At 35.3% G+C, this 144,179-nt stretch overlaps 1 protein-coding gene across 3 annotated transcripts; it reads left to right on the top strand.

Moving 5' to 3' along the window:
- Window positions 1-48,905: 48,905 nt before the first annotated feature.
- LOC145668134 (acidic amino acid decarboxylase GADL1) lies at window positions 48,906-121,901 on the top strand. 3 transcript variants are annotated; one of them, XM_081735700.1, is made up of 10 exons: window positions 48,906-49,369; window positions 58,225-58,409; window positions 61,431-61,537; window positions 71,561-71,676; window positions 74,055-74,306; window positions 76,189-76,253; window positions 81,119-81,197; window positions 85,771-85,970; window positions 92,418-92,478; window positions 103,855-103,913. In XM_081735700.1, exons 1-9 carry the CDS (start codon window positions 49,193-49,195, stop codon window positions 92,428-92,430), a joined length of 1,194 nt encoding a protein of 397 aa, XP_081591826.1. In that variant the 5' UTR covers window positions 48,906-49,192; the 3' UTR covers window positions 92,431-92,478; window positions 103,855-103,913. The 3 variants fall into 3 exon arrangements, with proteins under 3 accessions (XP_081591826.1, XP_081591825.1, XP_081591827.1); XM_081735699.1 differs by lacking the exon at window positions 92,418-92,478 and adding an exon at window positions 111,610-121,901 and having other exon boundaries at window positions 48,909-49,369; window positions 103,855-103,999; XM_081735701.1 differs by lacking the exons at window positions 48,906-49,369; window positions 61,431-61,537; window positions 92,418-92,478 and adding an exon at window positions 111,610-121,901 and having other exon boundaries at window positions 58,272-58,409; window positions 103,855-103,999.
- Window positions 121,902-144,179: the final 22,278 nt, after the last annotated feature.

The following is a 144,179-nucleotide window of genomic DNA, read 5'->3' as shown; positions in this document are numbered from 1 at the left end:
CATAAAAAATTCCCATAACAAATTCCTCACATTTCGGACTTATCACACTCAAGTCATTATAAGGTACCTTTATGCAGAGTTTTACATCTCTATCTCATTGGAAACTAGCAACTCAATGAGATGAGTGAATGAATGAACCGATTTCTACTTTGCTAAGGACAGTTTTCATGCATGAAAAATTTCCCATAGCACACTCCTCACATTACGGATCTTTTTCACACTCTAGTCATTATAAAGTACCTTTAAGAAGAGCTTCACATCTCTATCTCATTGAGAAGCACGTAGTCAATTTGATGAATGAGAGGACGAACCTATATATGTTTGGCTAAGGACAGTCTCTAGCCCATAAAAAAATCCCATAACACATTCCTCACATTTCCAACTTTTTCTGTACTCGAGTCATTATAGGGTGCTTCTATGCAAAGTTTCACGTTTCTATCTCATTGGGAAGTACCTTATCAATTTGATGAGTGAGTGAGTGAAACGATTTCTTGCTTAGCTAAGGACAGTTTTTTGCCCATGTAAAATTTCCCATAGCACATTCATCAGATTTCGGACTTTTTCTATACTCAGGTCATTATAAGGTACCTTTGTGCTAAGTTTCACGTCTCTGTCTCATTGGGAAGTACCTAATCAATTTGATGAGTGAGTCAGTGAGTCAGTGAGCCTGAAAACTGCATATTTTAGGGGTCCAGTGCTCGAATATGGTTGAAGGTAGGAATGTGAGATTTGGTATATGATTACATCTCTCGGATATCTCCTTAAATTCTAAATTTCATGTTTCTTCCCGTTACTAGAATCGGTTTTACAGAGCCTCGAAATCGGCGATTTTACCCAAATCTCTAGTTGTGTATAATATGCTTACGGCAGTGCAGGCCAGTTTTCATTTTCTTCGCGTAACTTGGCTACCATGCACTGCCATGCATGTTGACTTGTTTAAACGTTGATACGGATGGATTACAGATAATAATAATAATAATAATAATAATAATAATAATAATAATAATAATAATAATAATAATAATAATAATAATAATAATAATAATAATAAACAGTAGTAGCAGTAGAATAAGAATAATAATAAGAATACGAATTCTTCTTGAATCATGAACTTTAATTTCTATTCATACGCTAGTTATATTACTTCCTTCTTTGTATTTTCAATTGCACTTGCATGTAAAATGCCAGAACCATTACGTTTATTGACTTCCTGTACTGTCAAAGTCCTAAGGAATATTGGCAAACACTTGCGGACAAATGGGTTTATAGCTTACTGTTTACCACCTACATTTTCGAAAGTGGGCATTTTCTGAGCAAGAATTCCAATGCAAGTAATTTATTGAGATGTATTGATTCATTTAACTTCTGCAATTGAAGACTTACTTATTTTAGGTTTTATTCTACAATTATAATACAAAGTTTTAAAAAAATCAAGAGCTACAACTTTGTAATGGGTTTTATTTTTTTTTAATCCTACTCTTGGGGTTGCGATCGCCCCCGATCGCTATCCTGGATCCGCCCCTGTGTTTGTTTTACAAAATTAGATTTCGAGATTTTTAGGGAACATGCTCTTTGATTACTAAAAATGACTTAAAAGGAATAAAGTATAATATTTGGAATATATATTTGTGATGAGTGGAGAGCTAACTTCAGGAAGTTACAATTAATAGGGATCAGGTCCCTGTATTTCACCCCCTACAGTCCCCGCTCTGTTCTAGTGGTTAACGAGCCTGATGTAAGAGGCTCCGAGTTCGATTCTTGATCAGCTTTAAAATTTGAACTTATTAACGTAGATCTGATTCGATCTTGAGGTATGGATTCACTTATACGGAAACCTCGGTGGCTCAGTGATAGAGCACCTATCTACTTCTTAGGATATGTGGCCCCTGCTTCGGTCCTGGTTCTCGCCAAGGATGAAAACTATGTGCACGGGTTTTCTCGAAGACCTTCCATTACCTCCTGCTTTTTATATCGCCAAGATTTTACCATCACTTGTTTGTTTCATTCGCTACCATCTCCTTCAGCCTTGGAGCATAATTGTGTGGCACTAAACTCAGAGATTTCATTTTCAAGCAGTGATTATTTCAGAGAGTGACAGGGAGCCCCTTGGAGCAATTGAATTCCTCCTGGGCATGTTAAATGTGGATTTCCCACCATTTCAACAATATTACTTTTCACACCTAATCTAAAACCATTACTGTTTTCAAGCAACGTATAGCTTCGGTACTAGAAAGAGGTCATAAATAAACTTCTCATTTATTCATTGGTAAATCCTTTGGTAAAGATGATGCTGAAATTATAACAAAGCAAAGTTTTTATAAAATGCATTAAAAAGAAGAAACTATTTTTGAGAAGATAAAATGAAGAAATTAAAAACATTGAGTGCGGTTTTCTCGATTATCAGGGAAGTAGTTTAGTTTATAAAAACATTTAATCTCGCAAATGCTTTTAGTGTTAATTTCATTTCTTCAATTTACCACCACAAAAACTATTTTCTCCCAAAATTATTGTTTTCAAAATTTCTTGATGTTATTAACTATATTATTTGAATATCACTCATTCTAGCTTTGGAACTTCTTGTATAAATTAAAAGACAAAGTCTAACCAAAGCAATTTGCCGAAACTGTAATGCTATTATTTATTAGTTAATGTATGCTTTGGTCAGAATTTGTCTTTTAATTTAAACTATATTATTATTATTATTATTATTATTATTATTATTATTATTATTATTATTATTATTATTATTATTATTATTATTATTATTATTATTATATTATTATTATTATTATTATTAGTAATAGTAGTAGTAGTAGTAGTATCTCCATAGCTAAGAGATTAGCGTACGCGTCTGTGGCGTGGGGTACCTGGGTTCGATTCCCAGTAGGAGCTCATGTGTTTCGGATTCCACGTTAATCAGTACGTCCACTTTCCATACAGCTTAGCTGCTGAAACGGACGTTAAACTCAAAATCAACTCAATTCACTAATAATAGTAATAATAATAATAATAATAATAATAATAATAATAATAATAATAATAATAATAATAATAATAATAATAATAATAGTAATAGTAATAGTAATAGTAATAATAAACGACACAATGTAAGGAGTGAAAGGCAAGAAACCATATAAAAACTGCATGCGATCATATGAAGTCGGAACCTCTCCTTTCAGTGTAATTACCAGTGAGACACTAAACCATAAATAAAACAGTAATATAACGGTCTTATTGATGGTGTTCCTGAAAATATGGGATATATTGTAGAGTGGTGTTACACTGGATTATTTAATTATCATTGAGTAACATGTATTTCCTATTCTATATACATGTATTGTAGTTATTTATTATAATATTTCAAATGATGTGTGTTTTTTAGTCCAGGGCTTCTACATATTTTCTCAGCTTTAAATATGTTTGTGTAGAGCACAGCCTATACAATTGTTATTGAAATCTGTAACCAGTCTTTCTTGTTCGCTTTACTGCTTTATAACCAGCGGAAGAAAACAGCTATAAAGGAACTTCAGGTGTCAATCAACTATTGAGCTGCTGCGTGACGCACGTGGGGAGGGCTCCTCCTCTACATATTTTCCCCTTCTCAATACTGTTTGCTATGAGCGAACGGTGGTGTGACTTTCTCCGAAGCAATTGTTATGGCAAAGATGTTCTATCTGAAATGTTGGTAGACACTGTTTTTGTCAATTTTCCATCCTAATTTCTGTGAACTGTTTAAACAGAATAGTTTATGAAATGAGAAATGCTTGAGAGGAGACGTTTTAAAGAGTACGCTCACAGTTGCCGACATTTTCTTACACATTCTGTTGAGAGTTGGATACCTGGAAATAACCAAAAATCGTCCCGAAAAAACCCCTTGACCATAAAAAATATCGTCATATCGATCAACGTTATTTCTATCTAATTACTGACACGTCTCGGGAAAACGTTTCTTATGCTACTTAGATTGAATTATGTCAGATTCATTGCAATAAGATGTAAAATATTGTTGTTATTTTAAAAAAATCCAAATTATTGGAAACATTTCGTCCCGTTTAAACCCCTCAAAATTATAGATATGTATAAATATGTTATTTATTAAAATCAATTAACGAAACTTTCTATAACAATGTTTCTCACAGTCCTTTACCACTCTCAACAAAATTTATTCGAAAATATAAACTTTTTTGTCCTTCGACTTTTTCGCCTCACAGAAAGATGCCTTGGTGATATGTAATGAACAAAATACATTTTGTTTCTTAATAAAACAACAAAATATTTATTTGTGAATAGATAATAAGGTCGATAAAGCTTTTTATACTTATTTCTTTGTAAAACGGTGACATCAAAAGTCATTTTTTGCAAAAATAGTGATATTTTAGGAAATATATCATGACATTCCGAAAACTAAATTAGAACAGAACGTGTTGATGGCAATAGCATATTCATAGTTTTATTGCTTCACGCATTTCTTCAGATCAAGATTTAGTCAATATAGTATAGAGAGGAGCAAATAAATCAAAGTTAGAAAATATAGAATGTATCTATTGTTTCGTCCTTTTTAGACCCCTAGCAGCTAAAGATAGATAGATAGATAGATAGATAGATAGATATAAAACCAATGCTTTACTCCCAATACAAAAAGAAATAATAAAAATTCAGTTTTACAGATCTCAACTTGATTAATTATCCTGCTAATACTAATGTCTTAATATAATCTCATTTTTGAACATTATCAAAACCTACTATTTATTTTTATATTTTTATATATTCACATGTGGCGCCCCTGTTAAGCGAATAAAATAAGCGATAATGGGTGGACACAAGATATTAAACTGAGAAGAGCTCAGGTGAAGAAGATAATTGAAGAAGAACATAAACTTCTGACTGGAAATATCTACGTAGAGTTAAAGAAGACGCTGATGAAAAGTGTATATAGATGTGAGGCATATACTCTACTCTGTACAGGAAGACAAAATGAGGATGAAAACCTTTGAAATACGGTACTATAGAAGAACATTGAAAAATTAGATGGGCTGATAATGTATCAATAAATTAATGAGTGATGGGAGTGGTAGAAAATAAGAACAAGGTGTTTGAAAAGAAGAGATAAACTGATTGTGAGACATGGAGGAATCGTCCTATGGTATGGAGAAAATGGCAGAAAATAGCACCCACAAGAAGGCACGATTGAAATATACGGACCAAATAATAAAAGATGAAGGAAAGGAAAACTATACGAAAGTGAAAAATCTGGCAGGCAGACTTTATAAAGAAGGAAAATCAAGAATTAAAATCAAACTATGGTAAGACAATTACATTATGTTACTCTGTACTAAATACACTAGCTATTTTATATTGGCTGGGCTATTAGAGTATGATATCTTTTTCATTATATGCTGCGTGGACCTACACCTTAATGTGGGATCCGAACAGGGGTGTAGCCAAGGGGGGGCCCATCGGGGCCGGGCCCCCCAAATGGTTTCCTGGCCCCCCCAAATGACCAGCTTTTAAAACATCATAGTAAAATTATCTCGCTTCATTCATTTAAAAGTAACAAATTTTATTGACAATTAATAATTTATGGTAAAATAGTAAGGAGAAATATTTTTTTCCATACCGATCGGAAAATAGTATAGTATATCTTCCTTATACCGATCGAAAAATAGGATACTTTTTTTTTTTGTGACAGCAGATTACACAATTTACTGCGATTTATATGCTTTAACAAGTATATTTTTATATGCTTTAACAAGTGTTTTAAAAGATACAGAGGATGGAAAATTTGGTGAGAAACAATGTTTTTATTCAATTTGGATTTCATTCGCTCTCTCTTTTATTTCTACTCAGTGTAATAAAATAATAGTTTTTTTTTTTTTTTTTAAGGCACGAATAATAAATATTTTTGATAGGAAACCGTAAAGAAATTAAGTGAAATTTCAAAGAAAATTAATCTTGTGTAGATAGGTTCTGTATACAAGGTCTTAAATTTAAAGGTAACCAAGAAAAGTTTTGTTGGTTTTTCACCCATCACCTTCGAACATTGATATGTCACCTAACCTGGAAGATCAAAAATAGTCCCCATTAGCATCGACGACCTTCTGAAAACGTTCTGGAAGGCCATGAAATCCATCGCGGTAGAACTTGGTGGGCCGTGAAACGAAGAAAGTATCAGGTGCATTTTGGACTTTTACTAGGGATTTGAACTGGCATCCTCTAAGGTGATTGTTCAAAGAATGGAACAGGTGATAATCGGACGGTGCAATACCCGGGGAATATAGTGGTTGCAATATTGTTTTCCATCCAAGGCGGAAAATGGTGTCCTGAGTCATCTTAACCACGTGGGACTTAGCAGTTGTCCCGTAAACGAGGACCCATTTGCAATTCAGAAGCGATGGCTCCAGAGTTTTGAGCTTTTGTTGAGCACAGCTCAACTGCTGACACTACACAGTTGCGTTGATACTCTGACCAGCTGGTAGCAGTTCCCGATGCACGATGCACCAAACACACAGAAGGACCTTATTCTGGTACAGTGCTGGTTTCGGCTGTTTTGAAATCGGTTCATGGGATGCTAACCAATGATGACGGCGCCGTGGAGCTTCGTATATGACACACTTTTTATCACATGTCAACGCCCTGTCCAGAAATGGCTCCGAAACAGTAAATAAACACAGGCGACTGCCGCGTTTCCTTCTGGCCCGGAGTCAAAATATGTGAGACCCATTGACCCAACTTGTAGTGCTTCACGAGTTGATGGATGTGCTGCCGAATGGTTTCTCCACTCACTGAATTGTAGTCCCAGTTCCTCTTTGTACATATGTTGGTCTTCCGGCACGTGATGTTTTCGGTTGTTTCGTCATCGTCCTTAAACTTGTTAAACCATCGCTGCAATGTCCGCGTCATCACGACACCCTCACCAAAGGCCTGGCATATCTTCTGTCCCGCTACAGCGGCGTTTGATCTCCATTTGAACTCGTTCAGCATACATGCTCTTACGACGCTCTGTGGATGTCCCATGTTCCCTCTGTCTTTACGCAAGTTCACGGTGTGTCTGAATTGCCACAACCAGGTAGTATGTTGGATATACCCACACCAACAACTGACGTTCTCCTTATCTCCACTCGCATTCAACTCACGGTGTGAGGTCCAATTGAACACAGACTTCCACGAAAAGGGACAGAACTTTCTTGGTTACCTTTATAGTTATGCACAAAAGTATAGCGTTTAGTCCCGGGCAGTAGTTCTTGATTAAGCATAATAAAAACTATCTTGAATATAATTTATGGATAATAATAATAATAATAATAATAATAATAATAATAATAATAATAATAATAATAATAATAATAATAATAATAATAATAATAATAATAAGCTAAAATAGTGTCTTTAGTTTTCCAGAAGGAAACCAAAATTTTCCTTTCTTTCAGGCCTCAAAAACACTAGCAGCAATACTTTTTTTTGGCTTTGTACATTGTAGCTGCCCCCCCTCAAAAACGACGGGCCCCCCCTACACAAACCTGCTGGCTACACCCCTGGATCCGAACCACATGTATTCAGACAAAGAATCAAACCCGGGTCTTCCGCTGCAATGACATGTACGTTAGCCGTATAGACATGATGGAGCTCTTTATTGTATATTGTTCATAATATATATGTGACATCGTGAGATTCAGTCAAGCTTCTTATGCACTCCAAAGACTAGTGGGCTTGCCTATGATCCTGGGTTCGATCTTCAGTTGAGGGCACACATTTTTAGAAATTCATTCTACATCAGAAACAGCCTGAATTAAAAATCAAGGGATACGATCTATAAATTCAGAAAAAATGGCAATGTGCTGACCACACATAATCCAGTTGAATTGTTCCATTTGGACAGTAATAGTCCTTCCCTCTTGGTGGGTGGTTTTAATTTAGCTTTAAGAGATTTCACTGTATTGAAAACGAAATTCCTCATCTATGAACTAGAAGTTAGTCTTCTAGGGCCTAATATTTAAACAGCCATACCTTTCTTTAAAATATTAAAATTGCGAATGGAGGCTCATCAAACACGTACGTGTTTAATGGATTCAATTCGTAGTTCTGCCACGTGGCTGCTCTTCCGAGAACGTTTCACTGTAAACCACAAACTTCTTAACAGCTGTGTTACTCATGAATTATTCAGAAGTTAACGTCCGGAGACATTACATATTTTTTTTCCTTGTTCCCTTTCTTTCTGTTCTTATAATCCGTATTTAGACTTGGTGTTCAAAATATTAAAAAACAACTTAGGGTAACAAGGTACAGTATTTTCCCGTAAGATTAGTATGGGAAAGGTCAAGTACCTAAATGTTTAACCTACTTTTTATTATTACATCCGTTTAGTTCTCACTTAACAATGTTTTATGCTGTTATACAACATAAGATTACATAGCAATTTAGTTTTTCATTTCATTCTTTCTTGAAGTTATAAATATGAAAGTGCAAACCATTATTTTTCCTTGTAGCGATATAGCAAAAACATCTTTCATAATTTGAAATCTCCGCACAAGTCAGATCAACAAACAAACAAAAAGCAAATATTCTTGTTCCAGACTAGCGTTTTTTCGTTCTTTCTTTCTTTCTTCTTAGAAACACTCACTTTCACTGTTGTTTGCTGGACTTCTTTTTTCTAATATTATTATTATTCACATCACTATTTCCTTCTCTTCTCGTTCTCCGTAAGTTCCGGTTAAGCTAGGTGTAGCCATCTCTTGCATGCTCAATTATATAGAGTTAAAACACGTGCTACATATAATTATGGAGAAAAGTGATGAGTTGCTTTGTGTCGTCTTCTCCTTTTTTTGTTCTCTTCTCTCGAAAAGATGTCACTCTCTTCACACACACACACACACACATACATACATAAATACACACATATACGAAGTCTTGATCAAGTGAATGACATTGACAAAAATTTCTCTCAGCTTTACTCATAAATTTCTAATAAATCTTTTTTTTTTTTTTTTTTTTTTTTTTTAATATGACAAACTGGAATTGCAAGGCGTGGAAAGTGAGCCAGGAAGATGTCTGATGTTAAGTCTTTCCAGAATTATTCATTTATGTGTCTTAAATTTGATTAATCTCGATCTAGGTACCTGTAGATAAATAAGGAGATTCAAGAGTTTCCAATTGGCAAGTGAGACAGGTGAAGACAGAGGAGTGCAAACTTTCCCGAACTCTGTGCTCGTGAATTCGTAACTCACAAGGAGACTTACGGAAGTGTCACTCACCAACTTGAATTAAACTTTGCATACTTGTAGAACATCGAAAAATAATCGACATGTATTTTTTTTTTTTTTTTTTTTTTTTGCTTCGGCAATGGTGAAGATGTAAGGATAGAAACCACCCTTTGAACGTTAGGGGTGGTCTTCAAGCATAGACCGAAACCAACCATTTAATTTAGAAAAAAACATACTGACAGGGGGCTTTCAGGACAGCTGATTCAGTATCTGACGTCAAAATTACAAAACTCAAAATGGTGGATCCAATATAGTGATTACAATTACAAAATGTCTTCTGGTTTGAAATTCTCTGCACTTAGCGAAGAACGATTATAGTTGCCAGGGGTTACTCCGAGAAGGTTGCAGACCGATTTGAAATCCCTTTCTATTGATTTCAAACCCCTTTATTTTAACAGGGATTTCAAGCAACATTCTGCACCTTCAGGACACATTAAGGAGGACCTTGATCCTTTTTACAATACAGAAATCCAGGGGCGGATCCAGGACTGACTTCTGGGGGGCAGTGGTGTGTTGTCATACTGCTACTTAGAGCTACTTTTAAGAGCTTCAAACTCTGGCATGGGTTATATATATATATATATATATATATATATATATATATATATATATATATATATATATATATATATATATATATATATATATATATATATATATATATATAATAAAGTTTCCTCTTCTGGGGGGAATCGCCCCGATCACCCCCCTGGATCCGCCACTGCAGAAATCTTGGCTTTGTCTGTCGTTTTAGGAAGGAGTTTCATAATCAATCGACACTTTCAAAATTATATTATTCTTTCGTTAGATCTAAAGTAAAATATGCTTGTGTTATTCAGAACACGAATACTGAAAAAATATTGCAGAAGTATATAAAGTGTTCAGTGTAAATTTTTGAAATTAGACCCTATTAACGTACAGAAAAACATGTCTATATCCTGCATATATATCATACACGGAAGTTATAAACAACTTCAATATTTTAACATTGAAACAAAGAAGTCTGCACGATCTAGTATTTCTTCATAAAATCTTAAATAAAATAGAATCGAACAATAATATCGATTCTATTGAAATAAATTTCGATAAGTAGTACATTTTCCATATCCAAAACTAGAATTATTAATAACTATATATTTTACTGCATGAAGGTACACACTGACATGATATATAAATCTCCTATATGACGAAAGAGTGCTTGCTATAATAATATAGAATTAATAGCTCCAGATATTGACAAATTTGAAATGAATGAAAATGTTTTTAGTACAGCAATGTACAAAATGATGAACAGAGACCAGTAAGCAAACTAATTAATACATGTAAAAAAAAAAATGTATCTAACATATTCTTCACCTTGAACTATTATATAATAATCTTGATTCTACGCAACACTGTAATTGGGCATCATGCTTACTGTGTTGAAATAAATAAATAAATGCAAAAAACTAATGTGGGAATAAATTGTTCTGACATCGTTAACTATTTTCGAGGTAATCTCGGAACAAATTGAACGCATTGCATATGTATTTCCAAAACACTCGAAACACTGAAAGAAATTTAAAAAAGATAGTATGAAATTTTACAATACAAAATACTCTAATCAAGCTGGTGGTCATCCCGCTCATACCATGAATGTTCTGCATTGTCCTAGCACATCGATTTAAGGAGACTGTTAACGTGCATAACGAACAACGTAGTGGGAGAATAAAAATTGCCACACATGAAGGAATATCAACCAGTGTGTTAGCAGCTGTGTGTAAGAGCCCAACGAAGAGAACCCAACATGTCGCATTTTGCACAAGAAGATGTGGCATCAGTATATGATCCAAATGCTACAATACCTCAGTAAGGATGACTCTGACCGTAGCCTATAATTCTGAGTGGAAACACGACTGGATCAATTAGAAATGTGAAATTGCATCTACAGTTTCATTCAGTGATAAAGCGTGTTTTTACGTAAATAGAAAAGGTATAATTAAGAACTTAAGGTATTTGAGCGACACAAATCCTCATTTGAAAAAAAAAAAAAAAAATGGATCGGTCTTCGAGATCCCGTTTATAAGCCACCATGGTCTTCAGACCTGATACAGATTGATTTCTACCTTTGGAGTAGTTTAAAGACGATAGTCCACTCAGTTAACATTCAGGATATGAAGGAACGAATTGTGCAATATATGATTATGCCGGAAAGTTCGTTAAAAGGTTCTGGAGAACTATAAATACAGCTTACTCATACATTAATGTTGCAGGCAGATGCACTGAACATGCACTATAAATCCCTATGTTACCTGACTTTTGAATCACTCTGTATTGATAAAAAAACGCGTATGAACATGTGCGCTTAAGTGTGTCTACTCAAGTATGAAGTTACAAGTTTTTAAGGTTACGTTTTGCAGACAATATACTTCAGGATTAAAATATAATGATAAGCAATACTACTTAGACGATACTTTAAATTCAAGTTCGAGATAATTTTTTAAAAAAATAAAATTACGTAACGGTAAGAGCATTATCGGAAACTTGTTATCAACAGAAATATGATGTATGAGTGCAAATACAAGCAAGCCTCGTAAATTTTATAAATAATGACTACATAAAGATTTCTCTTGTATCATTTTCTAAACTTATTTGTCAATAGTGGCAATAAGAGTCTTACAGATAGCGTAATATGGAGGATTCCGGTCGAAAACGACCCCATCCCCAGAAAACGATCTATTTTGGTAGTTCTATCCAATATGACTCGAACTTACTAGATGAATAATATTTTTCTGACCAGACTAATATACTTCTTGATTAAAAATTAAAACAATGTGTAACAATTTCAACAACTTAACGTTCTCTTCCTCAGACAGTTAATCTGTACAAGGCAACATTAAGTTGTTGAAAGTGTTATACATTATTCCAGTTTTGATAAATAAGTTTATTTCTCTGGTCATTTCGTTCTTATTAATCTACTTTATTAGTATATAAGCAAAGAGTTAAACACTAGCAAAGAGTTTATTCAAATATGATATGACTATCAAATTAATCCATGTATCAACGGAAAGACTTTTTTGAGGACCCTCCTTAATAATAAATCCCCCTTTACCTTATAGGGTTTAATTTGTGTAGGTAAATGACACATTCGTACTTGCTGATGAAAAAGGAACAAAATAGACCATGGGCCAAAGCGTTTATAACTCCCCACCCCTCTTGGAGAATTTTCGCCTCTATTTTAGTAATGCTCCTTACGGTTCTTACAATCAAAAATCAGTTGTTGGTCAACATAAAAGTGCAACACCTAAGTCCTGGGACCCTTACCCCTTTAGCACCCGTGTATTTTTACAGATATCGATGGGATCTCTTTAAGTACCCGTAGATGAGACCGTCAATCCAATACTGGAACAAGTTATACCTGGATCGATTTGTAACAGTGTAGGCTTTCAGTTTACGTAATGAACGTGACATTTCTATGTACGAAGAAAAAAATTAATAATATTTAAGAAAATTTCTCTAAAAAAAATCCCTTCTCGCAATTCTTTTACTTATTACGTGACAACACTGCAATCTAGGTGAACAACAAAATGTATTTATGTGTCATATTTTATATTCAAAGTGAAAATTTCATCTTGATACGTCAAATAGCAACACAGGAAAAATGTATTCTATAGTTCTCGCAGGGTTCATAATTAAAGGTTTTCGTGGAAGTACGAGTATGGCTTTGTATCAATATTCCATTTTATTTTTCTAACGAAAACAAGTTATATAAATTATTCTAGTTGGTTTTTCCTCATTCGTTATATTATAACAGATTCCCAGTACATTATGTTTTTATTTTTTTTTAATACTTGCTTTTCTGGTGTTCTACAGAGAATACAAATTCCACACATGTCTGCCGATATGTGAAGTTATCAAAACTCTCGAAGTTATGCACATTCCATGTATTCTTATTGCATATGTACACAGATAATCACACTTAATACAATATGTGCGTGGTTTTTTAAATGCCGTAATACTAAACAATCTATTATATATTTATGTTCTTGTTTCTTTCTAGGTTGATAATACAAAGGTAACCAAGAAACTTCTGTCACTTTTTCATCCACTACCTTCGAACATCGATATGTCACCTAAGAGGTATCTGGAAGATCAAAAATAGTCCCCATCAACATCAACGATCTTCTGTCAACGTTCTGGAAGGCCATGGATTACATCGCGGTAGAACTTGGTGGGCCGTGAAGCAAAGAAGGTATCAAGTGCATTTTGCACCTCTACTAGGAATTTGAACTGGCGTCCTCTAAGGTGATTGCCCAAGGAAAGAAACAGATTATAATCGGACGGTGCAATATCCGGGGAGTATGGCAGATTAAATAGTGTTTCCCATCCAAGGCGTAGAATGGTGTCCCGGGTCATCCTAGCCAACTAGGGCTTAGCCTTGTTCTGTAACAGGAGGACTCCTTTGCGATTCAGAAGTGCTGGCTCCAGAGTTTTGAGCTTTTCTTGAACACTGCTCAACTGCTGACAGTACACAGCTGTATTTATGGTCTGACCAGCTGGTAGCAGTTCTTGATATACGACGCCGCGAGCAGTCCACCAAACACACAGGAGGAACTTCTTCTGGTGCAGTGCTGGTATCGGCTGTTATGGAACCGGCTCATGGGATGTTAATTAATGATGACGGTGCCGTGGAGCTTCGTACAAGACCCACTTCTCATCACATGTCAACACTCTGTTCAGAAATGGCTCCTTCCTCAGACAAGACAGCAAAGAAACACAGGTGTCTGTTCGCGTTGCCTTCAGGCCCGGAGTCAGATCATGTGGGACTCATCGACCCAATTTGTAGTGCTTATTAAGTTGAAGGAGGTGCTACTGAATGGTTTCTTCATTCACACTGAATTGTACTCCCAGTTCCTCACATGTCTGGCCACTGTTCGCGTCAATCAATGCCTGAAGATCTTTATTTTGTACATGTGTTGGTCTTCCGGTAAGTGGTGCGTCTTCGAGTGTATCGTCACCGTCGTTACCAAACGTAAACGGAAGTATATATTATAATTGATTTTAATTGATCTGAGTCATTAAATAACAAATATAAACCGTGACTTATAGTTATTGCTGTTGGAAAATATCATAGAAAATTTGGAGTCGGTAAGTGCGATATCTTGTTAAATATCCACGTAGAAATATCTACGTGTTATCTTATAACGATTCTGAAACACTTGCAAGTGAGTAGACATCCCCTTAAACTTGTTAAACCATCGCTGCACTGTTTACGTAGTCACAACACCCTCACCAAAGCCTGGCATAACTCCCGCTCCGTTGCAGTGGCGTCCGACCCCAGTTTGAACTCATACAGCATACACGCCCTTATAACGCTCTGTGGAGGTTCCATGTTCACTTTGTCTTTACACAAGTTCACGGTCCCTAACAGCACAATTGCATAGCAGACATATGCCTATCATGTTCCCTCAGGTACATGAGAATGTGTCCAGTATGTGCCTTATGTGCCTCTGAGTGAGAAATCACGTGGATGGCAAGTGATAGTCACAGTCTATGTCTGCCTCTAGGCACATGCCTGACATATACCTGGGGAACGTGCCTAGTATGTTCTAGATATGTTCCCCATGCCATAAGTGTCAATGAACCACAAAATATGTTAAATTTTACTACACTAAAATACTACACTACACTAAAATCACTACACTAAAATATGTTAAATTACCTATATGCGTAATGTGTTTACATTAAGGTGAGTCTAAAAAGCATTTTAAACAAGTGAGAAAATATACCGGAGGGTGAACATGAACCTCCAACGTTTGGACTACTAGCCGCGTGCACTTCCGACTTGGCCACGGAGGCGATGAAGAGAACATCGATTATAGAGGGATAAATTGTTTCGGTCTTTTGAATTTGGCTAATCAGAATAATGGCGCCGACTTTCCAAAATTTATGGGGGTACATATTAATGGCGGTACGTGGTAGCCTATATGTTTTTAGGGAAGTCTCGATACTTGTTTGGTATATTTTTTTAGTTAAAATCTATTATAAACACTGTCATAAAGAGCTATGCTGTGATAAAGTACTATAGATACTATCCGGTACTATAAGGATAAGTTGGGGTTGTCATAGCTCAATCGGTAACACAGCTGACTTAAACGCAAGAGAAACGGGTTCAAACCTTTGTGCAAACTAAAAATCTTGTGGCTGCGGCGCACCCACAAGTTTATTTGTATGTGTGCCGGAGCCCCGGAGCACCCACGTAGTTGGCGCGCATGAATCAGAGTGCTCCTTTAACTGCGTATATTCGACAATAACCGTTTGGGATCAGATAAAATCTGCTCGCCATGTAATTTTATAACAAAATGACGAGTGTCTATTTACTTTATTTCATAGTTCTTCCATATTCACTTCCAAGTGATCGGTGACAGTTGCCATCTAATAAAGTTAATGCTTCTAGTACACAATCGCTTAGAAAAAGAAGCAACTAATGCATCAAATGTGGGAGATGAATTTAGAACACCTAAATGGCGCATGCCTAGCACATCTTGTGCTGTTAGGGTATCTGAAACAGAATGTATCTAAAGGACGTACCTAGAACATGACAGACATAAGTCCCACGACGTAAAAACAAATGACTGTTAGAGTGCGAAACTGAGCCAGGTATATACGTAAATGCTATATTTGTGGTACATAGTTGCATATATCAATTAGGTTTAACAAGTACCTAAAAGTATAGGTGGCTGAAGTACATACTTAGCACCTGAATATCATATGTGCCAAGTGTCGGGTATCAAAAAAATAGCTTGGGCACCTAAATAGCACATGCCTAGCACATCTTGTGCTATTAGGAGTATAACTGAACTGCCACAACCAGGTAGTATGTTAGATATACGCACATCAACTACATGTTTCAGCAACTTCTCCTTCAGCTTACATATTTTACATTCCTGATTAACACTGTCTGGGTCTTGTTCTTGAACAAACATTAACAGATAGAACGTGAAATTTCGATATTGAACTCCTTAATTATGTCCGCTGGATATATGCACAAATCTGAGTAAAAGGTTTTTCATGTGCACTGTAAGCACTTTTTGGATGTTTCATTCCCACTAGGTTTGTGTCTAGTCACTTCTTGTATAGTCTTTAGGGCACAAGTTGTGGTACCTCATTTCGGCTGCTACGAGATCCATATCTCGAATCTGTAATAGTACCGGTAATGATTCATCTTCCTTTCGAATAGCTGCTTCTTTAATGGCACGTTCAGTAGTTCTACTGACACATGTCACCAACTATTCCCATGACCCACCCTTTCCCTTTTTCCGTGATCCCCATTCTTGCTGTTTCTGGCAAAATGTCTGCCACATTGTCGTGCAGCAGTACGAATCAAATATGGCGACTATTCACGAAGAGTGTACAATTTTTCGACCCGCATGATTCAGCAGACTGACTTAGCAATTGTGGTAATTTTGTAAAAACTTTGGTAATCCCAGCATAGACCATGTTTGTTTGTGTCGTATTCTGTAGGAATTTAGATGCAAATTGATGTTAAGCGATGCAGTTTTGCAGTGTCACTGTTTTGTTGCAGTTCTTTGACCTGAAAGGTTTTATGAAAGCTCTTTCCGACGAAATTTCTTAACCTCATATTAGTTTTGTTTTATTGGTAGTGTATTACAGAGATTTTTCGATTTTTCACAACAGCCCTTTCTTGTTGCAATTATCCTATGTCTGACTTTTTTTCCCTTTCTTCTTCAGAATAATTGAAATGACGTGGATTTCAGGAGGAATATGTTACTATTATGAACCTACAAAGAAACAATAACGCAAAGAATATAACAGATTGTTTAGTATTACGGCAATTGAAAAACCACATATCACATATTATATTACGTGTGATTATCTGTGTGCATATGCAATATGAATACATACACTGCAATAATTTCGAGTTTATATATATATATATATATATATATATATATATATATATATATATATATATATATATATATATATATATATATATATATATATATATATATACAGTGGCGGTCCAGGATATGATCAAGGGAGGGACTAAACCATAGTTTGCCGTTTTATCCAGTGTAAAACAGGATTGAAGCCCATTTTATCCAGTGTAAACCTAAGAGTCAAGGAGGGGGCTATAGCCCCTATAGCCCCCCTTGGATCCGCCACTGTATATATATATATATATATATATATATATATATATATATATAACTTCACATATCGGCAGGCACGTTTGAAAGTTGTATTAACTGTAGAACACCGGGACACCAAGTATTAAAAAAAAAGCAATGTAACGGTACAACAGTAAAATTATTGCTTTGAAATATTTTCTATTATACTAGGAATGCAATGGATGTACCCGATTGCAATGAAATGAGCTGAGCGAGCTTAAACTACGTAATCATTCCTGGCCATTATGCAATAATAAATGCCATTTTTAATTGTTGACAAAAAAAATCGCGTGAAAACTTTTTCCCCATGTTAAGTCTATGCAAGCGTTTTTCGGTGATTATTCCTCGATGGTACATCGGATTTTTGATTTCGACCTATGTTGTCACTCAGCACGACATACTCTATCACCGTGCTAAGTTTGGTTGAGATCGGCCAAACGGTCTAGGAGGAAGCGTTTTTCGGTGATTATTCCTCGATGGTACATCGGATTTTTGATTTCGACCTATGTTGTCACTCAGCACGACATACTCTATCACCGTGCTAAGTTTGGTTGAGATCGGCCAAACGGTCTAGGAGGAGTTCGCGGACAACCAAACGGCTAACCCGAGTATAAGAGCTTCGCTTCGCTCAGCTCAACTATGGACCAACAAACCATAAACTTTCCTGAAGAATTTCTCGGCACTGGGAATCTGTCATAATATAACGAATGAGGAAAAAACAACTAGAATAATTTATATAACTTCTTTTCGTTAGAAAAATAAAACAGAATATTGATACTTGTACTTTCATGAAAACCATCAATTATGAACCCTCTGAGAACTATAGAATAAATTTTTCCTCTGTTGCTATTTGACGTATCAAGATGAAATTTTCAGTTTAAGTTGAATATAAAATAGGACACATAAATACATTTTGTTGTTCACCTAGATTGCAGTGTTGACACGTAATAAGTAAAAGAATCGGGAGAAGGGATTTTTTAAAGAGAAATTTTCTTAAATATTCTTTAATTATTTTTCCTTTGTACATAGAAACATCACGTTCATTACGTAAACTGAAAGCCTACACTGTTACAAATCGATTTAGATATAACTTGTTCCAGTGTTGCACTGACGGTCTAATCTACAGGTATTTAAAGAGATTCCATAGATGATGTCTGTAAAAATACACGGATGCTAAAGGGTTAAGGTCGAGGACTCAGGTATTGCACTTATATGTTGACCAACAACTACTTTTTGGTTCTAAGGACACTAAGGTACATTACTAATATAGGGGCGAAAAGTACCCAAGGGGGGATTTACAACCCCGTTGGCCCTTGCTCTAAAAGTCAGTTATTACGCCAATACTTGTACACTCAACAGAAAAAAAACATATATTAATAGTATTTTTAAAAAAATATTTTCCAGCTCTCTCAGGTGAAGTTTTCAAAAGTTATGCAAGCAAATGAGATGTTCGTAATGTTTATATCAAGAAATATTCATACCAAATTTGGGTCTAATGCCTTAAAAGAAACACGTAATAATAGAAAATGTATCCGTTTCTCTGTCTTTCCAGAATAGAACTTTAAAAATTGATACGAGCAAATGTTGCATTCGTAGTCTGCGAACGAAAGTGCTTGCATAGTGAAAGAATGAACCTAGTCTTTCAAAGTAAAACCTCCCTCAATGGACATTCTTCTTAATAGTGGACACTTCCATAATACGGACAAACTTTTTTGTCCCGGTAGAAATATATGTATTAATTATTATGGGAGGAAACCTTCCCTTTTACAGACATTCTCAGATACAAACACGGACAATTTTCTTCAACTGCTCCCTTTTACAGACAGTTTCAGATACAAACACAGACAGTTTTCTTTTTTAACCCTCCCCGTTTTACAGGCAGTCTCAGATAGTACACGGACAGTCTTCTTTGACTCTCTCCTTTTACACACTATCTCAGATACAGACAGGGGCAGTTTTCTTTAACTCTCTCCCTTTTTCATCAGACGGTCTTAGATACGGACACGGACAGTCTTCTTTAGCTCCCTACGATTTAATAACCTGGTCATAACGGATAGGGAATTACTCTCAGCTCATACTTATTTAACACAGAAAATACTTTGTGCACTTTGAAAATAAATCTTCAACTGATCCTTTCAACTAATCCAACAGTTACACAAGCAAATTTCGATCAGAAACTAGTGTCCGCAGGATTACGAGAGAAAACTATTGCAAACTTTTTCGTACGAAATTCATAAATTGTCGTGATTCATTAATTCCGTCTACATTTTCAGCATTTAATCATAATAATGTTAAGGAATTTTTTTAAAAAAAAATAGTATGACTTGTACTTGAGAAAGAAATATCACATCAGCATTATATTTTGCGCTTCACATTCATATAAATCCATCTTCCAATGATGATTTTGTTTCTTTACAGAAGGAGAATTGCCCTCATTCAACCAGAAATTCACACACTAGTACAGTATTTTGATATTAGCCTATCTTTACAATTATAACTAATGTGTACTGTGTACTGTACACAATTGTTACATGCAGGGGCGCATCCAAACATTTTTGTTGGAGGAGTCCAAGCTTTATATGTTGGGGGGGGGGTCCAATACTACAGGCCACTACGTCTATGTAGTATTGAACGGGTATTATTCTGCACTCGAAAGACTACTCGTAATTATAAAATTCTTTCACCTATATTTTCAGGAAAAAAATATAGAACTAGAATGTTTTTATAAGAGAAAGAGTACAGATGAAGTGTAAGATCAAAGTTTCATGCTACATCAATCATTTCTTTATTAAGCAAGTATAGATTTATTGAAAAAGTGTATAAATGTATGTTGAGTTAGGAATTTTTGGGAGAATGAGCTCCTTCGTGGCTAAGCGGTTAGCGTACGCGCCTTTGGCGTGGGAGACCCGGGTTCGATTCCCGGCGGGAGTTCATGTGGTTCGGATTCCACGTTAATCAGTAGGTCTACGTCTCATATAGCCTCGCTGCTGAACGGGACGTTAAACTCAAATTCAACAACAAAGTTTTGGGAGGTCCGGACCGGGTGAACCCCCTTCGTTGGTGCGCCATTGGCTAAGACTAATCTAAACCTGTGAAATCTGACTGTGACGGACACCTCTCATTCACAAACAAATAGTGTTCCATCGGTGACCGGTATTGAGAAGTTCCATTGTACTCAATTTTGGTGGCTTGGACATCCAGTGATTCAAATGAAAAACGGAATAATAGAAAACATTTTACCTTCCTTTCTACTCCCCTTCCTCCCGTCTTCCAACTTTAGAACCTGACTTTCTCAAAATTATGCATTACATATACACAGTAGAATGGGTTCCATTTCATTTTCACTCAGCTCTGATTGGCTAAGAGACGTCAAGTAACTTGATAATGTGGTATGACGTCATAGAGATTAACATCCCCTTGATTTTGGCAGGAGTACCCCTTAATTATGGATTGATTTTGATTTTCAGTTTTTTTTTTTAGAAGCGAACCTATATAGGATGTGAACTTACAACTGAACGTGGAGCCCGACTCACCCATATGAGTTTCCGCCGGGTCTCCTACGTCAAAGGCGCCTTTAATTTTGAAAGAGTGGATAGGACCACCCCTTAAATTTTGGAAATTGTCATATTTAAAGTTTGATATGGTAGTATAGAACCTCTACTAGTATAGAACCTCTATTATAAGTTTGTTGGTTCATCTCGTTCCCTTTTATGGATAAAAAATTGTTAAAATTTCAAAATTTGAAGGTTTTTAATCTATTTAATCCTCTTTGGTGAAATTTCTTTACCTTATGCTTGAGTATAGGTTTACATTACCTTTCACAGAACAACTGTACATTAACTCACTTCTAACTGAATTTTGGCAGAGATATACCAATTCTTAAATTTGGAAATTGTCAAAAAATAAAACTTGGTAAATATTCCCTAGGATTCGAATATATATTTTTGTAAATTTGTTTGGTCCTGCTTGTTTCCTTCTACAAAGTATAAATAAAAAATTAGCAAAAATTAATTTGTCATGTGGTTGGTTATTGACCCAACTTCTCTTCTTTGATGAGGCTTTATTGTATTATACGAGGCGGAATCCAAAAGACATCGAATAGAAAGCACCTGACCTTTCCTAGACGTAACAGAGAGTTCTTCCACATGCGGATCTAGTAGAGACCTTCCCGAATAAGTTGCCGAAGCGAGTCTGTGTAAGAGGTTAACGTTTGATCGTGGTGTTGTTTTCTTCCTTTATTCTAGTTTTCCGCCTGCGAAATCGTTATGCAGATTTAAAGGAACAAAAATGTGTTTTGAAATTTGGTTCCTGCTTGAAAAATGGGCTACAACAGCTTAATAAATGCTTCAATGAGCTTTCAAGAAGGATTTTGAGAGCCACATACAAAGTTTCCGAATGGTTTGGGAGCTTTAAACGTGATGGGATGAGTGTTGAAGATTGTGCTCGTTCTGGGCGCCCTTCATCATCTCGAAACGACGAGAACATTGAAGAGATTCCGCCAAAAAATAAACGAGTATCGTCGTTTCATCATCGGCGAAATTTCAGAACATGCAAATGTGAGCTGAGCTCGTGTCAGCAGATTTTGACTGAGGATTTGCAAATCAAACGTGTGGCCCTAAGTTTGCTCCTCGCCTGCTTACACAGGATCAAAAAGCATCGTCTGAATTTGAGCCCGGACTTGAAAAATCAAATTGTTAAAAAAGGCAAGACGGTCGAATGTTAAGACCATGATCATTGTTTTTTCTATGTTCGTGAAATTGTGTACCAGGAATTTGCTCTCCTATCGCTGGTCAGACTGTTAAGCAGTACTATTATTTGGAATTTAAAAAAAAACGTTTGCGGGAGGATGTGCTGAGGAAACGCTCGGAACTCTGTCGATCAGGTGACTGGTTCTTTCACATGACAACGCACCTGCACACACTGCCGTGTCTGGGAACCGATATTTGGACTCTCAGACAGGGCTATCGTTCCCCATCCTCCATACTTGCCAGACATAGCCCCGTGCAACTTTTTTATGTTCCTGAGAATGAAAAAAACTAACAAGAGGGAAGTGTTTTTGATGATGTGCAAGCTGTAAAACGAACTTCCCAGAGGACATTGGACGATATCAAAGTTGAAGAGTTCCAGAGGTGTTACAAACACCGCTAAAGAAGACTGGAGAAGTAATCACATCTAATGGAGAGTACTTTGATGGAGACTGAATTTTGTAATAATAATAATAATAATAATAATAATAATAATAATAATAATAATAATAATAATAATAATAATAATAATAATAATAATAATAATAATAATAATTTATTTTTTCAGAACAAAACTCCGGTTTCTACTGAGTACGACCTTGTATGCCTATATGAATAAGTACACGGTCAGTTCTCTCTCATAAGACATGGGTAAATTGATGCTTTCCCTCTAAAATTTAGAAAGGGTTCATTGACCCACCTCTTAAATTTGGGAATTATCAATATATATATATATATATATATATATATATATATATATATATATATATATATATATATATATAGGTAAATGTTCTCTAGGAATGAAATAACTAATATATACTTCCTTAAATTTCGTTGGTCCTGTTTCTGCCCTTACGTGGGTATAAAATTGTCAAAAGTAACACTTTCTATTTGGCGAGAAATTTATTATTTCCCCTCTTCTCTCTTTGTTCTATGCCCTTAAATTGATCCCGTTTTATTCCTTCATAATACGTATCTTAACTCATCTATATCGAAAGAGGTTATGAAATATTTCAAATTCATGCGACGAACAGGTTTGGAAGCCTAATGATAATATTAGAGCTCTCTCCTTTATAGAAATAGGGTGTGTTTCATGGCCTCAACCAGAACTCTAGGGACTGAGATCATTTTGCGGTGAAGAATGGCTAACTTGGGTTGACCTTACATTTATACATACGTGCCAACAAACAACAGTAAGTTTGAGGGACCTGAAATGGGTGGTAATGGAAGAGGGGCCAAGGGGCCTCTGACCACTGCCAATATAGGTGTTGAAGTATTTCTTTTACAGAATTATTCTCTACCATCAATCTACAGTTGTGTATACAAACATTTTCTCTGTTTAATGGCAGCATAGCAGAACCTGCAAACAGAGATTATTTCTTCTTCTTCTCTTTCGCCTTCTTAGAATAATAATAAGAAGAAGAATAACAGTGACTTTCGTTTTATATTATGGAACTACGGTAAAATTTCGAACTTTACAAATCAACGTTGAAATCGGAAGTTGACTTTTGTTTTATATTGTGAAACTACGATAAAATTTCAAACTTTACGAATCAACGTTGAAACCGAAAGTTATAGACTTATAAGTTTCACCTACAATAGAGGGATAATGTTAGTGATGGAACTCTTCATCTGACGCTAAAACCATATCAAGAATACATTCTCGCCATTTCTTAAAACATAGTATAACTATGTAGGAATCAATAGTTAAACTGAAAAAGTTCTACTACTTCTTACTACTTCCGGTTTCAGCAGAAAAAAGAGGCTGAGATGAAATCTATTCTTTGCATACTGAATCCGTGTAAAAAAAAAGTCACCTTCTATTAGCATTCTCGCTCTATGGAATTGAAGTCAGGACCGGAAGTAATAGCAGATTTATACCATTTCCGGTTGCAACAGACAAGTGCAGTCAGAGATGGAATCTTTATTTTGTGATACTGAATCCTTATCAGTAATCCATTTCTCTATAGCGATCAATGTATTGAAACTAAAAGAATTAGTTATTTTACACTTCTGGTTTTAGTAGAGTAAAACAGTTGAAGATGGTATTTTTTTTCTTGTTACGCTGAATCGATTAAGAACACACTATTTGTCACTAGCCATTACATTTTGTTCTATAGCAATGGACGTTGAAACCAGAAATAATTGATTTTCACCATTTCCGGTTTCCATTGAGGGTCAACGGACGAAATAGAACATATTCTTCGCACTGAATCGATTGCAGAGCTTCTTCGTGGCTAAGCGGTTAGCGCACACCTTTGGTGTGGGAGACCTGGGACCGATTCCCGGCGGGAACTCATGTGGTTCGGATTCCACATTAATCAATAGTTTCCGTCTCATATAGCCTCGCTGCTGAAACGGACCTTAAACTCAAAATCAACTCATGAATCGATTTCAGAAAACCTCGTTATCACTTAGCGTTCTTGATCTGACACTAATCAATCTGATACAAAAGCCATGGTGATTGGAACGAAGGGGTCGGTGTCGTAGAAGTAGGAAGGGACTAGTGTGACAATTACGCTCACACACACAATTAATTGTTCTTATATTCAAATTAAAACATATTTATATGTAAAATCAATTTATTTTGAAAGTCAAGGAAAATTTTATTTTGTTTCATTTAGCAACCAAGCAACCTCTTCCATTTGTCCCAGGTAAAGAAGTTTCTCTGCTTTTCAGAAAAAAAAAACATAAGACGGTAACCGCACTAATAGACCACCCAGTTTTCTACCTCGCCAGTAAACGGTAATGGAATTTGCTATTGTTACTCCAGCCATACTGTCGCACTACCTAAGTACCTCCATATCGCAAATATCACGTCACAGACACACAGGAACCAAAATTTTTTATCTACAATCTTCGCAAGTGCTTATGAAACTCTTTAACATCACGTACTAGCCCAGAAGAGACGCTAGAAACCCAAGCCAAATTATCAACCGATTTTTGGGGAAATGGTGTCACGAACTTCAAGCGGCGAATCAGAATCCGAAATTCAAAATTCACAAAGAAAAGAATGAAGCGTCTATTTTTTTTTTTTTTTTTTTTTTTTTTTTAAAGAAAGCTGGGAGAACGCCTACACGGAAGAGAGGCATCGAATCTTCATCGTAAAAACATCACCAATACGCGACTCATAAGCATACGTCAACTCATATATACACACATATATATATAATTAAGTGATTAATTTAATAAGAATGGCTAGCTAAAGACCCCTTAGCGGCCAGCTACTCAAACCACGCGTTATCCACAGCAACATAGTCATTACAAAATTACTTATGTAAATATTTAAAACATTAGCCACAGATATTATTTTTATCATCTTACGGTGACGCTACGTAATTTGTGATTTTGAACTGAGTCTGTGATTGATCTATATACGTGGACTTCCTGTATTCAGAGAGGAAAAGTAGTGCGATGGATGGCGGATATATATAAACTGTGCGAGTGAAATTTAAGTGCAGATGGATGTGATAAGTGACGCATCGTTGCATTTCAACAACATGGAGATGAAGGACGGAGACACGGGTTCGATCCCCGATACTTGGAACAGATGCCTTGCCACACGAAGACCCAGACGCTTCAGACAAACGTGGACCTCTTCTCCGGGAGTTGAATCCAGAGGACAGCGGGGTCTGAGAAGGGACATTAGGAAGCATTGTGACGGTCAGTTAAGTACAGTGCAGTTTTCTTCTGAAGTGTGGAAATATAAGCGGAAGGACTTATTAAGGTAGGACAAAGTATTCTGTTATTTTCGTTATTGAAGAAGGACTATGGCCAATATTTCCGTGATTCGTGATCTCCACACTCACCTTTTTCTAGAAACTTCGGGACATTGTTTATTCATACGGAACTGTCCGTAAACATTTAGAGCATTTTTTTTTAAATTCTTTTTAAAAGAAGTAAATAAATAGCCTAATGCGTTGGTTGCATTTCCAAAATTAATTCACGGATATAGGAACTATTAATTTCATTCTTGAATAAGTACCATAAAGTTTTGATTATTATACTAGTGAAATTTGTATACTTTGATTTGATCTTCAATCATGCATTTATTTGTAATCGTCATGTGTCAATATTTAGATCCTTGAAGCCGTCATTATAATCATTTATATGTAATCCAATATTTATTTATATCAAGTATGGATTATTTCTCTTTCAAACATAAATCGCGTTTAAGATGTGTGAATGTAATATAATTTCTGTGTTGAGTAAACCATGATTTAGCGTCAAAGTCTAGTTGTTCAAATTTTAACATTTGTATAAGTTGTGTTAGGGAAATATGTGTCAGAACGGTAAACAGGCTTAATAACATTTTATTGTAACTTGTAAATTTTTATTATAATCATTCTTAAAAGAAACAATCAATATAAAGCTTCCAAAGACGTGCTATGTTGAGTAAGTTTCAGACAAATAAGTGTAAATATTCTTATCCCGTAATATCGTTAGAGTCTCGTAAATAAGGTAAACAAACTTAAGATAGTCGAGTAAATCCCTTCGGAGGTACCTATCTGAGCAACGAACGCAGATAGGGTCCATAGCTATGGAGAAACGTTTATTCGCAAAAAGAAGGAATCAGGGAGAAAATCAAAAAGTGTCGACAATATAATTATTTTGATCAATTGGCCAAACTATAATAATGGTAGTACTATATATATATATTTCTGTGTAGTGTATTTGAATATGAAATATTTGTGTAGTTAGTGTTGTGTAACGATTTTTATTGTGAATTGTATTATTTTCCAACTGATATAGTATATGTACCAAGCTATGTTTTGTTTATGCAAATCTATATATATAAAAGAGAACGCACAAATCCTTTGTGAACTCATCACGCTAATACGGCTGAACCAATTTCTTTCATTTTTGGGGGGTTATTAGGATTTGGACCCTAGATGGTTTTTATCATATCACTTTAATTTTTAATTACCAGTGTCTTGAGATAATTGACCATTCAAGTGTCCATACGTACAAATCCTTTGTTATTAGTTCATCATAGGTAAAAATAAACGTATTTATATGCAACCCGCATGACCATGTGACTCGGCGGGTTAACATAAATGACAGGCGCTATAATTTTAACATTTACTGCAATTTGAAAGCGAAAAAGTAAAAATTATCTAAGTAACAAAGTTTATTGCGTTCCGGGGTGACCGCAGCGAAGCGGGGTGAACGCTGCTAGTCTTTAATATTGAAAATTCACTAGAGTTCATTAGAGACAGTGCACTAAATTTTCTCAAAAGCATACTATCGCTTCTAATCTATTTCTCCAGTAAGTCTTGCAAGCAACCTAAACCATAAATTCTTTCATTCCGCAATCCGATTCTTAAACTTATTTCCATTTCTTTTATTAATAAAAAGAGGTAGTAACTGTGGGCGAATTACTTAATAGTCGTTTATGTCTAGGAGGAAAACAATAAATCATTTTGCTAATTAATATTCAGTTTAATAGAAATTTTTGTTTGTATAACTACGTCATGGTAATTATAAAGAATCGAATATCGTCAGTTTAGTTGAGTAGAAATAGATTGTTGCTAAATTTTACAGTCAAGATTAAATAACTTGAATATTACGTTGTACAGTGAAGAATGTGTTAACAGAAATCATATTATTTGGTCAAAACAGTCAAAAGTCTGATTCATTTTCAGTAAAGTCAATTAATTCATTTTTTTTGTAAATCCAAATTAACTTTCTTGTTGATTTTTGTAGATATAAATCTCGTTAAATTTATTAAAAGTCTATTTGACGTTAGAACCAAAGCATTTATGTGGTTATCATTTCAAAGATATGTCTATTTCTTTAACTGATATTAGCATACCTAGAAGTTATTTCAAATTACCCTGAACAGAAAAAGTTGAAGCACGGTTACATTGACCATCAGAAATTTTTATCTAAATTAAATCATTTTTTTTAATTTTAAATTAAACTTTCCTTGTTTGTTGCCTTTAAACTATTTTTGCTATCTCTACACACTTCGGTGACAAGGTGATAGTCAGTGTAGCCAACTGAACAAGCCATTAGCGAAAAATCTTTCTTTCAGCTTTGCAGCTTGTGAGATTTTTGCTCCGCATGTTTAAATCACTTAACTATTAACTACGCACCTGTTTTCCTAGCGCCTTGGAGACACCGTTATGGGGAAAACAGGATCGATTAGACATTAGGTCATCTTTCGTTATATATATATATATATATATATATATATATATATATATATATATATATATATATATATATATATATATATATATATATATTAATTTTTTTTTAAATTCCAAACCATCTTAGCAAAACTGTATTTTTACCTTGGAGAACTGAAGTTCGAGCCCCGTGGAGTCAACTTCAATTCTCCAAACTCTCATTCATTTTTTTTATTTCATTTGTGTAATAGGCAGATGAGTTGTCGCTCATCAGTACCATTCACTTTTCAAGTACAAGGTCAGGTATTCATTTTTCTGATGCATATTAGGCTCATCCGTGAGTGCCTTAATTATTCATTTTCGTTCAGATTAAATATGCAAATTAGAGATAAGGAATCGAATTCCGAAAACAACACGTTTCATATTCCTCGTCGCCCGAATACGTAAGATCTGCTTATTCGTAATATCACGCAGTAATTCTATTTGGCAGCCCGAGCAGAAACTTTCCTTTCATTGTTAGTAATTTTCTATCGTTGCAAAACTTAGCGCCCGAGACAACAGCATTATCATTACAAAACTTGGCTTCCAATACCGGAACCCCAGCGTTACACTAGTTTTCGATATCTGGATAGTATTATTAGTAATGATATGAAATATGAAAGTGAAATAAAAAACAAGGATAGGGATGGCGAAAGAATCCTTTAGGAGGAAGAAAACACTATTTTGTGAGACCTTGAATGAAGAATTAAGAAAAAGACTCATAAAATGCTTGGAGTGGAGTATTGTACTGTATGGGTCAGAAAATGGACATTACACAAAATGATGAAAAACGACGCTGGAAGCTTTCAAAATGTGGGTATGGAGAAGAATGGAGAGAATTAGCTGATTCGAGCGGAAAACGAATGTTAGAAATGGTGGGGGAAAAGAACAGTTTTAAATATTATTAAGAAGTTAAAGGGAAACTGGTTGGGACATTGGATAATAAGGAACTGTATCATGAGGGCCGTGCTAGAGGATATGATGGGAGGAAAGAGAGGGAGGAGGCGAAAGAGACTACACTTAATGGACGATATCAAAACTAAGAAATCGTGCGTGAAGACCAAGAGGTTACTGGAAGGCCGTGGAGCATGGAAGCTTCTCAATTCTAGCAAGTGACCTACCAACACTGGCAGAATACCTATGATGATGACGGTGACTAATTGATAGAGATGGACGGACGGATATTGCCATGTTATAAGACTTACAATACTTACCCATAGTATGAAATAATAATGACAATAATAATGTTAACAAATTATTACTCGGAAAAGTCGAGTTACCTGGTATGCTTCACGGCCTAAAACAAACTTGGTTGGCAACTGTTTGCTTGGAAGCTCCAGAGATAAACAAATACGTTAGCATAGGGCTGTGTTGGGTGAAATTGTGAACAAAGATGCGTATACAATGACTGCACAGATGTTCATAATTAGGTTGGGAACGAGTGGAAATTTTTTTATTATTAGTCTACTATTCTTGACCTTTAAGACATTACCATGTGATTAGAGATAAAGCAGACATACACGATTGATAATAAAACAGAAGCTTATATCCACACATTGCTTCTTCGCGTGAATCAGCTCGGGAGTGAACTGTGAGTATTAAACGCCTATACTAGGAAATTATAAATTATACGTTTATACTAACAATAAATCCCAGTACATAAATGTAACTACAAGATAGAGAAAAAATATTGAACATACGAAATCGACTTTTAAAATTCTATGCTTACTGTATGCTGGTTTCGATGTTAAAGAAATACTTAAGTTGGAGTTTATTCAAACAAAATTGTGGCATATTTGTTGTTCCTTTATATGACTTTCTGTATCTAAAGGAAATCAGCATTTTAAAATTGTATACATTCTGTGCTATATGTCTTTAGTGGGGTGAAAAAGAAAACACAATTACAATGTGTGTAATTGAAATATTTTACGTCACTGATGTTATTTCAAACTGAAAAAGAAAATTGAAGAACTTCCCCATGACTGTGGCTATTAAATGTTGTGAAGTGCATTGAGACGTCACTATCATTTGACATATAAAAGTCAAATTGGTGCAAAGCTCATTTGTGGCTTAGCGGTTAGCGTACGAGCCTTTGGCGTGGGACACCTGGGTTTGATTCCCGGAGGAAGATTATGCGTTTCAGATTCCACGTTAATCAGTAGGTCCACGTCTCATGTAGCCTCACTGCTGAACGGGACGTTAAACTCAAAATCAATTCAAGTCAACTCAAATTGGTGGAAAATATTTTTTTTTCACGTTACACGTAGACTTCTTACCTACATGCTTGGCCTCACAATATATCTCCATCCTAAGCTCCACAAATCTACGGGACGGCCCTGCTTCTATACAGAAATTCTGAAGAAAGGACTTCATTCAAAATAACAATTTTAAATATTACTTGCGACCACTGAAGACGAAGATTTAATCACTGGAAATTATTAAACCTTAATTGCGTACTTTCAGAATACTGTGTAAGGTATAACATTTCAGAAGCTGAAGTCACGGTGGCTCAGTGGTAGAGCGCTTACCTCTGGTGCGTGGGGTTCCTCGTTCGATCCTCGGCCAAGTAAGTTTGTAGTGGACAACAACGTGTCCGTGGGTTTTCTCGGGGTATTTCCGTTTCCTCCTACTTTCCCATTCTACCAATTCTTCCGTCGTCATTCGCTTGCTTTAATCATCGTCTCCCTTAGCCTAAAAAGGCAAAATAGTGGGACGTTAAACTGAAAGAGTTAATTTTGGAAGCTATGTATGAAATAGAAAATACAGATACAAAAAAAGTAGGTAAACAGCTTTTCGTGCATCAATATGTGTTATAGATAGATATATTTTACTGTATACAACATCGTACTTTTCATCTTTTTGTTTTGGTTGCAATAACAGTGGGTCTCATTCTAAGAAAACACCACACACGCAAACATAAGAGTACTTGCATTAAAAAAAAAAAAAAAAAAAAAAACATGAATCTATCAAAGTATATTTATATCAAAAAAGTGGTTTTAAAAAAATGAACAAAATGCACGTTTGACAATATTTCCTATTATCATTTTCAGAAACTTTTGTGTGTCTTGTGGAAAGTTTCCAGTGCACAATTTCTTGATTTTCCTAATCACGTCTTTTTCTTCTCTGTCGGTCAGTGCCAAGTAATTAACTTCTCAACTTCTTCGCAACTAGAATTTCTAATCCTTCTCATATACGGAAATATCTTTCTCGCTGAAGAAATTACACTTTCTTTTTTAAAATTTTGTAATGGAATATTTGCTCTATGCTAGTCTACGCGGGTACACGGAAAATAAAGAAGATACCTCGGTCGCACCGTCTGATCCGAAGACATGTAACCAGCATTAGACTTCAGGAAAGAAAATGTATATATTAGGAATACATTTAAGGAATATATATAACTCATTATCACCGCAATCAATTGTTCAGTACAATATTTTTTTGATGTTCTTCATGTGTTGTGAATTTCGTCTCCAGTGTTTACAGGACTGTAGTCAAGGGTATACTGTAGTGTACACTGTACACCTCGTTCATCTTAATCATTAGAGTATACTTTCTGGTTCAATACGTATAGTACTTTCATTTCATTTATATTTGTTTATTTGTTTATTTAATTAGGTCATAACTACAGTGATAAACGGACTATATTACAGAGTTGTAGCTAGAGATTTCGGCGCCCAGGGCGAAGTATAATTCGGCGTCCCTTACACTTACCTTGCCAAACGTTTTTTTCCTTTTTTTTTTTTTTTTACCTAGAAGAGAAGCAGGTATTTTTGTTATGCTACGCTGAATTTTTATCAAGCTGCTTGGGCAGACCATTGCAACAGCCAAAAGCGATCATTAGGTATTCTTTTACAAGTAAGATCTGTTTTTAAGAGGTTTATTTTGGACTTTTTTTTGTTAAAATTGGCAAACTACCTTTGGTTGTATACAACGGCGCCGACTTCCCAAAATTTATGTGGGTGCATATCAATGGCGGGACGTGTTAGCCTATATGTTTACAGGGAAGTTTTGATGTTTGATTGATTTATTTTTAGTTAAATTTTTTAATGAACACTGTCATAAAGGACTGTGCTGTGATAAAGTAAAATATACCGGTAATATAAGGATAAGTTGGGACTGCCCTAGCTCAGTCGGTAACACTGCTGACTTAAACCTAAGAGAAACGGATTCAAACCCGGGTCCAAACTAAAAATCTTGTGGATGCTGGAGTCCTGGAGCATCCACGTAGTCGGCGCGCATGGATACAAATCCACTTGGAAATTATGGAAATTTAGAACCATTTACGCTTCATACCATCGATGCTTAGAAACTATGTGCTTTTAAAATGTTCGAAATGGATGACAACATTAATTTCCAGCAACAAATATAAACTTTTGTAATTTTATTCTGTACGTGATCACACAAATAGCAATTTAATACCGATTTTTTTTTTTTTTTTTTTTTTTTTTACGATAAAAAGTATTTTGTGAAATGTTAGGGAAATTCAGAAGGAGCCTTCTTTGCGAATTTCTTAACATTGATCGATGGAGGTGAAGAATATGTTTAATGTTTGTACTTAAAATCCAAAATATCACCAAAGAGAGGTAGGAGGGAGAAAAAGAAAAATAGAGAGATTACGTGAATTTTGTCTCTGTCCAAATTCCTGTTATTTTGATCAGTAAATATCACCACGAAAAGTTTGTTCGACTGTGATAATCGTATTTTCACTCTACTCCTCATCACGATTTTCCTAATTCTTTCTGGTACATCAGGAGTGTTTTTCTCTGTTACTTCTTGTAGCTCTAGTTGGTTAGTTCCGTCTACGTACTTATTTATACTTGTTTATATTAATAACGGAGTAATTTATCATCAATAAAGGGTATGATCAATAATACAGCATAAAATGCTTTTAGACTATAAAAAGTATGGCAGCTTTTACATTTTAATGGAATTATTAATACATGCATTGTTAATTTTTACATTTTTAATTTTTAAATACGTCTTCTGTATTGTCATCGCTCAAAGATATTCACAAACCAGTGTATACCTTGTGAAAATTCTAGGATACAGCACTGGTATTGCTAACTCACCATGACCATTTGAAAAGATCAAATGCCCCCGAAAATTTTTCCTCAGGAATGAGCAACATATTTCTGTTCATATATTTGAGATTCTATTTTTATTTATTTATTTATTTAATTTTTTTGAAATTATATTTTCATTCAATAACTTATATAGTAACAAGAATGAAGAGAAAACGTTGTCCTTCAATACTAATCCTATATTGAGTTATTGAACTTTGAAAAACAAATTTAACTTGATTTGCACCTAACAGAGAATATAACTTGTTTCGCACTAAATCTTGATGAGATTGTAATATTAATTTTGAAAAAGTTTTATGAAATAATTATTTAAAATATCTTTTTCAATGCATTCATTCAAATTACTTTAATGATATGGTTTTCAGAAAGAATTGAAAATGTAGCATTTAAGACTACAAACTGAAATTAATCGATAGAATTCAAGACCTCGGTGCAAGAGGGGGGACAGCTCTAATTATATATTTGGTTCAGAATTGAAAATAAAAGAAGAAGAAGTTAAAACTCAACTTATTTCATTTTAACCTCCAAACGTATTGCAAAGAGAAGTGCTATTATAGGGGTAAAATATTTTTTTTTTCAAAAAGTTACAAGACTAAGTATTGATTTTTAACATCTTTTTTAAAATCCTGAACCAAATACTGTATACAATTTGACCTATTCCCTTCTTGTATCGAGGTCTTCAATTGAGTTACATAATACTTAATTTGGATTTTATAATTTCAACTGAATAATGAACTTTTCAGACCCAAACCATTCCTTTTGGGTGAAGTTTCTGCGCACGATCTATAGGGTGTTCAATATTAACACAGGAAATCCTAGTTTTTTCTGCGATACATGTGAAGATTTTTCCTGTCTGACCGAATGGCGCCAAGAGTTGAATAAGCAATTGGTAGTGTGTGAATAGTGTTAACAACACTATTAATTATGACAACAAAAAAAAAAAAAAAGGAAAATAATAGACGTTATTGGACAAGACCAGGGTTGTTTCGCCGAAACAATAAACTTAGGGCAATCATACGTCCCGTTTTGATCGGTCTAGTCCCGTTTTAGGCGCATGTCCTGGCCATCCCGTCAGTAGATGGGAAAAAAGTAGTATTTGTCCCGTTTTCTGCAAGTGTAAGGAGTAAATAATCAAGCCTAGTACCTTTACTCCTTGTAAAGTTATTAATAATTAATAATAACAAAGAAGAAAGAATTGAATTGAAATTTCCTACATTAAACATGATCAGTGGCGTATTTACGATTTTGTTTCGGAGGCTTTGCTAAATTTACACCTGAAAATGTGAAAATTCTGCAAGATATTTCATTTACTTTAATATAGTAAATAAAATTTCGGGGGTGTTTAAGCCCGGAAACCCCCCTTTAAACACGCCACTGAACATGATCTATAGTTCGCAGTACTACTCGAAAGGCAACAAAGGTTTTAGCAGTTGCTTGTTTGTTTTTCAACTAATTTACACATTAATCTGTTTCCAATATCTCATTATTTTTAAAATCAGAAACCTGTCTCGTTTTCAGTTGAAAATTTTATGGTCACACTAATAATACTACCAACACGGTGTTGAAAATGGTAGAAAATGAACTACAAATAGAAGAACCGCTTGCGTTTACTAATTTCGTGAGAATGAACAATGAGACTTTTCAATATCTCCTCAACATCGTCGGTCCGCTCATTGAGCACAGATCACTTCGTATCGTGGACAAATATGGCGGTGAAAAAACAAATTTGTTTTTACTTTCTCTCACCTGATGTCGCTTAAATTGAAATCTTACGCATTTTCTTTCCGAAATAGAGCGTGCCCTAAACCGCTCTATCGTTCGGTTAGTAGGATCATTCAGAGCATAGGAAATTACATGCGATCTGATGTCATACACGTTGAGATTTTGACTTTAGGAAAAATCGTAAGATATTTCCTAGGACCTATTTTATAGTGTATGGTAGGCCTTAATAACAGAAGTGGTAAAACAAAATAGGTGAAATGTACAGAGGAAAACATCAGAGAACGTTCAAGATCTCACCAAAAAGAGAGAAAGAATACGTTCATTAATAAAAACCCACAACCACAATCTTCCTTCAAAACCAAAGACTTTTGGGTACCTAAGGATTCTCCGAGGTTCATACATTTGCCACCCTTGTAATTACAGCTAAATGTTCCCTCATTACATCAACTGTTACAGCTTCTTTAGCAATGGCATTATTAAAATATAAGAACATTTAAAGATAGTAATGTTAACGAAAAGGAAAAAAAAGAATATAACTTAATATGAAGTAAACCAATTTTCGGATGTTAACTTTTTTTTTAAAACAGATTTTTATTGTTCTATATACTGGAAGATAGGGTTATAACGTTTTCTGCACAAAATACTTAGGAAATATCTGAAAGGACATTGGTTCCGATAAGTTACTTTCTTATTTTAAAAAATATATAATTTGCTTTCCATTTAAGCTTTTCATTTGTTCTAGAACATGAGAGTTTCCATTGTTTTGATAACTATTTGTATGTGTAACGATTAAGAATGAATTCAAATAAGAAATTACTATAAATAGGTCAATGAATGAAAAACAAAATGCTAAGAAGTAATTGCAACAGCATTAGCATAACGAGAAAGAAAATGCAATCACTAACACAGTGTATATATTTATTTAAATTGAAGATTTTGCCTCATCGATGCCGTTTTATTGAGGCACCACAGGAATTGCTGTGACATTTTCTACAGCCATTTACTAAAATTGTGCTTATTACATCAGAGACTAATTTTCTACGTTGATTGCACTATGAGCAGAGCTGTGATCATCCTCGCAATGTTTATCAATCAATTAGTCTGCTGATGTGACGTAATTGGATCATATAACTTTGACATTAGCTTACAAATGGCACTGATCCAAATAATTACAGTGTGGTTTATAATAACAAGAATAGGATACATCCGTATCCTCGGTAGATTACGTCACGTCACGTTTTTCCAGACAACGATTAGAAAATTGAACATGATTGAAGTCTAAGTAGAAAATTTTTCTCCTTTTTTTGTAATGAAACTGGCCCAATGCCAGAGGTTTATACTTCAAATGTCATACTATACTCACTTCCCGTCGCTAAGCTCATGAAGGTTAATGACCAGCAGGACCTTTTTAGTTTGGTAATGTGTGGTCAGCGCATTACTATTTCTGGCGTTCTAGAGTAGAGTTCACTGTCTCTTTATTCAGATAGCTCTCTAATTGACTCAATATTCTGAGTCAACAGCGGAAGTTCCCTACCCTACGTCGTATTATGAAAGAACAATTGTTGTTACATGATATGACATATCCAATGTGCTACAATCTTTATTCCTGCTTAAATTAAAACCAAAATTTAAAAAAAAATGTCCTTCATGTTCTTAACATAAAATTACCTAGGTATTATATGAAGACTCGTATGTAGATATATTACGCCCTTGGGTCCACAAAAACGTTGCACCCCCACCCTTTGTTCTATTCAGTTATGAGTAAGCAAAATAAAAAATATATATAGATCTCCCTTAAATTACTCTCGTAAATAGTCTTTTGTAGGCATACCATACTTCAATCTCTATTTTTTTTAATTCGCCCCCGCAAAAATTTGTCGCCTTGGGCCCGGGCTCCTGTGCCCATTGAGTAAATACGGACTTGATTATATGAATTCCAAATTGATATATCGTCGCTGCGCCTCGAAGAACCGCTATGTGACATTTTTGTCGAAAATGAGTTTTGTCGTGGAAATAAACCAGAAAGCTGTCAGGCAGCGTCCCTTATAATATGATAAGTTAATATTCAATTGTTTCGCCACAACAATGAAAAATGATAGATTGAAATTAAAGGCTTTTGGTTCTCATCACGTACGAATTGATCAATGCATACAAATCCTCTATGTGCTTATAAAAGCACAAAAGGTCTTACGTAAACACAAAAATAGTAATATAATACTGTTGAAGCAAGCTACAACAATGTTCAGTTCATAGTATACGCAGAGCCGATTTTATCATATTTTTCAAGTGTTTCCGTGTATTTGGCAAAATTTTAAGAGTTCGGGATGTTTTTTGCTTCTCCTGAAAAGTTGTGGTTTTAACACATAGCGGTTCTTCAAGGCGCAGCGACGATATGTCATATATTTTCGCAAAGGGTGCTCAACTCTCTTGATCCATAATGTAACTTCCCCAAAATTCACCTGGCATGTTCCCCCATCATCTGTATTTAAAGTGTTACCAAAACTCCTTTATATATTTAAGCTCTCAGTTTCTCAAGAACTATTTGATGGATCACCAACAAATTTGGCCAGAATGTACATTGTCAAAATTTAGGGATCAAGTTTGTTGATGGAGGTGATCCATCCAACGGAAATGGTTGAAATCAACCACTTCCGGTTTTAACGTAAATCACTATTGTGTAAAAATGGTAATAGATAGCGACAAGCTGTTTTCTGCAATCAATTAAGCGTCCCAAGAATACATTCCATCTTCACTCTAAACTCTCTGCTAAAACTGGAAATGGTAGAAATCTACTACTACTTCCGGTTTCAATAATAATTTAGAAAATAGCATATGCCACACAAACCAACTTCTTCCACATGATGAGGCTGCTACTTATTTCTCTTACTTAATTCTTCTGATCCTAATATTCCCTCCAACCTTGGCTACGGCCTTGACAAAAAAATTCTTCATATGATTTTTTATATAAATTATACTCGTTTAAAATTTCTCATAAGTTTCAACTAATTGTCTCTAGATTTCCTAAAAAATTCTACTATATAGCCTACTTTAAGTTATGGCTCCATCTCCTTTATGGACGAATTTGTATTCCGCAATCGAGCAAAAATTCATACTATATGGGTGCAACTATTGACTTCTCTTGTAACGTGTATATATACACCTGGGTGCGAAGTGTAAAAGAATCACCAGTTATTACCATAATGCACGTTAACACAAAACATGACTACTTCGCTTTTCGTTTCTATTTTGTTTTCAAAGTTGCCAGATCATAATTAACTCTAGCTGTTTTCTGTATCGTCCAGTACCTTTAGTTCACCTATTAATTACATATGCATAGGGATGCGGTTTTTAATAGTTGTGCCATCTTCTCTTTTCAGCGCTTCGATCTAGTTCAGTCCATTGCTTAGGTTCTGCTTAAGGCATATGTTGATTCAGTTATTTTTCTTATGAGATAAAAACTGTTAAACTTTCTTATATCTTCTGTAATGCAATTCCGTATTGTTTTGCAAAGTTCATTTCCAAAGTTCCACATAATCAGGGGCGGATCCAGAACCGACTTCTGGGAGAACAGTGGGTTGTCATACTGCTACTTAGAGCTACTTTTAAGAGCTTCAAACTCTGGGATGGGTTTTATTTATATATATAAAATAAGAAAGTTTCCTCTTATTCAGTTCAAGAAAGTTCAAGATCGCCTCGATCGCTCCCCCTCCCCTGGATCCACCACTGCCATAATATCACATTGTCGTTATCATCCTTCTCTTCGTCATAAGATGTAGTTTCTTTGGAGATTGTCTTCTCATTCTTCTTTCTCGTAATGCTTCCTATCTTTGTATCTGTATCTATAAGGATGTTTGTGGTTTACTGAGACGTTCATGTTCTCTTTAACTGCGGCCAAACAGTTTTTCAGTGCCAGTACTGCGTAAAGGCATTCGATTACACAAGAATTGGCGGTCAAGTAGATTATCAACATCGCTATGAGGTAGTTAAACATAATGAAAAAATTAAAACAGAGAAAGAGAATGCCTAATTAGTGCCAGAGGTTTTTCTTTAGCAAAAACAGGAATTGGAACATAGAAGACATAGAGAGCATCAAGTGAACATCAACAGCAAGTTAATGACCTAGAGCAGCGTTTCCCAACCGATGTGCGGCGGCGCACTGGTGTGCCGTGAATGGGTCGCTGGTGTGCCGCGAGTAAATCGAAACAAAATTATTAATTCTACAGCAATTAAATTGCAGGACATAGGGAAAAATGTATTTCATATTACTTGAACCTCTAATATGAATCTACAATTTTAAGTTTCATACCGCGTTACTTTTCTGTACATTTTTAATATTGAAAAAGGTATTTGTTATCATTGTTATAACATTATGGCATTATTGCTTCTTTATTGTTGCAGACTATTTCGTAACTTCAAATTTTAAAATATTCAATCCTATTGACAAAACAAACATGCATACGAGTTACCTACGTTTTTGTTTTAAAAGTAAAAGAGATTTGTTTGTTCGTTCGTTATTTAGTGATCTTCCTTGTTAGTGAAAGTTTGGATGCAGTTTTCGAAAAAGAAAGAGTATTTTTAAAAACTTAAGTCCAATATTTCATTCCAATTGTTTTCTATTTTTAAATTAGAATGAAAAATAAGCATAATGATTTACCAATAGTGATCGAGCTTTCTTCTCTGTGAGATCAGTAATCGCAGAAAAAGGTACCATGGTATTTTATATTTAAATGTAATAAAACGTATGAGTGTGCCGCGAGAATTCAAGTTACACCCATAGTGTGCCGCAAGTTGAAAAAGGTTGGGAAACGCTGACCTAGAGCAACTACACTGAACTGGTGAAGTTGATTGTAAGATATGATTAGAAAGTTGAAAACCATTTGTCGAACGCAACTACGTTTGCTGTAAGCTTCCAATAGAATTCAAAATAACCTGTAGCAGAGGAAATGTTTAATGAAACAAGGCATGAAATTTTCAGTTCTCCCTTTATTGCAACATTAAGTTACAAAATAATAGACATAGCAACTTCGAACACTATTATAGCGGGAAAAAAATGATTTCCATTATTCACAGATGTTACTGAAATCGGTCACCCGTATTGGCCGAGCACGTGTGAAAATGAAATGAAGTATTTAATATCTCTAGATTATGTCATTTAAATTAAAGAAGACGGATGATTTTGAAAGAATTCATGGAATGATGATGTAGGAGGAAACGTGAACCCATTAATATGACCTCGAAAAAACCTATGAATATGATGTATCCTATGTTAAACGCATGCATGCTAGTATCACTTTGTGTTTGACAATGTCGAAGAATGTATTACTATTCATGATCTGTTCCTTGATCGAAAACAGTCACTGGTTACTACGAGTGCTTATTCTGACATTGAAGTCTCCCAAGATAATATTTAAGCAATTATTTTGTCTGTTATTAAGCAATCTAATTTCTTATTTTTTTAAATCTTTAATTTCTTGCCTTCCGTTTCCTGATTAGCATGTTATGGGAGCCTGCAAAGGGTATCTGTTATCTGACGTGAATGAGATGCTAAGAATAGATTGAAGATGTGTGGAACCGGCTGGATCTACGACCAAATATCTCACCCGTTTCTCCCAGTTGTGTAGATTGGATCTTCCCATTACATGGTGAAACTTACGGATTTTAACTAATGATAGGAGAACTGTACAATCAACATCAAGTTTGGTCAGCACGGCGATCTATTTTAATAACTAATTATGACAGGATAAGACCTCGGAGAAAGTCCTCATTATCCAAAAGTCGAATTGTGACTGGTCAAGGCGACGTTCAGAATCACGTTCAGAAAGAGGGTGCTAAGAATACTTAGAGTTACAGACTGCTCTATTGCTATTTAAAACTGACCATTGCTAAGTATAATGTGAAATTTCTGTCATCAGAAGCAAGAGGACTACGGAAGATCAACTGGGACATCACTGGATTAAGCATAATAACAAAAGGAGATGAACTAATTCAGGTGAAGTATGTGCACCTATCCTATTACAGAAAATCACAATGTGGCAAGACTGGTGGTGTTGGATTTCTTATCAACTAGAAACTAAAGAGAATGTCTTGGAAACAAATAGTACGTCTTCTAGTCGAGTAGCAAGGCTTGTTATCAAATTTTACCGTTTATATCGAAGATGCTTGAAAAATGTTTTTTTTTTTTTCTCTGATTTAGGTGCTACATCCGAAACCCAAGCAATACGATAATATAAATGCAAAGTACATATAATACTACATGTTTTAATTTAAATTATCTAGGCGCCAGATTTGTATTTTTAGTCGCCATAGCAGCCTGGCGGGCAGAAAAATTTTAGCCCTGTGTATGAGAATAAAACTGGATCTATGTATCATAAAATCAATTGAGCTTAGAGTAGTCTTTGGGGAGGCAGTAGCCTCCTCGTGTATCATCCACAGTAACCAGATAACTCAAAAGTGGAGTGTGCTACAGGTCCGCAAACTTTTCATGGCTCCTCCAGACCTCAATACAAAATGCTATTATTAATACAAATAACACAATTTAGATATTTGTAAGAGAATTTTATATGACTTGCCCCCCCTAACATATTCATGCCCCCCCCCAAACCTCTGTGCCTGGTTTCAGGACTGGTGTGCTATACGCATATCTGTATTTAGCATCAGTCAAAGGGTAGGGTCTAGTATCTTAGTAGGCATAGGAGCATCTTAATCCCCTCAATATTGTTTCAACCGTGTAAGTTATGTGTACGAAGTTTGGTTGAAATTCCTCTAGGCGTTTCAGTTATGCTACACTATAGTATACATAATTTTATATAGGCCCTATATATTGTAGATTATTTTTAAAAAATGCCCTCCCCCTTGAAACGGAAACTTTCAAAAACTCTGGAACAGCTTTCACTTTTAATGAGGGTATCGAGTTTTATCTTCCTGATTTGACGGGCTCGTGAGATACTGTATTTTGGGCATAAATTTTTGACCACCCTTACTCTTAGGATATAATCTTAGGGAAAACTAGTGTCATGGAAACTTAAGTTGAGTCGTGATCCATTCATGATCGAAAAAAAAAAAATCGGACTTACCTGTCAAACATCTTTGCATTTCATCTCTATGTATAAAAGCGGAATCCTGAGTGATCAAGTCCAAGTCAAACCACTTAAGCTAGAAATTTGAAATTAGGATTTGTGACGCAAGGTACCACCTAAGAAGGATTTTTGGAAATTCAACGAGAAAAGAGGAATAGGGGATGCAACTTGATTGGGAATTGCATAGGATTTGTGACGTAAAGCACCACCTAACAAGGTTTTTTTTGGAAATTCGACGAGAAAGAGGAATAGGGAAGACAATTTTTAAATTAAATTATACATATCACTTAATCTGTGAAGGTTATTATAGATATGAAATTTTGTAATTTTATACCGACTTCTCATTTAAAATAATCAGATTCGTGTTTCAGCTTTTTTGATATTTGACCTAGAAGGGAAAAAAACGGATAGGAAGAAAAACAAAGCGGTAATTATAATTATTATAATAAGATGTCTATATCTTGGAATCTCTTAAGGTTATATACATGAAATTTGATAATTGGAGTTTTTATTTAAAATAATAAGACAAATGTTTCCGCGTTTTTTAAAAGTGAATTACGATTAGAAATTAGATTTCTGGGCATTCGGCATTTATGATCATGTTCGCTCGTCACGTACGAGGGATGACGTCCCTCGATTATTACACTATCCGAGGAAAGGGAAGAAAGGAAGCGTCTTGAGACCTATATGTTAGGTACCATTCCAGTATTTGCCTGGTGTGAATGAGGAATACCTTATTCAGGATGGCTGCTGCCATAAAAAATCTTTTCCACTTTTACCACCGAGTGTCCCCACCATTCAGCGCTTTTCTTTCTTTCTTTCTTTCTTTCTTTCTTTCTTTCTTTCTTTCTTTCTTTCTTTCTTTCTTTCTTTCTTTCTTTCTTTCTTTCTTTCTTTCTTTTTTCTTTTTCTTTCTTTCTTTCTTTCTTTTTCTTTCTTTCTTTCTTTCTTTCTTTCTTTCTTTTTCTTTCTTTCTTTCTTTCTTTTTCTTTCTTTCTTTCTTTCTTTCTTTCTTTCTTTCTTTTTAATATTTGTCCTACAATACAAGGGAAGAGGTGACAAGAAAAGAGGCATGGGATTATAGTTATGCGATTTAATAAGAGTTGAACTCGGAATCTGAAGATTAGAAATGTAAAATTTAGTATTTGAAGTCCTCATTTAAAATAATAAAGCAAGTGTTTCAGTATTTTCTGATATTTGACCTTGAAAAATATAAAGTGGCGCGGGCGGGATAAAAGTGGTGATACTGCAATTATTATAATAAGATGGACGTTAGAGACATGGAATTTGGTATTTGGGTTGTTTATTTAAAATAATTAAACATACCTTTTTAGATTTTTTTTTAATATTTGCCCTAAAAGGGAATAAGAGAGGTGGGGAAAAAGAGGGGTAGGGTATGTAATTAGATATCCATATCTGAAACCTTTAAGATTAAAGACATGAAATTTGGTCTTTCGACCGTTCCTTTAAAACAATTAAATACTATTTAATTCTTCTTCTTCTTCTTCTTCGTTTTTCTTTTTGATTTTTGTCTTGGAAGATAAAAGATTGGAGACATGAAATTTAGTGTTTAGACTTTACACCAAAAACGATTAAACATGCATTTCAGGATTTTTGGAAGTTTGACTTTGAATGAAATAAAAGGGGTGGGGTGTTTCCATAAAATGCCGCAAATCCAGGATATAATCAAGAGAGGGGTCCAGTGTTAAAAAAAAGTACGATTGAAACCCATTTTATACATTGTATACCTGACAGTCAAGGGGAGACTATAGCTCCTATAGCCCTCCCCTTACATCCGAGCATATATATATATATATACGAGGTGCACTTTAAAAATATATGCTGTTTCGTTCTACAACGTAATTTCCTCGACAAGAAAATACAGGGAACTAACTTGTGCCTATTTCTCAACAAACTCTCCCTCTTTATTGACAAACAGTTGCCATCGATCCGTCCATTTTGTGTAGCATGTGACATGGTCATCTTTGGTGGATATGTTTCACATACTGGAAAATAGTACTCCCCAGGGATGATCTACTGGCAAAATGGTGTCCATGAAGAGAATCCTTGAGGTTTGAGAACAACCAGAAGTCACTCATGATTAAATCTGGCGAGTAGGGTGAATGTGGTATAAGTTCAATACCGTGGGCGACCAAGAATGAAGTCACAACATTAGCATGGTGTGGCGGTCCATTTGGGGAGGACAAAGCGGGGCAATTGTCTTTTGAGTTTTAGAAATACATATTTTCTAATCAATTGTATATGCTATGTAAGATATTTTAAAAAATGTGACAATTTTTTGTCGGTGGAGAATCTTGCCCTCAAGCAACACGTGAAATAACGCTGCTGCCATTCAGTTGAAAGAGAGAGATGGGTGGGGTGACCACATTTTTTGAGTAAAGCTTATCAATTTTCTCAATCAGAAGATATTCCTGAGAGTGAGACTTCCTCTAACTTCGGGAGTCCGAACATTAATTGTTAGATTTTTTAAAAAAAATCATGAACATCTAAAAATACAACCAACATTACAAAACGTCCCTATTTGATATACGATATTATTACCTTTAAATGAAAGTAGTGGCACTGGCTTTTACTATTCGGCTAGACACGTATGTAATGGTTCGAATAGACACGGACGGCCTTGTTGCTATATTGTCAAACTAAACACAACACATTGAAAAAATGAAATGAAACCTTTGAGTTTTACGTCCCACGATTATGCCGGTTAGGCTAAAGGAGACGGTGATGATGAGAAATATATGAAATGGTGGAATAAAGAAAGTGGGAAAACCCCGAGGAAACCCCCACACACGGTGTTTGTCCACCACAAAGTTCACTTGGTGGGAGCCGAGATCGAACCCGGGACCCCATGCATCAGAGATGAACGCTCTATCACTGCGCCACCACAGACCCACAACACATTGACAAGGCTATGTGATAATGTATATAAAACACACAATCACATAACAGTTATTGCGTTAAAACTGTTACGTGATTGTGAATTTTATATATATTATCAAAGAGCCTTGCTCAATGTGTTGTTGTGTTTTAAAAACTTAAGACGTACCTTATCTCTCAACATATATATGAGCTCTCTCGTGGCTAAGCGGTTAGCGTACGCGCGTTTGGCGTGGGAGACTCGGGTTCGATTCCCGGCGGGACCTCATGTCTTTCGGATTCCACGTTAATCAGTAGATCCATGTCACATATAGATTCGCTGTTGAAAGAGACGCCAAACTAAAATCAACTCAATTCGATATATATATATATATATATATATCAACCTTGTGTGTATAACTACCAACGTTAAACCGATAAGTGACAATTAAACGTTTCGTTCAGAAAAACGTAAGAGAAGTAGCTATAGGCTTTGTTAATACGTAGTTTTAGAGTGCCCCGCCGGCACATGCTTTTTGAAAGAAACACTGGATATGACTATGGATCTCCTTCCCACTTCCTCACTATGTCCTTATCTCATTACACACACAAGTGAAGGACAGGTCGACTCACAAAGGGAGTGCATTGCTACAGACGAACATATGAACGCAGTATTTTAATGTATAGTTATTGAGGTGAGTTTGTGGTAAAGTTGGTGAAGTAACAAATGATGTCAAATTGATTTTCCCCCTTTAAAACCTACCTATCAGTCCGAGTACGCCTCATTGCGATTCTTGAGGCCTTTAAGTTGCCATTATGCAATAGGTTTTGACATTCAGATTAAAGCAAAGCGCCTACAATGTCCGTCAACCCGCCATACGTAACTCCTCTACTGGTTGCCTAACACAAGGCTATGACCCTTAGCTACGCCCTAGGCACAATGTCAATCTTATGAGCTCAAAACGACCCATAAAATGTTGAATAGAACAATAACAGCACTTCCGATTTTTTAAAAATGAGAACTGGTAGATCTACATAAAATTTGAAACAGACCACTGAAAATAGCACGTTTCTTGAGCCTGTGGTTTCCGAGACCTCATTGTCAAAAGGAATTGTGCACAAACATAATAATTTGAATTAACCACAAACAAACATATAAACCTTCCTTGACCACAAACATATAAACCTAGCATTTTAGTATATAGATAAAGTTGAGACATCCGGGATCACAACTGCAACATACTGCATAATAGTATCACTGTACTAACGTGATTAGGGCTTGAGTTGAGTCAGCATCCCTGACTCCCACTGATTGATTAATGTTACTCTAATTTACTTAACTCGATGCATACAGTTGGGATTTTATTATTGAGTATACTATTGCATAACAGTGTTTAAGTATGATCTTATTTTTCATCTTTTTACAATTTTTCTACTCATTTAAAGGTGAAGTCAAACAAATGGGCTTCCTAAAACAATTTGTCTTTCCTTATGAATAGTAATTGCCACATTTCGTACACCTCTGATTCTAATTTTGCGCTGTATCTAAACTCATTTTCCAACTGCAAATAATAATAATAATAATAATAATAATAATAATAATAATAATAATAATAATAATAATAATAATAATAATAATAATAATAATAATAATAATAAAGGGTTATTATTATTATTATTATTATTATTATTATTATTATTATTATTATTATTATTATTATTATTATTATTATTATTATTATTATATGTATTATGTATGTATGTACTCTATACATGGCGAGTTACTCACGCTTTCTCATCCGGAAACAAAACTTTCGGGAGCTCCTTCGTGGCTAAGCGATTAGCACATGCACCTTTGTTGTGGGAGACCCGGGTTCGATTCCCGGAGGGATTCATATGGTTTGGATTCCACATCAATCAGTACGTCCCGTCTCATATACCCTCGCTGCTGAAAAGAACGTTAAACTTAAAATCAACTCAATTCAAAACATTCGGTTTGCTTTTAGTGTGTGAAAGTCTGGGTTCGCTGAAAGGGTCATAACCTCCCTCAAGTAAATCTTGCTGGGTACACCCATTGCTCTCGTTTTTTTTTTTAAATTTTATTTTAACGGAAGTTGGAAGTTGATGCGTACCTTCCCCTAAGCGTAGGAAACAAAACTATTATTCGGGATTCGAATACGTCAAACATAAGGAGTAAAGGAAACTATATTTTTAAAAAGTTTAATCACATTATGTAAAAATTACAACATAGGTTTCCTTTACTCCTTATGATTTGATATAGTATGGTGAATATTTTCTTGAGGGCTTCTCGATTATTTCCATTAGGTTTGATATCAGTCAATGACAACAAGGGTAAGAAAATTTCCCTATATGCAGAAGAGAATAAGAAAAATTACGATTATGACTGTCATAAAAATTATTCGATTTCCATGCAATAGAGTCGGTGTATGCATGGGCTCCCGAAGGGGAGGGCAGGGTGGGACCCGGTCCCGCTCACGAAAATGTATACGTAGTATAGCAAACCACGTATATTAAATACCAAACGTAATATAGCAACCATGGAGGTGACCCCTCCCTAGAAAATTTTCTTCGGGCGCCCCTGGGTGTATGTCTTCTCTGAGAATTGCCTGCTGCTTGATGTTGAAATCGGCCAGCCATCAGTTGTGAATTTGATCCTTCCTCGATATAAAAAGAAAAGAAATATTTCATGGGATCTATTGCAAAAACTAGGCCCATAACCAGCAAGGGGCTAGAACAGGCTGTGCCCACCCTAAATAATTTTTGACCCCTTTTAAAACAGAATGTTGCAGAAAGTTTTAAAATTAATACTAGATATGTAATTCTTGCAATTAGATTTACCAAACACTTTCTTCATTCCACCGTTACATTCATTTCTCATCATCACCGTCTCCTTTAGCCTAGCCGGCATAACCAAGGGACATAAAACTGAAATATTTCATTGTTGCATTTACCAAATTAAATTCAGTTTAACACATTTTATTGATTTCTACACGTAATGATATGCTTCCACCTAGAAGCAACAAATATCTCACATAACACATACAAATATCTAATTGAGTTGAATTACGTACCATGGACCTTTGAAGGTTTAGACTTAAAAGAAATCCAGTGATTCTCGATTATGTTTCCAGGATTAAGGAAGCTCAGAATAATTGATCAAAGAAAACAGTGAAAGATAATAGGGTATAATGTTGATAACTCCCAAGGAGAAATTTGGTTGCGATTTTTATGGTTTCTTGAAGGAGAGTTATATTTGTATACAATGACCAATAGTTTATTTCAACAAGAAATCATATGGTTCATTGGCGTAACTTTTTACTTTTAGCTGGGTCCCCAGCAAAAAAGATATTCAACATAACCACCGAATGTTTTCATACCCTCCGCCAACGTTAGGGGGCGCGGTGGCTCAGTGGTAGAGCGTTCACCTCCGGTGCTTGGTGTCCCTGGTTCGATCCGCCGTGTGGACTTTGTGGTGGACAAACACCGTGCTCGTGGATTTTCTCGGGGTTCTCCCGTTTCCTCCCACTTTCTTCATTCCGCCATTTCACTCATTTCTCATTATCACCGTCTCCTTTAGCCTAACCGGCATAGACGTGGGACGTTAAACTCAAAGATTTCATTTCATTTTTTTCCTCCCCCAACGTTATGACTCCTTGCAACGCGGGGGCTGTGCTGGGGGTGTATGAGTTTTTTCTTTCTTTTTTATTTCACTTTCCTTTGGCAATTTTTGTCGTGTTTGTATAAATTGTTATACTTTATCTTATACGACAATGAACTACGCATACGTTCCGTTGTTTGTCTGGCCTTTGCTGTAGGCAGATGCAAAAGACTTGACACGGTCACGGTCAGCGCCTTCCGTGGGCAGTCAACTGTTCTCAGAGGAGGCCCGTGCGCACAGCTGTAAATAATTGTTCGGAGATAAGCTGTGGTGGTTCTGTGCAGGTGGTGTGTAGTGAAGAGAATAAATTACAATGGAAACTTAAATTGTAATACTAAAATAAGTGTCATATATTCAGTTCAACGTGTATCTGTTTTTACAAATTTTAGATAAAAAGCTTTGAAGATGGAAGTCACACCATCAGTTAACGGTACAATGAATGGTTACCTGAATGAGACTGAAATTGGTGAAGCTGGTTTCTTGAATAAATTGGTTCATCTGATGTTCGAGACAGGGCTTTTGTCCACACCTAACAACAGAAAAGATAAAGTGGTAAATTTCAAACATCCGGACAAGTTACTGGTAAGTTCCATATTAATTGATTGTTATGTATTAATTCATCATAGTTGTTTGTTTACATTTTATGTTCAGTCGATGACATTCACTATGTATGTTCATTGAGAAAGTCATGATGTCGTGAGTGAGGCGGTGTCAATGACCAAGTAAATCCAACACGTTCGTATTAAATTGTCAATTATTGAAGAAGAACGACGTTTTTCGTACCGTGCGATGAACTTGTGAAGGCTATAAAGGCTATAGCTCACGCAGAGGGTATATGGAAACAATAACCCACACTCAAAATTTTATGATAAATAATACCACTATAGGGCATTACTGCTGAGGTGCTGGTCAAGTTTTGGCGCACCACATTTTGGGAGATTTACAGAAAAAATTGAATATTTTGTATGAAAAAACGGTCCATGTTCCGTTAAGGGGGTCCAAAACTACACTGGACCCCCTTAAGCTAACCTGACCTAACGTAACCTAACCTAATAGAATCTAATATAACGTTATATTATGTACTGTAATCAAACGAAAATCAATAGAAAGAAGTGGTGTCAAAGACACTGGACCCCCTTAACGGAACATTGACCGAAAAGAAAAAACATTTATAAGGAACACATTTCTGCAGGCGACAGAATTTTATACAAAGTAATACAGCTGTAGGCATTTATTCCAAAGTTGGGCGTCCGCTTTCGCCACGTTTTTTCGCTGTTATCTCCTCTGCACACTTTGTGTAATTTGTTATTAGGTTCATTAATCCATGCTCTTCACAAACTTTTAAAAGATTTTGCTCGTTATCAACGTATTGCTTCACAAATGTTAAAACTGTTAGTTCATTGCCCTTGTACATTCGCCATGTTGATAACATAAATACTCGTTTCTTTCCCACAATGCAACTGTTTGGTTACCTTGCGCCAAGTAGTTCCCTCCGCTCGCCGTATAGTCCCATGTTTATAGCCGCATATATATAACAAATAAACAGATTTTTCGAGACTCTTATATATTATTAAGCACACAAACGATCAAATTATCCATATCTTTCCTGTAAATTTTAAAAATTTTGCTGGAAACGGACGCCCAACTTTGGAATTTAACCCCAGCTGTATTTTAGGCATACTAGTGTAAAATCATTACAAGTGCTTTACGATGTATAAAAGAAGTGAGTGTATGAAAGATGGCTGTATTAGATGTTATGGCGGCAAGGCTCTAGATCACTGGTACCCCTTCCCATTGAGCAGTAATAAAGACAGAAAACAACGTGCCCTTCGGGGCTCCAACCCGCCTTCACTCGCTAATGCTCGCTCGGCAATACTGTGTAAATTAAATGCATAAACTTTATTACAGAAAGGAACCAACCCAGCTACTAACCTACATGAGGGACCAGTAATCTAGAACCTTCCCCCTAAGCTAACCTGAACTGACCTAATATAAGCAGAAATAAGCGAAATTCTATCATTTTTTGGAAAGTTATGCTGGACCCCTACACTAACATAAACTAACCCAGTCACCTAAACTAACCTTATGGCTAATGTTTAGCAGAGGGGGACCAGCAATTGTTTCTAAAAAATGTTACAACTTCGGTAATTTCTGTTCACATTAGGTTAGTTTAGGTGACTAGGTTAGGTTAGATTATGTTAGTGTAGGGGTCCAGCGTAACTTTCCAAAAAATGATAGAATTTCGTTTATTTCTGCTTATATTAGGTTAGTTCAGGTTAGGTTTCGTTAGTTTTGGTTACGTTATGTTACGTCTAACTAGTTGCATCATCCATTTCTTCTGTAAATTTTGTGCTTTTTACGTGCTTCTGGACCCCTTCTGCCAAACATAACTCCTAGTATGAAACCATGACAAGTGCTGTTGAAACTCGAATCTTTGCCAAAACCCACTTCTTTTCACTATCCTCGCTTACGCGTATGTGCACTCGCTGTCGCTGACTCGACTCCCTTCGGACGCACCCCCTCGCTTCAGCACGCGCCCACCACCTTCACCCTCCCTGACTCCGTTGTTAGCATTCGTGCTTTTTAGTGGCCACCCGGCACAGAACGGTATGTGTTTTCGCACTTTAGTTTTTATGTCGTACTTCTGGAAGCCGTATTTATAGGCAAACCGAAAAAGAATTTAAACAATTAATATTTCAACAATTATTTCTGATGACCCCCTTGAATTTTATCTATGCGAAGTGAGATATTTTCATGTCACCTAACGCAAATGTTTGAGGAGACAATAAGAAAGAAGTTAGTGAAAAAATTACACAATTTTTCAGCAATTATTTCGAGTGGTGCGTCAAAAGTAAACATGGACGGCTGCGGTATCGCCAGACCACACGAACATTCAGAAATATTATTTCGTTTCTGCCCCAAAGTACTAGGTTGTGATCCTGGCTCACCTGGTAGCAGGACTGGCTGGTTTAAACAAAAACAAAAAAAACAAAAAAAAAAAAAAAAAAAAAAAAAATGTTCATAAAAGTGTGTGTTCGTAAAATCTTGATGTACACATATGTGGGTTTTCACGTTTTACTCCCGTATATTATTCGTATTATGTTCAGACCTAAATTCCCCACTCATTACTCAAAGAGTTTTTTTTTTTTTTTTTTTTTTTTTTTTTTTTAAGTTTGTGAATATTTCTTCTGTGATTTTTTTATAGTTTGTTATTGGTGTTACGCAATTGCAATCAAAGAAAAATTCTAGATGTTATTTCGTTTTAATAATGTTTTATTTACTATTTATAAAATACATCAAAATGCCGTATTTTTGGGGGGGTCATACAAACCCCACGAGAGGCAGTTATTGAAACCACAAGTGTCTTTGGTATCTAACTAACTAACTAACTCTATGGCCTATGGAACCCGGAGGTTCAGTGCCGCGTTCACAAAAGCTCTCCACTGACTTCTATCCTTAGCTAATTGCATCCAGTTTCTACTTTGTGTTCCTATCTCTGCGAGATCCATCTTAATATTGTCCTCCCATCTGCGCCTAGGTCTTCCTAATGGTCGTTTTCCTATGGGTCTACCAGTCAAGACTTTGAAAGCGTTTCTACTTTCTTCCATTCTAGCTACATGACCTGCCCACCTAAGCCTCCTAGACTTGACGACCCTAACAATGTTGGGTAAACCGTGTAAACTATGTAGTTCCTCGTTATGAAGCTTCCGCCATTCCCCATTCTCGTTCCTCTTGGGTCCGAATATTCTTCTCAGGATCCTGTTCTCAAATACTTTCAGTCTATGTTCTTCCCTCAGAGTAAGCGACCATGTTTCACAACCATACAGAACAACAGGCATGATTATCGTTTTATATATTTTAAGCTTCAAATTCCTCGACAGAATTCGCGACGACAAGAGATTTTGAACCGAATAGTAACACGAATTCCCTGCTTTTAGTCGACATTTAATTTCTTCGTGAATATGATTTTCGTCTGTTAATATTGATCCTAAATATTCGAAAGTATCCACTTTATCAAAAACATTATTTAATATTTTAACGCCTCCACAATTTGCCGTATTACGATTACGAACTAAATACATGGGAGTGCGTCGGGATAGTATTTGGTATCTATTTGTGTATAAATGGGTGAGAGACAAAGTGGACTCAAATAATTCGTGTCTTTATTCACTTTTCTTACTGATATTCAAATTAAGTTGTTGTATTTCTTTAACTTGCACTAATAAAAATTGTAGTGAACTAACTTTGACTAAATTAATTCTTCTGTACTATGCAGTATTTTGAAATTGTCCATATGTAATTCTGTATAATGGTTTCACTTGTACAACTGTTTATCTTTGTGGCAGTTAGTGTCGGTTTCGAGTTCAAATGGAGGACACTTTCTCTCGGATGTAAGCCCAGAAGTGGTTTGGATTCCGCTTTAAGCTTATGTGGCCCCTTCCAGCATAATAAGACCAAGCATAATAACACCAAGATGAAACAAACTTATTTCTGTCCATATGATATAAATACAGAAAGCAAATTATTTAAACAAAAAAAAAAAAAAAGAGTTTAAACCAAAAGACCGTTTTTTTTTTTTTCAATTAAAACCATGGTTTTTGCCAACCCTGCCTAGTAGTGATTATTGTTCAAAATACAATGTAAACGTATGGCATAAAAACTAGTGCATAAAACACGAACCAACTTGCTAGGTGGCCACTAAAAATGCATGGATATTATCTAACCGAGTCAGGGCAGGACCGCAGCATTTGGGACCTGAGCGCTAGCGATGGGTGGGTCCTGAGTGAGCAGGCGCGTCAGCGGCGGTGGGCATACGCATAAACGAGGATAGTAGGAAAACACTTTCTGTGTCATAAAATGCATGGCTTATGTTTTGCGAAGCTTTCGGGGAGATATCAAATGCCACCCAGAAAAGTAGCAGAATGTACTAAATTAGATTTGATTTGATTGGATGCTCCTCTAATTTTCTGTATTTTCAGTTCGTTTCTACACTCGCGACACACTTTTCGCCTTTCAATTGTAGACCAAGCCTTTTACACAATTTCAACAACTTTTTTTATACAAGATTGACTCGCATGTTCTTGTTTGGCTTTCACGTTTACGTTAGTAACAGTCTAGTATCGTTCAGCTATAGAAAGGGCCGTTATGCAGTTGGGTGTACAGGGGTTGTTCGGCCGATTTATTTCCTTCCCCTTCCCGGGCAGAATGGACTCACCCGACCTGGCTCGTGGCGCCCTGCAGTGTTGTGCAGTGGCTTCCTGGGACCGGAGTTGTTTTTCCACGCGGACGACAATAACGCACAAAACAGGACCATTATTATGAGTGTTGTGTTATTTTTTTTTTATTTTTATTTTTTTTTTCAAGTGTGTGGGTTTCCGCTCTGAGACCAAAATGCCGCCCAAACTAAGCCGGTTTTGGGAAGACTATGTTGCGGCTCTTTATGACGCCCACTTTAGTGTTTCTGTCATTAGAAAACAGTGCAAGAAGAATGGTTGCAATATCAGTTTAAGTGGAATAAAAAATATTATTAAAAAGTACAAGGGAAACGAAGCTCCACCATTTGGATCACCAACGAGGTTGCCTAGGAAGCCGGGATGCACCAAGGCCACCTCCACCATGCAGAGGAAATTTCGCTAAATGGCAATGCAAGAAAATCCGCCAACACAAAGGTGTATGGCTAATCGTCTTGACGTGTCTTTGGGGACTGTGAGCCGGACGTTACACCATCAACTCAAGCTGGAAAAAGTCCCACCATGCCCACCAAAAGAATCGAAAGTGTAACGCCTGGAAACTGTACGAACGGCATCTGTCAAAACAAAGGTGGATGTACGTCGTAACGCTCGATGAAGCATGGATTTACCTTTCCGACTGCGGCAAACCTAGAGCCATCATGTACCGAGAGAAAAGCGCCAAGAACTTCAGAAGGTGGGTCCGTGTCTGTAAAGAATCCTTCCCAAAAGGGTTCATGGTCGTTACTGGCTACTGTTACCGAGGTAAACTGAAGATTCGCTCGTAGGGTGGCGAAGAACTGCAAAATAGTTCGCAGTATTTTCAGGAGCAGATCATGCTTCCGCTCTACGAGCATGAGATTCCAACAGTGTACGGAAATGACGCCAATCTGGTGCGCATTCACATGGACAAGGCCTCATCACATACTTCACGATTGTCCCTCGCATTCTACAGGGAGATGAGGGAGGCAAGTGGTATACAGGTGATACCTTTCAATGAGGTACCTGTTAAATCTCCAGATGCAAGTCCTATGGACTATTGTGGATTTGGATTGCTGAAGCGGGCTTTGAGAACACGGCGTGTGACAACTGTGGAAGGACTTTGGAAAGCTGTACAAAGGGATTCCCCTAAGATCTTCAGAGAAGCCTATTACAGTGGAAATTACGCTGTCGAGCTATTGTTAGGAACCAAAGGAAACACATCGAGCACTTACGGACTTGGCGCCATGGATTCTTCTAAATTTTTAGGTAAGTCGAAATTGGCCAAATGTAGACTGAACAACCTCTGTACAGTGCGAAAATGCCCACCAACCTTTCCAAGGTGTTCATTACAGCTTACTATTGCATTTAGTTCGCTTCAGGGAACAGGCACGTTAGCGACGGTGAATATGTACATAAAGGTAAATTTAGTTTTTTTGTTTTTTAAATCATTTTCTGATATGACCTTTTGTTCTCGTGGTTGCAAATAGTTTCATACTTCCTATAAGAACACCAATAAGGTTGATAATGCAAACTCAACCTGGCTTTCAAATTGATATTTTGTGGTATACAGTATCAACGGAAACACAGGTTGGGTGGCTGTCATGTTCACTTGTGACATATGTGGTCGCTAGTAAAATCTTCGGAGAGAGTGCGATCTTCATTCTGGATAAGTCGGTAACAGCGTTTATTCCAGGAACAAAATAAGGGTGAGCTTTACAATGCCCGCTCCACCTAGTATCCTTACACTCGATTCATTTTATTAAAATGGGTCCAAACTCTGTAATCGTAAGCCATCCCTACCGTACTTTACAATACACTTTTAAAGCGGTCCTACCTATTGATCAATGTACAACTGGAGCGTATATTGTATTGGTTACCCCAAGACATTTATCAAAGTATGTCGGTGTTTGGTCCTCAGTGCATTTCATGAGTGTTATAACTAAAATTGTATTTCAGTATTTATGAACTGAATGTACAGTGTGAAATGCTGATTATGAATAGTCCAAGACAAAAGTGGGATTTCACGATTCAAAAGTGATACTTTAAAAGTAAAGTGTAAGCTGAACAACTGCTCAGGCCTTTATCCGGAGCAAAACCCGGCACTGTTGATCGAGCCTGAAGCTATACGCATTGGCCACTTAGCTGCGAAAGACAAAGGCACATCATCTATGTGATCAGCCGTAATGGAATAACTGTGGTGAACGCACTAAACACATTCTGTAAGCATATCAAAAGTACTCTGAGTGACAATAACTACAAATAGCACCTGCCTCCGGCGCTCCGTAATTCTGTGCTACTCACCTGCCTTCATTATAATATATAATAATATTTATTTTATTCAAACGCTCAAAAGTATTCCTCCTTTAAAAATTTCATACATGATACTGGTGTAAGGTGTCAATATGAGGCTGCATGATGATGGTACATGCAGAATTTCAAGCAATCACCTCGATTAATAAGCGAATATGTTAACGACTTATCTAATGGTTTTAATATTAGGAATAAGAGAGGTGTTAAATTTGTAATAAGACGAGTCTGATTTTGTTGATTTTATACTTCAGTAACAAGATTTTTTCTTTCATAAACTTTAGAATTTATAGTGTGAGTATTAATGTATTTCATTGATGGTGTATTACTTGAAATTTAATATTCAAATCTGTATATGCTCGGCAATTTTTAGTGTTTGTTAAAGCCCGCAAGGAATACATAGTAAATAATTCCAAGGTTACCTGGTATTCCTTCCGGCATCAGCTAATTATATAAGTTGGCTGAAAACCAATGGACTTTAAAGAAACGAGATTGCGCATTGAATTGACAACTGTTGATATCCAGATCCTACAAATTCGACATAGAACGTAATACTAGATAAACTTCAAAGTAATTAAATTAATAAAATCACGTACCTAGCGTGTTTCTGTTTTATTTAATCGTTGATCATTTCAATATAATACTGACATCTTTTTCCAAACATGCACCTTGAATTAAGGGGGGGAGGTGATTTCAAATTTATGCACAATATATATATATATATACAAGAAGACAGTGATAGATATGACAATCATTTTGGACATGAGTATACAAATGACTTACAATCTGGGAAAAATATTGTGGAGGTAAGAACCCCTAGACCCGAGGGGAGTGGAAAGAGTATGGTGTAAAAAACAATCGGAAACGACCGATATTAGAGTTAAATCCCTAGTTTTCGGTATCGCTAAGCTGATTGGTGGTAGTCGCGATGACATTTAAGCCCAAGTTTAGTCAAGAATGTGCTGGTTTGCTGACTCAGGAATTGCTTGTGTTGCTCGTCGTTATATATTCTACTCAGGTCTTTATTTTCAGAAATGGTACATAAACATCATTCTTCTTGTGCGAAGCCGGACACTTCTGCTATCGAAACTAAAATACCAGAAGACTCTTGTGAGAGTTAAAATATAATCCTTTTCGAGACAAAAGTGTAGTGTTTCTTCCTCTGTTCCTTTTTTTAATCTTGATAAAAGGCAAGGCTTCTTTAAGTCATTTAATCGCATTTTTGTAAATAGGAATTTATCTCCTTACAGGAACTTTCTAGCCAAAGCGATTATGATTATTCTCCAAGGCTACTTCAGAATTCAGTAAAGCGAACGCTAAGACAAAACCTGGCGACTCAGTGGTAGAGCGCTCACCTCTGGTGTGTGGTTTGCACCAAGTGAGGTTTGTGCTGGAAAAACACGGTTTCTGTGCGTTTTCTCGGGACTCGACATCTTTCTTCATTGAACTATTTGGTTTAGTATGTTCATCACCGCTACCGCCTCCCTTAGCCTCGGAACATAATTGTCGGAGGTTTAAAAAAAAAATCTTTCATAGCCATTCACTTCTATTCCAATTCCTGTACCCTAAAGGAAGTCTTCTGTACCATGATACTTCCTGTTTTTAAAGGACCAAGCTGCTTTTTTTAATGATGAATAGTTCTTGAGAGTGATTTTTAGGTAAAAGTGAATCAGTGACAGAAAACGTGTGAAGTTAGTGGTTAAAATTACATGTGCGAAAATGTGTTCAATCATATCATCTTCGTGGAAGTGAACTCTTATAATTTAGAAGTTATTTCTTATTTCTTAATCCAAACAAACTGACATGTATCATGCAATACATACTAGCTGGTATATAATATTATGTTCATGTAGTTCCTGCTATTAATTTACATTATTGCTTTATTGTCTTAAGATACTTTAGAGTGTATTTCTTTTCCAGGAATCGCTGGACTTTACTATTCGAGATAATCCTGTGAAGGAAAATGAGTTACTTTCGTTATGCGAAGCAACCATTGGTTACAGTGTACACACTAGTCACCCACATTTCTACAACCAGTTATATGCTGGAGTGGATCCCATTGGGCTGGGCGGAGCGTGGTTAACAGAAGCTCTCAACACAAATCAGTAAGTTGTTTTTATTTTATTTTTTCTCTCTCCCTTTGTGTTTGTGGAATTCTGTGATATTAAAAAAATAACCAACTTAACGTTTTAGAAATTTCTGACTTTGTCAAAGATCATATATTTTTTAATTAACCAATACAATCACAGGAACTCCAATGAATTGAAGTACCTTCAGAAAAGTAGGTTTAGAGCCCTTTGTAAAAGTTTTCTAAATTTGAGATCGCGAGGCGAATGTTAATTGTTGATACGCGATGAAAATATATACCAAACACTTCATCGAGATAATTACATTGCCTTGAATACAAACAACGCCGCTAACACTTGCGGATAATCGCATTCTAGAATATGTCTGAATTCACGACTGACTGTCGATTGCAATTTTTTCCTGCAGATGAGACTTCATGACGGTATACCAATCACTTTCCCCCATCTATTGGGGGAGGGGCAGCGGACGAATAAAGCAAGGTGTTGTACTCTGTTTCAGTAACACTTCGACTATTACACTGGTCTCAAAATTTACGATCACACCAAACTAATACTATATAACTCCTTGTTCTTCTCTACCTGATATGAATTCATTCAAAAATTCAGTGTGCATTGTAAAGACATAGTCAATGAAAATGGCGTGTATTGAGTATAGGATGATGAAGGAATTAAATAAAAGGTAATAAGTGTACACAATCATATTAGCACTTGTCAACGAGACTAGAAGTATCAAGATGTTTGTGTTTACAGGTGATAATGTTAGTGTATATATATTGTTACCTGTATAATTAATGCCTATCCTTACTTAGCCCATTTTTCTTACTTGTGTATTGACAAAGCTGGCAGCATGACCAACTATTATTTGACTCTTAAAGAATATCTGAATGAATCTATAACAGAATATAGAAGAGGAGCCCTTAAAGCTGTAGGAGCACAAATCCGGAGTTTTGGCCATTGTTAGTGGAGATCACGGCGTAAAGGACGAGGTGCGGATTAAAAATAGCCTACCAGAGTATTTTGGCGTATATTGTAACAACTGAACTATTGGTAATATTGAAGTATTCAGATATCATTGGAAAGTAGATGAACAGTAGATTTCATTGGAATTAAAATATATTAGAAATATTCTTTCATATCGAAAAGAAAAATGTTAAAAAAATTTAAAATTCTAATTTAATTTATTTTATTATTTGGAATACAGTGTGTTCACATAATTGCGTAAGCCACACTAAGTAAGTAATTTATATATATATAACATTATATTAATTGAAAACTATTTGATCTTTTTAAGAAAAGGAATATGACACTGGAAAAAGTGAAAAATCACGTAGGTTTTCGACACTGTATTTCGTGTTTAAATCCAGTATTAAGGATAACATAAATCCAGAAGTTACTTCATCGCTTCCTTAATTCAGGGCAAAATAATCAGCTTGTACAAACGGCAAGGGATAGAATAATTTAACGGTTAATTTTTAAGCAACGTAACATCGACATAGAATGTTGAATGAAATCAGAAAAAATAATCACTAAAGCACCCACATGACAATTCGCCGAATTTGTTTTAACGACTAGTCATGCTCAGTGCTTTGAAGTGGTATTAACAAGGTAGCATTGCACATATATACAGTATGTATATAATTTACAAGCATTTTCTACCTGACAAAGAAATTTAAAGGCAGTAATTCAAGATCTATTAATACTAGTTCTACAATGGAGGAAACTGATCAGAATATGTAATGTTATAAGCAGCATGCTGACCAAAGTTTGGAAGAGTAGGAAAGAACTTATCCGTAATTTTCAGGATTATAGTTCTACAGTAAAAAGACATTTCGTAGAGAAATGTTTCAATCTAAATGAGTATGCGTAGATTAAAATACAGATTATGTAGTAAGAAATATTCCACAAGGGTCTGTTTTTGTATTAGTTTAATAGAAAAAAATCTTGAATTTAAAAGAAAAATTAGTTAAAATTGATACAAATAACTTAAATTGATTAAAATAAAATTCGGTCTCCTGATATAGGTAATGTTCCACTTCCAAGCTTTTATCTTGGTAGGGCATTTGAAGTTCTATTCACAATTTTGGAATTTCGGCAAACTCTTTAACATGGTGCACGCTTACAGAAATCTTCTATAAAATAATAATTAACATTTACCTCTTTTATAGAAAGAGTCGCTAACGCTCTCGCCTTTAGTGCGAGCGGTCCCGGGTTCGATTCCCGGTAGGGGCACTCGGTCGAAAAAGTGTAAGAAGCTTTTTCAGGCCAGCCATTCTGAGTGAGATTTCCCTGGGTTTTTCGACCTAACATACAAGACCCAGGCAGCTTCTTCTTCCCCCAATCCTTCCTTCGTTCCCTTTCGTCGGACAGTGTGATGGCCGAGAGACGTCATCCCTCATACGTGACGGGCTAACGTGGCTATAGATGCGGAAAGCCCAGAAATCGAAATCCTAATCCTCCTTTATAGAAAGAGAGAATTTAATATTTCAGTGTTTTTCTATGTATTTTTTTGGAGGATGTGTAGTGTATTTTTTTTTTAAATTGTGTCGGAACTATAAAATATAGAAAATGTTGAACTTTGTATTAAAGTGGTAATTGTTATTCACCGTATTAATCAAATACGCTTCCTTTATGAAAATATTAGATGATAGTCATGAATACAATACTAGTTCGCATTGGTAGTTCTTTATGTTGACATTTATGCCGAGAACAGAGCTGCTTTGCTTCTAGTGTCTGTGAGAGTATGTTGCCTTTTTCGTATGTGTATTTGAAATAATATTCTATAGTGCATTTTAACCATTTAGCTGACAGTTCTTTCACTGTTTGTTATGTTGACATCAGTTTTAATAAGTGCTTTGTACAATGTGTCGTTTGAGCAGCTGCTGCTGATACTGTATTACAATTGCCAATGTAGACATGTCCATGTTTTGTATTCATTCTTTGACTTTTATTATTTTTAATTTAGTTTCTTTTAGAACTAACATAACAGCAAGTCAGAGTAGTAGTATATTACCTTCCTCTATACTTAAACATTTATTTCAGGTATACGTTCGAAGTTGCCCCAGTATTTACGTTGATAGAACATGCCATATTGAAGCATATTTTGAAATATGTTGGCTTTACAGAAGGGGATGGTATATTTGCTCCAGGTTGGTGATCTCTTTGTAGTGTGGGAAGGGTTTGGTGTTTTATTGTGTGCAAGTGTGTTTCTGTGTGCAGTTGATCAATGTATAGTAAGATAAGTTAAAAAAAAAAAAAGAAGAAAGAAAAAAAAGAAGGGTACATCGTGTCTGGTGTAAGTTAATTGGCAGTCAGACTACAGCGTGTATAATCATGTAAAAAGAAAAAAAAATCGACAAATCGTGCCTTTCAGTTTTCCATTTCATTCCACAGGTAAGACTCAGTTTGTTTCAGTTTTACTGTGTTCCCTTATGTTTGAAGGGCTTATTTGCTGTTTCCTCTTTTTTTCTTCTTCTTCTTTTCTTTAAATTAGTTCCCGAAATGCCATTCTAGTCTGGCAGTTCAAATTATTAAAATATTCTATCCCATAGTAAGAAACAAGCAAAATGGTTAATACCGCAAAAAATAGCAGAATTTTCTTCTACATGTAAGAAGAAGCGCTTTCAGAAGAACCTCCTTCCATCATCAGCTTACTTAAAATTCAAAATAAATAAATAATAAAAAAAAAACGAAGGAGAATGTGAAAAGGGCAAAAAAAAAAAAAAAAATGGTTAAAAGGATTAAGAAATGTGAAACACAAATCTTCTGTCAAAGATTAAACACATGCGAATGGGCACTTATTGTCATTGTTCACTGCTGTTCACTGTATTTCTTTTCTTGCTTTCCAGATGGCGAAGGAAAAAGATTGCTCCAAATCATATTTATTTCTCCCCTATCTAAATTGAGTATAGGTTTCTCTTTATGTATGTAATATGATTCTTTGATTTTTCGTTCCGTTGCTGTTTTTGCTTTCTCAGTTAAACATGAATCTGTAATGTGGAGATGTATCCATCAATATCAGTAGATCTGGCTTTACAGACATTGGAGCTTGCTTTACTTAAATTAAAAGTAAATCCATACGAAATCCAACTAATCCCTCAACTATTAACTTTTTGTGTGAGACTTTGAAGACACCATCTTTCGACAGGACAATGGGTTAGCTATAAGTAAAACTCTTTCTCCAATACTTTCTAACTTGGTACTGGACATGTTTGAAACTAACATTTTTCCAAAATTTCCTTGTATCAGATATTTTCAGTATGCCGATGATACTTTGATTCTGTACAAGAACCCTCAGGAATTAAATAAATAGTTTGACGAGTTTAACCAGATCCACCATAGAATCAAATTTAAGATGGAACTTGAAGAAAATGGTGCTCTTAACTTCATTGACATTACCATAAAAAAGACTTGACAATAAGTTTGTTACTTAGGTATATCGCAAACCTTCTGCTGGTACAAAATATATCAATTTTAAATTATCACATTCGTGGCTTCAGAAATTGAATGTTTGGAAAAACTTTTTTTTAGGAGAGCTCTTTTACTGACAGACCTCCCTGGGGACCTCAATAAAGAAATCCAATATTTAATAGAAATTGGACAAGAAAATGGCTTCCAAAAATCTTTATTACTGAAATGGCACAACAGGAGATCGGGCACCCACCATCAACCAGTAACAGATACCGCAACCGACAAATGAATTGGTTTTCCTCTAGTTCCACATTTCTTCGGCAAAAATTACGAAGATTCTGCAAAACCACAACATCAAAATTTTAGAAGTTCCTCCTAAATCCATAGACAAATACATAACAAATTTGAAGGCATTTTTACTGACCCATTACAAAGCAGCGGCGTCTATCGGGTAAAATGTCAGTGTGATATAGTATATGAGGAGCTTGTTTCCAAACTCCACCTAAGTCATTTTTTGTAATTTTACAGGAGAGGCGAAAAACGTGTATCGCTCTTGTTCTACATTTAATGAAAAATATTTGGAAGATATCTTTTATGTATAGTGATACATGCTAAATTTTAAGAAATATCTGATTTTAGGTTTAGGCCTAAATGTCGGGAAAATGTTTAATTTCCGCCCAAAAACCACTTGACATATCAGGGTGTCTATCGGTCACGAATGTCACGAAAAAGTCACGAAATCAGAAAATGGTCATGAAAGTCAAGAAATTTAGCTTTCGGGTCACGTTTTTTTAGAATCTGTACACATATAAATAGTGACTGAAACGCTTTGCCCTATAAGACGTCAAAATTCACCGCCAAAAATTTCTATGGTCAGCTTTAGATGCTAGCAAATCGCAAGCAAAGCACGTTTCTATCGCATGCATGAAAATCCGGTCTAATTCGCATCCAAATTCGCTTTAGAAAGTGTTACGAAATTTTATAATTTGGTAAAGAAAAGGTTACGAAAAAGTCGCGAAATTTCATTTTTGAATTTTAGTAGACACCCTGCATATGTTTTCTCCAGAAAAAAATCAGCTACTGCTCAATGTTTACACTCTACTATCATTATATCTTGCAAAACATATAAAATAATAATAATTTATATTTGATTATATTTTGTGCATATTTACACTAACATGTAAGATTAACATGATTTGTGTGTTTTTAATGAATTTTTATTTATTTTAATTCTAAGATTTATATTTTAAACTTTCATTTTTTAAGCGTACTTTTATATTGATTATATTTTATTATTTCTTTACCCAGTTTCCGGAATATCTTAATCGCTTCCTTCACAGGCTCTACTAATCCAATTTCCATTTTGCAGTACATGTTATTGTTTTCAGCCAGTCCTAATAACAACGTAGTAGTCTCTTGTATACACGGTATATACTTTTCTTTAAATACCTTCTTACTTGTTGTTAACTCTTACAATAACTAAGTGTTTTTAAGCAAATTCTAAACAATAGATTCCTTTTCGCTCCAAATCTAAAAATAAACACCAATCAGAGAAATGGTAACAATGAATATCAAACTTTCAAAGCAAATAAATAATACCGACGTGACTTAAGTGGAGTTTGGAATTAATATTTTTAATGACAGGCGCATTTTGAAAGAAAAAAAAATGTGATTTTTTGCATTTAATTTCAAGACAACTTACTTGAATTTTGAGAGGTTATATAGTCAAGCATGTGTATCTACTCCTAATACAAATATAAAGCGCAAAAACCGAAAAAAAAAAAAAAAAAAAAAAAAAAAGTGGCTTAGGTGGTGTTTGGAAACAAGCTCCTCATATATAGGTCAAACAGAAAGGACTATTTGCACTAAAATAACTGAACACATTCGTACCTAGAAAATCGCGGAGCCTGCAACAATTGTCTGGTCTGGCAACGCATCTTAGAGATTATAACCATAACATCGCAGACTCGTGTTTAAATGAGAAAGCAGTTACATCCGTAAAGAGAACCCCGTACTTAATTTAGATAGGGGAGAAATAAATATGATTTGGAGCAATCTTTTTACTACATACTTTCGCCGTCTGGAAAGCAAGAAAACAATGAACAGCAGTGAGTACTTATTCGCATGTGTTTAATTTTTGACAGAAGATTTGTATTTTACATTCTTAATCCTTTTAACCATTTTTTTTTTTTTTTTTTTTTTTTTTTTGCCTTTCCACATTCTCCTTCATGTTTTTAAATCCTCTTTGAATTTTAAATAAGCTGAAGATGGAAGAAGGTTCTTCCGAAAGCGCTTCTTACATATAGAAGAAAACTGTTATTTTCTGCGGTGAGTATTAACCTTTTTGCTTGTTTCTTACTAAATATCATCACCGCTCGCAATATTGTGATATCCTATCCTTTTTTTGGTATTTGCGAAATTGTAGCTGATTTTTTATGTAGATGATATAAAATTATTTATAATAATAATGATTAAAAAGAAAAGAAATGTTTTTTCGTGAATTTATTTTTCATTTATCAGTTGCACACAGATTTAATTTTGGGAATTGTAAAGTAGTGTTTGGCGATAGCTGTTCGTATATTTTAGGTTCAACTTAGTAAATTTACTCTTAGTATGTAGGACTGTTTCATTGAGACAATTTAAGGCACGTTTTTTACATTGGTAAGTAGAAATTTTATTGATATTATTCCTTATTGAGGGTTCAGTAAAATATTGTAAAGTGTATCTTAAAATAATGTGGTCTCCGACATATTACTTGCGAATGATGTTAGGTTGCTTTACAGTATATGTTTAAAAGTGCTTATGTGATAATGGTTGTAACATTGAAATTTGTGCTATGTATACTACTTGATATAAGCAAGGATTAGATTTGTTAAAATCAAAATAAAACACGCTTTAATGTTCTTTTTTTTTTTTTACATATAAAATGTGCAAATCTCCTAATTTTAAAAACTTAAACTATTAGCAGAAGTGTGTGTGCAAAAGCAAATGAATAAATTACAGGAAGTACATGCAAATTATTAAGCCAGAAGACAACGGACTAAATTTTTGAATAACTTTTTTTTTTTTTTAATTTTATTTCCCCTTATATTGAATCTTTTTGGATCAAAAGATTCAATATATTGCCGTCAAAAATTTTCTTATAGGCCTTATATCTGGAGAACTACATAAATAATGTAACCAAATCCAAACTATCACGTATGATGTGCTTATTCCGTAGAAAATACGAAAACTTGATTTAGGGCCTGTTCAAAAATTTTGTGGCCCCTGATCCAGAAACGAAATATTGGCCAAGATCACAATCTTTTGATGCTTTTTTTTCATCATTCTTAAAATTCTTGTTTTCGATCATTTTATTTTGTACACATTATTTCGCCAACAGTTTAAGTTAACGAAAATTAGAAGATATTTGGACTTCCATTTGAATAGAAGTGGAACTGATGAGTACAATATATATTTTGTTATAGCTTAAAGACTTTGTCATAGTGAAAACATTTCTAAATCAAGTGCCTCAACCCCCCCGTTCATTAAATTTTGTTCACTTTGAGCGTGTTATTGCAAGGAAGGTTTCACTTTAATCTGAATGATGAAGGGTAATCGCCTTGTGTGAGTGTATTGTGAAAAAAACATTTTGTAAGTGAAAAATCCGTTTCCTCCTATGTACGCGTATTTGTGTCATTGTCTTGTTTTGAGTAAAGTATTTATTTTGAAACATAAATTTCATTTCCATTCTTGACGGATGTATCCATATGTTATGTAAACCAAAATTGTAAAATTCCATTACATGAATTGACTATGTTACTTATTTACATGTTGATGCCTAAGCAGAGTCAAATACTTTACTTTGAATCGTAACAGTATGAAAGTAAATTGTCAATAGTGACGTAGAACGTGTGTAAATAAACCGTAATGCTAGTAGATTTGGAAAATATATGTAGTATTTTCGGAATATATTTGTAGTAATGCATAGAACAGATGTTTCGGCACAGACGGGTTCATGTTCTTTGAGGTTCAGTGTAATATTAAAGTTGAAAAACACTTGTGGTTGTAATTCAGTTAGCTAAAAATAGAATTGTTTTATGAGCCCATAAATAGATTACTTTTATCTGTATATTGGGTCAACGAAAATATTCATGTTACGGAAATAAGAACTGTCTGGACAACTTTTTTCTTTTTCTGTTTTAAAGAAAAACCTATTTTGCCCAGCCCCACTGGACTTCATCAAGTGCGTAAAAAGGTCAAGTTAAAATAAACTTGGTCAGTCTTCCTGTTACTTACCTGATAAAAGTGTATATATATTGAGGAATGACCCGTATATATGAAACATTCCAGGTAGTAAAACAAACTTGTCAAAGATTTGTTTCCAGACAAACACGCAAGAAAAAGTTTGAAATTATCACCTATTTATTTTTAACCTATTTTCTCTAGAGAAGATAATTGATTCCCTCAAAATTTATATAACAGAAATTAACACTGATTAGAATAGACTAGTTTATTATTATTTATACCTATATTGTTTTCACACTTCCTGCATGTAGCGCATCCAACAAGGCTTATTACTAATAAATTTATTTTAAAGGAACTAGTTAACATACTTGTCTATGCTTTAAATTAGTTTTGAAGTAGACTTGATATTGCATGCCTTAGTTTCGTGTTTTCTATTAATTTGTCGTAGGCATACTTATGAAGTAGCACCTGTCTTTATATTGATGGAGCATACCGTACTTAATCATATTCGAGAGATTCTAACTTGGGAAGAAGGTGATGGCATATTTTCTCCAGGTAGCGTGTTAATATAGATTTAATTACAGAGCACAAGTGTCGGACATAAATCTTATTAAATAGTACTCTAAGCATAGTGTTTATAGTATAAAAGTTAAGTCCCCACTGTTTTCAAAATTTCATGCGGGATAGTTTCTCTTTCTTTAGGAACTTTGTTAGTCCTGTAAATGGCCACCATATTTTTTAAAGTGTCTTTTTTCCCAGTGAAAAAATTCTGAATTCCATTGTTTGTATATAAGGTAAATTTACATGTCAAGAGACCATATTTCATAGATACAAGCCATCTTACTCATAATCTATACTAATACAGAAATACCTTGCATAATGCAATTAATTGGTTCGAAGAAGTATCTTCATTGTCCTTTTTGTTTGTTTGCTTAACATCCCTCGATTATTCCCTTTAGGCTACAGGAGATGGATAATTAATGAAAGTGAATGATAGTGAAATTAAATTTTTTTTATACTCTTCCTCCGGAATAGAACCCGGGACCACGTCCAGTAAAGACACACGCGCTAGCCACTCGACTAGCGGGAGGGGCTCCATGCTATGCACAACCGCATGGTTCGAGTTCTGTTTACAATGGCTTTATTGAATTTGTTCATCACAAAAAAATAGGATAATAAAAATACTGGTAGGTTTAGAAACCAGAACAAGAGAGTTTATTTTTTATAGGCTAAATAATACAAAAAAATTCTTTGAAACACGTAAAAGTTGAAAAAAGTACAATACTTATATTTTCAATTGTAAATGAAAAATGAAATCTTCCAGTTTTACTTCTCACAATTATGTCCTATAGACTAAAGGAGATGATGATTAATAAAAATAAATAAATGCGAAAGGAATTGATGGAAAGTGAATGTGGAAGGAAATGGAAGAAGCTCATGAAAATCCACGGCCACTATGTTGTCCACCACAAACATATATGGCCTGGGATGGAATCAGGAATCCCTGGAACTAGATACGTGATCGCTCTATCACTGGAGCACCGTTACCCCTTTCTTCAGTTGTAGTTAATATCGTAATATCACAAACAAATACTAGATTCGACTTACACAGTAGTTTCATCTATACATGCAGATGTACTGTCTACTATTTTTAGTTGGTTATTTTTAAAAGAAAGAAAAAAAAAATGTATTGGCATACTAATTGCGAATTCGTAAGTGTGTGCAATGATACATTCATAATATATTATCTTGTGCTTAAAAAAGGTCTGTCGCGCTGTCTAGAACCATTCAAGAAGAAAACTAAACATATTCAGCGAAAAATAACAGGCTGCAATTATTATTTTCTAGATATGTTAAATTGCTTTTCTATTTTATCTTAGTTTAATTAGCATAGTACAAAAGTTGGTATTAAAGAAATCTAAGATCAAGTTAAGTCATAGATTTGCTAAGAGCCTACTAACCAATAATGCTGTATATAGGACGGTTGTTAATGGGGAAAAAAGACGTATTAGTTGGTGCCATATGACGAAGAAGCAAAAAAGTTCCAACCGATGATGACATTAAAAAGTGTAGATATAAAACATTTAAATGTTTGTTTATTGTAGTTAAATTTTTTTCTGGAGGAATATCGAAGCTGGTATCGTGTTAGAGTATTTTAAATGTTAATTGTAAAATTTAAAGGCCTACAATAGCTGGACGAATTGCTGAGTTTAAATCGCAAGATCTTGTGACAAATTGTACAAGAGACGTACAGAATAAAAGTGTATAAGATAGATGATGTTATGATAACCTGCAGCTGTTAGAGCTTAGATATCCTAATTATAGAAATAGTTTCCGGATAGAGTGTAATTCGTAATAAAACAAATTCCGTAGTAATTTTGTGATTATAAAGATTTAACACACTATTGTAATTATATATGCAGTAACACATTAAAAGAAAGTTGGGACTTAGAACAAACTTGCTTTTCCAGCTTATTTCCTTCATTACATTTTCCTACATTTATCCCCAACTCCTAATGTCATATAATTTACACAACCAAGCATATACACATGTTTTTTCAAACTAATCACATTCGACATTCAGCTTGCTTTCCTCAATAACCCGATCCTATATCTGATAATAATTCATTTTCACAAATCATTTTTGTAGTGTCGCCTCTGTTGTTCCAGTCTCTAAGCAAGTACACCGATTAACACATTTTCTACTCAATAATTGATACTCCGTAAGAAATAAATATAGTGCTCTATTAAAAATAAATAAAATAAAATTTTAACAAATAACTAATTATGAAGTATTTAAAAAGTTACATGACAATATTTGACGAGAGTCAGGCCCGGTGGCTTAGTGCTTAAACCGTAGGCAATTAACATTCAAAGAGATTATTATCTTTTTGTATTCCAGGTCATGTGAGTCTATGGTGAACATTGTCATATTGTCATATAAGGTGAGAGTAGATTTTCTGGAAATTCTTCCGTCACTCTCCACTATCGTCATTCCAACAACTATTATTTATTTGCCTTTACTATCAAGTTCTATAATTACATCAGAATTGCCTTTTGTTGAATTGCTTTTTAATATTGTTAGACTTCCAAACTATGCTATGTATAAATGTCTGAAGTCTTATAGAACGGCTTTAGCCATCCGTCTATCTGTCTATCTGTCTGACAGATATCAGAGCAAAAACTGTAAGAGTTGTCGAGATGCGTTTTTTTTTTTTTTTTTTCAATTGATTCAGTGTCCTCATAATAGAATCTATCTCCGTTAACTCTGTTCAACCGGAAGTGATTCATATTAATTTCCTGTCTCACCGTTTATCGTCAGAGAACGAAAACGGTAACAGATAGCAAGAAGCGGCTATTTGCAAAGGATTCGGCGTCTTAGGGCAACGTATCATGACTATTCCGAAAACTACCAAAACCAGAAGTAGTTCAAATTTAATATTACTTTCGGTTTCAATACTGATTTCCAGAGAGCAAGAACGGTAAGAAATATCAAGATGCTGTTTTCTGCAGTCGATTCATTGTCCCCAGACCAAGGGACTGGTGAATTCATCTTCTTCATTAACCTTCTGTTCAAACCGGAAGTGATTCAAATTAGCCATTTCTAGTTTGAGCACTTATCTCATTGGTACAAAAATGGTAATGGATAGCAGTAAACGGTTTTCTGTAATTTATTCAGTGTTTCAAAATAGCATATTGTCACAACCTACAACTACCAAAACCAAAGGTGGTTGAAATTCACTAATGTTTCAGGTTCAATGATTTGCATAGAGCAAACATGGTAAAGTATATATATATATATATGGAGATGTAGTTTTTTACTGCAGTTGATTCATCGTCTCAAGAACATGTTCCATCTCGTCCGTTAACATTATTCAAACCGGAAATTGTTGAACTTTACCACTACTTCCGGTTCCAATGCTAATTTTCATAGAGTAGAATTAAGAGATATCGAGATACTGTTTTTTGTAATTGATTCAGTATCCCAAGAATAGGTTTTACCTCTTTCGGTAACCCTCTATTCGAACCAGAAGTATGGAGGCCTCGGTAGCTCAGTGGTAGAGCGTTCACTCCCCGTATGAGGTCCCTGGTTCGATCCCAGCTCGCGCCAAGGGAGCTCTGTGGCGGACAAACATAATATGCGTGTTTTTTCTCGGAGTTCCCCGTTTCCTCCCACTTCCTTCATTTCATTCATTTCTCATCATCACCGTTTAACCGGCCTAACCATGGGACGTAAAACTTAAAGATTCATTTTTTTTTTCAAAATTCATGGAAGTTAAATATTATATTCTTATATAATGTGTTAGGTTTCTATAGCGTCATTTTAATTAAGATAATATTCAATATCCAAGTGTGGCATTTTCCTCATATGTATTATGATGTATTGTAAAAAGGAGGCGTTTTTGTAATAATTTATGTATTTGCACAAAAAGACAGTTTAAAGTGAAACCTCTAAAGTAAGTTGATATTGTTACAATGGAGTCTTCATATTAAATTTACTGAAATGATGTTGACATCCTTTATTTGCTACATAGGAGGAAGTTTATCAAACATGTATGGCATGGTATTGGCTCGGTACAAAGCATTTCCACACGTCAAGACAAGAGGACTGTGTAACCTACCTCCGTTGGGCGTTTTAACTTCTGAAGACGTAAGTACTTAATATTGAGTGACAACAAAAAAATCTTTACGAATTATTGATAAATAGTGAAGTGTGCGATATTTAGCATGTAAGTTCGTAGATAGTAACAGATTATTCATTACGGGAATCGATTGTTCCTGTTGTGTGCTCGCAGATCCTTTTGCTGTCGACTTGATGGAAGCACTGTGAAATAAATGCTAAAACACTCACTTCTGGTTCAAAGATGTGATGTGAGTTTGTGGCAGGGTTGGAAAATAACATTTATATATATATATCGAAGAAGAGAGCTAAATTGATATTTGGATTACCATTATTTCCTGTATTTGTTTTGCTTGCATACTACAAGGTTTTAATTTCTGTACTTCTATTTACAACGAAAGGGAATAAAGATTTTGGAATACATGGGTAGTACCAGAAGTTCCCGACCTGATTTCTAGGTGGGGTTGTTTCACAATCATTACTATGGTCGAAAGTACCAACCTTGAAAAGCGTAAGTTTGAATTTTGAAGACGCTACGTGGTTTAGTATTTGGCAGCCATCAATAGTGAACATTTTCAGTAAATGTGTAAACGTGGAATAAATAGGTCATCGTTATGTGATACAATACTTACAATACTTTCATTTGAAAGGTCTCACTCCAAGCAATATCAAAGCCGAGCTAGATTCTACTCTGGGAGAGTCTGCTCCTTCGTTTACAACAGTAAAATATTGGGTGCAGAGATTAAAAGTTGCCGTACAAGCTGGAAAGACGAACATCGCAGTGGTCGACCGAATGAGGTGACCACGCCAAATGTAGTGAAGGTAATCCACAAAATGGTATTGGATAACCGCAAACTGAAAGTGCGCAAACTGTCGGATATGATAGGCACTTCAAAAACTGCTATACATCGCATGTTGACTGAAAATTTGGACATGAGAAAACTGTGCACAAATGACTCCTGCGTTTACACACAATAAAACAAAAACATCGTTATGAGGATGTTGCAAGTGAGTGTTGGGCAGTGTTTCACAACAATAAAGCCGAGTATTTGCGTAGATTCATAATCATGGATGAAACATGGGTCCATGACTTCACACCTGAGAAAAAGGAACATCTAAACATGAACAGAAAAGAGAGAATTGGCTCCAAAGAAGGCGAAGACAATTCTATCGGCTGACAAGATCATGGCGTGAGTTTTTTTTTTGGGGGGGAGGGGGGAGTGCGCGTGAAATAATTTTCATTTGGGTCCCGCACCTTCTAAGGCTAGCCCTGAATATCATAGTTCATGATGGTTCATTAAGTACCGATGATTTTGGTATTGGATCTCACAAAGTATATTTATGTCTAGTTTGATAAAAGCGCGTATTCTTGAAAAAGTACTTCTAATCATGACCTTGTAGGCAAGGGAAGTCGACTAATGACAAATGACGACAAATTATATTTATTAATAGACAAAATTGTACCAAATATTAGAAGTATTTTAAACTCCTGATGTTACCTTTAATCACGTTAAGCATAACAAGGTAGCTGATTTATAAATACAATATAAAGCATCGTGTTAGGCATTAAAAAAAATCTCTTCTGATACAGATAATTATCACAATAATGAAATGCAGTTTATTTTATTAATAAAGATATGGTACTATCGTTAGCCTGATTGTTTGTGGAGTGGAGGCATTAAGTCGTAAGTGGTTTCCAGGGAAGTATTGTATGATTCCTCATGCAGTGTACCATAAGTTCCGTCTGCGAGGATGGAGGAAGATCTGTGTTCCGGAGTCTGAACCTCACAACTGACCACAGCTGTTCAATAATGTTGAGGTCTGAGGATTGGAGCTCAGGAGAGGATGTTCATCCTTATGTTCGTAAAATTACGCCTCAGCACTTCTAGCAGTATGAATCGGTACATTATCATCTTGGAAGATTACGTCATTGGCTGTAAACAACATCTGAACCATAGAATGCGCATAGCGACCTGAAATACCCATATGATCGCTGGCTATAATACGTCCTATAAGCGTAATCACAGAATACTAGGGAACTGCGGCCCACACTATCGTAGTAGAGCCGCCTCTTCAACATACGCTTCTGTTCTACGGATACCTGGCGTATTACAGACAATCATATAACATACCACTAACAACGGCCGGGAGCTGCATACGCATACTTAGTGTTACCACCACACACACGTTGCAAACTAAAGCTGTTTCCATTATTTTGATAATTATCTGTATGTGTATTGTTTATAAGAATAACAGTACATTATGCGATGTAGGAAAAACAAATTTTAAAAACTTTAAATTGAATTTACTGTTATACGAAATCGATTTTCTTTCATTGTTATGTTTACAAGATATTGTGATTGACCCTTGTAAAAAAAAAAAAAAAATCTTTATATTTATTTTTGCAGAGTCATTATTCCATTTTGAAAGCAGCTCATTGGCTGGGTATCGGAACGGATAACGTAGTGAAAGTGAAGACTGATTCTGCTGGCCGAATGATTCCAGACGAGCTAGAAGCTTCAATTATTCGAATGAAAGAACAAGGAATATTTCCGTTTTTCGTTAATGCCACTGCTGGAACAACAGTTTTGGGTGCATTTGACCCACTTCATTCCATTGCCGACATATGCCACTCGCATGGCATTTGGTTACATGTTGATGTAAGTATTTAATAGTGGATGTTGTACAAGTATTTCACCACTTTTTAATAGTAGAAATGCAGAGTAGAATTTCAAAGATAAATAAAGAATTAATTGGTGTTTGTGCTGGGTAAAAGGATACCTAGATAGTAATTTTTAAAAACAAACTATTAGCTTATTTTTTTGTGTATTTACGTAGAGAGGTGAACACTTGCGTAATTTTGCTGCAATTTGTAGAACCCTGCAAATGTAAACACATGTGTTGTTGTTATGTTGTAAGTTAGTTCATGTATAATTAGAGTTTCGTAAAACTAGTAGTATTCAATTTAATTTTCCACTAAACTCATGTCCCCACACTTCTAAACTGCAGTAAATCATAGTTTTTAAAAAAAATCAGATTCATACTTAGTTAGGCTTCTTATGTTTTTTTTTTTTTTTGTTTTTTGATCAAAAGTTTTTTTTTTTTTTTTTTTTTTTGTACGCCTTGTATTTGGAGAACTACATATAGTGTAGCCAAATCCAAACTATCATTTTAACTCAGTATGATGTGCGTATTCCATAGGAAGTACGAAAATTCGATTCAGGGCCGTTCTAAGATTTTGTGGTCCCTGATCCAAAAACTAATTATTGGCCAATATCGCAATCTTTTGGTGCATTTTTTTTATCATTCCTAAAATTCTTGACCAAGATCGTAATCTTTTGATCCATTTTTCCGATCATTCCTTAAATTCTTGTTTAAAACTATCTGTTTATCATTTTTCCTTATTCTATGTAGCCAAATATGTTTAAGAAAATTGTAATTGAAAAAAAAAAAATCGCATGTTAGTTATTACATTGATGTCATTACCGTTTTTTCGTCCGTATAGAGTTAATATGAGACACAAAGCAAGTAAAAGATATCGCTTCATAATCACCACTACAAATCAAAAAGCAGTAGCGCTTTCGAGAAACATGGTCCTCATCTTCAGCTGACTTGAGTCTGGAAAATGTTAAAAAGGTAAAAACTCATTACGCGCCGACAGTGCCACTTTTATGTGATTTATAGCGGTGAGTATGAAGCGCTATCTTTCAGTTGCTGTTATGACTATTATCACTGCTCAGAATCTGCTACTTTAATATGAGGTCATACATAAGTATTTCCGAAACATTAAGCTTATTACTACAGTTTTGATATATATACTAAAATCATTACTACAGTTTTAGAATACCCAAATTTTATATATATATATATATTCACTTCGTTTGCATTATTAAAACTAATTAAGACTGAAACAACCAAGAATTGCATAATTCTTGGTTGTTTCAGTCTTAATTAGTTTTAATAATGCAAACGAAGTGAATATATATATATAAAATTTGGGTATTCTAAACTTCAAACATTCTGTTTTCTCGTGCACCCAGACTTTTCTTGAAGGTAACTTCCGAATTAAACATACAGGTAAAATTTTTTTTTTACTAGAATCATAATTTCCGATTTAATATTTGAGTAACATTTCCATTTTCAACCGTCGTCTCTAATGCCCATAAACACTTTAGTCTTTAACTTTAGGAAGAACGTGTAATACTCTTAGTCGTAGTCTTATTTCTTCATTTTGCCTAACGAAAAATATTTTTTTTCTTTTTAATGCATAGTATATATGTGTATGACATTTTATTTTATTAGTTTTGTTTACCAATATTCTTACCTATGTCTTCCAAGTGCTGCCAAAGAAAGCAGCAGAAATTTGACGATTTGATTAGCTTTGGTTTTGTTCGTAGGCTATGAGTTTTGGCAAGTGTGTATGAAAACTTACACAATAAGGCATTATAAAATTATTTGGTGCTGATATTTGAATTGAAAATGATTATCAGTGAATCCTGTTAGCGTGTATTTTATCTGACCAATTTGTTTAAATTATTTCAGGCATGTTGGGGAGGCTCCTTGATGTTGTCGAAAAAATATTCTTACCTCCTTCGAGGAATTGATAGGTAAGGATATTTCTTTTCTGAATGTAACTAACATCTACTTCATGTGATTGATATTGTGAGGTCCATTACTCTTAACATAATAATCTTTAATATTATAATTATTCTTTGATGCAGACTGAATTATCATCAATTGAGTGTTTTGTTATCGATCCCACGAAACATGGATTCCCATGTGCGGCGACATTTTTTTTAAAGTTGAGCTCAATGTCTGACGATTATGCATCGAGGCTAAAGAAGACTGTGATTTTGAGATGGATGATAATGGTGGCATGACAAAAGTGGGAGGAAAAGGGGGAACCCTGATAAAATCCATGTACATAGTGTGTGTCCACCACTAAGCTCGCTTGACGGGAGCTACTTAAATAGTATTTTAAGTAGGAATATGGCCTTAAATATATATACACAATTTAATAGAACCCACTGAGCTGTTTATAGGGTTTAGAAGTAAATGCAGAGAAAACTAAATACATGGAAGTACGTCAGGACCGTAATACGGCAAATTATGAATGCGTTAAAATATTAAATAATACTTTTTGATAAAGTGGATAGTTTCAAATATCTAGGATCAGTATTAACAGAGGAAAATCATATTCACGAAGAAATTAAATGTCGACTAAAAGTAGGGAATTTGTGTTACTATTCGTTTCAAAATCTCTTGTCGCGAATTCTGTCGAGGAATCTGAAGCTTAAAACATACAAAACGATAATCATGCCGGTTGTTCTGTATGGTTGCGAAACATGGTCGCTTACTTTGAGGGAAGAACATAGTCTGAAAGTATTTGAGAACAAGATCCTGAGACGAATATTCGGACCCAAGAGGAACGGGAATGGGGAATGGCGGAAACTTTATAACTAGGAACTACATAATTTATACGGTTTACCCAACATTCTTAGGGTCGTCAAGTCTAGGGGGCTTAGGTTGGCGGGTCATGTAGCTAGAATGGAAGAAAGTAGAAACGCTTTCAAAGTCTTGACTGGAAGACCAATCGGAAAACGGCCATTAGGAAGACCTAGGCGCAGATGGGAAGACAATATTAAGATGGATCTCGTAGAGATTGGAATCCAAAGTAGAAACTGGATGCAGTTAGCTAAGGATAGAAGTCAGTGGAGAGCTTTTGTGAACGCGGCATTGAACCTCCGGGTTCCATAGGCCATAGAGAGAGAGAGAGCTGTTTATATATATATATATATATATATCGTCGGCGGCAATTCAAAACCTGCTATGTGCATTTTGCAGGAGAAGCGAAAAACAGTATCCTGGTTAGCTTTTTGGCTTTATAAAAGTGATGTTATAAGTAATATTTGATGCTGCACGTAACTGGTACCTTCTCAAGTTACTTGAAAAGGTATCAAGTTACGTGCAGCATCAAATATTACTTATAACATCACTTTTATAAAGCCAAAAAGCTAACCAGGATACTGTTTTTCGCTTCTCCTGCAAAATGCACATAGCAGGTTTTGAATTGCCGCCGACGATATATATATATATATATATATATATATATATATATATATATATATATATATATATATATATATATATATATATATATATCTTTTTCTTTGTTTATTTCTTACTTCTCTCTCTCTTTTCTCTCAATAAATGTAAAATTGAATTTTCACAATTCTTTGACTAACCAGATATTGTAGTTTTCGCTTGGAAAATAACATACTTGAAGCAGATATTTTGTTCGCACCGACCTAATATAACGGAACGAATTAAGCATCTGCTTAACGAAAGCAAACATTGAACATCAATTCAAAGAACAACGATGTTTCTAAATCTCCGAAGCAGTAATACGAATAAGAATATAACTTAAAACGGTTCTTTTCAATATATTAAATCTGATCCAAAAATAAAGACGTAGTTGTTTGTTGCTTTATCAGCTGTTTTATTATGGAAACTTGTCATCAAATGATAGTTCAGAAGACTTGTAAAGGCTTACTAAATTGTGAAAAACTTTCTGCTTTGTTTCATCAATTTGTGTTTATAGAGATGATGCATACTGTTATGTCTAATATGTTTCTTCAGTTTGACAGCTTACATGATAATCAGTTTTGAGAAAATATCAGTCTTGTAATCTGACTATTTTAGATTCCAGTGGAAAGGACATATTTACGTGTTGTAATATTACTTAATATTTCACCACCTCTTCGTTCGAGATATATATTCAGAGAGTTTCAAAACAGCACCGACAACATTTGGTAGATGATTCCCGAACCAAGATAAGACAAAATGTATAGACCAACTTGGTTGCACAAATGCTTCCTTTCAGAGTAATAGACAGCTGAAAACATGAAAAAAATGAACTTTAAAGGTGCATAGCTCCAGTACTATGGAACCTACCGTAGTCAGGTCAACACTTCACTTAGGAACTAATGTGTGCGCTATCCAAAAATACAGAAGGTCAATTCACCTAAGGTGGCCAATTTTACAGAGCTGATTACGAGCACAGCGTAGGACAAGGAATCAAAGTCAGTAGCCCGTGAATCCAATAGTGAATCACGTACAACGCTGCATGGAAGTTGTTATGGTGAACAGCTATTATGTCTGTTAAAGTGACACCTTATTGAAAATGGTACATATGTTTACTTTCCGATAAACAATTCAATGCGTCAGTGATTATGAAAATGTGTGCGGCAAGGGGCTACAATATCAGTAGGCGTACAGTAGCAAGGGTAAGCCAGCGCTGTAAAAGCAGCGGCCCTAAATATCAAGATCAAATTGTGAGAGTGAAGAGAAAACGAACATATCCAGCCAGAACACCACGCGTTGTGAGAAACATCAGGGCATCAGTTATGAAGTAGAACCCACCCACCCAAAGCAACCTTGCCACCTCATGCAGGATATCACAGACCACAGTGTGTCGTATTGTAAAGGACAATTTGGGACTGAAAAACCGTCATAAAGCAATGGGGCATAAGTTATCACCAAGGCACATTCAAGAGAGATTCACGAACGCAAGAAAGTTGTATGAACATTACTCTCATTTGACAAATGGCAGTGGGTGTCACTCTTGATGAAGCCTAGATCTACCTTGGTGACATCAATAAGCACAGGGCCATTTTTTACTCACCATATGACGCGAAGGTGCGCGGTGAGTTCGTCCGTGAATGTCGCGAGAAGGTTTCGAAAGGTGGTGTCAGGTTTCTGTGCCAGTGGAAAGTTGCCAATGCATCGTGTGAATTCCGAGGACAAGGTAAATGCAGCCTACTTCCAAACGAACATCATGGAACCGTTATACACAAAGCACATCCCACAGTTATATGACAGGAACACCCAGGTGTGGATCAACATGGACAAAGCATCCAGTTACACTGCTCGCAATTCTGTCGCGTATTATCGGCGTATGGCCACGGAGACTGGTGTATCTGTTATACCCTTCTCTTCCATACCTGTGAAGTCACGAAATGCGTCGCCGATGGATTTCCGCGCATTTAACCTTCTGAAACGACCTCGCACGAAGTCGACCCACCACCATAGCGGGACACTGGAAAACTGGTCAAGCGGTGTGGTCTACAATTCCCCTCACACACCTTCGACGTGCACTGCTTGTGGAAATTGCGTTGCAGAGCGATAGTCCAGGCTTGTGGCCACCACATCGAGCACAATTGTCGGTGGAGGAAGGGATTGTCGTGAGCAGGTGAACGCACAAACTTTGGCCAACTTACGTGAATTGACCTTCTGTACATGTTTCAGAATCCTGCGGTACTGGGACAACATTTTTTATGAAAAGAGTTTGTCTACGGGCATATAATTTGAAGTACTCACCAGCTACCTCTATAAAAATTGTTACGAAAGTACTGCAGGTTTCTGAAACATGAAATACGGATACGTGGATAGGACACATACTAGTTCCTAAGTGAAGTCTTGACCCGACTACGGTAGGCCTTATAGTATTAGAACTATGGACATTTAAAATTAATTTTTTCGACACCTATAACTCCAAAATGGCGGATTTTTGAGCCAGGTTGGCCTATACTTTTTCCTTTATCTTGGTGTGAGGAATCACCTCCCAAATGTTGTCTGTGTTGTTTTCAACCTTGCATATATAAGTCTCTATATCTTAAACGTGTAGTTTCAGTTTTCGATCAAAAGTGTATGTGCATGCATACTGCAGAGCGAGATTGATTATTAATATTATGTTATTTACTTAAAAAAATTAGGTAATTATCTCTAGATTACTATATTCTTAAAATAATTCACAGTACATCAATATGTTGTTTTAGTGATATATTAAAAAGTAGTCAAACTGTTAGGCTGTTGTGGTATGGACTAAGCATAAGGAAATTTGAGTTTTATTTTCAAAAAGCGTATCTCGCTCACAGATTTTATCAGTAGATACGTGGCTCGTTTTCTTAAGCTATGCTAAGAAAGGGCTAGTTTATGCTATCAAGGAACTTTCCAAAGAATATTCCTAATAATTCAGTAGGGAAAAGTAGAAGCTTTTGAATATTTATGGCTGATAAATATAGCTGTAATAAACCTTTTTATGTTGAGTCTCTATTCTTGTCGTCCTGTAAATAGACTAGATATAAGCATAATACTAGAAAGTAATAACGAAAAAAATCTTTAAGTTTTACGTCCCACGGTTATGCCGCTTAGGCTAAAGGAGACGGTGATGATGAGAGATGAGTGAAATGATGGAATGAAGAAAGTGGGAGGAAACGGGAGAACCCCGAGAAAACCCACGATCACGGTGTATGTCCACCACAAAGTTCACTTGGCGGGGGCTGGGATCGAACCCGGGACCCCAAGCACCAAAGGTGAACGCTCTACCACTGAGCCACCGCGCCCCCAAAGTGATAACGAAGTATTGCTTGTTTGTTTGTTTGTGATTATAACTTGTATACCTTTATTGCAGGGTGAATTCCGTTGCGTGGAACCCACATAAAATGCTTGGAGCACCTCTTCAGTGTTCAGCATTTCTGGTGAAAGAAAAAGTAAGTTAAATTATCTTGAAGTTTGTTGTTGAATAAGGCTTTTTTTTCTTTTTTTATGGATACTTTAAAACTATTGAATAAATTTTTTAGTACTTAGTGTCATAGAATAAGATGGAAGAGTAGTGATCAATGTCTTATTCTACAAGTACGACTTAAAGGATATACTGCTTTTTTTTTTTTAACATGGCAAAACCTAATGTTAAGTTCACCCGTGTAGAATCGTATTATGCAAATATGTAATCAAGGATGCGGACAGCTATTTTTCCAAGATGGGGCAAAAGCCTAATGTTCGTGACTGTACAAGCACAATTGCGAATATAGATACACCCACCGTGATACACGCGTGCATATGATACTGTACGTAAAACAACAAATATTTACACACAGTGCATAACTTGCACTTCAAATTGACACGAATTACCCGTCAGGTACAGTCGTTACTTACTATAGCGGTCATGTTTTTGCTGTATCCCGATGATTGTCTCGGTTTAACTACAAGGTAAATAAAAGAGTTCGTGCCGCTCTAGAGCAGTGATAAACAAAAGCAATATAGTGGACGGTATGTACCTTTAGGTTGCGAAGTAATTTCCATCAGCATCCAAAATATTTTGCCAACGTCCCTGTAGCTGCATATACCCTAATGATAAAACTCGGCAGTTATGGATGCAAAGAAGTCCATAAGTGAGCTTCACAGGTCTTCCTCATTTGCGAAGGATCTCCCACAAAGGTGGTTATCGAGGGAATGAAACAGGTGGTAATCTGTTGGCGCGAGGTCCGATGAATATGGTGCATGACCAAGTTGCTGAAGGGTCTTACAGGTACTCTTTCTCACATGTGGCTCGACATTGTCGTGCTGGAACAGCACACCCTTGAGAGTCATCAATGCCGGCTCCTGCCGCAGTGCACGGTGCACTCTTTGCAATTGCTAGGGTATAAAGGTGGTTTTGAGGTGTGAGAATTAGTATCACTTGGCGACAACCAATGTCGGTGCGCATCGGGGTCGTAGAGGACCCACTTTTCGTCACCAGTGAGCAAGCGATCAAATTTGGGTGAGTTCAGGTGCCGAGTGAGCAAGGAAAAACAGGCTGTCACTCGTTTCTTGTTGGCTGCCGACAATGTGTGGAGTACCCTTTTCCTTAATTTGTATGACTTCCTTTCGCATGCAGGTGCAGTCTGACTCTTTCAGCGGAAACATGGAGCCTTTTTGCAAGTTCATCAAACATTAGAGCACTGTTCTCGATGGCTGCTTTCAAGATCTCATCATCCATCACATTTGGTCGTCTCCGAAAAGCTCACATCTCCAGAACAGAATTTCTGGAACCAATGCCTGGCGGCGCGTTCGTTCACGGAATTCTCCCCAAATGCCTGGCATATGTGGCGACGTGATGCGGAGTTGACAGGCCCATTTTAGAGTCATACAACAAACATATCCGAAGAAGCTGCTTCGGTAACTCCATTTCTCTTTGACACTGAACGAGCTATGAATGCTGTACGTGTGCAGCGTGCCTGTATTACTGAAAAAAGTGAGCAGAATATGTATATGCTACATGGCTGTACCTCTGATGTAAGAACTTATAGTTGTATTTTTCGCATGTCCCGCTTTCTTGCTTGTCTTTAAGAGCGCTTTATTAGTGAACATTCTTACAATATGTCCCATTTTATTCAAGAGTATTATGTAAATAATTAATTTCTTTTCGAAAAATAAATTCGTCTCTTATCTTCAGTATTGTAAAAAATAGCGTAAAACAATCATTTACGTATTTATCGAATGATACTTAAAATCCACATTTACTAAATAGATATGTCAGTATATGTGAAGCTCCCTAAATATATTGTGTGCTCTTGTACAGTCACATCATTGAAAGTTGCCCCTATACATAAATACATCTCGATGTAATTTTCTATTACTTGAATAGCATTATCTATAACTCATGCGAAAATTATTGAGTCTTGCTTAAGGCACAGAGAGACACCTCGAAAAATACGGAGGTTCATTCATTTATGTTGAGTCGAGTTTCAATATGCTATTTACCTAGGAAATATCGTGTTTCAACCAAAGGTTGTGTTCAGTTTGCACACCACCTCTACTGCATCGGAAGTTTCCATTGCAGGAGACTGCGTTGCAGTTAAGCCATGGGTATTACATTTCACTCCTCTTGACAGGTTTTTCATATGCTAGAGATCGTGTGAACTCGACGATGGGACAGGCGGTGCTTGAGGAGTCCAAAAGCCCAATAGTCCATTAGCTGGCAATTAGACTTTTGACAGGGATGTTAGAAAAGGGAATTGCCGTAATTCCAGTTTCCTGTTCCATACGGCGATAGAAGTCGAACAATATTTTTGCCGTGTGGCTGGATTCCTTGTCTTGGTGCAGTTCAACTTGGTTCATGTCTTGTCCGTACAATGCGGGGATTGCATGCTGATACATTTCAGTGAGGACATGAGTCTGGTAATATTCAGCATTGATTTTGACTTTTCGCTGTACCTTTCGGGGACCTAGTTTGCTCTGCCCACAATCATGAATTCTTTTGGGAAACTCTGTGCACTGGCGGAAGAACGTGTTTCGGTCCTTGACGTTAACAGGTCTGATGTAATGACACGGACTTTACCAGAGTCTGTGAGGCAAATCCACGCCTCGTTAAGAATAACAACAAACTTCCACCGATCATCCCGCGAGATGATGTTCATATAGCCTCTTACAGTTCCTTTTTCGTTCAGTCACATGACACAGTTTCAGGGCGTGCACACTGCTCTTGCGTACGACCATGAGATGTAAATCTCTGTGAGTGGTGCGGTTGATTGTCGCCTGCGATGTGTGGCATTTCTGGCCATCGCACGCTGTGTGGAGAGATTTTCGGAGGTTGCCATTCGCCGTATCATACGTAATAGCGGCGAGATTCTTCACGGGAAACCGGTTTCTAGCTGCTCGCGTCGTAGTCCCAAGACTTCGAGCCTCATATTTCCATATAATACGATAGGCAGTGGCACGACCTACACGAAAATTACGCATTTGACACAATTCTGCAATGTGCGATGCCGTGAACTTAACTTCGGAAAAAGTTATGACGAACCCCTCCCAGAAAGTATTCATTTTCAGCGGCATCAGAACGCTTGACCACATTGCTCTACTGCGTAACTAACGAGATACTGTTGCTTGCCTCATGGCAATTTCACGGCGATCGGTTGCGCATGCGCAGTACAGTTAGTTGTACATTGAGTTAGGCTTAATATAAATGAACCAACCTCTGTATTTCTGTGTACTGAACAAATTTTATGAAGTAAGAGTACCATTTTATAAGGGTCAAATATTACCAATTGTTAAAGATAAGTGTGAGATCTTCAAAAGTATCAAAATTATAGTATAAATGTGATTAAATTATGAACATATATGTGTAAAATAAATAAATAAATAAATAAAATGTTGAAGTAATCATCGTGCACAGTTTTCCTTTTAGGGGGACGAAAATTGTATTTAAAAGAAGATTCTTGAGGAAAGTCGTAGAGATAAAAGTAGAAAAGGGGAAATTAATATAGACGAAGGTTCTGTTTTGAGTGATATATGGATACACATGCTAACATCTAGGAAAATACAGAGTAGCCCAATGGTTGTATATCGTCGCTGCGCCTCGAAGAACCGCTATGTGTTAAAACCACAACTTTTCAAGAGAAGCAAAAAACATTCCGAACTAAAAATTTTGTCAAATACACGGAAACACTTGAAAAATATAATAAAATTGGTTCTGCGTACATTATGCACTGGACATTGTTGTAGCTTGCTTCAACAGTATTACATTAATATTTTTGTGTTTACGTAGCACCTGTTGCGTCTTTATAAGCACATAGAGGATTTGTATACATTAATCAATGCGTACGTGATGAGAACCAGAAGCCTTTAATTTCAATCTATAGTTTTTCATTGTTGTGGCGAAACAATTGAATATTAACTTATGTCATTATGAGGGACGCTTCCTGACAACTTTCTGGTTTATTTGCGTGACATAACCCATTTTCGACAAAAATGTCACATAGCGGTTCTTCGAGGCGCAGCGACGATATTCTTGATAATATTCCTGAATTTGACCACGGAATCCTTGTAGAAATATTGATTGAACTTTCTTCATTTGTTCTATATTGATCAGTTGAAAGTGAATATTGAATTCTTTTAAACCTTGTTTTATCCATCAGTACTTTAAAGCGGTATTAAAAAGAATTCGAAAAAGCAGAATTATTTTAGATTTAGGCCAGATATAATAAATAAAATGTATATAAAAAGTTGCTCAGTAATGGTTGAACACTGAAGTATAAGACAGTCATATACCTCCTAATTCAGATTGAGACCAATAATTAGTACCACACCTCAGGAAAAGCCAACGAGGTGATTATTGAATTATACACCCCGAACATTTAAGAAACACGTATCATTTCAATTTTGTCTCTTATTTTGTTGAGTGTGTATTGCATACATTCGATTTACGCTTGTGTATTTTATATGTATGTAAATAAAGGTTTATTATTATTATTATTATTATTATTATTATTATTATTATTATTATTATTATTATTATTATTCTAGGGTTTGCTTCATCAATGTAATTCAGCATCTGCAACTTATCTTTTCCAACAAGACAAATTCTACGATGTCTCTTACGATACTGGAGACAAGAGCGTTCAGTGCGGTAGGAAGGTAGATGCGTTCAAGCTCTGGCTTATGTGGAAAGCGAGGGGAGATTCAGGTCTTGAATCAATGGTTGATAACACTATGGACTGCGCAAGGTTTGTAGTAATATATTTTTTCACTGAATAACAATGAAAATAAAATTTAAAGCTGTTGATCAAATTGAATCGATGAAAAAAAAAAAGAGGATTTGGGTTTCATCGATTGTTTTTTCACATAATATAAAATATACAATACAAAAAATTGTTCAGTTTATATCAGACCGATGTAGGAACATCACTGCAATCTGGTAAATTAAGACTAGAACGACGTGTCTACTGTTGTGAGCAGTAGTGCGTCTAAAGATATAGATAAGTGTTAACAAATAGCGCCTAAATTAAATCGTTTCTGGGAAGAGTATATCATGGCACTTTTCCATGCTCATGTCTCCTACACTGTAGTGAAATAGTGTCGGTTGAATGGGTTTATACTCAAGGTGACTACTGCAGAAGCTATTGTGGTCCGTTATACAAATCAGAAACCCGTGGCGAAACAGTTGCCCACGAAAAGCGCCAGTAAAAATCCTCCAAGTGAGATGACACGTAGTGCTGCAGGTAATCCACCAGTTTCGTGCTAGGAAAATCCACGGACCCAACTTGTAATGAGCCAGAAATTTAATTTGACACCTTCAACTGTAACATTGCCATTTGTAAACGGATCTGGGTGAGATGCGTCCATGAGATCCACGTACACCACATGCTTCCACGCCACATCATTAAAAAAAAAAAAAAAAAAAAAAAAAAAAAAAAAAAAAAAAAAAAAAACTGGAAACTATGAAAATCATCTGGCTGAGTGCAAATGACAGACCGCAGGGGCGGACTGGTCAGGGCGCAGCCTAGGCCCTCTCAAGAAAGAAATTAATGAAAACAATAAAGAAAGAAAGAGAAAGAGAGAAAAGCTAAAACAGAAGAAAGCTAAATAATTCGGTAGATCACTGGTTATTATGCTGCCAACACACACACCCTCTTCCATCAGTAAGCTAACTTTTTCAATAGGGCCCTTTTGTTACTGGATTTGTGGCTAGGCCCATCTTTCACTATGGTCTTTTATTATTGGAAACTGATTTAGTGTGTGCTTGGGGTTTTAGGCCCTTCTTTCAATATATTGGACAGTTGGGGCCCTTCTTTCATTACATTAAGCAGTTGGGGCCCGGGCTCTTTCTTCATTACTGGTAGACCCTATGTTGGGCAGTTGGGGCCCTGGGCCCTTTTTCATTATGTTGGACAGTCTTTCACTATATTGGACAGGTAGGACTCATGAGGTTCACTGCATGGCTCATGCTCTTAATTTGGTTATGACAAATTCGACTGAGCAAAAAACTAGTTGAAAACTTACTTGGTGTGGTTCCAACCAGTGCTGTGTTCCTGTGTGACTCCTACAAAAGAATTAATGCTCAGAAGAAAATAGAGTCAAAAGAAGATGTCTGTTTAATGCTTTACGAAAATACAAAAATATTTTGTTAGAAAATAAATCAACAGCTTGCGCAATCTGGTGTAGAGATAGAAATGGAAAAAGACTTTCCGTTCAGAAGAATCTCAAAGAAGAAGAAAATGCCAGGAGAGCTTGCCGCGGATGAACTGAGAAAGAAATTAAATGTAAGTGAATATGAATTATTCAGAACAAAATACTTCAACAAAATTCTGGATACAGCTGCTACATTTTTCAGTGATAGATTTCAGCAGTCAAAAGACTTACTGTCTGAACTTGAAATGCTGGATCCCAAACACTTTTCAGAAATCAAGAAGATTGGTGTGCCTGCAGTGGCTTTCAGAGTTCTTGCAAAGAAACTAAATATAAAACAGGAGGAAATGTGTAAAGAGCTCCAGCAAGTTCTCTGTCGTGTATGACACTCAGTCACAAAACGTTTTGCTTTTTGATGATCCTGAAGAGAATGATGCCCATGAATCCGTAGTAGTAGTAGAAGATGATGATGATTATGATCATTATGCATCTGAGCCTGCTATGAGAGATGGAACATCTTTGGATGGGATTCACGGCAAGAGCACCTTCTGTAAAAACTGTTTGTCATGTGCAGGGAAAATTTTGTACCAATTTCTATGTCAGTCTAGCTGTTTTAATAATTATACATTGTATACAAATATGTGTTGTCTTTACCATGCACACAAGTGATATATGAAAAATACTACTCAAAGGTAAAATAAATATCAGAGCTAGTTTGTCTGAAGACATTTTGGGCACATTTTTACTAATGAGTATGGAAAGATACATGTTAAATTTAGTATCTGTGGGCGAAGTTATTTAGGAACTCGGCAATTCCTCATCTGAACTGAAAAAAATCGTAACTTTTTAAAATTTTTAGTTGTTTAGTGTTTCGGTAGTGTTTTCCATTTCCAGTAAAACTGTCGTGTTCATTCTATAGTCAAAAAGTTATTATTAGTTGTTTAGTGTTTTAATTTTCAGTTAGCTGTCCTTTTCATTCCATAGAAAAAATGATTGGCTATTACTTGTTTAATGTTTCAGCTACTATATGGCAATACAGTAATAATTATAAAATATTCTCTCGAGAGTTTATGTTTCTGAAAATCCTATGCTTTGCTGTTTGATTACAACTTGCTGTGACATCAAATTTCCAATGACCAATGATAAATCATAGCTTGCAAAAACTACCAAATAACAACGAATTTACAACTGCATAATACGATGACTTATCGCAGATGTTCATTGTACGCTATTTTAGAAATTGGTGTTGTAATCTGAGGGCCCTCTTTGGTAACCGCGGCCTAGACCCTAATATACCTAGTTCGCCCCTGACAGACCGTCATCACAATGGATAAAGCATGCATCCATCTCACTGCTGGTGGTCACATTCGGAGGCTGTAACATTCTTCGCCACTTCCAGGAAAATTTTCCGCATAGTTTTATAGGTGTTATGGATTCAGCTTGTGGAGGTGCTGATTCCCAGGATTGATGAAAACGTGAAAATGAATGCAAGATACTTCCAGGAATCCACTATGGCAACAATCCAGGAATCTTTTGTATCAACATTACACCTACACGAGTGTACAGTGCGGATGCATTCAAGTAAAGATCCATATGGGCGAGGATTCAACTCATACCGCCATAACACCTACGTTCGTTATCGCTTCAAAGTCGGTCTAATATAAACGGAACAACCTTTTGTATTAAAATAAAGTCTTAACTACATTCAAAGATTGCAAAGTATGCAGCTAGATGGAGGTTTAACTTCCATTATGGTTTAGGCGGTGCACTCACCGTTATGACTAACTAACCCTTCCTAGACGAGCCACATATCTCAGCTGTTGAAGTCAGAGTTCGGGCTATTAGTTCTCTTGTGCTTGCATAACTTAGTGGACTGTGTTATTCATCACCTTTGATAGAGGAATAATTATGTCTATTGAGAAATAAAGGAATTGGTAGACAAGTTTTTAATACCACATCTCCTTCTTAGAAACAGTGAAATTCAAAGTGAGTCTAGAGCTCCGTTGTGGCTATGCAGTTAGCGTACGCGCCTCTGGCGAGGAATACCCGGGTTCGATTCCCAGCGGGAGCTCATGTGTTTCGGATTCCACGTTAATCAATAGATTCCGTCTCATATAGCCTCGCTGCTGCAAGAGCATTAAATTCAAAATCAACTCAAAATGAGTCTTTGCTGGTGCAATACCTATCATGATAATCGTCTCAGTAACATAGTCAATATATTCGGTGTATGATGTTTCATGACATAGTCGCTGATTTGTCTATCCACAAAAGTATTAAGTTGTGGCTCACTTCAAATGTTCTAAATTGACTGATTGCCAACCTAAGAGTGGTGGTGTGTCGGAGAGAGAAAGAGAGCATAGCGTAGTGGAAACATTAAATTACAAGTCATTGATATAAGAAAGCATCAGTAGGAGAAAATTTAAGTTTAAGTGCTGTAAACGAAACGTAGCTGTTCATTTTAATCCCTCAAATAATTACTTGTGATGAATAACTGATAACATCATTCGCCAGCAAGATTGCGTATATACATTGAAACATGACTAAATAGTAGTTATGTTTAGCTTGATATCATCTATCGCTTTGGTCATTATGAGACCGATAGATGACTAGATTTTGGGGTATCTTCTCCACCACCAGCAACTAGCGCTGGAATATAAAAATAAATCTCATCTGAAAGATAATTCTACAACTAAAGCATGTGGGAAATGTAGCTCATGGTATTTAGAAATCATAACTCATACTCAAATTTGCTTTTAAAAGTGCAGCAGATAGGGTAAGGACAATTAAGTATAAGAGTATTTAGTCTGGCGTAGTCACTTATTGTTTCGACGAAATAAACAGTACCTTCTTCAAAGTTAGTAACTCCATTCTTCTCCTCCCTCTCTCGCTGGCTCGTTGCTGTTCTTCCAACTCCAAACGAAGTGTCCCGAGAAACACTCACCATCCAGTTTTGTTTTCCGGACTCAGGCCTCAAACCACACCTCCTGATTTCCTCAATACCAAATATGGTCACTCCATAACTCACCTTTTCCTAACACCGTGTTCGTGATGTCACATGTGTCAAAACGTTTGAGAGTCGAAGACCTCACACGCTGGGGACTTCACCTCCTGATCCTGAATTGTATTTTCTGAGGAATTTCAAGTGCAAAGCTAAACCTCAGCGAAAAGTAGAAAATACAAAATACACACTTAATAATCGTTGACGTAGTTACCAGACAATAACTTTTAGTTGAGGCAATCGAATGAGTCAGCTAGAGAAAAGCTAACTGGGCGCTCGAAATATTTACAAATAAGTTGAATGTGAGCAATGTCCTCAAACGCAGACTAGTGACACTGCCAAGAAATGGAAACGTAGCCAGACACAAGTAGAAAGTTGATAAGTTGCACAAAAGTAGGAAAACAAACAAGGGTAGTGACTTTATATGAGGTTAAAGGAATCTGCTATTGCACTTATCTTTTAATAAAACACAAAGGTATACAAATATGCTTCTAGGAAGCTTGAGACTACATAATTGAACTTTCCGAGGAAAGAAAAAAAAAATAAAAATAATCCAGCGAAGTAGATGACGTGAATCCAAAAGTCTGTCGTTGGAATCGAACCAGGGACCTCCGACGTATCGTATCGTAACATGCCCTCCCCGCAAACAAGATGATTGAGTCTAAGAGCTGAATACATGGAAGATCTAGAACAATCATCGGCATCTAAAAGAAACTTAAAAAACACATGTAAGTATACATTCAAATTTTTTCTCAATATTCAAAATTAACAACCAAAAAAAAAACCTAAATCATACTTAGTTACGACCTCGAAGTTCAGATAAAACACACTAGATGGCATAGGCGGTATCGGACGACGAATCCAGGCAGACGACAAGTTCTCAAATAAAAGAAAGGAGACATCCCAGTACTAATATAGAAAAAGAAGATTAGAAGAAAAAAAATGGGACAAATTCATAGTAAAATTAACAAGGTAAGTCCTACAAATATACCACAACAACAACAACAAAAAAACAATATTACACTATAAATATATGTATAGTCTTGAAGTAGGAAAAAAAAAGAAATAGATATGGATGCAATAATAACTAAGCCAAAGTAAACGGAAACAAACCCGGTATAAAAATGTGTAAAGCACGAGCAAACTTAAAAGAAAAATAATGATAATATTTCTGTTCCGTTTAGCCTTCCTTACTGAAACAAAAGTTAATAAGCAGTATACAGCAAACGAAGGGCAGTAATAATTTAAAAAAAAATTAATTAATTGAAATACAATCAGCCTTGCACTAAAGTTTTTTTTTTTTTATATATATATATAGAATGAAATAAATAATCCACAATGTAAAGTCTCTAATGTAGATCTCACTCTAATGGAAGACAAAGCTTAATAATTTACGCATAACTAGGTAACTACCCATAGAATAGCACAGAATGTTGGCGGAACAAAACCGGGGGGCAAAGAGTGGTCCTATTAATCTCTAGAAAATTGAACCATGAAGGATTTAATCTTCACAGTGTCCGTAGAAATGGACTTATCGCGGTCCATATTCGCACTTGCCGACAAGAAAAATAGGACACGACAGACCACCACCAAACTACTCCTAACCTAACGCGGCCTATAAGTGAAGATGTCCAGGTGAAATATCCAAGGTGAAACCACTGCTCGGGGCGACGTGACGACAACCAATCGGCAGGATCGAAAATCACAATAAGTCAAATCCACTTGGCGAGAAACTTCCATGTCCAATAGCAAGGCTGAGACGTAGATTTCTCAATTGTAATCCATATCAGAAAGGCAAAATAAGTCCAGACGAAGCATTGAAAGTGAAAAGTATGTTCGTAGTCAGAGGTAGAAGTTTAAACACTAATAAAATCACAGTCTATAATGTAAATAAAATACGATCTGTCGTAGCGTACAAATTATGTAGTATTATTATTAATAAATATCTTCGTTTCTACTAATCACATTAAATTCAAAGTTTATACAACATATGCATATACAATAAAGATGATACTACTCCACTTCTACCTTTTTCTTCTTTTTCCAGAATTCCTACTTGAATCCAAAAATGGGACGTAGGCTTCAATGCATCCAAGGATTTCCACAAGGTAACTATAATCTCAATATCCTTCAAATAATAATATAATCAAAATACTAATGCATCATATGCCACTACGAATTCGCAAAAACAATATATATATATATAAGTAAGCAATACAACTGTACAATGTTAATACAAAGTTATTATATCAACGCCTATAAATATCTCTCTATTAATAGTACCTAATCCCAAGTTGCAGTAAGTTCCAATAAATATCAATAATATGTTATATAGTCATGTAAATAAGAAACTGAAGGCGAAGGATGAACATTAGTTCTATTGCTTTCAGTAGTAGTTGGTGGAGGGGGTGGAGGCAGGCTAGCACTTCTAAAAACTTTAGGATTTCGACGTAACATGGGGCGTCGCTTATAAATTTTAAATAACAGAAAAACTGCTAACAACAGTAATAAAATTTCCACAATATGAACAATGATCCACAACACATCTTGATCCAAAGACATAGATTCTGCTCTAGCGCCTTTCATACAAAGAGTACACAAGAAAAAACCTTGTTTATATAGTAAGTAACCTATAGCTAATGTCAAAATAATATTCCAAATCACGAGAAAAATAGGAATAAAATTGTCTCTATAATAAATTGGAGTATAGGGAACCACGGTAGCGACAGAATAACTAGAAAGATTTAGATGAGGTACAGAATAGTGCCAATTGAGATTTAATAAATTTGAGGAATTGAAAACTTCATGAGTTTTAAATTTCTGATTAAGGTGAACAAAACTATTGGCAGACAAGAAAGCCGGAAATAAATGCACTACAGTAGGCGTAACTAATTCCGTTTGAAAACAAGGAAAGACGGCTTTCGCAAATAAATGGCTATTAACTCTTAATGTCGTACCACAAGGCAGTTTAATCATAATCGAACCATACTTAGCTTTATCTGTAATGTCTATGAGTTTAGTGTTAGTACCAGTCACTAATTGAACCGTAGCAGGCGGATGAGTCAACACATAAGTATGTGGTTGTAATTCCAGCAATTGGCTTTGAGAATTGTCATGACAAATATAAGAGCAAGATGAAATTATATCATGGACAGTTATACCAAAATATCCTTTATATAAACATTGCGCTAAATGAGAGGACACAGAAACATGCGATGGGATTTTACATAAGGGTGAAACTTGCAAATTACATGACAAAAGGTCTGATCCAGTAATTGGTAGGGCTAAAATATGACCCTGAAAGATAACATAACTGGGTGAAATACTAATTGAACATGTTTGGTTATGATAACCAAATGGAATGGCCTTAACTGAAAATAATTTAAATTGCACATCTTGTTCTCTAAGTGGCACTTTAAACTGCACAAAAATGTAATTATCAGTAATAGTGCACGAAAGTAATTTCAAAGAATAGTATATATCAATATCTTCAGCAGGAATAGCCAAAATCATACGTTGTTTAGTTATAGATTCCTGTAAAATGTGAAGCTGAGCTTGCAAAACTTCATAAGGCACCAATACGGGATCTAACTTCCCTGCACGACAGCTTTGAATGGACGTTTGATAACGCTGAAATTCTAATACTTTCAAAATGTGCATCGATAACTGATATAATTCACCCAAAATCGCAAAAACTTCCAATTGGTCCTTATTTGATAAATTTTCTAAGGTCCTGGCCAAAAATTTAGATTGATCCAACAAAGTCTTAGAAAAAACTTCCATCTTTTGAAAATTTTTACCCAATTTCGCCTGGAAATTTGTTAATTCAACAGACGCATTCTGAATATACACAGAATTCCTCAGTAACTGCTGTCTTAGTTCAATAACTGTAGATTCTAATTTATCTTGTTTCTTCTGAAAAGACGATAACTGTCCTTGGGTAGCCACGTTACAGCAAAATGAAAAAAGATTCCCTAAAATAGCAATACCTCTCTTAGAACGCGAATGTTCTCGGTATCTATAAGGTTCATTCATTTTCAAAAAATTACTCGCTATATGTGAATGTAATGCGTCAAGACTATGAGCTAAAGAGCATGTCTGAATAGAGTACGAAGAATTATCGGCACAGTGTAATGATTTAAATAAAGAAGACGCAGGCAGGGATTGCGGAAAAGTGAAACTTACGTTAAACATGATGGGAATAGCATATTGGTATAATATGTGGCCATGTAACTCATTAAAAAAAAATCCACTTGAAATCGACACATCAAAATTGGCAGAAGTACCAAAGGCAATGGATAAAACCAGGATCATCTGTAAAAAATACAGACGAACACACATATAACACCCAAAATAAATAAATAAAACTCAGAACAAAACTCAAATAAAATTCAAGTGCGTTAACGTATGCAATGCATATATATTTGTATCTTAACTACCATAGTGTAACTTGATTCATTAAATAAGAAGGCTAATAGATGCATTTAAACAAAAAACTCAGCTTAGTACCATTAAATTAAACTGCTATACTTCTCATAAAATGTAGAAATTACTTAAAAACCATAACGTATCAGTCATAAAGGCAAAATTGTAATAAAAATAACACTAAAATTGATACTCAAACAGGTATATATTGTAATTAATAACACAACTAAGCAAAACTTATATCATAAAATGCGCATATTGACTAAATTAGGATATATATATAAAAAAATTCGTCATAATCAGGAAATTAACATCAAAATAGAGATATCTAATGTCAAAATTAGGAAAACTGCAGTTTAAAGTCTTAATTCGGTGAAATTCAAACGTCACAGACCAGGGTAAAATACACAATTAGGTCAATATGTAATATATATATATAGATCATGATCTTCGCAATTATACTCGAGTAAAGTAGTCATAATGAAAATTGCAAAATAAATAAATAAATAAATAAATAAATAAAATAAGTACTAGACCAGCTAGTATAAAAATGTCATAATTGGTAATTTTTTTTTTTTAAGCTTATGATCTGAATAGAAAATAAACTAACGTCAAATCAAAGTATAATAAATATCCAAATTGAATTTCTTTTTTTCCTTTGCAGGTAAGTGAAAGGAAAACCCTTCGTCCAGGATCTATATAACCGAAGACTAGTGATCAGTGAGTGTGTGTGCCTGATACAGTGCTGTGCGTGCGTGATACACTAATATGTGAAACATTAGTGAAATTTTTTTTTTTTTTTTTTTTAAGTCATTAGTAATACATGTAGGTAAGAATAGCTGTAAGAACTCTACTAACCTTCATATATGCGCTACTAACCACTGTCTTTTTTTTTTTAAATCCGCACTGGGAAATAAGCAAACATATTATTTTCATATAATTTCCGGTTCTCTTTATCAAAAATACATAGCACAATACGATCGAAATCTTGCAGATTAGCTTCCAAAACATTTCGAATCGTGGATAAAGCAATCTTCATTGCCTGAAACTTGTCAAAATTGAATTTCCCAGTCCCCAAATTAGGGAACGCTATCGTCCGACAATTATTCTCCAAAGCGCGTTGTAGACAATTCGTGTAACATTGTCGTAAAATTCTTTTATTATTATCTCTAGGCGCGCAAGTGAATAACACATATTCCGCTGGTAAATTAAAAGCCGAAGAGATCTTAGCTTCACCAGGTTTTAACGAACCTAGCTTTTTACAAACTTCAGCTAGTTCCTTCCCTGCCCCTCTGTGAATTGCTCCGTCGACTCCAGACAAGGGAGTAAGGGTCTCATTCGCTGCATTAACCACGATGTCACACTTCAGATCCACAATATTACCATAATATACACTCACTTTCCTGTTAATGTCCTCATTATAACTATATAATGGCTTCTTGTATGCGAATTTCTGAGACAAATCCATTAAAGTTGGAAGCTCCAACACATCCACAACTCGCTGAATTTCCACGGGATCACTGAGTGCAGTGGTGAATGTTAGCTGGTTAAACTCTATATTATGTTGAGAACAATCTTTGGCAACATTAATCACTTGCATGTCACGTATTTCTTCTTCTTCTTCCTCGCCTGTCATCGGTTCTGGGGTTACATCCGGGTAATACGGTTTAAGTCTAGTAATGGCAATCGACTCAATTTTTTCTCTTCCCTTTGAAGTTTTGTACTTCACAAAATAAGCATTTTCATAATCTTTTCGTACTATAACAGCAGGTCCAAAAAATAATCCTGAAAATGCTTTGGCATTACCTCTCCGTCTTGAAGGGTCAAAGATCCATACACGCTGTCCTTCCGTGAACTGTACAGATCTATGATGTTTATTGTAAGACCTCTCAGAAGTACGAAATCGATTAAAAAGTTTATCCTGAGCCTGTTCTCTAATATCAACAAGAGTGGCTAGACGCTCTTGATTCACACTGTGTACACACGGTCCATTAATGATAGCCTGGTGTTCTAAATAAGGATCCACTCCGTGTAACAGTTTAAATGGGCTAAATGACGTGGAATGGTTCACAGTGATATTATGGGCAAAAGTGACGGCTGGCACGTGATCCACCCAACTACCATGATTGTTAGGATCCACTTTCCTTTTCAATAGTGCTTCAATATGGCGGACAGAAGTCTCAACAAGACCATTGGTCTGGTGAAAGTAAGGATTAACAAAGTTCATTCTAATATCTAAAATATTACATAGTTCTTGAAACAAAGAACTAGTAAACGCCGTAGATCTATCTAAAATCACTTCTTTGAACAGACCAAAGCGTAAAATTACATGATTGTACAAAAAATCTGCCAAAGCAGCGGCTGTCTGTTCACCCAACGTAGCCGTAACTACGTAACGAGTATTGTAGTCTATTGCGATAGCTAAATATTTGTGCCGCAGAATATTGGCATCAGAATACCTCCCAGCTACATCAATACCAATACGAAAGAAAGGAGGCACGCTAGGCATAGTTTGTAAAACACCTGGAGGCGAACCCGGTACCTTTTTGAAACGTTGGCACACCTGGCAACTTTTGCATCGCTCGATGACGAACTTTTTCATGTAAGGAAAATATACTGAATTTAACAACAAATTATATGTTTTTGTAAATCCCGAATGTGAACTACCCAAAGAAGAACTATGAGCTGACTGAAACACTTTCTCTCGTAAGGAAGCAGGAATAGCTACCAACAACTGTGTACCAGTTGGACGTCTATGTTTTCGGTACAACAAACCATCCTTCATCTCATATCGCAGTGCCTGTCGTTCAATATCGTAATTTTGCGATATTTTCCCTTCTAAAAAGAGAATGATATCTTTGTAACAGGAATCCTTCCGCTGTTCTTCCTTTAACTTATCATCTTCTTCTATAGTAAAGACCCGGGGATCTTCTAGATTCTTCTGTTCATCCTCTTCGTCTCTTGTACAATCTACATGGCGACTAATACTGTCTACAAGACTATTGGAAGCACCCGAAATATGAGAAATAGTGTAATTATAGGTCTCCAACTCCGCAAGAATTCGAGAAAATTTAGCCACATTCTTAGTTTGACGTAAAAAAACCAGTGACCGACAGTCGGTACGCAAATAAAAGTGACGTCCTAATAAAAAATATCTAAAGCGTCTTAGCGTAAAGATCAACGCTGCAAGTTCCAAATGAAATGGGTGATAAGATTTCTCGTGTGGCCCCACAGCACGAGAACAGTAAGCTATTGGAACCAAAGGAGCATCTTTTTCATCACTTTCAGGTTGCAGGACTGCCCCAGCTAAACCGCGTTGTGAGGCGTCCGTGACGACGTACACGTCTCTTTCTGGATGAAATTTCATAAGAGTAGGCGCAGACAAGATCACTTCTTTGAGCTTTTCAAAAGCTTGTTGTTGTTCACTCGTCCATTTGTATGGAACATTTTTTTTCAATAGACGCTGTAACGGCTCCGCTATAGACGAAAAGTTGGCAACATGGTTTCTAACAAATGAACACAACCCTAAGAAACTTTTCAATTGTTTTTGTGTTCTTGGACGTCTATAATTTTGAATCGATTCAGTAATACGTTCAGAAATAGAAATACCACGCTTAGAGACGCGGTGACCCAATATTTCCAATGAAAAATGGCCTAATTTGGTTTTTTCAGGAGATATTTTCAAACCTCTGCGTCTTAATCGTTCAAATAGTTCACGTGTTGTATTAATAATGCCATCTATCGTATCGTCTGACCACAAAATATCATCGAGATAATAAAATACTTTATTTTCATCTAATCCTTCTAGTGTTAGTTTCATTAAATCATTTAATGCCGCTGGAGAAGTAACTCCTCCCATAGGAATGGAAGTGAAACAGTACTGCTTAAGTCCAGGAACTGAAAAAGCAGTTACTAATTGGCTTTTTTCAGACAAAGGCACTTGAAAGAAACCTTGCGAAAGATCTGTCGAACAAATCAGGTTTTTACCACTAGAACGCACTAATATGTCCTGAATTGGTGGTACAGGAAAACTAATAGGCCTTATTTTAGCATTCGTAAATCTCATATCTGCCACGAACCTCCAAGATCCATTTTTTTTCTTAACTAATATGATGGGATTATTGTAACTACTATGACAAGGACGAATGACGTTCTGTTTAAGTAACTGTTCAACTTGCTCGTGAACAGCATCCCGAAGATGGAACGGGATGGGAAACTGGCGGATGTATACTGGGTCTTCATCCTTTAACTGAAATTCGTGAACATAGTCCCGTGCCTTTGAAAAATCGTCCGGGGACCAACTAAACACATCTCTGTACTCCGTAACTAAATCATAAAATCGTTGTCTGTCATGTTCAGAGAGTTCAGGGTTCACATCCACCCTGGTACAATCAAATTTATCAGATTGAGTCTTTTGAAGACCAGTATCTTCTGTAACATTACTACAAAAATGTTCTTCCCTATTCAGAACAGCATGCCCTAAAACTTTATTCTTCCATAGCAAAAATTGCTTGTCAGTAGGATTCGAAACCCAAATATGTGAATTTACGCTGTCAACCGCAGTATCTCTTAATAAAACATGTACAGCACCCACTACGAACTTATTAGGTACCAAATAATCTCTATTTCCCAATAAATCAAAACATTTCTTCACTTTAACACATGTTCGCGAACGTGGGGGCAACCAAACAGACGAAAAAACCTTATACACAGGAGATACGAGCGTTGCAAATTCGTTAGACACAGAATTAACTGTACTGTCGGTGGGCAGAGTAAATTTAGGAATCCTACCAAACCGCGTAACTTCCAAGCATAAATCATGTAAATTTAAATTTGCCTTATGTGCTAATAAAAAATCCTGCCCCAATAGGGGTGGGTGGGAATACGCTGGGATAACCCGGAAAGGATGACAAAAAACTTGAGATCCAAGCTTGAATCGAACCAAAGCTATCTTGTTAACAGACAAAGTATTCCCTGTCACGCCTTTCAAAAAACTATGTGTTGCTTGAACTTTAGCAAAACGCGGGACCATGGCCTGACCAATACAAGACACCTGTGATCCAGAATCCAATAATAAAGGACTCTCTTTCCCATTAATAGTAACATTAACATGAGGAAGCGCACGATCAATCTGAATAGGGACTTTAAGACGTTGAAGAGCTGATGGCCCTGCGTCATCAACTCTATTGATCAGTTTAAATTACTTCTACAGTGGGTGGCAATATGGTTTTCTTTTCCACATTTATGACAAATAATAGGACCCCTCTGCTGTGTCCTATTCCCTGCATTGTTATTCTGACCACCCCGGGAACGATTTTGCTGAAACCGTTGGCCATTGCCCCGTCTATTATAATTACGTCCATAATTGTTATTACTATTGTTATTATTAGTATTACGTCTCGAAAACGAACGTTGAACATCTGTTCTCTTATTTTCTGCTTGCAAAGACAATTGCGTTAATTGCTTTTGTATAGCAGCCAGCTGATCTTTAACCTGATCAGTTTCCTGTGTATTCGTAGCTTGAGAGGGCAAAGTCCGTACTACAGCCTGGGAAAGCTGACTTTGCGGAACAGAAGCCGATTGAACTTGAGTATTCTCAGGTGGATTACATTGCATTAACTGAGAATTAGCTAACAACGGATTTTTCTTAATCAGCTTTTCAATTGCTTTTCTTTCTAACAACACGCGTGCCTTCTCCTCGTCCAACAAATCTTGCACTAAAGCTTCAACAGTAACATATTGTTTTTTTATTGCCAATCTCATATACTCCGGAGATAATCCATCGATTATTAACTGCACTTGCTTAGCTACTGGCGCGTCCTTATCGTTACGTAAAATTAAATTACGCTTGGCGTAAACGTATGATAGAATACTCTCTCCCTCATTTTGTTCTCGCATCCGCATTTCCTGTTCTGTAAGTTGAGGCAAAAGCGCGTCCTTGAAAGCAGCTATTAACTTCTGTTTAAATTGCTCATATGACAACTCCGGAAAATCTGCTTGTTTTGACGTAGTGTCAAACCAATAGGCTGCTGACCCCTTTAAAAGCGAACCCAGAATCCATTTTTTCTTTACGTCTGTCCAATTATTTACCTGAGCCAATACTTCAAATTGATCGATATAGCGAACAATATCATCGCCCATACGTCCAAAAAATGGTTCTGGCCGAAGAATATGACTCAAAATGCCAATATTATCCTGATTTCCCCCAACAGCCATGTCTACAGTAAACTCAAACCTCTCAGAATCTAATGAAGAAACAGTGTCAATACTCGAAAGCGAATGCGTAAATTGTAATTGCTTTTTAATCTTATCAAAACATTGTCGCGTAAAATGTATGCGACCCGGAGATGATGTAATAATCGGCTCAAAAAATTCAGTAGCATCTAAATCATCACAAAAATCAGATAAAAACACATTGTCCTCAGCAAAGTAACGCAACATATAAAAATAATCTCCAAATAAATGTAGTCAGAACAAAAAAGTGAAAACGCCAATTTTTTTTTTTTTTTTTTTTTTTTTTTTTTAACCCAGCTGCACAGGTACTACAGAGATCAAACCTAAAGCATCTCCATCATGAAACATGACTAAATAGTAGTTATGTTTAGCTTGATATCATCTATCGCTTTGGTCATTATGAGACCGATAGATGACTAGATTTTGGGGTATCTTCTCCACCACCAGCAACTAGCGCTGGAATATAAAAATAAATCTCATCTGAAAGATAATTCTACAACTAAAGCATGTGGGAAATGTAGCTCATGGTATTTAGAAATCATAACTCATACTCAAATTTGCTTTTAAAAGTGCAGCAGATAGGGTAAGGACAATTAAGTATAAGAGTATTTAGTCTGGCGTAGTCACTTATTGTTTCGACGAAATAAACAGTACCTTCTTCAAAGTTAGTAACTCCATTCTTCTCCTCCCTCTCTCGCTGGCTCGTTGCTGTTCTTCCAACTCCAAACGAAGTGTCCCGAGAAACACTCACCATCCAGTTTTGTTTTCCGGACTCAGGCCTCAAACCACACCTCCTGATTTCCTCAATACCAAATATGGTCACTCCATAACTCACCTTTTCCTAACACCGTGTTCGTGATGTCACATGTGTCAAAACGTTTGAGAGTCGAAGACCTCACACGCTGGGGACTTCACCTCCTGATCCTGAATTGTATTTTCTGAGGAATTTCAAGTGCAAAGCTAAACCTCAGCGAAAAGTAGAAAATACAAAATACACACTTAATAATCGTTGACGTAGTTACCAGACAATAACTTTTAGTTGAGGCAATCGAATGAGTCAGCTAGAGAAAAGCTAACTGGGCGCTCGAAATATTTACAAATAAGTTGAATGTGAGCAATGTCCTCAAACGCAGACTAGTGACACTGCCAAGAAATGGAAACGTAGCCAGACACAAGTAGAAAGTTGATAAGTTGCACAAAAGTAGGAAAACAAACAAGGGTAGTGACTTTATATGAGGTTAAAGGAATCTGCTATTGCACTTATCTTTTAATAAAACACAAAGGTATACAAATATGCTTCTAGGAAGCTTGAGACTACATAATTGAACTTTCCGAGGAAAGAAAAAAAAAATAAAAATAATCCAGCGAAGTAGATGACGTGAATCCAAAAGTCTGTCGTTGGAATCGAACCAGGGACCTCCGACGTATCGTATCGTAACAACATGATATTAAGATGAAAGTTTTATGTATTTGGAATGGAAAAACATTGCAATAATGTTTTATTTTTTTCACTTTGTATACAATATGTGTATATAAATAAAAGTAGTGTTCATGAATACTTTTGACTTGAAATTATAGCAAGTGACTGACAACAAGGGCGTGCCAACTTTAAAACTTACGCATATCTGTAGGAGGGAAACGATTTAAAAACCTGCACATCTGTACACAGCCAAAAAATAAGGTGTTAAAACAACACAAAATGACTACCATTTTAGCGTGTTACTTGTGTGTGAATTTAGCACCAAAGACCTCGCCTTCCGAGCATATCAAAAGTAACTAGTAATTGTCATTGAATGGGATTTCATTGTTTACAATGAGCAAAACTTTACGGAGAATATTTGACATTTATGCCAAGAAACGAACAACGTAATATGTTTTGCTATAATCGGTGATGAAAACAGTTTTGCAAGCCTACGGATTGTCTGACAACAGTTATATGAGTATCAGTTCTGCCATGTGTTCTTATCTGTTTTTCTTATGTGCTAGGATATAAGAACAACAGATAGCAGAACTGATACTCATGTAACTGTTGTCAGAATTCATAGGCTTACAAAAGTATTTTCGTCGCCGATTACAGCAAAACATATTACGTTGTTCGTTACTTGACATAAATGTAAAATATACTGCATAAAGCTTTGCTCATTGCAAACGATAAAATCCACTTTCAAATTCTCAATGACAATTGTTATTTCTGATATCCTCGGAAGACGATGACGTTGGTGTTAAAAATAGCACATAAATAACACCCTAAAATGGTAGTCATTCTTTGTTGTTTAACACCTCGTTTTTTGTTGTGTAGGAGGGAAATGCAAAATGAAATATGATCATCAGAAGTTCTAGTACATTAATTCTCGTTCCTTGTATATGCTTTTACTTTACAGCAGGCATGTCAAACTCTGTATTTGAAGTGAGCCGAACAGTCATCAGTGTATAATAGTGCGGGCCGCAAGAAAAATGGGTCATTTTCGTACTTGATTATATATTTTTTAAAAATGAGTTAATACATACAATTTTACCTAATACTGTTATTAAAAAAAAAATAAAAGGAGCATAAGGAAATTCGTGTAGTACCGTAGATGGATATTTATTATTTTTTAGCTGACACCTAATATTATTTAGATCTGGAGAATGCTGCTCGCACTAGCGATTATTTTTTATTTTCTCGGGGTAAATCAAGGGCTGCAGAAAAATGAGTCATGAGCCACGAGTTAGACATGGCTGCTTTACAGTAACTTGTAATTGTGCTTGGATATTCCATATTAATTTTTATTCATAGGTATTTCAGTAATTGTGCTTGGATATTCCATATTAATTTTTATTCGTAGGTATTTCAAAGATCAGATATCAAAACGACCTGGATTCAGACTAGTTCTTCCAGAATTCGAATGTACAAATATTTGTTTTTGGTATATTCCACAAAGACTGAGGAACCAAGAGGAAACGGAAGCATGGTGGAACGAAATCGAACATGTAAGATCTTTCTTTTCTGTATTATCATAAAATAGACGGATATCAATGTATTCTGCTGAATTGTGTCTTTTATCTATAAGAATTTTTGATGTTTCCAGTAACGTACTTGGACACTACTACTAAAATCCTACAGCGTACACAAGAGTTGATTTTCTTCTTTCGTTAGAACTATGATCTCAGAATTGTGTTTACCATACTAGTGCTGAGTGCTCATTACTGACCTAAATTAAAATCCTGCTTCATGAATTTTTCATACTTGAATACTATCAAGACGTAGTTCAATGGTCTTTAATTAATTTGTTATCCATTATAATGTGTTTTTTTTTAATAAGGAGTAAGCTAGTCGTATTATTTACTTTCATCCCACTAATAAGGAAATAGTTGATATTAAATGAAACTCCTACTACATGCATAATTATACGTAACTAAAAAATATATTGTTTTGAATCATTTCATCAATAAAACATCGTAAAATGACAGAAAAACAAATTTAAAAAAGAAAGGATGTTAACTTCAGATCATAAATAAACATTTCTTCTGTAGAAGGTTCTTACAAGCAGTATATGGATCACTGTTAAGGAAAATCAAACAGTACTGTTAAGGAATAAATCTGCTACTTAACAGTATATCTATACGGGGATAGAGAAACATGATTTGTCACTTTCTGGCCATTTTCTTGTTTTTCGCTCTGGTAGTTGGACACACTAAGATCTATATACTGGAAAGAGTTGTTGGTAGTGGCTTCATTAAAGTTCTCAGTTGAGCAGTATATACATTTCGTTTTCACTATGGACAGAGAGTATTTTAAATTAATTCACTAAATTGCAATTCGCTTTCTTCACAAATGTACGAGGCGTATCATGTTTTCCCATCCTCATACAGATATAATGTACATAAATTAATAAAAATATATGTTGTAGAGGAATAAAAACTATCAATTATTATTAGTAAACGAGCGATATGCTTTTTACCGCCATAAAGATTAGTCTTTCTGGATTTTCTCGAAAAGTACGCATGAAAATTTACTCTTAACCCTTTTAACTTACGGCTTTTTTTTAATGTAAATTATAGACTTTCAGTGAAGCAGCTACAGCATCATCCCTATTTATCCTAGGAGTATGGTTCGTACCTCATTCACTTCAGAGTAGAACAGTCTTTCAAACGGTACCTTTTATATTTCCATATTGTGTATCTGAGGCGAGAAATTTTGAGAGAAATCGTGATTTTTTTTTCTGAATATTTAATATAATGTAATATGATATAAATAATATAAAACTTTCCTGAGACATCCGTATTTATCCTAGGGTCAAGTTGTACTTCATTCTCTTCAGAATAGAATAGCCTTTCAAACGGTACAACTCACATGAGCCTATCACATCCCCAAGGAGGGAAATAGGGACTTTTTTTAAGTTTGGGCCCAACTGCCCCCCTTCCCCCCTGTGTTAACGCACAGTTCTCAAAATCAACTGAAAAATACTACGGGTTGTACTGAATGTGTGTACAAAATTTCAGGCTTCTATCTTGAAAAGTAAGGTAAAAGATATTTAGCAATGTGCTATGAATATCCCCACAATATCCCAGATTCTCTCATAAAACAGGATCTGAGGTAAAAAATTTCCTGAGATATCCCTGTTTGTCCTAAGATCATGGTTTGTATCTCATTCTCTTCAGAATAGAACAGTCTTTCACACAGCAACATTCACATGTCTCGATGATGTATTGGAGGCGGGAAAATTGCGATGAAAGGGATTTTTGTTAAAAAATATCCCTTTTTATCCCTTTGTACCCCTCTCCGTGTGTTAACGCAGAGATCTGAAACAAATCTGAAAACTACTAAGGATTGTACTTAATGTGTGTGCAAAACTTCAGTCTTCTAGGTACAAAAGTAAGCTCGCCAAATAATAATAAAAATAGGCCTAACAGAAAGGTTTTTTTTTTTTTTTTTTTTTTAGTTACGTCGTCATCACCCCTTATGTCTCTACGCAGGAAGGCATAAAACCATACGTAACATGTTCTACAATTCCTTCAGACTTGAAAAATCAAAGAAAAAACGAAGTAAAAAGCTTTAATAATACTTTTTTTTTAATGGAATAATGAAGATACTACCCTATCGGCTACAAAACATATGATATCATTTTTAAAAGGTTAAGCATATCATTTAGTTCAGCACGGTGTCATCTACCGATTGATGTTAAGTTTTATCTTTGAACAATATTAAAACTAAAATTGCAGAAGTTAATCAGCCATTGAATTTAATAGGCAACATGAATTTTGTTTATTAAAAAAATAGTTTTCTCGAAAACTACGCATGAGGATTTTCGCAGGAATTATCCGGGAAGTAGTAGGACTGATTTTCTCCGCCAAAACGTGGTGAAGGAGGGGAATATTACTGCGCTGGTTGGGTGGTGAGAGGTCTTAGCTACCAGTCACTAGTCGTCTCCAAGCCTTTACGGAGTGTAGATCGAGTTCAAGGTGAACCCCTTTCAAGGTGCCTTGTTATTTCCACAATGAATCAGTTGTTAGAGTAGCGTTACGCGGTGAAGTATTGCGTCAAACCGGGTAAAACTGCGAGTGAGACCTATGACATGATTAAGAATGCTTATGGGAGTGATGCCATGGGTAGGTCAAATGTTCTTGAGTGGCATAAATTGTTTCGGGAGGGAAGAGAACAAGTTGAAGATGGGCAAAGGAGTGGTTCACAGAGAGTTTGTTCCGCTTGGTCAGACTGTGAATGCTGCATTCTACGTGGAAGTACTTGAATGGTTCAGAAAACGAGTCGCCCGCGTCTGTGCAACAATCAATGGATCATGGAAGCTTCATCACGACAATGCGTCGAGCCACACCGCCTTTGCTGCCATGGACGTCCTGACGAAACATGGCATCACACAGCTTCTCCAGCCACCCTACAGACCATATGTCGCTCCTGCAGATTTCTTCCTCTTCCCCCGACTTAAAAGGGTCATGAAAGGACCGCACCACGGCTCGATCCAGGCCGTTCAAGAGGTCTAACAATGAAGCTGAAGAGCATTCCAGTTTCTGTGTTCCAGGGAGACTTCGCTGATTGTCATAATCGCTGGAAACACTGTGTTGATGCGGAAGGGGCATATTTTGAAAACTATTAAGTTGTGTTAAAATTGTGAATAATTTTCACAATAATATTACTTCCCGGACCCATATATTATTCAGTTTGAGTGTGATCTGTTGATTGGTATGTACAGATGGTGATCAGAAAAATGAAAACAGCTGAACGAAATTGCAACTTACCAGATCAATATGGTGTCGGTCCACCTTTCGCCTTCAGAACAGCCTTGATGCGACGTGGGATGGAGGCATAGAGGTCGTGAATGGTAGCAAGTGGAATTTTACACCATTCCTCGTGCAGGGCATCGGCCAGTTCTGTGAGAGAGAATGGAGGTGGAAATCGTCGCCGGAGTCGTGTTTCCAAGACGGACCACAGATGTTCAATTATGTTGAGATCTGGGGATTGGGCGGACCAGGGGAGGTGTTGAACTTCATCCCGATGTTCCTCAAACCACGCTGCAACAACGCCAGTTGTGTGAATGGGTGCATTATCATCCTGGAAGATGGCGTCATTGTCCGGGAACAACATCCGGACCATAGGATGCAAGTGGTCTCCTAAAATTGCGACATAATCGTTGGCAGTGATTCGTCCGCTAAGTGTGACCACAGGACCCAATGAAAACCATGATATGGCGGCCCACAGCATCACCGAGCCGCCGCCATGTTTCACAGTTGGGCGGAGACACTGCAGATCATAAGCTTCTTTGGGCGTTCTCCACACATAAACACGGCCCGTGGTTGGGAATAGGGTGAAGGATGACTCATTCGACCAAATCACACGTTTGCAGTCCTCAACGGTCCAAGTTGCATGGTCGCGGCACCATTTGCGGCGTGCGAAAGCGTTATGGTCCCTGATGAGCGGTTTGGCCCGTGCAACACGACCCCGTAAGTTCATGTCATGTAATTCGCGGCGGACTGTGATTGTCGAAACAGGGTGGGGGAGGTGCTGATTGAGTTCCTCCGTCACTTGCTCCGCAGTGGCTTGACGGTTCTGCGTGACAGTGCGCTTTAATACCCGGCGTGACCTGTCACTCATGATTTTCTTCCGCCCACTGTTCCGCTTCCCGATGTAGTTTTCCCGTGTGTTGTGTAGGCCGTCATTACCTTCGACACTGTCCCACGCGACACACCTAACACAGTAGCCACTGCCGTCACACTCACTCCACATAACCGCGCACCAACAATTTGCCCTCTTTGAAAATCTGAAAGGTCTCCCATTTTACTCTACCTCCGTCTGCTGCAGCCACTGGACACTGCTGTTCCACTGCGCCTGACGTAGTATGGAGACCGACCTAACACACCACCACCAGCGGTCCGGCGCTGCGGGCGCCACGACACCACTGCCAACCCATACATCCGACGTGTTGCCAACTACAGGTGTTTCCATTTTTCTGATCACCATCTGTATATGTCTAATTTTTTGAAACTTTTTTCTTCGCTAAATGCTGATAATATTGTAGAATTCGTCCCTTAGACCTTGAGATATCCCTATGTAATCTTGCTAGGCGTGTCTTCTTAATTATATACAGTATTTGTGACGTGTATACAGGGTGTAACAAGAAAATACGGCAAAATTTCAAGGATGGATTCCTTATGAGTAAACAAGTAAAAAAGTTCATATGACGGAAAATGCATCGTTACAGGTTTACAACTATTGAGCCGCCTGACGGTGTGAAATAGTCCATTCTGGAGGGTGTGATTTAATTTAAACCTCAATGGCTCAGCTCCTGATGAAGCTAGGAAGATAATTTTGATATAAGTGTCTTTCTGAAGGATGAAGCTTTCCACTGATATGTATTTTCACGGGTGGACACTGAGCCAAAGGCAAGTTATCCAATGCATCCAAAATGTGGGTTTCCAAGAAATCTCGATAAGTGTTTCCCGTCAGCCTCTACGGGAGTACGTGTGGGCCTAGTAAAGTGTCACCGACAATACCGCACCACGCACTGAGAGCAAACTGTTTTTGATGTCTCCTGGGACTGATCGCATGACGATATTGTCCGCTCAAACATGTACATTATGGTAATTGAAGATGCTTTCTCGTGTGAATTGTGCCTCATCTGTAAACACTATTGCGGATGGGAAAATGAGATTAACGACAAACTGCTGGAAGTATCACTGGCAAAAGCGTACTCGCGGCAGATAGTCGGCTGCTGACAAAGACTTGCTCCAGGTGATGTGGATACAGGCTCGCTTGACAAGATACAAACCATATCTACATGTGGTTTACACGTAGTTCATCCTTCAGGAATACATTGATACCAAAACTATCTTCCGAGCTTAATTAGGAACTGAGCTATTGAGGTTTAAATTGAGTCATTTTGAGGGGGGCCAGAATGTGACTGTTTCACACCGTCAGGTGGCTCAATGGTCGTAACTCTGAAACGATGTATTTCGCGACATACGCCATATGAACTTTGTACTTGTCTACCCATAAGCAATCCACCCCTTAAATTTTGCCGTACCTTTTTGTTACACCCCGTTTAAAGGTTATTGTTTTCGATGCTATTGCTAATGGTCACCAACGTTCTGCAGCGACTTCTCAGGAGGTCGTTGTCCACGAGTATGAGTGAGTAGCAGTGTTCGTAGTTTAGGAAAATCCAGAATTTCGGTAAGTTAAAAAGAGAGTAAAATAAAGAACTAGATCTAGAGAAGTTTTGAATGTAAAAAATTACACTTTTATGCATATTACTCGTGTAAATATTTGATATTTCATCATAATAAAAATTAGTAAATATCAATACATGAAATATTGAAATGAAAACAGTTATTAAATGCAATTGGTCTCGCTATTATTGCACCTTTTTTTTAAATCATGTAGTTGAATTAATTTATCTTGTTTTAACAATGGTGTTCAGGATTACATGAAGCACGTCCGGTCATAAGATTGAAGTAGACTCTGAAAACTCCTCTCTGCTTTCTACGTGCATCAGTAACTAATCCAAATATGAACGAACAAAAGCTTAAGTGAACTGCAAACTGAACCGATATCCAGAAAAACTGATTATAATAATTCGTATTGTGTTATTGAGTAAGTTATAATTTTGCATTGTGTTATGGAAAGTAAACGCAAATTCAGGGATACTGAAAAAGTAAGCAAAGTCAAGGGAGATCTATCGGAAGAAGAAAAATCTCGAGTTATAGGAAGAGATCTGAATCGAATTAGGTTAATCAAAAACAGTATGAAGTGTAAATAAAACTAATAGTAAATGATTCTCAATAATGCCAGTGTATCGCTTAAAACGTAGTGCTATATTGCGGCAAAAGTGAAATGATGAAGCAATCAAGGAGCAAAAAATTACCAGAAGGATGTAAAATCTTCGAAAAGAATTCGTGCTATAGACAATTATTTAAAAGAAACCAAACCAAAAGTGTCGTAGAGATGATCTACAGACTATTAGTAGCATATTTTGCGAGGTATAGTATACCTGAATTTTGCGATGTATGTATTTTGTCACGGTATTGTTCACGTTTTTTCACATATAAGCGTGAAACAAAAACATCGCAATATGCGTTATTCCAAGCACGAAGGATCATGGTGCTGACAATTGCTAACACTTCCAACTTGCGCCGTGGCATTCCGTGTCCATTGTTGTTAAGGTTTACCTTTTGCCTATTTTTGACCCACCTTGAAATCAGAGTATATCTGAAAATGCTGTTGAGAATATGTCTGGTAATTGTACCCTGTGGGAAATCCCTTGCACACCGATTGCACATTGATGAATATGAATTTTTGAATTGTGTAAGTCATCGCCACTCCACGGTTCCTCGAATTCGAAATAACATGTGTTGAAATTTACCTTTTTCGCAATTTTGGGTAGCCCTACCTCTGAAACTATGCACTTTTGCCGTACAGGTCCATATGAACTTCTTCATTTATTTTGATGTGAGGAAACACCTGTTATAGTTCGTCGGTATAGTTTATTTACCCCCTGTATATGTATTCTAGTACACACAACCAGCTACCAGCGGTAATATTTAAACTTATACTTGGTACAGCATTCTGAACTTAGCACTGTTGTAAGCATTTCTATATTTTTTTAAAGAATCAGGCTTAAGTAGCTTATAAAATTTGATAATTTTGATTCTGTAACTGTATAACGTATTGTTTAATAAATATTGTACTTAAAAATGCCAGTCATATTTATGTAGTGCATGACTTCCTGAAATAAATTAAACTTTACGTATTTGAGTCATTAGCAAATAAAAAGGTCGTTAAACTCTCACTACGCTTTGTTAAAATTAAATAAAGTGCGTATTTATTTAAAATAAAACCTTACAGTCTTCTTAGTTTTGAGAATTTTCCCCTTCCCTCATATGCAGATTCTTGTTCTTTACCCAACACTGGGTGGGTCGCGTTTTCTTATATAAACTCAGAAGATTGGAGGATAAAATAAAGCGGGCGTTAGTTTCTGCGGATTTGTTAACTTAGGCAGTATATTTAATTCGTCAGCATTTTGTGTACTATATATATATTGTACATATTATTTGGTTTAACATAGTCGTTTTTCTTTTCTTTTCTTCAATAGATTGCCCCGAAGGTGAAAGAACTGATGATAATGGAAGGAACAATGATGATAGGTTATCAGCCTCTTGTACATAAAGGTTACAAGAATTTCTTTCGTCTTGTCATCACTTGTTACCCACCTCCTACGTACCAAGATATGGACTACATAGTTACAGAGATAGAAAGACTTGGGAATGATTTGTAATTTTTAGATAGTCTGTATTTATGAGGACCTCAATTATGTACATAAATATTTTTTAAATATGTATATGTGTTTGCAGAAAATAACAGTTTGGATATCTTTAAAAAAAATGATAATTTTTCATTTCTTTCGTAAACGTTTCTGGTTATTTTGAGAGTTACCAGTGTAAATGCTAATTTTTTTTTTAGAAAATCAGTATTGATTGAAAAAATAGAAAATCAGAATTGAGATTAATATTATTCCCACCTCAGTGTTCGTGGAAACTGTGAGTATTTAAAAGAATTCGTCACGTATGTAGTAGGGTTTCAATCGTAAGAATATGTGTATTTTTACTGAAGAACTTCCTGCAAAGAAGGGCTAGCTAGCATCTTTTAAAAATATATTTTTGGAAAATTATTCTGTGAAAATTAGCGTATATACTTTTCAAGAATTCTTGGTAGTCAATTTAAAATACGTGAAACTTTTAATTTAACCCTCATTGTTCTTGTATTGGTGTCCAGTATTGCATCACGTTTGATATCTAGTCTTTAGTAACATTTCTTAAGTCTCCAATTGACCTGCATTCCTATTTAATATTACGTTCGTTGAGTGAAGTTTTGTTTTTTTATTAAAACGAAGAAATATTTGAATTTCTTCATTTGACGAATTTCCTGCAAAGTACAGCGATATTTATGGCACCATATAACAAAGAATGAATGACGAATTTTTAATAGTAAATGTACAATTTTCGTATAAGATGCGAACTCTTCTTTTCTCTGTTATGTAAATATATATTTGAAAAACAACTAATATAAATGTTTACATTAGATTCACAGTGTACTTATTACATGCTGTATTTTATTTAATGAATAATCGTTTATGGTTAAGTTTTTGAGACTGTGTTTCATGTCAGATAAGAGTATTCATTGTCTTATGATCAGTAAATTTGTTTACAATGAAACATTTTAAGCTTTCGTATTTCGTAAGTTAGAGGATGTTCTGTCTGACAAGGGGCCCAAGTTCACAACTGTTTTACTATCGTTTCAGTATTTCGTAAAATAATGTGAAAAACAAACACTGAAATAGTAGTAAAATATACAGAAGACTCACGAGCACCCGGCCTAATGTAGCAGAAGGGCAGGATGAATAACAAAAAAGCTGAACGAACTCATTTCTTTGCCCCACCAATACCAGAAGACAAAGTTTTTATACCAAAACTCACTGTTACAATACAGTACGTATTTTCTGACTTCTTATTTGGCTCAGCGTACTGTACAGGAATAGCAGCAAGCGTACTATATTGAGGTCCGTTTCACACTGACGAAACAATCAACAAGGAACAGAACGCTACTCTTTTCCTGTCAAAACTTGTATTTTGCACACAACACGTAGGAACGTCGTAGCAGACGCCCGCTTCCAATGGCTTGGCAATGTTGCCAATGCAGTGCCTTGCCTTACTTACAACTACGATAAAAGAAAACAAGGCCGGATACTCGGAAGTCTACTGTATTTATAAATATAAATACTGTTATCTCTAATTTGTTGTTTGCGCTTGTAATCTTACAGTGTATACAATTGTGAAATATTTAATTTCTAATTAAGACTGGTACTTCTTGTGAAACAGGCCCCAAAAATAATCAATATACCGGTTTTACTGTAATTATTTAAGAAAGATATCATCTCGGTTTCTCTTTCATGTCTTCTAAATAACTTTTGTACCTGCTATTCGTCGGAAAAAGAATTTGTTTCTGTCGTTCCGAATTGAAGAGGAATACTTCCAAGGAGTAGAACTCAGGGTTCTTTATATATATATGTATGGTATAATGAAGCAGGGAATGTATTTTCTACACATAATAAATTAAGTAAATTTAATTAACTGTTTGGGAACGTCATTAAGGTAAAGAACGTGCTTAAAGTATTGCATGTCAGGTTTTTAAAATAATACGTGTCTATAATTGAACTGCTGTTTATTTTTTTGTTTATTAATTCGTATTTCTTAATGAAAAGAATGCGATCTCAGAAAGGTATACAACGTTTGAGTAAGATGAAACAGGATTGGAGTGTAAATGAAATATTAATGGATATATGGTATGAAATATAAATGTTATCAATAATCTGATACAAGTTATAACTCCTTGGTAAATAATGTATCATCGTTAGAGGTGAGAAATGTATGCAAAAGTCAGATATTCATACAAATACACATGCGCTGCAAAATTTCAAAGTATGCACTTACTTTTTCACTGGAAACATGCCTGCAGAAATTGAGATATTCGTGTAAAATTTTCGTAAAAATTTGTGGACTTTTTTTTTTACTTTTTTTTTTTTTTTTTTTTTTCAAATCTTGCAACGTAAATGTCTCACACTTTGTTGCTGAAATTTTGTGCTGACACGTAAACCCCATGGGAATGCAATATTTTAACCTAATTGTCACTCTAGCTTGTCGTTCCACTGTAAAATTAATTAAGTTATTACAAATGTATTTAGGTTGTATGTATGGGTAGGCAACATCAATTAAACACTACGTCAATAGATTTCAGAATGACTCAGTGCTAGTTCAAGAATTTTATGTGGCTTCTCTGTTGTTAAAAAAAAAAAAAAAAAAAAAAAAAAAAAAAAAAAAAAAAAAAAAAAAAAAAAGAAATTATTGTCGTCCACAATATAATTAAAATAATAAAAAGTAAATAATAATAATAATAATAATAGTAGAAACTTCTAAAAGCAGTGCTTTTATATAAGATGCACTAACAGGGTACATTCTTGAAGTGTACCCTCGGGATTCGTTTAAAATTGATTCAAATGCAAAGAGAATTTCCGAAAATTTTATATGAATTTGAAGTTTCACTTTCATCTATTCTCATTTGCAAAACCGAAAGTTGAATCCAATATGGCGGATCCAAGACGGGGATCGGAGAGGGTGACATGTGTCAGAGAAGCAATACTTGATCCAATTTGTTTTGCATATGCCTGCATTCATGTCCAGTTACACGTAAAGAAACTAAAAGCAATTCTGTGTCCAAGCGTTATAGCAGTGTATGACTGAATTCCGGATATATAAAGGCCCATAAATATGCAAAGTACCGGTATGGGCCTATAAAATTAATATAATACACATTGAGCCACAGAAAACTTTGCATTTGAATCAATTTTACTTGAATCCCCTGGGGACACTTCGCGAATGTATCTTATAAGAAGGAGAAAACACTTCTTTTTGTGGTTGAAGATAAAGAAATTCAACTAAGATTAAAAATATTAGATGCTCTCTCTATTTTTTTTTTCTGGATATATAGGAAGTGGTTCACTTTAATCTATTATAATCAATTGATCCTAGTACTTTTAGTCTTTAGTCTCATTTCTTCATTTTTCCGCATAAAAAAAGTACATTTAATAAAAGCATTGTTTTTTAGGAAGTTTTCTTTTGCGGAGGGGAGATATTACTCAACTGAAAATATCCGAAATAATTAGAAGGAAAAGTTCGTTCATCCTCGAAATGTGAATTTCAGATCTTCTAAATGGCTCGACTAATTTCGATCTTGCATCGGCACTTCATGCTTTGCAGGAGTATATAGCACGCAAAGATTTTTTTCCCCATACAGACGTCACCGGATCATTATGTGGAATTGTTGAAATGTTTCTGAAGTATACACTGGGCGAATAGACAACTCTGATTGTTATTTATCGAGCGTAAGGAACATATTGTATGACCTCAAATTGATGTGTATGGCGAATGCTCGCGCTGCACCGTTCCACGATCCTACCATAACCAAATGGTAAAAATTGGAGCTACAAGATCGCATCAGTGACGTATAACCGCTGACACAATAACTATCTATAAACAGTGTTGCCAAATCTCCCGATTCATTGTTACACACTTGTGAAACACTTTCATTATATCTAAAACGAGATAATCATCTTATCCATTCTTCAATTAATGACTTGTTCTCAGCATTAATTTCATTCACAACCACGTAAATTAAAGTCAAACAGGAATTAAATTTGCATTGACGCGAAGATGATATGAAGTTCATTTGCTATCAGGAACTTGTTTATGACAGCAAGTCGTGACGAACTTTCGTCTTTAGCTCCAGCTTGAAACAATCATTTCATTATTATTTTTAACTTCTTAGCGTAAACCGGTACACGTTCTCATATATTTAACAATTTTTGTAAAACTGTGTCCGCCTCGAAAAGCAAAAATATGCAACACCATGCATACATCAGCACTTCGCTTGTTAATCTTATGTACAAAAGTTGAAGAAGTTTTATCCAGTATACGTTCCAGGGCATATAATTCTCACCTCTTTTATTAGTGTTTGATGTTAGTGAAGCTGGCTGTGCTCAGATGTTTGAACTAAGTTCAATGCATTTATAATTATTTTGGACTTACTGGCATATATCCAAGTTCAATATTCCAAGTTTTAGGTAGTGCTTACGTTAATTGAATGCACAGGTAGAAAAATTCTTATTTGCAAGCGAGGCAGATTGCTTTGTCTATCATTGTTATATTTGTTCATTAATGTATTGTTTTAAGAAGGTTAAAAAGTTCAACGAAGAGTGGTATATCCTTTTCTAAAGTGGAATTAGTTGATTGTATATTTTAAATATAAAGAGCTGAATTCAGGTTGTTGTTTTGAAAGCTAAATTTCAGTATGTGTAGATCAGACAGACGTAACTCACCCTTTTTGAACTTAAGCGCACCGAAATATGCTTACAGATTATATTTATTACAGCATTTTTTAGAAAAAAAAAATCACTTACGCAATGCGCTTAGAGAAAAATAATGGGTAGGTAGTTACAAAAACCAGTTTAATTTTCGGAAAAATTAGTTCTAGCTTTTCCAGGAGGGAAGAGTTCCCGTGGTTCAATTGCACGCTTTCTAGCTTACGGCAACATAGTGTATTTAGGAAATGTAAGTTTAAAAAAAAGTTTACTGTATGTTTGAGGTAAAGTGCAAAAGCTAATGTTAGTAATCAACGTAATCTCTTCATTAAAAACTGTTTTACAAAGGAAACTGACTAGATTGCTCAGTATCGTTCATGTGATGTTTGTTCATACATTGTTGCTTTCCTCTTGGGAAACACACTCATCCTTACAAAATGAGAAAATACACTGACAAAAATATTTTCAAAAAGTTTTGTCGTTGTTTCATGTAAAAAGTAAATTAGATATAGTATCGTGCTTAAGACTCGGTTTCTGGATGCAAAAGTGGGTCTTTTCAAAGAGCATTTACTGATTATTTGCTTGTAAGATTAATTTCAGCGTTTATAGCTTGATTTTATTACAGTGAAACAAACGTATCTATGTTGGACACCATTAGTTCAATTGAAAAGTGGCCAGCTTAAAGAAAATAAGTGAATTTTGAAACAATAACTATTATAGATTGTAATATAACGCATTTCTAATGCAATAACCTGCAGGGTACCTAATGCGGTTATCCTGCTTAGTACCTGAGTATCAGTTTGTAACGTATAAAATATATATATTATAGCAGAGCTCCCTCGTGACTACATGGGTAGCGTACTCAGCTTTAGTGCAGGTTACCGAGATTCGATTCCTGATGAGAGTTCATGTGGTTCTGTTTCCACATTAAGCTATAGATTCACGTCTTATTCTGTACATAGGTGCTGCAAGAAGTACTAAGCTCCGAATGAGGCAAGTAAGTTATATGTAATAAAAGTCATTTCTACAACATAAAAACATTACAAATAATAAATATCTATCTGAGTTTGTCATTCGCACTCTGTGCTTTAGTTGCACATTCTTTATTCCTTTCTCCCATCCATGATAAGAGATGCTGATAAAGTTTGGCAGTTCCAGGGGAAAACTGTAACATTCTGTTACTGGATTTTGACCACCAGAGTAGAAACAAGTTTTTACAGTTTGCACTTACCTATGGTGCGTGTGGTCCCCAGTTCGATCCCCGACCAAGTAAGTTTGTGATGGACAATATCGTGCCTGTGGGTTTTTTAGGGGTACTCCCTTTTCTCCCACAGTATCATTCCACCAATTCTTTAATCATCGTCTCCTTAGCCTAAAGGTTGTAATCGTGGGACGCTGAACTGAAAGATTTCATTTCATTTTCATTTGTACAGTTTGCAACATGAATCCGATCGTCATTTGTTATAAATATTTTGCAGGTTTCCCAGGAGGAAAATGCTTCGAACACGTGACGAAAACAAGACACCGAATAGCTCAATAAATCCGTGTGGTCTGAACTAATGTGAAATTTGAATGGGCTCTCTCTGTTCATACACACGCCGACACCAAACACAAGAAACAATAAACAGTACGATCGCCTCGTGTATTTTTGGAGAAGTTACGCTTAGTTTTTCTCCCTTAGGTTCATCGACCTCCAAAACATGATAGTAAATATGTTTGCAAGGTTTTATAAGATGGTGGTGTATGCTGTCAAATGTGAGGTGTCTAACGTACAGAGGTAAACTTAACATGAACAGCATATAAATAACGTTGCTTTAATGCGGCCAAGATCCACCATAGACAGGGCCAATTTAGATGGTAATAAGTAATGTAGTGCTTATGAGAAAATGCAGATTCCACAATGATGAGCAAGTTAACAGGCTTCACTGCATTATTATTTTGCTTTTTTTTTTTTTTTTTTTCACTTCGTCATTATGTAGTTCCTTATATTAATGTCTGCTGTAATCTAAAGGGCATGTTAAGTGTGGACGTTAAACGTAAAGACTTTATTTCATTATTATTATTATTATTATTATTATTGTTTTTTTTTTTTTTTTTTTTTTTGAGAAATATTCTTTTGCTGCTTATTTGCTAGGTCAATCCTGTCGGGAAGGAAGTATCTATTTGCCTTTGTTGCCTACAATGTTTTATTCCTTGTTTTCTCAACTGGTCACTGTTCTAAACAGTAATTAATTACAGCGATTACGTCATTAAAAATAGTCGTTGATATTTCCAAAATTTGGTTTTTGTATACAATTGCAATCACGCGTCTGTGAGAAAGGTGGAGGAGAAGTAAATTTTAACTACTTCATTGATTTTTTTATTCCTTTTCAAGTTAATTAAAGTAAAATTTCTTTTTACACACAACAAAAGAAAAAAAATAATTTCATCGAAATACAATAATAAATAGTATATGTTTTTCGTTTGTATGGTGCTTATGTTTTCCCCCAAGGTTTAAAATATGAATCAAACAGTGCAGCACGGATGTTGCAGTGACGTTGTGTATTGTTCATTCATTTCAGTTGAATTCCATTATGTTTAACAGTAACAAACGACAAACTTAGTCGTGATATTTAAGTGCTAGGAATCCATTTCAGTTCTTTAATAGGGGATAGGATTTACATTAAAATAGAAATTATATAAAATTTAATTAAACAAATTTACCACCATTACAGCGACAAAGCACGTACTTACCTAATTGAATGATCCTCTTGTTTTGGTTAGAAGCAAGGAAAACTAAATATCATCCAAGACAAAGTTTCGAGGATGATAATTCGTTAAAATATTCATATTTTTACCAAAATGTTGAAAAGTATTTGTGAAGATAAAATTTCTTGAAAGAGTCAGCATGTAATATTCATTTTGCGATACAAAATTCTAAAATATTATAAGAAATTTTCTGAATTAGAACTAAATTTGAAAAAACTTTGTAACTCCAGCTTGGTCCTTGTACCAAGATTCCGTCTTTTTGACGCCGCATAGTTTTTTTCCTTTCTTCAGAAAGGACGTTATTCTGCTGTACAGCGAATTGCAAGTTTATAATCAGTAATTTAAACTCTTGTTTCAGTGAGTTTCATGATGAGTAGTACATAAATATTTCATATAGATAGAAGAAAGTGTTAAAAATCACAATATAGTTTACTGTAAGTAGCTCTCCTATTACGTCTTGACCCATCTTGCATTTTTGTTTACATAAGATGGCGATATAGTGTCTTCTTTTTCATTGGTGTTAAAGGAACGTGCAATACTACAGAACAGCAAATACCCTCAAGTTCACTATGTGGCAGTTCATTACAGTATTTGCACTAGCTTCTCCACGCTTTCATATTTTCCTGCCTAAAGAATATACCTTCAAATGACATATTTTATTCTGGCACGAAAAGTTTGAAGTTGAAACAGAGTGAATATAATTTGTAACCTAAGACATACTTTGTTTACTTTTTTTTTTTTTTTTTTTGTAAAAGTAAATATCTGTGTTGCCAAAATAAAGTATTCTTGTAGTAATATGCTTGCTTAACGATCATTTTTTTTTTTTCATTTAAAAAATAATCAAAATTTATGCATTTGGGAAGCCAACTTCACTTTCGTTCTGTATTTCTTCAGAAATATGTTGTTCCATTATTTTTGTATATTATCAGCTGTCTTATATTATTTCTTCTTATTTGTATGCATATCTGTGTCAGTATAATGTTTTCTTTGTGATACTAATCATTCTAATTGATTTGTATCATTCCTAGAATCTTACAGTACAAATGACGATGTTTGGCGTAATGTTTTATTAAACAGATGTTGAAATTAGTAAAATTTATTTTAATGTAAATTGCCATTTCAAAGCATTCCTAATTTTCAAACAAGCATGCAGATAACTTTCATACGTTGAATTGTCAGTTAATATGTTTCCATATAATAATCGTTTTTTAACTTTTTTTTTTTAATTTTTAAAATACAGATTTATAGAGTGGCCACAAAGTCCCGTTTCGCCTGAAAATAAGTAACATAAAACCACTAAACGTAGGTAAATAACTACACGGAAAGAACTGAATGACATGAATAACCAATGCTTTCGAGAAGTTTTATTGAGATAGTAAACCTTTATTGTCCAAAGGATCAGACTGTCGACCGTCATTCTCATAACAAAGAATAATACGCCACCAGGTTCTGTGAGACATTTTGCGGAGCATTGCACGCGTAACTTGAGTGAAAGCTTGTTTCACAGTTCTGTCAGTTCGGCAGTGGTATCGTGATGGTTTTGTGCAACGATGCCCTTTATGAACCCCCATAGCGCATTTTCACAGGTAGTTAGGTGTGTGCTTTTTGGTGGCCAGGCAAGTGGTGCGAGCAGGTCCGGACTACCACGACCAAACCAACGCCCAGGAAAGACTTCCGTAAGATATTCGCGTACGGCCAGGGCATACTGAGCAGGTGCCCCATCATTATAAAAGGATAACGAGAAAACTTACATTAGCATTTATCAAGGAGTAATGGGACTTCGTGTCCACATGCTATCTCAACATTACCCATATGGTTCACTCATAGTGAAGTTGAGCACCATCCAATTGTTAATGTACTGAGCAAATAGTTAAACGCATTCTATTTAATTTGGTGTTCGTCCATTGTATTTTTTATTTATCTATTTTTTTTTTTTTTTTTTTAATTTAATGTTTGATCTGAAACTCTACATTCATTTTTTGCCTTCTCTTTTCTCCGTCCATGTATTCATTTACCTTTCCTTTTATAAACAATACTCTTTCGTATCACCACCGTTATGGCATGTCCATACTGCTCAATGTAATTTTGATGCATTCCAGCTTATTAGTAACATTCAATATATATACAGTATATAGATATACACATGATATAGAGTATATGATATTTAGATAGAACATTGCTTATATCTCTTAGGCATTGTTACGGTGTGAAGTAGGTATTTGTATTCACCAATTTCATTTTTTTGATAAATACATTTTTCTGGTTTTACATCCATGACCTATTGTTGAGATTGCTTTTTCATCATCAATATTTTAAATTGTTGGTTTTCATGTGTTTACAACTTAAAGTGTTATTTTTTAAAATTATATTCCTCATTTCCTGTTTAAATTTTCTTCTGAAAATATTTTTCAAAGTTTTTATTGTACACCACACAAAAGTGATTATCATTTTGCATTAACGTGTTAATCTAGAAATGTTGAGAGTTCGTAGCTCATATCATATTATTTCTTTACGAGTGTTTCGCCATGTCTTAATTTCTTGCATACTTTATTATCTAAAAGGTTACTGTAAAAAATGTTTTTTTTTCCGGTTACATTAAGCGTAGTCTAGAATAAATATCAGTCCTTAGTATTTGTATGTGTACTTACGGTTGTCCTAATATATTTAAATAATGTGTTTGTAATACCCAAATGAAAGTTAGATAAATAAAGTCTGTTTCCGATAAATTGTTTTCTATCATTTTCCAAAGCTAGCTAAGTGATAGATAAATCAGAAGTGAGAGTTAACGTTATGTATCTTGTAAAGTGAGCAGCAAAAATGGATACTCATATCCAAATATCCAATTGTGTTATTATATATAGTTGGACAAAAGCAAAATTTTTACTGGATGCCACAAGCGACAAGTAGAGACCTACACAGCATTGTAATACAATGTAGTGTGACGAAATTAGGTAGCACTTCGAATATCTTAGAAACGAATTATCCAAGATATGTGGTTATCATAAATATTGGGAATATCTTAATCCAGTATTGGATCGACAATTATTGATAATGGTATATATCCGTTTCAAATAAACCAATCCTCACCGCTATACACTCATGTGATTCAGTTCTCATTCTCGATATCTGAGTATTTAAGATTAAAAAATAGATGCTTATACCTTGTTCTGAGAGATCTTATGTTTAACCCTGTAGCTGTAAGAATTTCTATAAACAAATAGTTAAACTAAAATTTACTGTTATGTCTGGCTATATCAAACGGTTCTGTGAACTCGAAATATTTTAACAACCAGTTCTAGCGAACTTGTGCGAACCGGCTGAATATCACCACTGCTCATATCCGAAAGTTGTTTTATCAGTAAAACAAATGGACCAATTGAAATACAACTTCCAGCTAAAAGGAAAATTGTATTCATTATTTCGCCTTGTTGATTTCAATTGGATACTATCTCCTATTGCTGGATACTATCACTATGGAAGTATATAATTTGGAAACAGTAACTTTTCGAAATAAATATTGAACATGGCGCCAATGTAATGTTGAACTTATTGCGCTGTGAAGTGTTTGTGTTCCTGGTAGTAGTAAGAACATGGAAAATAGGGACTTATTACTCAGAAAATAAGGAAGTAACATAGGCATTGTACTCTTTAAGTGGATACAATGAAGATAAACGTCCATGACATACAAAAACTGGTATTGAACCATATCATCGTCATAGGTATTTTGCCCTTACTGGCAGGTCACTTGCAGCAGCTGAGAAGCTTCCATGCTCCACGGTCCTCCGCTAACCTCTTCGTCTTCACGTATGATCTTTGTGTTTTTATATCATCCATTAATTGTAGTCTCCTTTGCCCCCTCCCTCTCTTTCCCGCCACCATACCTTCTAGGACGTCCCTCATGATACATTTTCTTCTTAGGCAATGTCCCAACCAGTTTCTCTTCCTCTTCCTAATTATATCTAAAAGTGTTCTTTTCTCCCCCACCATTTCTAACACCCACTCATTCGTTTTCCGCTCGACCGAACTAGTTCTTTCCATCCTTCTCCACACCCACATTTCCAATGCTTCCAGTCGTTTTTCATCACTTTTACGTAATGTCCACGTTTCCGCCCCACACAGTACAACACTCCACACGAAGCATTTTATGAGTTTTTCTCAACTCTCTATTCTAGGTCCCACAAAACAGACTTTTCTTCCTCCTAAAGGCTTCTTTCGCCATTCCTATCCTTGCTTTTATTTCACGTTCGCACTTCATGTCATTACTAAGAATACTACCCAAATATCGAAAACTATTCACTTGTTCTATTTTCTCCCCTCCCACATTTATATTTGACACAGACCTCTTCGTTCCAATCACCATGGTTTTTGTCTTTCTAACATTTATTTTCATCCCATATTCTTCAAAGCTCATCCTCAGGTTTTCTAACATTTTATTGATTTCCTTTACAGATTCTGCAACAAGCGCCATATCGTCTGCAAATCTTATGCATCTAATCATTCTACCTCCTACCGAAATGCCGTCATCATCATGTAAACTCTTTTTCACTATCTCTTCTAGATAGACATTAAATAGTGTTGGCGAGAGGCAGCATCCTTGTCGAACTCCCCTTCCAATTGCACTCTCTTCCGTCAGTTCTTTCCCTATCCTAATACTTACTTGTTGATTCATGTATAAGTTTCTTATGAGTCTTCGCTCTTTCCATTCCAACCCTATTTGTTTAGAACTCCCAACAACAATTCCCAATTCACGCGATCAAAAGCCTTTTTTAGATCGATAAATACAACATACACCTCTTTCCCTTTTTGTATAAATCTTTCACCGATCGCCCTTAATAATCCATAGCATCTCTTGTACCCTTACCTCTTCTGAACCCGAACTGCTCCTCCTCAACTTCTTCATTTGTTCTTCCATATAACCTTCTGTTCAATATTCGGAGCAAAATTTTAGCTGCATTAGATATGAGACAAATAGTTCTATAATCCTCACATCTCTTTGGGTTCGATTTCTTAGCCATCGGTATTATGATTGTCTTCAGGAAGTCTTTTGGACACTCCCCTGTCTCATGTATTTCATTGCATAGTCGGAACAATTCTTTCTTTCCCTTGTCTCCTATATTTTTAATGAATTTGATTGGTATATTATCTATCCCGGGTGCCTTTCCATTCCTAATCTCGGATATAACCTTTTCAAACTCATACCGAAGAACACTAAATCCTTTATCATCCTCGCCTACTTCATTTTCTACTTCAACATTTAGGCTACATGGTCTCTCCCTACTCTTATATAAGTCTTCCACGTATTCTTTCCATCTTTATGACCTCATTTCTGTCGCTGACTGCCTTCCCATTTTTATTTTCTACTGCCATCGTAATACACCCTTGTTTCCTCCGAAATTCCACAGATTTTACCTTCTCATACATTTCCTCATATTTTTCAACTCTTTCTAATTCTTCTATGTCCTCGCATTTTCTTTTGTAAAACTCTTCCCTCGCTCTGTCTGTTTTTCTCCGTAACTCATTATTCAACTTTCTGTACATCTCTCTGCCTTCTTCTGTATCAACCTGTTTCCACGTCTTCCTTTCCCTCATTTTCTGCAACATCTGCTCTGTAACCCATGGTTTCTTAGCCGTTTTGTGTTCGCGGTAACCTACTGCTTCTTCTGCAGCCTGCTGTAATGTATTCCCACTGTGCGTTACTATCTGCACCTATTCTTTTCTGGTTTGAATATTTTTCTTCGAATTTTTCAACGAAAAGTTTTCTTATTTCCTCGTTTTTCAACTTTTCAGTATTCAACACTTTGTTACCTACTTTTCTTCTGTCTACATTTTTCAGTTGAATATCTACTTCGGCCAGCACAAGATTATGATCAGAGAAAATAGCCCCGGGGAGGGTCTTCGCGTTCTTTAAGCTATTCCGGTACCTGTCCTGAATCATAACATAGTCTATTTGATATCTTCCACTGTCTATTGGTGATTTCCATGTATATTTTCTTTTCTTGTGCTGATTGAACCAAATGTTCCCAATTACTAGTGAATTCTGTCTACAGAAATTCACTAGTCCCTCTCCCCTTTCATTTCTTTCGCCTAAACCATATTTGCCTACGATACTACCTTCCTTTTTTTACTCCCACAACTGCATTGGAATCTCTCATTACAATTACGCATGCACCCCTCTTCTCCCTATCTATAATTTCTTCTATTTTCTCATAATTTTCGTCTACTTCAGTTGCATGCGAAGTCGTCGGTGCATATGTCTGTATAACCACTAGATCCTTCGTTTTCCCTTTGTCTTTTAACATCATAACTCTATTATCAATAAATTCTACTTTCACTACCTTCTCCTCTTTAAGCGCTTTCCAAGAATTATTCCTACGCCATTATGACCGCCCTTTTCATTACCTGAATAAAACATTCTATACCCTTCGCTGTTCAACATCCCATTACCTTCCCATCTAACTTCACAAACTCCTACCAAATCTAGGTTATTTTGTTTCATTTCTTCTTTAAGATTTTCTAATTTTCCTCCTTGTAACATAGTACGTACGTTCCATGTCCCTATCCTAAATCTTTTGCTATTCCCTGTCTTTCTTTCTCTGTCTCTCTTCCCCCCATTATTATTTTATCGTCCAATAGTCCTTCCCAAATCATCCCCCTCCCGGAGATCCAAATGGGGGGATATTTTACCTCCGGAACTATATTTTAACTTGCGAAAAACCATTGTACATATGTTCTCTTTTTGCTGCCAGCAAACTAGGGGAAATAGAGTGGTGGTTTCCCGTTGCCTTCCACCCCGCAGTATCCCAGTCTTTAAAGTCACTCTGATCACGCCTGGGACTAAATGTCCAAGTTGCCGTACCAATCACTATGATTTCCGCCAAATTGGCTACTGGAGAACTGCTGCCTTCTCCCAGAACACTCTTCGTCTGGCTACTCCATTTAGACCAATTCGGTAGGGTGGTCCTTCTGGTAGTGAACTAACACCGACATAGCTCTACATTTCACTGTAGCACGCAATCCTCCCCACCCGACACATAAGTGTCTTCGTAAAGGTGGTGTTTATCGGGTAGGTGTTTGCATTATTGAACCATAAGTAATGTTTAAATAATGCAAAAAGATACCTGTCTGAACGTATATTATAGAGAACGTGTTATTCTAAAGAAAAATATGAAATTCGTTTTGTATATCTAACAAATAAATATTTGCAGCATTTTACCACCTCCCACAAACTTTACACGCAACAGTCGATGGTTAGTTTCGAATGAGTAGGTAAACAAGTGCATTTGCTAGTCTGTCACAAGGAATCGCTAATTCAATTCCACATGATAAGGAGGAAGTTTTTTTGAAATTCTGAGTTGATAATTATGTTTTTGATCGTACAGCATTTTTTAAAAAATTTTAATCCCTTCTAACTTTTGTGCATATTATAAATAGGATCTTCAGTCTCTTTGTTATGTGCTTAGTTTCCTCGTTTTAGAGATTGGGTTGATTTCCTTGCCTCAGCATTATCTATGCAACACTGACCAGGGTTCACCCTGACATTGAAAGTCAGGGAAATGCTTCAAAAAGTATAAAGTCTAGGAAATGGCTATATTTCACAGAAGAATAATGGATTATTTTAAAGTTTTCCACGTGCCTCTATGAAGAACACCTCAAGGAATTATGACAGATTCATAAAGAAGATAAGAAAAATGATGAAAAACAAAGAAGGTTGAGGAGCAGCGAAAGGTGTTTATATTTCAATCTTTGAAAGAACAAAAAAATTAAATAATAAAAAATTCAAAAGCTATAGAAGAAAAAATAAGTTGCTTGTAGATAAAGAGATGGGCCAAATTATATGTTTACGTTTATGATTGTATTGATGGGGAGCACGGTGGCTCAGTGGTAAAGTGCTTACCTCTGGTGCGTGGGGTCCCTGGTTCGATCCCCTGTTAAGTAAGTTTGTGGTGGACAACATCGTGTCCGTGGGTTTTCTCTGGTTAATCCCGTTTGTTTGCCTTAATTATCCATCTCTCTCAGCCTAAACGGCATAATTGTGGGACATTAAATTGAAAAAAAGATATGACTGTATTCAGACTATCGTATATAATTATAATTTGGTACTATTATTTTATTATATTCCAAATAGAGGAAATTCGACTCATGATAAGTATTTACACTAAGAAAGTAAGCCTGTATTTAAAAAATAAATAGGAGAGCGTTGGATAGTTATGAGGATGATGGAGGTCGACTAAAAAGTAAATGTTAAACGCAATTATAAATGATAGTATTAGCATGTCGCGGGTCAGGAAAAATTTAGTCAGAGAAACCAATACCAGAATTTCAGTGTAAACCCCGGGGCCGCGGTAGTTCAGTGGTAGAGCGTTCATCTCTGGTGCATGGCGTTCTTGGTTCGATCCCAGGTCGCGCCAAGTTAGCTTTGTGGTGGGCAAACACCGTGTGCGGGGGCTTACTCGAGGTTCTCCCACTTTTTTTTTTCATTTCTCATCATCACCGTCTTCTTTAGCCTAGCCGGCATAACCGTGGGACATTCAACTTACGCAGGGTTTACACTGATAAATGAAATGAAATGAAATCTTTGAGGCTTTGGCATTTTCTGAAATGAAGTTTGTTTTTCTTGATTTTTTTTTTAAATATGAACATTAAAAATCAATATTAGGATCACTTGCTTACAGAAAAGAAAAGATGGGGACAATCGGTCGAAAAAAGTGTAAAAGCTTTTTCAGGTTAGTCATCCTGAGTAACGTTTTCCTGGGTTTCCCTCATTCACACGAAACAAATGCTGGGATGCTACCTAACATAGTCCCAGGTGGCTTCCTGCCCTTGCCGAGGGCATCAGGGCAGTGTGCTTGCCGAGGGACGTCATCCCTCGTACGTGACGGGCTAGCATGGCCATAGATGCCGAAAGCCAAGAAATCTAATTCCTAAAAAGAAAGGAAAAGAAAATGAAATTTCACGACTACTTACTTTTCTTAAGGATAGTCTATAGCCTAAGAAAACATTATAGTATCTGAGTGTCTACGTCACTCGTAGTTCTCTCGTTGTGTGATGGGTTGTCCTCTACCTTATAAGTTAAGACTGCTCCGTGCAGGGGTGAATCCAAGGGGGGGCGATCGGGGCGATCGCCCCCCCCCCAAAGTTGAAAACTTTGTTATTTTATATATACAAATAAAACCCATTCCAAAGTTTGGTGCCCTTAAAAGTAGCAGTATGACAACCCACCGCCCCCCCCCCAGAAGCCGGTCCTGGATCCGCCCCTGGCTCCGTGACTGCAAGAACTTTGCATTTGTTCTCCAATATTAGCCTTATCACCTAAGCAGTCCTCTAACTTTCACTGAAGGAAATGAGTAAAGACCGTAAGTTATGGCAAAATACCATATTTTGCCATTTTTAAATAAAACACGTTGCTATATGCCATTTCCTGACTACTGCTTCTTTTTAATTCTCCTTGCAACGGTAAATGCATATCACGTTGCTAACTGATATAGCGGATCGCATTGTCACTCACAGAGATAAGGAATGTGGGACTCGATTTCTAGGTGGTCTGTCCCAGGGGCTGAATCACGGTATTGATCAACCGAGTCCCACAAATTCCTGAAAGAAAATTAAAAAATAGCAGATGCTGCGATGACAAGATGATTTCTTCAGTTAAGGGAATTCAGTCTTGTTAGTTTCTTGGTGCTGTTCTGTGAATTACTGTTCCTCTCTCACTATGCCAAAGATTGGACTTTCACTGAAAGGCAAAATTGCTAACTTTGTAAAGAATATGGACCAGACGTGTTTTCAACATATGGGTCAGTGTTATTTTCCTAAATTTGTGGAAAATCTGTTTGTACTGAGAAGCGTTAGTTTGTGACAGCATTTAAATACCACAAAGCACAAGACAGAAACTGACAAGAAATGCAGTTGAGATAAGACTATTCAACCATTACCAGTGTTTTGTGCAGCCAATTCACGCCACAATCAATTCGCGTATGATTTGTATAGTGCGTTCGTTGCTGCCGATATCCCACTTTTTAAAGCGGAAAATCTGTCTCTGAATTTTTTTTTTTAGAAATTTACAGAAAACGAGTAGTCGTCTGTGAATTTACATTAAGAAAGACACTTCGAATATTTCCAATAGCATCAATATATGCAGCCTCTAAGTATGAGATTGGAGACAGCAATATTTTCATTTCCATAGACGAAAACCATTGATGCTGTGGGTAGATTAATCTATAACGTTATAATTGGAACCATGGACCCTGGATAACCATCGAACATTTTTCTTCTGACAGTAGATGTTGTTGAGAAAACCAACAGCTCCTTTACTCCATTATATCGCAAATATTTATCAGTGCTCTGAATCTGCTTTGGCCTGACGGAATAAAACAGCAATTATCTTCTCTTCTTGACTGATGAAGCAACATATGTGAAGAAAGCAGGTGAGGCACTTAAAGTTATTTCCTCCCAAATGTTATCTTTGACGTGCTTAGCACACGCCTTGCATAAAGTTGCAGAAACAGTTCGTGCATTGTTCCCGGAGATTGACAAGCTTACTTCATACGTAAAGAAGATCTTGATTAAAGCACCTTCTAGAGATAGTCTACAAAAAGATTGCACCAGATATACTACTGCTTCCAATCCCAGTTTTGACGAGGTGGGAAACAATCGGAAACACAGGGTGGCCACTCGACCTGGAAACCGGGAAAAATCAGGGAATTCTATTTAGATTCTGGAAATTTTGTGAAGATCTAAATTAAATGAAAAATTGCCTATTTCTAAAAAAATGTTTGGTTTCTGGGGACTCTGCCCCTCAGATCCCCTTTCAATATTGTTCTAGTAAGGAATTTTAACCAGGTTGGAAATGGTGCCCAAACAACTCTAATTTTTTCAGCTTTGCTTTCGTTTCTATTGGTTGTCAATTGCTGTATCTTGCTGTGTTGGGCTTTTTCACGACAATACGCAAGCAATTTCCCAAGATGACAATTTTTAATTATGAAAGTAATACCGCGTGTAACTTCGCATCCTTTTTTCCCTCCCCTAAAATATGCATACCAGTATGTGTATTATTTGTACCTTTTTTTTTTTTTTTTTTTTGGTAACCAACCAATGTGTACAAGTGTAGTTAAATTATAAATTTAGTTTAGTCCTTTAATGTATAATCCGTTAATTTAAAAAAAAAAAAAAAAATCTTTCGTTTCGTTTCGTAGCATATTGAAGCTCCATTGGTTAATATATATATTTAACAGTCACAAAATAATTCATTAAAATAAGTCTAGTCATTGTCATTGTAGGATATTGATATCTAAGTAGCAGTTTTGAGAAGTATGTTTATCTCAAAAGAGTTTTTTTTCCTTCAGAATATACTAATTGCTGTTTGAAATAAAGGAAGATATACAAAATCTATTGAGATTTAACTGAAAAAAAAAAATGTGAATTCAGTTTTTGTATAGATTTCTGAAACAAATATAGCTGCTAGTATTTTTTTTTTTTTTTTAAATCTTAGATGCTTGCACTTGACTACTTAATGTGTTTTGTTTTAACATACTAACCTCGTAGTCAAATTTCTAGTTTAGTAAGTTTATTCGATTTCTGTGCTTTCATTTTGTTTATTATTAGAAAAAGTATTTCTATGACATCAGTAAGTAATTTAAAAGTAACTCATTCGTTGGTTTGAGAATTCCATTTTCGTACATTTAACTATGGTTATTATTATTATTATTATTATTATTATTATTATTATTATTATTATTATTATTATTATTATTATTATTATTATTATGAGTTGTAATAGTATCAATATAATCTCCAGTAAAAGTGTATCTATTTCCTATCCCCGCTTCAGACTCAATAATTTCAAAATGAATGATCCGGTTTTAAGTTCAACTTCGGAAACTTACAGAAAATTACGCTCTCATTACATCCAAGACTTTTTTTTCTTATTGTCGATCTATTTCAATGTTATCGTCAGAAGTACATACAGTATGAAGTGTACAGTTTTGTTCGACTGTATAATATCTTTAATTGGAAAAACAAAAAGTACAAAACCAATTTTTTGTCATATCTTAATGATATATCACATATTATGTTATGAAAATATGCAATCGTCCAATTATCCAATCGAGGAAAAGAAGAACAGAAGTGACCTTAAGAATAAAATAGTTACCAAAAATTAGCACCTATAATATAAATCAAACACATGCAAACATAAGACACATACTATGTTATTTTCTGTTGAATATCCTTTATATGCTGCCAGCATATAAAGGATATTCAACAGAAAATAACATAGTATGTGTCTTATGTTTGCATGTGTTTGATTTATATTATAGGTGCTAATTTTTGGTAACTATTTTATTCTTAAGGTCACTTCTGTTCTTCTTTTCCTCGATTGGATAATTGGACGATTGCATATTTTCATAACATAATATGTGATATATCATTAAGATATGACAAAAAATTGGTTTTGTACTTTTTGTTTTTCCAATTAAAGATATTATACAGTCGAACAAAACTGTACACTTCATACTGTATGTACTTCTGACGATAACATTGAAATAGATCGACAATAAGAAAAAAAAGTCTTGGATGTAATGAGAGCGTAATTTTCTGTAAGTTTCCGAAGTTGAACTTAAAACCGGATCATTCATTTTGAAATTATTGAGTCTGAAGCGGGGATAGGAAATAGATACACTTTTACTGGAGATTATATTGATACTATTACAACTCATAATAATAATAATAATAATAATAATAATAATAATAATAATAATAATAATAATAATAATAATAATAATAATAATAATAATAATAATAATAATAAACAAGTATATAAAACAATAATTTTATGAAACATTTCTTTTTTTAATACAAGGGTACACATTAAAATTTAACTTTAAAAAAAGAGAACAACTATATACAATCAAAGTTTATTTTGAACAATAAATTTCTATATATATAATACCATAAAGTAAAAATAAATATAAAAAAATTTGCTTTCTGTGAACTTTGTACTGCTTATTCACTCGATTTTCTGCCAAGTACTTTCTTAATTTTTACGCTTGTATTTTTTTCTTTCCTAATTTAAAGCCACATTTTTTTTTAAATTGCCATATAAATTATTATCCTTAAATTTTGTCAATCTGCATTTACTTTCCATACCATCTAAAAAAAATAAAAAAAATTAGGGAATTTTAGATTTAATATCTCACAATCAGATGGACTGAATCTATAGTATTCGACATGCCTTGTTGGAATATCTAAGTTGTATAGAAAGTATCCACATATGCAAGTCCAAGGTGTTGTGGATTGAATTTTCCAACATAGTAAGGAATGAGAATCTATAAACTTTAAAAAAATCTTATAATTATTGAAATATAATCTTTAAAAAATTAGTATATTCAATAGTATTAGAGTACTTCTTAGAATACTTGATATTAATAGTTAACATCAGTGGGAGCTCTTCAAGGAAGTCGTATTGGTAAAACTTTTTTTTCCTTAGCTTTTAGCGATAAAATTACCTTACCTGTGTACAACAATTAGAACATAAGATAACTTTTTTCTCCTTTTATTGTAGCGATAAAATTTTAATACATACAACAATTAGTACATTATGTAAGATTTCCCCTTAGTTTGTAGCGATAAAATTTTAAAACATACAACAATCAGTACATTAGGTAAGTTTTCTTCCCTTAGTTTGTTGCGATAAAATTTTAAAACATACAACAATCAGTACATTAGGTAAGTTTTCTTCCCTTAGTTTGTAGCGATAAAATTTTAAAACATACAACAATCAGTACATTACGTAAGTTTTCTTCCCTTAGTTTGTAGCGATAAAATTTTAAAACATACAACAATCAGTACATTACGTAAGTTTTCTTCCCTTAGTTTGTAGTGATAAAATTTTAAAACATACAACAATCAGTACATTAGGTAAGTTTTCTTCCCTTAGTTTGTAGTGATAAAATTTTAAAACATACAACAATCAGTACATTAGGTAAGTTTTCTTCCCTTAGTTTGTAGCGATAAAATTTTAAAACATACAACAATCAGTACATTACGTAAGTTTTCTTCCCTTAGTTTGTAGTGATAAAATTTTAGTTCATAAAACAACTAGGACATAGGTAAGTTTTCTTCGCTTGGCGTGTAACGATAAAATTGTAACTTTTCCCAATGCGGCATCAATCTAGAAATGCCACTGGTTAGTATAAATTTTCTCTTTAGTTATAAGGGAAAATAACATTAGCATTTTTACTCGTAAGTTTTCTTTAGGTTTTTAAAAAATATTTTCTCTCCCTCTTAATAATCCAGTTTTCACATTAATCAATTAATCTGTTGGATTCATCAGAAATTATCATCCTTTTGAAAGTATACCTCAGAAAAGAAATAATAGTAACTGGGCTACAAACATGTATTAACCAAATATTATAATATTGTTTGAAAAAAGAAAAACATTCTTGTTCTCCTTGCGTCAGTAACCTTTCGATTGATTCGACGTAGTTTTCTACTATTTCCTATGCTGAGCTAAATTTTTCATTTATATTTACTTTCTTGTGTTAAGTCCGAAAATTTCAATCGCGGACTTCCTCTAGATTTTTTTTTTTTTTTTTTTTTTTTTTTACTTCTGCAATTCCCTCCATAGCTAACAGTATGATGCTTTCATTTTCCATAATATATCTTCTGTTCGATAAAATCATCATATATCTTCTATTCGATATAATCTCCAGTATATTTCCTTTTTTTCCTACCATTTCTTACACTCCTTTATTTATCCGTATATCTTAGGGATGGCCAATTCCGTCATTTTTACTTTCCGAAATCAGGAAAGTAAAATCGAAAAAATTCCAGATTTTTTTTCCAAATTCCGGAAATGTTTGGAATTTTCCCGAAATCCGGAAAGTAAAATTTCCGATTCCGGAAAATAATTTTACCGGATCATCCTTTAAAGGACCAAATTTCGAAGCACTTCGTTTTCCGCCTTTCTTCTTTTCATAGAGAAATATAAATATAACATTTTCGAAAGCTGTACTGAAAATTGTATTACATTTTGGTCATTACATAACCAGCAGTAAAAGTGTGTTCCAATCCTTCAAATTAAAATAGTTTTCAGTAACCTTACAAAAGAAACTGTCAAAGAAACCTTACATTGGTTCATTGATTTCAATGTTATTGGAAGGACATTATGTATGAGTCGACTAAATACTTTTATCAACAATTCTTTATTTCTTTACTCCTCCCTCCTTTGTTTTTTTTTTTATCCTGTCAAATGAGTGTTAGCAACTCATGTTTGAATTTTTTTCCTTTAAATTATTCAAAAATGTTTTAGAATTGGGTGAGTTTTAAAACATTCTTTTAAATATTATTTACTAATGAAACTATTAATAGAACAAAATTACCTTATTCAATTTTTACAACTTACGATATTACTTTTTATATAGTATGTTATTTTTCTTCCTTTTTAAAGAAATCATGTATAGATAGAACTTTCGTATTTTTTATACATGACATATTTCTTGTCTTGTCTTCTTCACCATTAACGGTGTTTAATAATAGGTGCACCAGCAACTGAGGCTAAGTGTGCTAAAAGTGAAGCATAATTGAATTATTTGTATAGAAATTGAAATATTTTAGCAGAGAATTGTATAAAAATTTTACAAATGGCGAACGACGTCATTTGCATTTATTGGCTGATTTGAAAGTCGAAGTGCCTGAATTACATATTTGAGAAATTGAAAGAAGTAAAAAAATAGAATTCAATAGAATCGTGATTAAGTAAAGCACATGTCAAAATCAGGTAAAGTAAAGAAATGTCATAATAGGGATAAATCAAGGTCAAGATCGCGAAGGAGGTTCAGTGGAATGAAGAGGGCCAGCATCCCATATGGTCGGGGTGAAAAACTTGGAAAAAGTGAAAATTAAGTGAAATGAAAAGGTTTGTGATTAGATGTAAGTGAGTATATACAGTGTGAAAGATTAAATTTTCACTCGATTCATTTCTTCTTCTGCACCCACACTAGGGGATATTGACACTATGACGATCACCGCTGAACTCCAATCTACCTTTATAATATAAAAAAATATCAAGTGTTTCTTAAATATTAATGTTAAGTAATTGAATGCCATGGCTACTATTAATTAATTGCTGTCATTGTTGAAAAAAAATTCTCAAAAATTAGCCTGTATATAGTCAGGTGTGTGTTTATTGAGGTTAAAACAATAAGCAAACATCTCCATGATAACAATATAGTTTTCATTCATATTCCTATAATATCTCCAGGAGTTCCGCGGTGATCGCGACAGTGTAAACATCTCGGATAGTGAGCTGCTGAAGAGGAAGTGTTTAAAGTGAAAAATTTTCATCATATACCATTTACACATCACATTAGATCAAGAAAACATTTACACACAATTACAATTAATCTACACGTATTCATATAATTTATTTTTCACTTTATTCAATATTTTCACCCCGATCATCTAGGTAACTGGCCCTCTTCTTCCCGCTGGAACTCCTTCCCGATTTTGACATCATTTTACCCGACTATGACATTACAGTTATTACTCGAATTTGACTGTTTCTTTATATACCTTATCTTAACTAACGAATAATTTAACTAACGAACAATCCATTCTTAAAATACACTTAATACTATATGTTACAGGAAAACGACTAGTAGGTCGACCAACAATAAAAATGCAAATGGCGGCTTCCGCCATTTGCACGATCAGTTACAAAAACAATACAAACTTTTCAAATTAATCGCATTTATAGCATACTTGGCGTAAGCTGATGCTTTTTAATTACACCGATAATGGTGAAGAAGAAAGAAAAGAATATCTCCAGTAGTTGAGTAACCCTCTTTCGAGAAGAAAGAGAAAGTTACTACTTTGGATTACATGGTAAAATCCATGTATAAAAAATTAGTAAAATTTGTTTATTTTTGCTCTTTTGAAACCTGGTTTCTACAGGTTGTTACTTTATTGTTATCATCGATCTGCATGCCTAAAACAGTTGAAAATTAAATATATTTTCAATGTGAAATTGTTTTGCATAATATATTCCGGAGTAAATTGTATGGTAAAAGAAGAAAATTTTAAAGCAGTATGTAATATTTTTTCTTGTATGTAATATTTTTTCTTGTATGTAATATTTTTTCTTGTATGTAATATTTTTTCTTGTATGTAATATTTTTTCTTGAGTATTCCAATGTAAATATATTTTTATTTATGCAATGAAAAAATGTTTTAATGGGATATATGTAAGCCCTGTATAACATGGTTTCACTTCAATAAATCTTCAAAATTAAATGCGTAACTTTTTCATTTCATCAATCCTGAATTTTGTATAAAAATTCACAAATGGAGGATTCTTATGCAAATTGACAGTTAAGCATCTACGATTTGAAACTGAGTGATGTCACAAAGTTAATTCTGTATCTTAAGTCGCTTGCTTTAATTTTATTTTAAACGTCCTTTTGGTTGATAATTGACACCAAGTTTTGCTCCTATCCAGATAATTATAAACCAGACTTAAAATACACGCTTAAAACTCTTGGGAAGCTTAATTTGTTGTCATTAATCGCACATGCCTTATAATGACATTTCGAGAAACTAGAAAAGAGAAATAAATTATATTTTCTATGGCAAACTCTAAAACAGTCTTTGAAATTTGTAATTTTCAATAAGCATTATAGTGATTTAGACTTAACATCACACTAGACAATGTGATAAGATTTAGGGAAAAAAGTAATGATATACATGTATATTTTTCATTTTAAATATACTCATCCTCAGAATTTGCTTAACTGGTATCGGGAGCAGGTCATTTAATTTGAATGTTCTGTGGGCAGAGTTGTTGCAACACTGGAGACAAGCGACTATTTCGGGAGCTGCTCGCTATTTGGTGAACCATTACTTATTTAACATTGAATTTGCTGTATATTTACAGTGTACAGGTAATGTAGACTATCAGATTGCACACTGTACTTAATTAAAAGTATAGCCTTCTTTCTTTGGCAATGTAATTGTGAGTATTAGCCACTACAGACTTAGTGTCGGTACTTACGGACTTTTATCCGTTACAACAAGGAATGAGTGCATTGTAATAAAATTTCAAAACATTACAAACAAATTTTAAGCCCGTAACCATAGTCACCTACAACGCACTAATACTAGTGCTTTAAATAAGTAAATATCTAAGCTCAACTTCAAGTTGTTGTGCAAGATAATGAATGCGTGTGAAAATTTATTCGGTTCTAACAGCTCAGTTTTCATGAGGGTGAATAAATACGAAACTCAAGCTTTGTCCATATAAGCATTCTCCATGTAAGTCCATGTAAGTGCGACATTTATGATCCCGTAGCGTACTATTATAGCTATAGGTTTCGTAAGTGGTGGGTAAGCTTTATTGTTACAGTTAATAGGAAACTGCCAATGTCAAATAAATTTCTTCCGTTTCATATATTTCAATGTGGATGCTGAGAATGATAATTAAATTCTCATCGTTTCTTAATACAAAAATATTAAACTTGATGGAAGCTCCTTAAGTTACATATGAAAGATTTGATTTATTTTAGTAAGCTATTATGGGATTACTAAAATGTAACGTAAATAAAATATTATTTCGTGAGATTACTTATTACCATATTTGTTTGTTTTCATATAATTGTCAGTATGAAGGACTACAATATCATTTAGGCCAATACCATTCAAGCAACAATTTGTATTAGGAGAATATAACTCAATAGAAGCAAATCGCACGTAACTTAAAACTTCAAGTTAAGTTTGGGTTAGGTTGATCCAAAGAAAGTAATTTGTATTAGGAGAACATAACCCAATAGGAACATGCTTTGAGTTGCAAGCATATTAATAGAAATATGTTTGGGTTAAGTCGCTAAGAAAGCAGTTCAGATTAAGGGAACATAACTCAATAGGAGCATATTTTGCATCATAACTACGGTTCAACTTGGATTAAAAGTTGATGCAAAGAAATGAAATCGTATGAGGAGAATATAACGCAATGGGAAGATGCTTTGAGTCGATGTGTGATTAGTACTAAAGGATAAGTTTGAGTTAGGTTTATCTTTCAAATATTGTCTCGTATGAAGGATATTAAATACAATATCTGTTGTAATCTTCAGTCAATATTTATTTCTTTTGGCTTCGATGAATCGTATAAAATCACAAAACTAATTACATTAATTCATGGCACCACGCTAATTACGCTTCTCTGTGAATAACGTCGCTGCTTGATTTCTTTCTGTTTTTCACGTAATTTCTCAGCACGAGTTATTTGTAGAGCTTCATCGTGGCTAAGCGGTTAGCGTAAGCGCCTTTGGCGTAGGAAACTTGAGTTCGATTCCCGGCTAGAGCTCATGTGGTTCGGATTCCATGTTAAGTTGTAGGTCCACGTTTCATATATAGCTTCGCTGCTGAAACAGACGCTAAACTCAAATCAAACCAAATTAGTTATTTGTGCGTGATAAACCATATATTCTCTGCTCATGAACATGTCATAAAGCTCGCAGGTATGGTGCCTGTATTCTGTCACTTGGATGATATTGATGAGTTCGACGAGAGGTCTGCCTCCACATAAAAATGAAACAGACCTTCAGATTTACATTTCGTCCGAAAACATATGTGACTAGCATCGGTATTTCGCTAGTCATAGGGTCAACTATTATATCTTTGGAAATATGTCAAAACAAGCCAAGCAAATTTCAACCTTATAAATTAAATTTAAAATACTTTCAGTTCACTGGTGAAAAAGAAACAAATACTGGTGAAAGAGGAATTTTCAATTAAACCTTTATCAATTTTTCAGTATATAGATATCTCAGTGTGACCAACCACTGGAACAAAAAGCAGAAAGTCACCAGAAAGGGACTGTCGTGTTTAGTCATCCTGGTATTTATTTGATTCATAAGGTTGAAATTTGTTTAACTGTACAAATGTACATATCATGTTTTGCCATCCTCTTATAGATATTTGAAGTGGGGTTTCTCAACTTAGGGAGCGGGACCCGTAAAAAGATCGCAAAGGGAGTTTAAAAAATACACATGGTTAGGACTTAGTATCGGACAATTATATTTTTAAAGGTTTTATTTTGATAGAAATATATTTTTTTTATTTTCATACATACTTTATTTTAATATTAAACAAAATATAAACAAAATATATAATTACACAAAAAATGAATAATATTAAACAAAATTTTAAACAACCTGAATCATTAGAAAAGCAATTGGTATAAAAGAGGAGTGAAGCTGGTAAAAATCTACACATTGAAGTAGAAATATGCAAATAAGGTATGGGAACCAATTACGGTCCACCTTAATTTGATGGATTGTTTTCAACATGTTCCATTGTTTTTTTTCTGTAAGATGAATATCCTATCATTTAGACAGACTATTTGAAAAAATGAGGACTCTATAATTGCTTCTTATAACTAATCAATGAAAATATTATAGATTAAAAAGAAAACAGTTGCAGTGAGGCCATATTGAGAACGAAGTATCCTAATATGGCCCTTTATGAAATCAGTACAAATTCTTTTGAGATGCTCACTTTAAGTTTGTTTTCTCACTCGTATATCTTATCGAAACGACAAAATTTGAACTACAATAGTTATTTTACTACGTTATGACAGTTAAAATACATTGAAAATTTTCTCGAATATACAGCTTCAATCATTTAAACAACTCTGATCGTTCACTAAAGTTACATGTGGATTTTTACGCCCTACACATGGCTACTATTAGTTTTAAGACGGTCTCTGATCATTCCCAGTACTCTGTCTTCAAATTCAACTGTCCATATGGTGCGATTTTCTCCGATTTCACGTAGAAGAAATTGAAGAGACCCTATCTCTCGAAGGCGAATATTGAGATATGGAAGAAATACAGGGATAGTTACTCTTCTTTGAGGGCAACGGTCACGATATAAATTTCTCGCCTCTGGGCTATTTCCCCTTGCCTTTCCATAAATGAAATGCATATTTGCCAGTTCGTGCACAAGGTAATCTGCTATTGCGCAGGCACGTACAGATTAACACAACCAATTTTACTTAAACCCAACGTCTACACTTTTACACGACCGTGAATACCTGACACAAACCTCTACCGTTAAACGCAACACTTCCTATTCTTTTATAGAGCAATTCCACACGTAACACCAGAGCATCGGACTCTGTATATCCCTCACAAGTTGCGTAGATGCTGACGCCATTTCACAACAAAACTGCAGGACAATCTTCTGCGAGCCACTCACAATTGGTACACAAGGGACGATAGTTTCGTAGTGTGCGACCAAAGTACCTTAGTGAAAATACTATGAGCAGCACGTGCTGGCCCACCGGGACATGTCCCGGTGCGCCTTCCGAAACATCATAGTATAAATAAAGGTACAAATTTTTAATAATAAATTCTTACAGTTTTATTGGTAAAGAACCCGTGAACAGTGCAGTGCATCCTTTACATTAGGCACCCTTGCGAAACCACATCAAAGATGAACGATTTTAATTATTCTTCTGTATACCACAGTTCTGAATAATAAATGCATACATACAGATGCTAGATGCTGCTAAATGACCCGTGAAAGGTGCAGTGCGCCCTGTGAAACATCACATTATAGATAGTGGCTTTAGTTGTTCTGTATACCAGGTTTATATAATAAATTCAAATAGTGGTTGTTATTAAAGAAGCTGTGCCCTGCGAAATATTACATTATATATATGTAATGCCTGCGCATACGTAAGAGTGTAATCACTTACAAAAATATGTATAAAGTTACGTATCTATAAAACAAAACATTGTGAGAAATCAAGAATAGTTCGGATAGTCAAACGTATGATACATACATGAAATACTACATTGACACTAGGCTCTGTTTCTAATGTATGATTTTTACGTCTTAATATGCATTCACATATCCGCGCATATCGATTGCTCTTTTTTGTTTTGAAGCAGTGTTCCGATAATCATTGCCTATTGTATTTCTAAAACATAGCTATATTAACTTCCGTGAAATGTGGTCTTCCTGTTACCATGGCATGACGCGTCCTCAGGTTTCGGATCGAGGAGAAGGCCTCTTGATATAGAGGTTAGATGCGAATATACTGAATAAGCAGTTGTGGACAGACGACAAGGGGTATTTCTCCAACTTGGGGATTTGGTATGAGGTTAATAACCTCATCTAATACAAAAAAAAGACTTATTCAGATTCATCTGCAGAATCCTCGAATCAGGACTGATAACTTGGCACAAACTCAGCAAAGTAAAATAGACATGAGATTTGGAACGTGGAATATTAGAAGTCTTTATAGGGCAGGCGCGTTAAAATCCGTAACGAGTGAGTTATAAAAATAGAGGATGGATCTAGTACCCTAAGATATCAGGAAGTTAGATGGGGAGTAAATGGAGCAGTCAAGTCCGGAAATTTTACGTTCTTTTTCAAGGAAGGAAATAAAACTTACCAATTAGGAACAGGGTTTTTTGTTCACAAACAAATAATATAAGCAATTACATGGGTTGAATTTGTTAATGAAGATTTTCTTTTACTTCTCTTAAGGGTCAGTGGTGTGATATTATTAATTCAAATGTACATGCCCCAACAGAAAATAAGGATGACGATATAAAAGACAATTTTTAAGAAAGAATAGAACTGGCATTGGACCAGCTCCCGCAATACCATATGAAAATTTTATTAGGGGATTTCAATGCGAAGGTAGGATGAGAGGGTATTTTCAAACCGATTATAGGGAATAAAAATCTGCATAAGGGAATGGCGTTAGACTCGTGAACTTTGCAACATTCAAAAACCTTATCGTGAAGATTACAAAATTCCCACACCGCGACATTCATAAATATGTTTGGACTTCACCAGATGGAAAACGATATGATCAAATTGAACATGTTTTAGTAGACAGAAGAAGACAGTCTAGCACAATTGATGTTTGGTCGTTCAGAGGAGCTGACTGTGATACTGATTCCTACCTGGTAGCAGCGATAATAAGAGAGAGACTATTGTTGAATAAAGGAAATATTCAATATCTGAAAACGGAGAGGTTTAATTTATAGAAATGAGAGGTCAGGTGAAAGGAGAATACCAGATTGAAGTGTCGAATAGATTCTCGGTTTTTAGAAGGTTAGGAGTTCCCTAGTACTCAGGATACTAGGGTTGAAATTAGAGATAGCATTAAAATTTCAGCAAAAAAAGGGGGGCATGTGGAAATACGTAGGAGCAAAACATTGTTGACCAGGAATGCACTGAACTAGCAAAGAAGAGAAAACAGTGAAAATAGGGTTGGTTACAAAATCCGAACGAGATAACTACACAAAATTTCGTTGTCATCTGGCGGAAAACTTCCAAAACTTTAAGAACAAAGAAACGCAATTTTTTAGGGCTAAAATTAATGAACTTGAAGATAATGGTAAAAACAAAGATATTCGAGATATTTATAAGAGCATAAACAAATTCAAGAAAGGCGCAATCTCGTGCTTATATATTAAAGGAAGACAGAACAATTATCATTTACATAAATTTCTTTGACGTTTGCTTATTGTATTGTATTGTATTTATTTTCATCCTTTTTCATACAAATCGTTCACAACGTAAACGTATGAGTTGGACACGTCATAAGAACACTGAATGTGTACATATGTATACATTTAAATCTACATGCAATATTAAAATAGTGTGAATTTATGTAAAAAAAAAAAAAAAAAAAAAAAAGTACAATTTTTCATTATTCTAATTTACATACAACGATATAAAACAACATAACAGTTAATAAAACCTTACATTATATATATATACAAACTATATATACTTTAAACCTTATTTACTACAGGCGAGATATTCTTCTACAGAATAGAAGCAATGCTCGAGTAGGTAGTACTTGACTGCTTTATTGAAACCGGATGTTTTGTTTTTTAAAGTGAAAGGAAGCTTGTTATAAATATTCACTGCCATAGGAAATGTACTATTCTTATGTATTTTTAAACGTGAGGACTCTACATGAAGGTCAGACGCTTGTCTTGTATTATGCATATGAATATCTTAGTTCAACCGGAAGCTGCTTGTACCTATCTGTATATCTTTTCTTACAAATTTTAGAAGTTCATATATATATATATATATATAAACATGGAAGAGGTAAGATTTCAAGAAATTTAAATAGAGGTTTACAAGAAGTTCGAGGTTTACTTCCGGTCACAAACCTTAAAGCTCTCTTTTGTAAAACGAATATGGAATTTAGCAGTGCAGTAGATCCCCAGAATATAATACCATATTTCAATTTAGAATGAAAAAGTCCAAAATAAGTTGTGAGCAGAACATGCTGACTGACACTGTTTTGTAAAAGGTTTAACATGTAACAGGTTTGAGCCAATTTACTAGATAATTTTTGAATGTGAATTTTCCAATCTAATGTATCTGACACCCAAAGACCAAGAAATTTGATATCCGAGACGTAATTCAACGTTTTGCCATTAATTGTTACACAAGGACGTTTTCTTATCTCGTTTTTTACTACGTGAAAGCACATGCACGAAGACTTTGTTGTGTTTAGTATTAGTTTATTTCTATCCATCCAGTCACTGACGGCAGACATGGTGGAATCTACTGCATTACATAACTCTACGTAAGTTTCTCCGGTTACTAATATATTTGTATCGTCAGCATATAGAACAATTTTAGCAGAGTCTAAACATTGTGGCAAGTCATTTATATATATTAAAAATAGAATAGGGCCTAAGATGGAACCTTGAAGAACTCCAAATTTTAACTCTGGTATCTGAATAACATTTGGTTACTCCCTGAGTATCTCGAGTCTGACAGTTAATTTCAACAATTTGCCTTCTGTTGGATATATACGATTTAAACCACTCATAAGCATTTCCCCTAATACCATAATCTTGCAATTTCTTAAGTAAAATTTGATGATCAATTGTATCAAAAGCTTTGCTAAGATCAAGAAATATGTCGGTTGTATATTTCTTAGCGTTTATTGAATTTAAAGCGGAATA

This window comes from Thermobia domestica, chromosome 13, assembly GCF_964235325.1.
Source record: "Thermobia domestica chromosome 13, izTheDome1.hap1.1, whole genome shotgun sequence".
In the NCBI taxonomy this organism is placed as follows: Eukaryota; Metazoa; Arthropoda; class Insecta; order Zygentoma; family Lepismatidae; genus Thermobia; species Thermobia domestica.
This window is presented reverse-complemented; position numbering and strand designations above follow the sequence as displayed.

Bases quoted from the DNA above. Each gene is read 5' to 3' on its own strand.
- LOC145668134 (XM_081735699.1), top strand. From the start codon at position 49,193: ATGGAAGTCACACCATCAGTTAACGGTACAATGAATGGTTACCTGAAT. The intron at 61,538-71,560 runs GTTGGTGATCTC...TTTGCTACATAG, and splicing joins GGATGGTATATTTGCTCCAG to GAGGAAGTTTATCAAACATG. The intron at 104,000-111,609 runs GTAAGATCTTTC...TTTCTTCAATAG, and splicing joins GGTGGAACGAAATCGAACAT to ATTGCCCCGAAGGTGAAAGA.